Source organism: Anguilla anguilla, chromosome 2 (assembly GCF_013347855.1).
Source record: "Anguilla anguilla isolate fAngAng1 chromosome 2, fAngAng1.pri, whole genome shotgun sequence".
NCBI lineage: Eukaryota > Metazoa > Chordata > Actinopteri > Anguilliformes > Anguillidae > Anguilla > Anguilla anguilla.
In genome coordinates, this window is record NC_049202.1 from 31,290,038 (window position 1) to 31,413,402 (window position 123,365).

At 40.6% G+C, this 123,365-nt stretch overlaps 5 protein-coding genes and 2 long non-coding RNA genes across 23 annotated transcripts; 3 read left to right on the top strand and 4 right to left on the bottom strand.

Moving 5' to 3' along the window:
- The first annotated feature begins 16,636 nt into the window (after window positions 1-16,636).
- On the top strand, window positions 16,637-27,054 carry rab4a (RAB4a, member RAS oncogene family). 2 transcript variants are annotated; one of them, XM_035406922.1, is made up of 8 exons: window positions 16,637-16,794; window positions 18,043-18,123; window positions 18,325-18,439; window positions 18,928-18,990; window positions 20,544-20,698; window positions 21,789-21,884; window positions 22,363-22,508; window positions 26,458-27,054. In XM_035406922.1, exons 1-7 carry the CDS (start codon window positions 16,779-16,781, stop codon window positions 22,476-22,478), a joined length of 642 nt encoding a protein of 213 aa, XP_035262813.1. In that variant the 5' UTR covers window positions 16,637-16,778; the 3' UTR covers window positions 22,479-22,508; window positions 26,458-27,054. The 2 variants fall into 2 exon arrangements, with proteins under 2 accessions (XP_035262813.1, XP_035262812.1); XM_035406921.1 differs by having other exon boundaries at window positions 16,639-16,794; window positions 22,366-22,508.
- Window positions 27,055-34,876: 7,822 nt separating this feature from the next.
- LOC118217629 (centriole, cilia and spindle-associated protein-like) lies at window positions 34,877-43,530 on the bottom strand. 7 transcript variants are annotated; one of them, XR_004763255.1, is made up of 6 exons: window positions 43,436-43,530; window positions 42,203-42,634; window positions 41,536-41,834; window positions 38,385-40,781; window positions 36,122-36,161; window positions 34,877-35,636 (listed from the first exon to the last, which is right to left on the bottom strand). XR_004763255.1 is itself a non-coding variant. In XM_035399583.1 (6 exons), the coding sequence occupies exons 2-5, from the start codon at window positions 42,579-42,581 to the stop codon at window positions 36,155-36,157; spliced, it is 861 nt and encodes a 286-aa protein (XP_035255474.1). In that variant the 5' UTR covers window positions 42,582-42,634; window positions 43,436-43,530; the 3' UTR covers window positions 34,877-35,636; window positions 36,122-36,154. The 7 variants fall into 7 exon arrangements, 5 of the variants coding, with proteins under 5 accessions (XP_035255474.1, XP_035255449.1, XP_035255465.1 ...); XM_035399583.1 differs by having other exon boundaries at window positions 40,606-40,781; XR_004763253.1 differs by having other exon boundaries at window positions 34,877-36,161.
- Window positions 43,531-45,839: 2,309 nt separating this feature from the next.
- LOC118217623 (actin, alpha cardiac muscle) lies at window positions 45,840-50,062 on the bottom strand. Its single transcript, XM_035399547.1, has 7 exons — window positions 49,960-50,062; window positions 48,644-48,783; window positions 48,018-48,342; window positions 47,740-47,901; window positions 47,266-47,457; window positions 46,987-47,168; window positions 45,840-46,376 (listed from the first exon to the last, which is right to left on the bottom strand). Exons 2-7 carry the CDS (start codon window positions 48,770-48,772, stop codon window positions 46,233-46,235), a joined length of 1,134 nt encoding a protein of 377 aa, XP_035255438.1. The 5' UTR covers window positions 48,773-48,783; window positions 49,960-50,062; the 3' UTR covers window positions 45,840-46,232.
- A 122-nt stretch (window positions 50,063-50,184) lies between these two features.
- On the top strand, window positions 50,185-52,450 carry LOC118217677. The gene is made up of 2 exons (XR_004763263.1): window positions 50,185-50,475; window positions 51,712-52,450. It is a non-coding gene; the product is annotated as an uncharacterized LOC118217677 (long non-coding RNA).
- nup133 (nucleoporin 133) lies at window positions 52,415-80,832 on the bottom strand. 2 transcript variants are annotated; one of them, XM_035399534.1, is made up of 27 exons: window positions 80,704-80,832; window positions 80,045-80,183; window positions 79,334-79,449; window positions 78,695-78,798; window positions 78,224-78,328; window positions 77,700-77,831; window positions 76,511-76,681; window positions 76,190-76,345; window positions 74,379-74,449; window positions 72,744-72,891; window positions 71,979-72,129; window positions 71,055-71,212; window positions 69,214-69,308; window positions 65,547-65,710; window positions 63,487-63,581; window positions 61,937-62,161; window positions 61,559-61,681; window positions 61,091-61,190; window positions 59,613-59,864; window positions 58,933-59,066; window positions 56,112-56,270; window positions 55,060-55,195; window positions 54,359-54,477; window positions 53,856-53,936; window positions 53,402-53,466; window positions 52,985-53,073; window positions 52,415-52,648 (listed from the first exon to the last, which is right to left on the bottom strand). In XM_035399534.1, exons 2-27 carry the CDS (start codon window positions 80,173-80,175, stop codon window positions 52,518-52,520), a joined length of 3,411 nt encoding a protein of 1,136 aa, XP_035255425.1. In that variant the 5' UTR covers window positions 80,176-80,183; window positions 80,704-80,832; the 3' UTR covers window positions 52,415-52,517. The 2 variants fall into 2 exon arrangements, with proteins under 2 accessions (XP_035255425.1, XP_035255416.1); XM_035399525.1 differs by lacking the exon at window positions 80,704-80,832 and having other exon boundaries at window positions 80,045-80,303.
- On the top strand, window positions 80,686-85,479 carry LOC118217662. Of its 6 annotated transcripts, none has more exons than XR_004763257.1 (8): window positions 80,693-80,822; window positions 82,906-83,005; window positions 83,558-83,694; window positions 83,782-83,929; window positions 84,105-84,205; window positions 84,411-84,866; window positions 85,030-85,078; window positions 85,198-85,479. It is a non-coding gene; the product is annotated as an uncharacterized LOC118217662 (long non-coding RNA). The 6 variants fall into 6 exon arrangements; XR_004763261.1 differs by having other exon boundaries at window positions 82,906-82,994; XR_004763260.1 differs by lacking the exon at window positions 82,906-83,005 and having other exon boundaries at window positions 80,686-80,822.
- Window positions 85,480-95,936: 10,457 nt separating this feature from the next.
- Window positions 95,937-113,884, bottom strand: taf5l (TAF5-like RNA polymerase II, p300/CBP-associated factor (PCAF)-associated factor). 4 transcript variants are annotated; one of them, XM_035405478.1, is made up of 5 exons: window positions 113,568-113,884; window positions 106,511-106,652; window positions 103,674-103,778; window positions 100,687-101,453; window positions 95,937-100,162 (listed from the first exon to the last, which is right to left on the bottom strand). In XM_035405478.1, exons 1-5 carry the CDS (start codon window positions 113,760-113,762, stop codon window positions 99,362-99,364), a joined length of 2,010 nt encoding a protein of 669 aa, XP_035261369.1. In that variant the 5' UTR covers window positions 113,763-113,884; the 3' UTR covers window positions 95,937-99,361. The 4 variants fall into 4 exon arrangements, with proteins under 4 accessions (XP_035261369.1, XP_035261370.1, XP_035261371.1 ...); XM_035405479.1 differs by lacking the exon at window positions 113,568-113,884 and adding an exon at window positions 109,626-109,836; XM_035405480.1 differs by lacking the exon at window positions 113,568-113,884 and adding an exon at window positions 108,870-109,564.
- Window positions 113,885-123,365: the final 9,481 nt, after the last annotated feature.

Below are 123,365 nucleotides of genomic sequence, written 5' to 3' on the forward strand. Positions count from 1 at the left end.
GACCCAATTTTGGTATGGTAAATTATTATTTACAAGCCCAGACAGTTCTGCTTCTGCTGCACAGCAGGTTGGCTATTTGTATTGCATCCAAAAAAGTTTTTTAATTGTCTGTTAAGAGAAATGCAGCTAGGCTGAAGTGGTCATTAGCTACAGCCCAAATATGACTGTGTTATTCCCTCTAAACATGAGCTGTAAAATAGAATGCCATACATTTATCAAAACAAGTCGTTATCCCTTTTCTCTCGGATATTGTAAGCCTATCCCTCCAGAAGCTTCTATGATACAATCCCCTGGCTTTACTGTACCCCTAATCAGTTATATCACATGCAAGCTATTTGACAATTATTTTGTTCTTGTAGTCCCCTAGTTTTTTGTCTAAATCAGACATCAGACATTTATCAAGGACACTTTTGCTTCCATTTCCTTGTTGCTCTCTGCCAAATTCCTCAACTCCTGCTTCCTCAGCCAGAGCTTCTTGGTCATGTTGTAACCACTACATTAAGCATTTATTCCCTCAGCTTTCTTCAATCAGCATCTCTGTTCTTTGACAGAGATATTGTTTGTGTATAGAATCTTGTACCAGGACTTTCTTTTCTTTTCTTTGCTTTTTTCTTGTTTTATATGTGTTTTCAGGACTGTACGGCAATATCAGTACTGTCCAGCTCAACCAGACAGAAGGCAAACCCTTCACCCTCTTTATTTTTTATTGGCTGAGTTTATATTAAATTGTGTGAAATTATGCCCATTATTATTCCCATTATAACATATTATCTTGACTTGAATTGACAAGAGTTGAGGAAGGGTATTTTAGTCAACAAATTTGTAATTCTGCTAATTTCAGAATTTATTTCTAAATTCATGTTTGTGATGTCTTTGAGTTTTCCATTTGAAGTTTTGTCAAATGCATATCTAAATTTGTGAGTCTCTTTTTCCCTTCCGCTGTCCAAAACAATGAGTCTCTAAGGTTCACCTTTTGAACAAAAACAATCAAACTAAATCCCTGCGTCTCAGGTCTTCTTCTCCTGCCAATGGCCTGTTGCCAGCTGGCAGGAAACTTTAAAAGAACACAAATGAAAACGGCCCATTTTCTTTAAATTCAGCTCACTTTGAGGCAAGCTCCAAAGATATGCCACAAATACAGCACAGTATCACACCCTAGAATGTAAATGTTTATTCCCTGCTTATAAATTGGCCTTAAAGTGACATGTTCTCAGTGTTTTGATATTGTTTCACTTTTAGTCTTTTGTTTCAACTGGTCCAGAAAGTTTTTGTTTGAAATATTTTAGAATATTCACAGTTTTCATGATCTGCTACTGTACAATGACTGGAATTGGAGTATTCAGTGTCTATGGTACACAGCAACAAAAAAAAAGCACTTCAGTAACTCCAAGCAGCTTGTACAGCAACATTGTTTGGATGCATGTATATTATCTGATTACGCTTCAAAAAGTTTAAACTTAATTTTGGTTGGAATCATTTCCTCTGGTGTATGCAATCTGAGAAGAAATGAACAGTCAGCATGATATAAAAGCATATTTATGTTTATAATTTTGAATACCTACTATAAAATATATTTTTATGTACAACCTCTGGAGACATAAAATTGCTGTTCATGCCCCTTTTTGAAGTTACATGAAGTGTATTTTCTTGCTTTGAACCAAAATACCCAAAATCCCTGATACCAGCCATTGTAAAGGCCTCCAGAAACCTTTGTTCTAGAATATGTTTCATTCTCATAAAAATAGTCTACACCAGTCAAAAACAACTACAAAGACAGAAATAATAAAATCCCAGAAAGATAACTATCCAGTTAAGTTAAAGCTTAATCATTTCAGTGGATTGCTATTATTCCATCTCTTGCGCTCACACTCTCAATTTGGGAGCTTAGTCACTCACACTGATAACCCACAGGAGCACGCCCCCCCCCCCCCCCCCCCCCCCCCCACCAAACCCATTCGGGAATGTGCACCACAGCTCTCCTTACAAGGAAGAGAAAAAACAAAAAACACTGGGGATCTCCTCCCCCACACACCACCCACCAGGGCTGGGAACTCTGGGGAGCCTCCATACACAACCTGGCACCAAAGGCTTTCTGATGTTGCCCTTCAGAAGTAAGTCTGATTTGTGAAACTACACTATACCTTTTCCTTTTAAGCCACTCAGATATGTAAAATTAGATCATTTTACAAATGACTTTGCCAATTACTTTGTGTAAATGTGTAAATTTAAACAATGCTCTCATTGTGTTGCCAAGGAAGCTCCCATTGCCATTTGTTATTTTATATGGGTGGAAACTTTGGTTTTATTCAGGGCTAATTAGCTGCTAGGGGCAGAATCTGTGCAACTGTGAGGCAAAGTGCAAAGACAACTACAGCAAGGGCCTGACGTATGGAATACACCATTTTCAGTGCTTAGGAACAGGAGGTTTTTCTCTCCCTCCTTCATATTTTTGGTGCTGAAACCTCGTGGCAAAACTGCAGCTCCTGCATTTAAGGTTAAACCCTTTCAAAGACCATTAAATAACCCTTATCAGTGCACAAACTATTCTTGATTCCCTTCTTTATGATAATTTGTGACATTTGACAGCTGACAGCAGATATTGTGCCCATGTGATGATAATCTGCCTCCCATAGCAGTGAAAGAGTACTGTTTCTTTCTGCATGTGGATCCTCTGCATGAAAAGGTCCCCTGGGGGCTTGGTACAACCTTCATTGTAACAACTGACTGGTGTATCAGCAGCTGACAGCTGCAGTCAGCTCATTAGTATTCAGGCCTAGGCAGGGAGGCGGGCATTAGTTCAGTGCATCAGACTCGAAGCAACTCACATTCAACTGATACGCATTGTCAACAACCAAGGCAATTCATCACAATGTCACCGGACCACACTGCCCCACCTATCAAACATTTACAAGCCAAACTCCCCTAATGCAATCGCTGCTCAATGATCCAATAAACCATTAACTCAACAAAAAGGGGAGTGAAAAATAGGCTTGTATTATTTGTGAGGCTTGAGTTCACTAATGGCACACTGATGAACCTGCTCAGGCTCTGATTATGGACTTAATGCAATATGTATTAAGATAATCTGAACTGCTCAAGAGACTCGGGTACCTCATCAGGAAAAACTTGGGGGAATCCAGAATTTGGCTGCTATGTTTATTCCGGAACCTTCCCGGGTCTCCAAACCATGGCTCTATGATCACTGGATTAGCAGTCTCAGGTGGTTCCCGTCAGGACCTTGAATATTCGCAATGACCCACAATGCACTGGCTTGGTGATCCCAACTCCCATTGTGTGTATATTTATGGAAATCTAGAGGGGTCAGAAAGAGGCAAGACCTTCCACCTTCTTCCTCCCCCTCTCCATCCCTGCTTCATTCCCAACACATCCTTCTGTGGCCTTCAAGGCCATCGGTCTCCAGTATTGATGTGGGGGTAACAATGCCAAACTCTGTGTACCATGGAGAATTGTGGAGGCATCAGGACTGAAAGAGAGCATTCAACTTTGTTCTTTGAGAAAATCTGGAGTATTCTTGGCCATTTCTTTGTTCTTTTCTTTCTCTGTGTGGTGTCATATATATCCCACATTTTAGTGTGCATAAAGTGCATTTTGGACTGCCCATGATAAAATGCTTGCCCTATAGCATAAGCTAAATCAGTATCAGTGGTGGGTAGTTTTTGTGCCCATAAATGTTGAACCTGCCTGGTGATATTATTTTATTTTATTGGCTGCCTGGTATCGGAACAGTCAAATCTCATATGTCTGCCAATTCGTGGTCACAAATCACAAGGTATATTAGGGCATAACACACCAAAGATCACTACAGTTTCATGCAAATTATCATGACAGTACTTTTAATTTTAAAATAGTTTAAATTTATGTGATCTACAGAAATTCAGGTGACTGTGACATTGCTTCTGATGATGATGATGATGATGGTGATGATGCATGACATTGATACTTAATGTTTTTATGTATAGCATGAAGTTTTGGAACAGAAGAAAATTCATGAAGCGATTTTGCTTGCAACATCAATCCACATACTGGAGTTTCATGAGTTTTGAAGTAAATGTATTGTTATGAGAAAAACAAATCAAATACAAAGGTTTCACTTCTTACAAAGTACACTGGTCTATTAATGCATTTATAGCAAACACAGAGTGTAGTTGGCTACTGAAACATGCAACAATATTACAGCAACATTGGCACATTATTGCATGCGGGCTCACAGGTGCTAATTTGGCTTTAAAAAAACTTATGAACAGGTGTAGTGTAAGTAATAGGAACTGTTTACTCAAGTAAGCGAGTACTATCAGGAAGATTCTTAAACTCTTAGAAAAAAAGGATAATAATCAGATAATAATTATTTTTGTGTGTAATGAAAGCTACAAGGTGCAACCAATATGCCAAAAAACTGCTACCTTCACAATGTGTGTGTGTCTGTGTGCACATGTATGTAAAGTCTGAGAACATGCTCTGTGATGCCTTTTAAGCGGATCTGCTATTGTCAAACGAGCTTTAGGCACCCAAAAAAGAGCATTCATGTAAACACAAGGACAAATCAACTGGTGGACACACAAAAAGGCCATTCAGTGGATTTGCTTCACTCTTGTATTACATTTCATTGTGCATTATCAGACAGTACACACAGAACTATTCTATTCAGCAGCAACAGCAATAAGCACAGGCTGTGATTCCATAATATGATGAGCAGTAAGCCTATAAACCCCACTGTTATTATCTATTTATTTCCACGACCTGAAAATTACATATGCAAATGCAAGACTAACAAGAAAAGTTCTTTCAATGTTCTAAACATTGAAAGAAGTGATACTTCACTTAGTATCAGTGATTTTTCTGCTCTTTGAACTTAAACATGTTCATTAAAGCAAAAGGTTATCATTTAATGATTGTCCATTGAAATAGGCAGAGTGAGTTCTTGCATGAAGACATTTTAACATTTTACAAATATAACCAGTGTGAGGATTTTTACAAAGTATCTATAGCAACACCAGAAACATTAATATAAATACATTGGAAAGTATTGTAAAGAAACATTTGTCTTTGGGAAAAAGTCAATATGCTGGGCCAAGCATGCTGGTATTAAAAATCTTTCAGGTGGTAAAAGTATAATGCCAATTCATCATGATTTAATAAAACAATTATCCAACATTATTCTGACAAAAACAACAATACCAAAGAAAATAATGTCATGATCTACAGACCATATCACCTTTGGCGATATTTTTGTGAAACTCTTGTAGATAAATTATTGATATTTAAATGTTTTAGCCTTTATAGTTTTAATTGCTTTATTCAGCTTTCAATTTATACATGGATTTTTCTAAAAAATGTAAAAGTTAGAAGACAACAAAAGCCATTAAATGGTGCATGAACACATGCAGAAATACTGTACTGTAAGTACAGGCAAATAATAGATCATAAAGATAAAGATAAAGAAGTTACTTGTAGGGTGAAAATTTGGAATTGCAAAGAGGAAAAGAAGGCTCACTGAATATCTCTGTCCAAGTCTATTATTAAAAGGAGGAAAGTGTATCACACCATCCTGACACTGCCTAAATCAGTGAGCTTCTTAAGAAGACCACTATGAGGACAACAAGGACAGAGATTGGAAAGATCGATCAGTCAACAATATTCAGGCCAGCTTCCTTAGAGGCATGTCCCCAACCGAAGTCATCAAAGAACACATCCTTCTAAGGTACCTCATTTCGAAGGCAACATCCGATGCATCCCGTAGGTCTGTGCGATTCCATCAGGCTTCTCACTTACGTTAGATTAATGGAGGCTTAAACCAGCAAAGTGGTAGAAATGTGAATATACAGTGAACTCAATAATTTGTTGTAGTTATATCTAAAAGTACATTTCAATTATTTAATACACTGGAATTATGTATTTAATGTTTTAAGCCTTGGTGAGCTTTCCCTGAGCTAGCCAGCTAACTTGTTAGTAATCATGTTACTTTCCAATAGAACAAGGTAACACAGCGTTAACTTGGCTATCCAGCGAGCATACCGCAATAAGCAACATGACGAATTGGTAAAAAAAAAAAAAAAAACAGTCGCTAAATAACAATCTTACTTCTTATAGTGATTACATAGCTACCAACATAGTTATATCATAAACATCCTGGCTTATAGAAACAAGATGTACTGTTCGCTACCAGATTTGACCCGTTATACATTAGTCTTTCAGTTCCTGAACATCTATAGTTACCTCACTGGTTAGTTAGGCAGATAACCTTAAAAGCATACTATGAATTGGGGTGCTGCCCGCAAGGGAGCAGCACTGGCCTTACAGACAGGTACAGCTCTGGTTCATTGTAATCACATCAGCTGCAGCCCATTACCTAATTATGAGCTCTATAAGAGGCCTGGGGCAGAGTTGAAGGACTGTTTTTGGGACTGGTTGTTTGGTGGTTCTTTTGTTGTTCTGGTTACCAGTTTTCTGTTCCCCTTTGTCCCGTAAGGACTTACTCCAGGTCTCCTTAGGGTCCATATTTTGTATTGGAGATTGTTCCGTTTTCTGTTTGCAACTGAATAAAAGGTGGCCAGCCAACTTTCGTTTTGACGTGATTTTGTCTGTTCACCTTGTGATGCTGAGGCCCTCCCCAGACTTGCATCACAAGTGGTGGAGAATGGGGGTATAATACCCCCTGGTGGACAGACAATTTTTCATTAAAACAATTTTTATAGATTTTTTTTTCTTCTTTGTGAACCAGGCACAGCCGACAGAAGAGTGAGGCAACCGGCCTCCTCACCAGTTTTATACAGGGGAGGATGTGGAGGCCTGCCCCCTGGACTACCTGGGGGACTTTCTAACTCTAGTTAATTGGCTCTTTTGTTGTTCTGCCACCTGTTTTGTTTGCCTGCCCTTTGTTTCCCTAAGGACTGACTCTGGGATTATTTCCATATTTTGTGTTGGAAGATTATGCTGTTTTCTGTTTGCGACTCAGTAAAAGATGGCCAGCCAACCTTTTTGACCTGATTTTTTCCTGTTCACCGGGTGATGCTGAGGCCCTCCCCAGCCCTGCATCACACATACAAGTCACAGAGCACATGACAGACCACCTACTGCTGATTAAAGGAGAGGTGCATTTCTCAATAGTGACAACTTGAATCTTGCAGGCAAGTTGGCAGTTGTATCCTGGGGAACCCTTGCCAACTTTAGCCTGCATTACCCTTATAGCAGGAAGTCAATTGTATCTTGCCACTGTTGACTTCTGACTGCAGTCAAATGAATGGCCCCGATTTTAACCGCTATCTTGGCTATAGTGCAACCTCTTATTCTGAATAACCCACTCAGCAGTGAATGCAATTAGACAAACTTCCATCAGGTGAACAGAATTTAGCCACAGTATGACTTTCTCATTACTGGAGGACATCTTTTGTGTTGTGTTCAGTTATACTCAAGCAATGCCCACATATACTGCATTGGTAAAGGAGGTCATTGAAACACAAGACTAAAAAAAGTCCACCAATATTTATCTACTTTCAACCTGGAGCAGGGGAAGTGCAGGAATGAAGCACTGTAAGCTCAGATTGCTGTGAAATGTCAAACAGATGTGTATGGCATACACAGCCTGAAGACTATAACAAAACAGGAAACATGGCAAGGCTGGTGGGAGTTGTCCATACAGAGTTGTTGCTGAAAACAACCTCATGTCAATCAAAAGTGCAGATCTAATATGTGTCTTGAAATCTAAATTTGTTCCTTTGTTTTTGTACGGCACTGATCAGCACCTTAACACTGCTTTATCCTGATTTATTTTAGCTTGATTAGCAAGAAAGAAACGAGAAAGAAAGGGAAAGAAAACTCAAAACAATTCAACCTTCACGGGACTAATTTCATTACTGGTTTATGCGGCTTATGTGGCTATTTATTCGGTTCAATTCATATCACGGAAATGTTGTACTTGTGTTATGTTCACGGTTTTAATGCACTGTGAAGATTCAGTTGCGCTTCTGTTTGCAAGATTGGAAGTATGCCAGTTATAATTGTGGTAGTATTGCTGTACTGCCAGCTTCATTTTTGCATTAGGCCTACCATACAGGCCGTTCTACAGTTGCTTTAACTACTTAGCTTATAGTGCTTTAGCCAGCAGGCTAATAATGATAAAACTGTCCAAACGAGATCCTTCATGAATAGCCTCATAGTTATGCATGCTCAGCATTGTTTCCAATAAGATGAATACATACACGTGAAACTAGTTCTGGAACTGACCAGAAGAGGAAGGCAACTGTTATTGCAGCAGGCAACAGGTTTTGCAGTGACACCTCACTCAGTCAAGCTGGGTGTAGGCATAGCCACGGGACCAGGGATTGCCATTCTCTGTGAAGTATTGCAGTTTAGTAAGCTTCTGGTGCCAAAAAACTAATTTCCTCATTGAAGTTTATTCAAAACTACGTATTTACCCTGGCCAAATTAAATGATTTTGGATAGTACTTTTTAACAAAATTTCTTCACACTGGACTAATTACTCTTGGTAGCAATTTTTCTGAGCCCCACAGAAGAAAATATAAGATTTATTTCGTTCTAATTTGGTCTGTATAGTTTTACGTTCCAGTGTGTGCACCTGCTCAGATGTGCACACCCGCACATGAACAAGTATGAGGCTGTGATTGACAGGACCATAAACTTAGGCAGAATAATTTAAAAGTTTTTTTCAGTTTATTTAGCACCACAAAAAAAGAAGAAAGTTGGTTGTTGCAGTGTTCGGTTTAACCGGTGGAACACGGTGCGTGAGCTACATAGGTGTAGTCACATTTATCTGAAGAAAAACATGTTTTGAATGTAAAAGAATGCCAAGTTGCTCACACATTCAAAGCACTGTAAGTCATTAATTCATTTTTTTTTCTTTTGGGGGGGGGGGGGGGGGGTGAGATGGTTGAGAGGGTTGGTGAAATTGCTGAGTGGCTACTGACTTTGGAAAACCACTAGACACAGTGGCTGGTGAGCTAAAAAAAAAAAAGAAAAAAACTGATGTGAAGCCCTGGTTCTAACTTCAGACTACATTCTTGTGTTTGACTGCTCCTAAAAATATTACTCCCTCATAAATACACATGAAACATGGACACATAAGGTGTGCTCATTTGATGTGTTATGAGGTAACATGGAGGTCATGCTCAAAGAGATGCTAAAGTAATCATGATTCAAATTATTTTCTTCACACATTGATAATCACATATCACTTTGTGCCTTTGTGAAATGGTATGACATTTCTTCTGATTCTTTTCATTTATATTGTTAAGCTTTATAAGCAAGCATGTAACATATATTATCATTTATGCCTCTGATCTTTCTACTGCTATAAGACAGTTTGTTTACCACATTGTTTGAGTCTTCCAAGTCTGTATGAGGGAAAATATTTTTTTAGAAATTACTGCCCCCTAGGGTCTTAATATCATAACACTTGATAGGAAAATGGTGTCTGTCTTCAAACTTGACCAAAATATTAAAACAGGAACACCCTTTTATTGTCATGTGACTAAAACACAACATGGCAATTTATGTTAAGTGGGGCCCTATATTGCCATTTTAAATCAATCATTGGCAATGATTAAACAATCACAATTATTATACCAGTTAACCATATGGATAAACTAGGGCCTGAGTAGCATGCCATAGTTCTTCTGGTACAGCATATTGTTGCAAAGATTAAAAATGTGGATCTTCTCAGACTAGTCTCATACATTGCTGAGGACCAACTAAATATGCCTCTAGAATTCACTTTGTTGTGAAATAGGGGAAATGTATTTGAAACTGTGATTCAAACAAGTTTGCACTGAATGAAGATTCTTTATCATTGCCCTCTAGTTAAAACTAAAGTTGGATTCAATGATCATTTTGCCCTATATTTAATGGCCAAACATTACAAACTCTGTTTTAGTGTATTTTTTTTTCTTCATTAATTTAAGATATCCCTGAACTCTCTAAACTGTGTTAATTTTGAGTGAATGTTAAGGATAAATGTTGAATTAGTTCAGGTTTAACTTTTTACTTCTGTATCCTTTGTTTTGTGATCCTGTAAAAATGTGTCTTAAATATTTATGCACAGTATGCCTAAATAGTGTAGTGTTTATTTTGACTAGTGTGCATGTCAGTGTAAAGTGTATTAGATTTTTTTTATCCCCACATCTATCCCCTACCTTCAGCCCCTCCCATGACCCGCAGTTTGGGAACTTCTGGCGTAGAAGGGGTGTCAAAACAAAATCTATTACCTGTGCAAAACCTGTTACCTTCCGCTTCCGGTACTGGCGTCATTTATATGTATCAACCAATGGTATCGACCCTTTATTGAAAACAAAGCTTGTTTAACTATGTGGTTATTCATGTAGGATCTGGGTTGGACAGACTTACCATTATCAACCTGCTGGCTAATAAGCTGCCTTGTAAGCACACATACGTCGCTGTGACGTCTGCACGATGTAATCAAATTAATTGGGATGACATTGTTTTTGAGCACTTACATTACATTACATTACATTACATTTATTTGGCAGACGCTTTTATCCAAAGCGACGTACAAAAAGTCTTGCAGAGGACGTACACTTCCTCACTTGCCCAACATCCCCAACATGCCCAACATCCCACTATGTTGCTGTTTGAAGCATCAACCAGTTGTCCAGGTGACGTATGGCCAGCGAGCAAACGCTGTAGCTACTAAGCATTCTAACAGTGGCGTAGCAGGGATGTAGGACTAGTGAGCAAACACTCAAAATATAACGTCATCCCAATAAATTTGATTACATCGTGAAGATGTTGTGGTGACCATGTGTGCTTACTGGGTGTAAGCTAAGTAGTTACCGTAGTTAAAGCAAGTGAACTGAAGAGAGGCCTGTATGGATGGCCGAATAGTTAGCTAAAACAAGTGAAACATAGAAAGGCTGGAATGGCTGACATGCTATGAATTGAATCAAATTTAATATGGCTTTTTCACTCGCAAGTTAGCAGCTAGCTAGCTACAAAGCCTTGTTAACTACCTTCATAGTTAATCCAGCTACACACAGGCTACAAAGTGAACTAACGTACCAGTAGCTTGTATGCACGCATGCGCAAAACAATGTACCAAAGTTCAAATCATGTGAAGAGCAAGTCCAATGGTCAATCTAGCTGCTGCACCAGCCACATAAGTAACATTTCCCCTGGCACAATGGTTGCACAGCCAATAATATGCACAGTAGATTGAAGAGAAGCAGCAGGATCATGTGCGTCAGAGGCCCAAACTCTTAGATGTCTGGGATGATCGGGGCTAACAAGTATATAATTTTTTTCAATTGCTGAAGTTTTGAACAAAAGTCAAATGTAGAACATCCAACTGACCATGTGGTTCAGTGCAGCTCAGGGTCAGTAGAATGGTCAGGAGGTGTCCATGCGTTGTGCATGTGAAAGCCTGAAGGCCCGTGTGCATGATGTCAATAACAACATGCTCGCAGAGAACTTGGGCTGCAGTGTGTTTGAATTATGGAGGTATTTTTGTTGAGAAAATACTACAGATTTCTGAAACCCCATTTATAAAACTGTAAATCCATTTAACAGATTTGAGAATTTCGCAACAAAAAACCTTCATAATGAAGCTTCTGTCTTGGGAGCGTGTTCTAACTCCTGAAAGGGTGAGGGGATGGCCTGGCATAGCTGGTCTTAGGTGGTTGGTGGAGTGTGTTATATATGGTGAAGGAAGCATAGCTTGGAGGTCTGTGGAGCAATAGTCAGTATGTATCTTGCACAGGGCTATAACAGCAGGATGAAGAGTTGAGCATGGGCAGTTTACTTTCTCACAGAGATTATTGTCAAGGTCCTCCTGTGGATGTTATCAAGCAGGCTGTGTGGTAGGGTAAGGCATTCCTATAGCTGAGTGAGACTACTCCATGGGACTACATACTTCTGCCTTGTAGATGGTGGCTTGCCCCTTGGTATTGAGTCTGACAACTCTCCTCAGTGCTCCCAGTTTTAGGCCAGCAGCTGATGGAGATGTTGGTGAATGCTTGGGCCATGACAGCTTGCTCTCTATTGTGACTTTGGGATGTCAAGCTCTTTTGTTGTGGCAAGCTGGCCGCTCTCAAGGAAAAGGTCCAGCTTTGATGGAATGTCTTCCATCTGTCTGCTCAAGTACTTATTTGATTGAGATCCCTGTTCAGGCTGGCTGTCACTGCATTCCTCTCTGCTGAAAGTCTTACTAGGGAAAACAGGGTTGAGTCATCAGGGAAGATTGAGAAGAGGAGTAGACCTAGGAATGAGCCTTGTGGTACTAAACCATAGCTGGAACAGGGTTTTAAGGCCTGGCCTGCCAGGAAAACTCTTGAAAGATAAGCAGCCATTTGAGCAGCATTCCAGACATCCCTTTGGAATACAATTTAGGACTCAGGTTATAATGTAGACCTCTCCCAGTGTTGTCCCACATTTGGCACAAGATGTTCAGAAGGTGTGCTATGCTGTGGGTGTCTGAATACAAACTGTCTGCAGGAGATCAGGTTGTTGTTTAGCATGTACCTTTGTAACTGTTTGTTCACTGCTGCTTCCATAACCTTGCTGTTTATTTTACCAAATTTGATAGCAAATTTGGATTCGTCTGATTTGGAGCCCTCTTGTGTATTGTGTTATGAAGACTATTTTGCACTGGCTTGGGAATACACCATTTGATGAAATAGGTGGCTTGCAAGCTTGGCACAGCATTCTTTAAGGAATCTGGTGGGGATCTGTCTCTGGGCCCAATGCCTTGTATGGCTTGTGGAGCTTCAGGATCAATGTGATGTTTACTTTGAATGCAATTGTCACAATAGAATAGACAGTGGTTTGTTTAACGTACAGAGCCAGTGCTTGTAGGAGGCATTTCTGCATCTTGTATTTAGCCATTTAGGGGGTTTTTATTAACATGTCTCTGTTTCTCTTACAAGTTCTACGTTGCTGTTGCATTGGAGCTATATCTCTGAGCTTCCATGTTTCTGTGTACTCTATGCAGGACTGAAAAAACTAAAGAACATAAGCGCCACCTACAGGTGAGTATGACTTACTACCTTATTAGGCACAACACTAGAAAATAGTCAATATATTACATCCCCCTCATTTAGGCTGAGAAACTACAATACAGAATTTGTTGAACAGTAATCAACAGGAGACTAAGAGGAGCAGGTATCGCCTAACTACGTAACTTCTTAAACAATAAAACTTTTTTTTTTTTTTAAACAAAAAAGTCTCTTTTTCTTTCAAGAGTGTTTCTAGGAAGGTGGTTAGACTGCTTGTCCTTTAGACAAGAATTAGGCGATATGAATCCCAGGGGTTTTTAGCTGCCATCCTACATACGGTGCGATAACACCGCACAAACCCCACAGGGTGACGTGTCACACGAGAGGATTCCGTGTCCGCAGAGTAATGAACCAGCACTTCCGCTGACTGAAGTAAAGACTTTGATTTTTGGAAAGTCTCCTCCTGAGGTCTTTTCCATTCCCAACTAATGTCCTTTCACAATAACTGATGCAGAGGAGCTAGTAATGTAGCTAAATTGGGCAACTTGTTATAATAATTGAGCCTAAGTATGCTTTAAGCTCACTCATGTTCATAGGAGAGGGGGCCTCCACTATTGCTTGCACCTTGCTCTCCACCGGGTGAAGACCTTGAGTGTCCACCTTATGACCCAAGTAATGTATCCTAGGAAAAACACATTTGCTTCTTTTGAGTCACAAGCCAGCATCCTTCAATCTCTTTAAGACCTTGTCTAGGTTCTGTAAGTGGTCCTCTTCATCCACTCCAGTGATCATGATATCATCCAGGTACACTACGGTCCTGAGTACACCTTGCAACAAGCTCTCCATCGCTCTCTGGAACATTGCAGGAGCTGAGGAGACTCCGTATGGAAGCCTATTGTAGGTAAATGACATCTTGTGCATGTTAACTGTAAGATATTTATTGGACACTTCCTCTATGAGGATCTGTGAGTTTGTGTGACTCATGACCAATTTGTGAACAGCTTTCCTCCCGCTAACTCTGCAGAAAGGTCATCTACATGGGGTATCGGTATTGTTTGAGAGATGATACTTGATTGATGGTAAGTTTATACTCACCGCATATCCTTATTATGCCATCAGGCTTTAATATGGGCACAATTGGGGCTGCAAAGTCAGAATATTTGACTTGAGAAATGACATCATTCTTCAGTCGTCGGTTTATCTCCTGTTCTACTTTGGCCCTCATAGCGAATGGAACTGATCTTAGTCTGTAGAAGCACGGCTTAGCATCCCAAGAGACCTGGATCCTAGCCTTGGTGCCTTTTAAGGTGCCCAGTTATTTTTGAAAGACTTCACTGTGCTTCTCAAGCACTTCTTGTAATGACAGGCGCTCTGCTGTGACATGCTTAATTTCATCCCACTGTAGTTTGATGTCTCATAACCATCCCCTGCCCAGTAGGCTAGGTCCAGCACCATCAACAACCATGAAAGGTAAGGTTTTATATTAATATATAACATCATGCTGACTGAAGAAATTGTTAATTTTATTGTACAGTAGATTGTCATTTGTATTGAGAAATGTATTGAATAATATATTGAAATGTATTGCAAGTTGTATTTATTTCTATTTTAGTCCCAGTGGGATATATGTGAATGTAAGCAACAAAATATATTTAGCAATATGGTCACATATTGGAATGACCTGGGAAATATATTTTGTATGCCTCTATATATTCAGAAGTATTCAATGTATTACAGCATATTTCTCTGTACATGGAAATATATTTTCCTAGCGTAAAAAGATAGCTGGGTGTCACAGTGGTGTAGTGGTTAGCACTATTTCCTTGCAAGAAAGAGGTTCCGGGTTTGGTCTGGGCTGCCCAGACCATCTCTGCATGGAGTATGCATGTTCTGCCCATGTTCGTGTGAATTTCCTTTGGGAACTCTGGTTTCCTCTCACAGTCCAAAGTCATACAGTTTAGGTGAATTGGATATGCAAAATTAGTTGTGTGTGTATGTATACAGACAGGTGACAAATTAAAGGAAAACCTGAATAAATGAGTGGAGAAACATAACGAATGCAGATGCTTCCATACAGGTGTACTGTATGATACAATTAAGTAACTGACATCTTATCATATTCTGTGGCATGTATAAAAATGCTGAGCAGGCCCACTTGACCCTGATTTTGGAACAAGATGGCAAGAGGAAAAGACCTAAGTGACTTTGAAAGAGGTTTCCTTATTGTAGCACGAATTGCAGGAGCTTCAGTCTCAAAGACTGCTCAACTGGCTTGTGTTTTAATAGGAACAGTGACTAAAGTGACACCTGCATTTAGATCTATGGCAAAGACATCAGTAAATAGGGTCGGAAATTGTAATTGAAAGCGCGTATTCGATGAACGTGATGGTTGTGCATTAGTACAATATGTAAGCAAAATTAGAAGAGCAACTCTTCATCATGTGACTGAGAATGTCAATGCAGGATGTGATCAGACTGTGTCAGCAAGAACAGTCCATTGACAACTATATACAGAGGGATATTATAGTAGGGTTGCCGTGCATGAACACCTCATTACAAATACAAATGCACATTTGTGAGTTCAGTGGTATAAAAACCATAGGCACTGGTCTACAGAGATGTGGAAAAAAGTTTATATGGTCTGATGAGCCATCCTTCATCATATTTTTGACAAGTGGGCGAGTGCATGTGTCGCGTAAACCAAGAGAAGGGTCTGAATGATTGACCCCTACAGTGAGAGGGTCCAGTGGCTCTGTTGTGCTGTGGGGGGCATTTTCCTAGCATGGTTTGGGGCCATTTGTCCCCTTGGAGGGAAGGGTCACTGCACATCAAAACAAAGTAATTCTGAGGGATCAGCTTTATCCTATGACAAAACATTTCTATCCCAATGGGGGGGGGGGGTCTCTTCCAAGATGACAATGCCCCCATCCACAGGGCAGGAAGGGTCACTGAATGGTTTGATAAGTATGAAAATGATATGAATCATGTGGTATGGCCTTTACAGTCACCAGATCTCAACACAAATAAACATCTATGGGAGATTTTGGACCAATGGCTCTTCACCGCCATCATCAAAACACCAGATGAGGGAATATCTTTTTGAAGAATGGTGTTCAATCCCTCCAGTAGATTTTCAGAGACTTGTACAATCTATGCCAAGGTGCATTGAAGCTGTTCTGGTGGCTTGTGATGGCCCAATGCCTTGCGAAGGCCTTTATGTTGGTTTTTCCTGCAATTTGTCACTCGTATGTTTGTTCACTCTGTGCTGGACTGGTGACCTGTCCAGGGGTTGTCCCTGCTCTTTGTCCAATGCATGCTGGAATATCAAACATAGCCTAAATTCATGCCATATGCCTGTAAGCAAAGGACACTTTGAGCATAAACTACTGTTGAAGTTGTTTGCAGTAGAAAATCTCCCTTTATGATTTACTGATTTAAGTAGCCTAAACTCATTAAAAAAATCATTTTCAGTGCTCTCTATTAATTATATTAGATACTGTGATGAATGAACATTGAATTAAGTATAAAGACCTTGTTGAAACAACCTCCTAGAAACATCACAGTTTTCTTTAAGAAAAAAATTAAAACAATACTCAGACAGATAAAGTTGATGTAGCTTACTAGCACATAAACTAACCGCGGCTTTTATTTTGAAAAGCCCTCAACAGGAAGTACGAGGCGAGGTCCTGCAAGGGTTTCAGGATTCATGGATCTCTCAGGGATTTTTTCCTTCATTTATACTGCTGTCTTCCGTGTCTAAATAAAAAACAACAGGGCTTTCTCCAGCAATCGCCGGCCATGTCGGAGACATACGGTAGGCATGTTATAGCGTAACGATTTATGTTACACTGATTTTAAAACCATATTTGTGGACGAAGCAGGTGTGTGAAAATCCTGTTAATCGATGGAGACCACTGTTTAGCGTAATACTAGTTGCGGTATTCAGTAGCTACACAAATAGGCCTTCTGAAGTCAAGTGCAGCCATATGTAACCAATATGTCCCGTTTCCCTGGTTTCTGTTTTCATATTTTCTGCTGTTGTTCATCATATTCCAATGCAAATTGTCGTTTATGCCACACCACCTCGTTTATCTTAGATCCGAGTGTAGGCTATGTATGTGTAAGTACACTTGAAACGAAATAATGAACATATAGCCTGCCTATAGTCAATATTTCTAATATCGTTTCGATATTGTCAGTATATTTTATTATTGGCCTATATTGTTAGTTTCTCTGTTATATCTTTCGGGAAACAATGTTGTTGGACATTTATTGAACATATACAGCCAGGTTAAATAAGGTGTCAGTAAATGAGAAATTGTAGTCTAATATTAAACTTTGTAAAGGAAAAAAAAGAGTAGCCTATAAAGAGACGTTCTGTGGCAGGTTTTCTAAATTCTATGTTTGTCATTGCGTAGCTACAGGCTAGCTACACGGTAACGTGCCCCGAACTCGTATTGACTAAATATTTCATAGTCTAACTTAATATCGTGAGATGACGTAGTCTGCATTTTTTTTGCCCAGCGGCTATCTTTTTGATTACCCCATAGCTGTATGGAGAAGCTTATTTGTTCATAAACTGGGTACGTGTTTCGCTGTTACAGTTGAAAGCGCTGTTCATTCGTGCTTTAAAAACCTAACATCGAAGTCGCATCACTGGGCGCACAGTAGGCTACAGTTAATATTTCAGACCAGTAGGCTATTAGTTACGTGAATCACTGCGCACCTTGGGTTCGGTCGTATAGTCGAACCGTGAAACTAGATAGACACGTCCTCGATCTTGACGAATATGTCATCGGTGCCTTTAAATATTGGTTTGATTAACTTTACTCACCCCTTCCCCTGGCATCTCTACACATACACATGCACTTTGGTCATCTCATGTTAAGAACTACAGGGATAAATCATGTATTTATTTGTACACTGAACATGGGACTTAAAGTGGATGCTGTCCAGATGCTTTCAAATGGCTGTCCTTTGAAAGTTCTGTGTGCTGGAAGTTGAAAAATAACAACGGAATTGGCACTATGCAGGTAACGCTTTTTCCTTAATTCCCCTTCAGATTTCTTGTTCAAATTTCTCGTGATTGGGAATGCAGGGACGGGGAAGTCATGTCTTCTTCACCAGTTTATAGAAAAGAAATGTGAGTTGTGGCTTTTGTGGTGCCATGGTCCCTATACTTTCAAGTATTGTATTATTTAAGTGGAATTAATTTTAAAAAGCTTGAGCACTAGTTTAGCATTGTGTGCGTGCGTGCATGTCTGTTAATTTGCTTTAAATTGTGTTTTTTAAATTGTGTTTTTTCGGAGGTTGTAACACAATTGTGTACCATTTGTTTGACTAGTCAAAGACGACTCCAATCATACCATAGGCGTGGAGTTTGGATCAAAAATAATCAACGTGGTAAATAAATTTGTCAAGCTCCAAATATGGGACACTGCAGGCCAAGAAAGATTCAGGTAGGAAGCTAATGCATCTTCTCCAGGCGGTGTTATCATCTGATTCACTCCCTCTTTCCAGTGTAATGTTATTCAGTTCAATCTAAGTCCATTTCTGCTGTCTCCAACATGGTGTCTGATGCAGAATTCATTAAATGCACGGAGTGGTTTCAGTGGATGCAAATTATCACAGAAAGGTGGTTACATTGTTGAAGTGTAACAAAATTGCAAAAGTACTCTTAGCTCAAGAGCTGACAGCTGCCTCTTTCCTCTGCGGATTCACTATAATCAGCACAGGGCTCCGAGATCTGAAGAGAAAAAAACATTTGTATAATTATTTCAACAGATCAATAAATGCTTCAGTTTGGCACCCGTTCAACCCAGGCTGGTCATTCAAGGCTGCTATTGTAAAATCAATGACGCCACACATTTAAAGATTGATGCCTAGATAAAGCTTTGTGGTGCAGTGGGAGGGCAATGACTGGCTGACCAGTCCCTTTCTCTTGTAGGTCAGTGACACGAAGCTACTACAGAGGAGCAGCAGGGGCTCTCCTTGTGTATGACATCACCAGGCAAGTGATTTTTGATTGCATGCATTAGGCATTTAAGTATAATTCCTGGATTGAATGTTTACATGCTGCATGTTTTGTTTAACCAACTGCAAGGGTTAATTTTGAGAAATGTATCTATTTATTCGCTTGTTCCAGAAGACGTTAGATTGATGCTGGTTAAAATTGTATTAACAGTTAAACGGTCATTGTCAACACCATTCTTTATTATACAATAGTATGCAATGGTTTGCTATACTGTATGTTCTACTGTACTGTACAGGAACTAATATTGTCAGCCACAGTCCCATGTTGAAAGTATAGTACAGGTAAGACCTTATTTTATTTCTGCAATGTGAGATAAATCTCAATTCAATGATAAGATATCTTCCTGCCTGGCTGACATCTCCACCTGGATGGCCAGCCACCATCTGAAGCTCAACCTCAACAAAACTGAGCTGCTGTTCGTCCCGTGCAAGACCTCCTTACTTTGTGAGCTCTCAATCACGGTTGATGGCACCACAGTGACTGCCTCTCACTCTGCCAAGAGCTTGGGGGTGGTCCTGGATGACCAACTGGACCTCAAGGAGCACATCAAGGCAACATCACGGTCCTGCAGATTCCTTCTGTACAACATCAGAAGGATTCAACCATGCCTGACGACGCACTCCACGCAGCTGCTCATCCAGGCTATGGTGACCTCTCGCCTTGATTACTGCAACTCTCTCCTTGCAAGCCTGCCAGCTTGTGCCATACAGCCACTACAGATGATTCAGAATGCCGCTGCCCGACTCATCTACAGCCTTCCAAAATTCTCCCACGTCACTCCTCTGCTGCGATCACTCCACTGGTTACCGGTCGCTGCCAGGATCCGGTTCAAAGCCCTGACCCTTGCTACACTGCTGCCAACAGGACAGCCCCCATCTACTTGCAGGACATGGCTCGATTCTATGTGCCTGCGCGACCACTCCGCTCTGCAGCAGGGCGCCTTGTAACCCCTCCCACCCGCCCAAAGGGATCACGGAGCTCCTCCACCCTAGCTCCCCAGTGGTGGAACAAACTCCCCGTCCCTCTCCGAACCTCCCCCTCACTACTCATCTTCCGCTGTGGCCTGAAGACTCATCTCTTCAGACTATACCTAGACTAACCACCACCACGCTGTATATTTCACTCTAAATCTCCCCCCCCCCTTTTTTCATAACACTTGTTACATGTTGCCCCATCCCAGCACTTTTTGGTAATTTGTACTTGTCCTAATACTGTAGCTTATTCTTCTGCCTAGTTGGCTTTGCAGAGGTTAGGTCTGAATAGTGTTCAATGTGTGAACTAAACTGTGTTCCTGGCTAGAAATAGCTGTACAAAATAAGTATTGTACCTTACTGAACCTGTGTTTAGCAGTTGTCTATGACCATGAAATGCACTTTTGTACGTCGCTTTGGATAAAAGCGTCTGCCAAATAAATGTAATGTAATGTAAAATCTGTCTTGTGTGTTCCCTTATCTCTCTCTCTCTCTCTCTCTCTCTCTCTCTCTTTTTCTTTGTCTGCGCAACAACCTCTGTCATGTTTACACATCCAGTCGGGAAACCTACAACGCTCTGACCAACTGGTTGACGGATGCTAGGATGCTGGCCAGCCAAAACATCGTCATTATCTTGTGCGGCAATAAGAAGGACCTGGATGGGGACAGAGAGGTGACCTTCCTGGAAGCATCTCGTTTCGCGCAAGAGAATGGTGAGTCCGGATAGCTGCATTCTGGCTGTTGGAATGCACAAGCAGGCAGGTGCTGTGGTGTTTTTATGTTCAGCTAATATTTCACATGGTCCCTGTTTTCGGAAGAAAGACTACTTTAGGAAGTGTGTTTTCAGTGAATGCTTGTGCCCTACCTAATGCGATTGTCAAGACTGAAATGACTTGGCTGGGTTTTTGTACTTGCCATAAAAATTCTAGCCACGGTTGGTGTGAAAAAGGAGGAGATGTAAGCTTTAGTGCACATAAAATCCATTGTGTTTTGTTATTATGCACAATGTTACCATATTGTTGAATTGTGAAGTTTTTATTTCCAAGAAGCTACATTTCCTTCTTTTTCACCAAGTGTAGATGGCATTTTTATATTGGTTCCTGCTTCCATTTTTCTGTACACCTTAAATGTATAGTGATGTAGATCAACGGCATCTCACTAGCACTTGGGTTCTTGTACCTGGATATATACATGCAATGGTGCCTGGGTAAAACGAAAACCTGCATCCATTTTGGATAAGATTGGACACCCATGCTGTTAAGGAAGGGGAATGTTTAACTACTGTGCACTGCAAAAGCTGTTATTCCTTTCTGCATTCTTCCCCCTTCCCTTTTATTGAACCTTTCACATTTTTTGCCAAAGACAATTCAATAAAAATATGTGAAGGTACACTGAAAAAGTGACCATCCCTGCACTAAAGAAGGCTATCTTGTAACTCTACCACCAGATGTCAGTGTTACATTATTATTTTAATAACCACGCAAAACTAAAGATTGGGTGTCCACTAGGGGTGTGTAGAGGCTTGGGGTGTGTATAGAATCTATGTCTGTATATGTTCAATCAGCACAGTCATTTCATTTTCTGTTTAATGCTCACTTTTGCCTGCTTAGGAAGGTGCATTTCTGAAAAGTATATTTTGGTTAAGATGCACGCCTAGTGTCCACATGGTCTTGATTGACTAGGTTGTGGTTTGCCTGTAATCACCTTTAAAGTTACTATTCATGGATGTTTGACACCATGCCCATACAAATAGGCAGACAAAATCTACTGTTGGTGAGCCAAGGACTGTGACTGCATTTTCAGAGTTGATGTTCCTGGAGACCAGTGCTCTGACGGGGGAGAATGTGGAAGAGGCCTTTGTGCAGTGTGCCAGGAAAATCCTGAACAAAATTGAGTCAGGTATATCGGCCTCCTCAGCTGAATTTGACACCAAAATAAATAAATAAATAATAATTTACAGTGGTATAGGTCTGAAAACACTATGATGATCTGATCATGATGATGATGATGATTAAGATGATGATAATTGTTTTTACAGATGATACTATTATTAAACATTTACTTAGCGAGTACACTTATCCAGAGCAGATTTCACAACTTGTCTTTATGCATATTATCTATTATTACATTTGGATATACACAGTTGACGTTAAGTACCTTGTCCTTAGTACAGTGGCAGTACCCAATCTGTGATGTGATCCTGCGGGCCCATTTCCAAAAACATTATTCTTCTCTGCCACTGTCAGTCCACACTTTTAGCTGTGAGGCTGTAGTGATGTACACTCGCGTGTCTCCAGGTCTCCTCAGCTGTTCAAATCAATGGGCTCTGGGGTTGGGTGCAGCCGGCGTGACCCCACTCCTCCTCCTCTGTCCCCAGGAGAGCTGGACCCAGAGCGCATGGGCTCGGGGATCCAGTATGGAGACGCGGCTCTGCGCCAGCTCCGCTCCCCCCGTCGGGCCCAGGCCCAGAGCGCCCAGGAATGCGGCTGTTAGTGAACGGGCGTCAACACTTCAAGAACCAAGGTAAGGTAACTGTCAGCGGCCATCTTGGGCCTCATGCCAAGCCTGGTAGCTCATACGACCGCCCTAGCCCATAACTCTAAACAGGGGTCCACTCTCTTTTATTTACACCGGGGCATGGGCTGACACCAAGGAAACATTGGTTAATGTTGCTGGAAAAAAAGCAACCCCACACTAAAAGTCGCATCGAGGACGATGCGGAAGAGAGAAATTTAATGACATTTTATAATGACATTTTACATGAAAAATAAACTCAAAATATATTTGCTGAAAAATCACCAGAACGGGTTTGACCTCCCTAAAACCATTTAACTAAAATCTAGTGAGGCAAAGTGCAAACTAAACTCGCTTATTGAATAAACTATATTCACATTGTTGGCTATTGTGCTACCATGGATAAATTGACGATAAATTAATTCAAACCAAGATATTTGAGGAAACGGGTTTCAGTGATATTATTGAAACAACAACAAAAGCCAGACGCTGTAGGGAAAGCACTACCACAGCAGAATGAATAGCGTGCGCTCTTCGCGCCAATGAAATTATGAAGGCCTACTGTATGTTCCAGTTGGTCCACCTCGTAATTTCTCAAGACTCATTGCAAGACTTTGTCCACATGATCAATGTATCTGTTGTATCTCTGTGGTCAGAGCCCCCCCCCCCCCCCTTGACTAGACAATAGGGAGACGGTGTTATAGCCTTCCAAGGTAGGAATCTCCAAAATACACTCCGAAAACCATACTGACCTTTCAAGGACAGGTAGCGTTTTAAACGATGTATGATTTTATTTACAGTAAGAAGAGATTTTTACTTAGCTAGTTAACTAGTTCAAATGGGAATGTTTGGTATCAAGAATTCAATTTCTACTAGTTTTTATATGTATGAGTTTCATTTAGATGTGCCAATGAAGGTGGGGTAACATTTGTGTTGTGACCTTCTTAAAGGGCCAAGCACAAAAAGGGAAATACACAGAACATCCAGTTCTCATGAAAAGTGAAGCTAACAATAATTCTATGTTAACCTTGGGAGAGTTGACCATGCCAACTGGCTGCATACTCAAAGAGCTGTATTGAGTCTTGCCCTTCGGGTAGAAAACAATGGAAGGTAAAAATAACTAGCGCCACTTGATGGTGAAATTCAGTAACTACATACTCACATTATCACAAATGCATTAATTTGAAACCACTTAATCGGTTGACCAGTCTGATATATTTTTGTTAAATGAAAGTTGCTACATAGGCTACCTCAAAGTCAGAAGGACGAGTCAGTGGAATCACAGGAAATGCTCTGTAAACAGCAAGCTTGGTTACACTATGACAAGTGAAATTTAAAATGTAGTTATTGGTTAGATTTATGGTTTTGATAAAACAAGACGGAGGTATCAGTCTTACCAAGGAATTACAGCAGGATGTTTTTTTCTTTAATCATTGATAGCCTACCTTTGCCCTTATTCATCATATAAAGAGTTATTTAGTTACAGTCAATGCATAAAATATATGTGAAATGTTGCTTTTATTGAAATTAAAAACAAAGAACAAACGGTGACCTACTGTAATTTTATCTTTAAAAAATGTTATTTTAAATATTTTTTAATTTGCGTTCCAATGTCTCTTGACCTGCTGAAACAAATGTAGGCTGTAATTTGATGCAAATCAGTCATCTTCCATAGAATTTAAAATTTAAATATTTAAAGTGTTTCTGGGCCATTTGTTCCATAAAATATCTGCAGTCCTAGTGTCAATCAGATTTATTGCTAAATTCAAGTAGTTGGGGAAAGAATACTGCTGAGTGAAGATGTTTTTAAGATATATAGTATAGACTAACTGGGAATGCCATGTTTTGTTACCAGAACGAAGAAAACGAATTGTTTACTGACAGAATGCTCAAAAGAGTATATGAGTAGAAAATTAAAATATGTTTATGAAATGATGAATAATAAGGAAATGTGAATGTTGCGCGTGGTGAACATTAAATCAATCAAACGTGATGCAGACTATTCTGCCTCTTGCATACTGGCGCTCTGAGCTAAGTTTATCATATGCTCTGCGAGGTAGCATTCATGTCCATACCCCTAAGCTATACAATTGTTTCCCGATTAATAGATTTTCACCTGTTATAGGGGCCCGGAGGCTGTTCCCGGATCTGGTCCCAGAGAACCTCTGGTTATGCTGCTTTCCATTAGTATTCAGCATTTAAAATGTAATGGCTCGATTAAGGAAGTTGATTACTCACCCCATCTGGTTTCAGGGGAAAAAACAGAATGCCTCAAGGTTTTCTGGATCATGGTTTTGGAGCCCTATATTATATCATAACTGCTTTGTGGTTATCATTCAAAGAGTACAATATGAAAACTTGATGAATGGATTGAGAATTTTGCGGAGATGCCACCATGACGGATTCCCTTCTACCCAGCTTCTATGCTCCTTAGATTCATTGTCTCCTGACAGGAAAAAGACAACACATGACAGCTGCAGTCTGTATTTGGGGCTTCTCAGGACTAGAGGGGGAGTTCCTCCAAACCCTATCTTAGAATGAGGGGCTATTTCAGTCACACTCTGAGGTCCCTCCACCCCCAAATTGTGCTCAAAGTTGCCTCTGCATGCTTGGACTGCAATGGCACCCCCCCCCCCCCCCCATCTGTGCACATATGCACATAAACACACACATAATTCAAGGGAGAGTGCGTCGGTCAAAGTTTGACTAAACCTTGAAAGTGTTGGCCAATGGCAAGACACTGAGATGCTTATATTTAACCCAAATGCCACATTTTCCCCAGCCAACAACGGTCTTCGGAAGTGCCATGTTTGGCTCTTGCTGCATTTCAAAATGCCTGGGACTTAAATAGAGGAGTAAGATGTCTGGAGAATTGGAGAACTCAAGACATTGTTGCCAAATACAGGTAGAAAGGGGAAGGCCACAATAAGTGGGTGTGATGGATTTGAGCACCTGCCCAGAATCACTCGAAGTAAAGCATGCAGACACAAATGTTAAGCTGAAATGAATGTTAATTAAATATATTGTTTGAAGTCACAGTTCAGGACTGGCCTTTGAGCTAAAGGGGTACAAAACTAGAAGTAGAATAAATAATTGCAAAATTGTGATGCAAAAGTGCAAACAGAAAATGAAAACAAGTCATATTTTCCACTGATTAAAAGATGCACTGAAATTGCCATTCATTAATATTCATATTAGGAAAAGGCACGCATTCTAGCACATTTCCTAAATTAAACAATGTGGTCAAAGTTAGCCGTGTTTGATTTTGTTCTTATATTTTGTTCTCCATTCACAAATGAGGCCAAATATATTGGGTAATTGAAAAGATGTTATTTGGAAAGTTGACATTGGAAAAAAATAATGGATGTTCTGATAAAATCCTATCTACAGCTTGTTTGGTTTTTTCACATGAAGTAAATATTGGTGCTACTCAGTGAGAATAGGCTATTTTTAAAAATAGGACCTTTTGTTTTCACTTTTCAACTTTGAACATTTTAGTTTCAAACAACTTCCTGTGTGTTTGTTTCTGAGGGTCTACTAATAGTTATTTTAAGCCATTTAAATAGCATTTAATGTGATCAAAATGGAGTCTAACATTTCCAAATTATGGATGTCATGTGTGCTCACTTTGTTTCCAAGTCCTAGAAACATAACCATAAAAGCTTTACATTGAAGATTCTATTTGATAAACATGTTAATGTAAATTCCTGATCTGTTTGAGAAGTATGGTTCTTTTGCAGTCTTTCAAACATTCAAACTAGTCTTGGCTAGGATTAATTTAATGTATTAATATAAAACCGGACTCCTGGGCTACGACAGCTTGTCCTGCTGTGGAGTATATGAGGCCTAGAACCTCACAGTCCTGTCATCATCTTGCCAGATGCAGGGCTCCTCCTCTAGACCTGTGGCTAATTTGTTCTGTGCTCCAAACCCCGCCCCCATCCCTGCCCCGTGACAGGTGTGCTGAGACGAGGAGGACAGACGCAGGGAACGTGAGGTTGAGCCCAGCGAGCCGGAGCGACTCTTCCCTGACCTTCCTTTCCCTTCCAAATGGAGGCACTGTCAGAGGGCCCCAGAGAGTACCCAGACCCCTGGCTCGTTCTTGGACACCCAGCTTGTTCCAGGGCTTTTTAAAGTGGAGGACACCCCTTCCTTTTCCTTCCCGAACCCTAAACCAGAGTGATCCTACATCACTCACCACGTTACTGATAGCCCCCATTACCCCTTACTTGCATAGTTTCTGTAAATAGAATGGATTTCACTGTAAATCTCATAAAGCATGTTTTATGGACTGAAAAACAAGAGTATTACATCAGTGGCTAATGACTGCAAATATTCATAATTTTTTTGACATATCTTACTGTCCTGTCTTAGTCTTCCATGGATATTTTATCTGTAGCTTTTATCACTCATGCTGCTTGCATTGACATATTTTTTGTGTTTGTTTTTAAGGTTACATAATTTGTTTTTATTTTCTAGTAAATGACTGTTACTCATGCTTTGTTCATTTGTACTTTGAAGATTTTGTTTTGTAAATAAAGTGCACTGAAATGTGTGATTGCCTGTATTTTGTACATGTTAAATTTACCACATTTGTACATGTAGACAACTGCTTTGCTCATTTATAAATGAACATATAATGTGTAATACATTTGAAACTGGTGGTAGAGACTATCAACTCATTAAGGCTACTTACACAAATTCAACCTTTGGCCCTTATTGTAGTATGCATGCAACAGTGTATACTGTAATTATTATCTTGCAGATACAAGAATTGTCTCAGATAAGTAAAAAAAAAAACATATTTTCTCCTTCCTACTCAGCTTACCAAAACTGCAGTCTGCCATAATGTATTTCTTTTCTAAAGCACACCATCTGCATTGAGGCATTGAGATCTGTTTGGTCCAGATAAAATAGTGTGCATATGTAAATTGACAAAACTCAATGAAAAATCAACTGGTTCCTCAGTGAATAGTGAATATGAACCTAGAGATAATAATATGCACCAAAACCTCACGTGAAGGAAACACCTTTTTAAAACTGGAGCATCGCGTAGTTCTGGCAGGCCACGAGAGTCAAGCGCGCCGGCTGAATCAGATGATGGCTCAGCTGAGTGATGTTCACCTATCACAGTACATTCACTTAACAGGCCGGTCTACTTAAACAGCCTCCCCCTACTCATTCGGCTGCTCCTCCTGCATGCAAGCTGCTGCACGTTACTTTGTAAATCGGTGCTTCTTCCTGCAATCCAGCTACGGCATGCTGCCAGTCTAAACCATGTCTGCTCGCTACATGTTCGCTGCTAGTCTAAGCTCACAGCCTAGGCACTATGAGGAAGTCTTGCCATTTATTTGCATTGCTCCTTACCTCTAAGCTCTATAGCTGCAGCAGGCAGGCGATCCATTTGGGGCCAGCCAGGAAAAGCGTTGTTTTAAGCGACAATATTCCAGATATTGAGGATACCGGTGCACTGTCTTCACTGCTAACTGGCCAGGGAGCTTCATTCAAGGAGTGCTGCTTTGCGGCGGCCGCCGACCCTCCATGGAGGACGCCATGTTCAAACCTGGAAGCTGCTGCCACGTCCATATCTGCTAGCTGCATATTCTAGCCGGGTAATGTCACCAACCTTATTTAAATTCTGCTGAGCTCTGAGTCTAGCGGTAAACGCATTATATACACAGTGTTGCCAACTATTTTCTATGGAAAGTAGCTATGGCCTCCTCTAAAAGTCGCCAAATTGACAACACCGAATACATATTTGATTGCGGGGACGTCTCACAGAGGGGCTGGTTTCACGAATATCACAAGTCTTTCGCTAAAAGCGGAAACGTTCCAACATATGCGGGCACAAGTTAATGGTATGCTTATTGTCGAGTTTCTCACCATCAGAGTCAACGCTAGATGCTCTCACTGCTAAAGAATCCCTGGCTTCAATGCTTTCGGCTTCCTTCCTGAATGCAGTAGAATTGGGTCGTAGGCTACATCCCCTAGTTGATCAGAGCGGGGTCTTCCAATCAAGCGTTTTACGCGAATTTGGGATTCGCGCACGTAAATCTAAGCGGAAATGTCTGAATTGGGAAAAGCCAATGTTCTCACGCTTGGCTGAGATGGAAAAGTAGGCGTATCGATAAAGAATATTTGTTCATTGTGAATGGCGAGTGTATTATGGGCAGTTGCTACTACGCAGCTACTAGATAGCCCCCATGTCTCACACAGGCCTAGGCTATAGTTTGTGTATTTGTAGGCTAATGGCCTACTTCCTGGTGTAAACCGTTATTCTGGGAGGATTGGGCTGTGAGATGGCCAGTTAAACTCTTGCTGTTATAGGTTTGGCAGATTGAACATGGGCGGCAGGTCGTGTTGCAAAGAGCAGAGATGCAGAGTCGTCTAAATTGTTCAAAGCTGCATTCTACCCTTTGCTGAATCGCTACACTACAAGGAGTGTTAGACTGTTACCGGCAAGTAGGCTACAGCCAATGTTGTAAAATGCAAACCAGCTTTCGGCTTTCAACTGCAGAACCAGATAAAGTTTTCTTCACTGATTCACGATTTGCGCGTAAAAAGCCGGTTCCCTTTCGGGACCCAATCATCACGACAGAAAAACGAAAACATTAAATTCATATCGGTGTTAAATCTGCGCGGATACAATTTGGTTGGCTATCTGATTTAGCTGTCAGATCACGATGCTGAATGTTTAGGGATTGCTAATGTCCATTTTAAATGAGACAAATTAGGCTTAATGTTGACTCGTCCAACTGGTTCTCTCAATATCGTGCTGTTGCAAGCCGCGAATGCGTAGGCCTACGTTCTGCATTCATAAGTGTATCGTTGTATTCCATGACACTTAAACGGGTTTCGGCTTATCACAGTGGAGAAGTGATTTGATGTAGCCTTCTCCTCGTCACTGCTCTTCTTCATTGTGCATGTGATCAGGCATGTGACCACACGACTGAGCACATATGTCGAGGAAAAATTATACCTCCTGGTACGGACATGCTCCGCATAGCCTAGGCATTGGCCTCGCTGTCTCTACAATTGCATGCTCACGCGAATGGCGTTGCGCGTCATCCATTGCATCTGCTCCCGGTTATGGCTGGTTCCAGGCAGCTTTGTAGCATGTGCTTTCGCAACTTTGTCATAGTTTTCTTTAATAGTACATTGCATTTTCGTCTTAAATAAAGAGTGCAATACGATGGTAAAAAAAAAAACAAATTTAAAAAAGAGACTGGTTCCAATTCCTCTCCTAATATACTCATTCGGTAAGCATATTAGTAATGCAATGTGGCGCTTTAAAGCAGCCCACTGTGCCCGACTGTTAAATAATATTTAAATAGTGACGTATTGAGAAATAATTCTTCGAACCTTATTGCTTCGATGCCTGCCCTTGCCCGAAGTGGCCCTTATGTCAGCGAATTAAGCAAAACTCAAACACGCGATCGCCAATCGTCTCGGCTTTCGGGACCGGGCTATGCATGTTTTCCAGCGTATCCATTTGGCAGGAGTCGCTCCCAATAGCGCAACGCAAGATTAGCCTCATCGTGATGCCTGATGGGCAGAAGCAGTAATATGTTCATCCTATCTCTGCATAATGCATTTCCCCCCCAATTTTTAAAAGATGCATATACTCTTCAGCCTCATAACTCCGTTCACAACTGGTCTCTCTTTTAAGGCAAGAGTTTCAACCTCGAAGTACCCACTGTTGGAAACGGCATTTCCTTATGCTTCATGGTTCTTTGTGATCTCACCATGGCAAATATGCTTAAATTAGCTATATTTTGTATACACCTCAAGCTTTTAATCTGAGAAAATGAAGGAACTTGTGTCATTATTGCATACTAGCACTGTTTTCCATCCTCTCCTCCATGACCCGGTACCTGTGGTGGCGCCCCCATGCGAGCCCTGAGGAGCCTTTATTGGGAAATTCCATGACGAAATCTGGTTGCCGTCCGCCTCCGTCTTATTGGCAATGTGGTCCCCATTCCGAAGTTCTACACCACCACTCCTGCTCCAGTGCGGCAACGACAGCAGTGATGGTTCCCGGCATCCTCAGTGAAGCTACGGGGCTTTGGCCATGTGCTTCTTTCATCCGCTGGCATTGAAATAATTTCCGTTCAAAAGCTATGAGCTTTGCAGTATAGGAGCACGGCTGCTACTGTCTATTGGCAAGTACCGGTGTCGCAGCTGCCAATGTGTCCTCTATAATCAGTTTCCTGCTGCTGCTAGTGCTGCTAGTGCTACCGCTACTACTGCTGCTGCTGCTGCTGCTGCTGTTAGTTTCTGTTGCTGCTGCTGCTGTTACTGCTGCTGGGTGCTACTGCTGCGTTACTGCTGATGTTACTGCTACTGCTGTTGTTGCTGCTGATGCTACTGCTCCTACTGCTGCTGCTGTTTATTTCTGCTGCTGCTGCTACTACTACCGAATAAGGATTCATTACACTGATGAGTAGTATATTTCCCTCTAATTAGTTTAAATCTCGGTGCTGGGGGGAAATACCAACAAGCTGCTGGTACACTAGCCTAATAATATTTGGTGATTAGTTTGAATGGCCTTGGGCTTACGAGGTAGCTAAGACACTGACTGACATGCTTGTCACAATCAACACCCTGAGCTGATCAGAGGATGATGGGTTCCCCCCTTGAGCCTGGTTCCTTCCGAGGTTCCTTCCTATCTGCCACAGGTAGTTTTCCTTGCCACTGTCGCCTTAGGCTTGCTCCTGTGGGGGTTCAGGCCAGGGTTGTCTGTAAGCGCACTGTGACGACTGCCGTAAAATACACTATACAAATAAATTGATTGATTGAAGCCAAGGCCATACACATAGGCATAGCCTTCAACATTACAAATAGTATTTTCCCCTGGTTTAATTTTACTCTTGCTTCAGGGGAAAGGCCAAAAAGCTTGGTACACACAGCCACTGACCCACAATGTTAGAACGGCCTCGAGCTGACCAGATGAAGGGCTCTTCCGATAGCCGAATAGTGTTTCACATAGTCATCACTTCAGCCGGAGACTAACTACTAACAACATGTTGGTGTATGGTTGTTTTGGGGGTTTTTGCTGCTGCCCCCTCTCGGTCTTATCCATGCATGCTTGTATGGATGGTAATGAGTGAGGATTCATTTACACTGATGCAGGTAGTAGTATATTTCCCCCGGTTTAGTTTAAATCTCGGCACTCGAGGGGAAATACCGACAAGCTGTTGGTACACGTAGCCCAATATTACATATCACATAGTTTGTTCCCCTGGTTTATTAATTAATAATTCATCTAACTATTGGCCTCAGGGGAACGTCCAACATGCTGTTGGTACACATAACCACTGATCCACGTAAAAAATAGGCGGCCTCAAGCTGACTGGACGAAGGGCTTCCTCCAGGTGGTCGTACACATAGTCATCACATCAGCCGGAGACACTTATTAATAGCATGTTGGCATATGGTTGTTTTGGCGTTTGGCTGCTGGCCTCCCGGCCTTGTCCACGCGGGCTGCGTGGTTGGCGGGAGAGCTCCAGAACAGAGCCATACCGCCAAACATAACTGTATTGTCTTTATTGTCTATAAGGATCTACTTTGATGACAGTGGTCCTGACAGAAATGGAGCATCGCGTAGTTCTGGCAGGCCACGAGAGTCAAGCGCTCCAGCTGAATCAGCTGATGGCTCAGCTGAGTGATGTTCGCCTATCACAGTACATTCACTTAACAGGGCGGTCTACTTAAACAGCCTTCCCCTACTCATTTGGCTGCTCCTCCTGCATGCAAGCTGCTGCACGCTGCTTTGTAAATCCCCTCCACCACCCCAGCTCCATCCCTATGTGTCAAGAATTTGCATTTCTCCATTCCTATGTGTTAAGAAATTGCAATGCTCCATCCCTATGTGTTAAGAACTTGCTTTGCTGCTGGATCTGTTCTGTGTGTACCCATCTAGGGGGGTTTGGCTGCTGGCCTTCCGGCCTTATCCACGAGGGCTGCGTGGTTGGCGGGAGAGCTCCAGAACAGAGCCATACCACCAAACATAACTGTATTGCCTTTATTGTCAATAAAGATCTACTTTGATGACAGTGGTCCTGACAGAAATGTATTTCATACTGCTAGGATTCCTTAGGGTTTTCTTTTTTTTTTTTGGCATTTTGAATCCCAATGGGAAACCGTTGATCTCTCAACAATTATTTCTTTAGCAAGAAATTACTTTAATAAAGCCTGTGGAAGTATTATGCAACAGGCCATTACTCAACTGAAAGGTTTTAAAAAAGGAGGGGCCGTATATATGTTTGAGCAAGTGGGAGGTCTAATTTCTGGTTCTCATCCAAATTTTTTTCTCTCTTCCTTATTTCATCTTTAAATAGGAGGTCAGGTCACCTGCTGACCATAGGCAGTTGCTAATTCAAAGGTATCTATAAAGCTACAGGAAGTTGACACCAGAGACTGAATGGAAGGTGGAGGTTGCCCCAAACCTCTTACAACAAATATGAGATATGACATACAGCTGATACCTCTCCTGGCTTCTGCTTCTCTGGACAATGTACTCGCATACAAACACAGCTGTCACAGTGAAAGGACAATACTTCACACTCTTGACACATGGATATTTATAGCCTGTGTTAAATAAGAGAAGGCAAAGACTGGCAGGGCCAAAGGCCATTGTCTGGATCCAGTATTACGAAAAGGAATTCATGCACCATAGCTGCAAAATAACAGCCTTCCTTATCTAGCATGTCACTCTTCTGAGTCTGCTGGCTTAATTCACAACTAATATGCAGTACATTTACAGCTGCCAGCCTGTTATCCATCTTTTCCATGCCCAGGCCATATAGTTATTGAATGTGTGAAATTAACAACAGAGCTCTCCTTAACTTAGGCTCATTGTTGCATCCTGGCATTACTCAAAATGTTTGTCTCGCAGTAGGCTACTTTGGCATATTTTATTGTTTAGGTTAAAAAATCCAAATAAATCAATATAAAATATAAAAACAAACATGGAAAATTTAATTGTACAGTAAACAACACCATAGGAAGAAGGACCTATAGGTTGCAGTGGAGTTGCATTCCTCAGTTCACCTTGAGTTTTGATTTTTGGTGTCTTCAACATTCACATAGACAAGGATAACAATACCTTAGCAACTGCCTTTTCTTATATCACTCCAAAATAAAAGCCCAGATTAAAATGTACCTTTTCAGTGAAGCCGATAACCAGGTATAGTCTGAATACAGTACAGAGCTGGAGAAGCATGCTGGCAGATTGTATTACAGGGCAGCAAACTTTACTTCCTGTCACCTCTCAACATTTGAGACCCTTTTCACACAGGCATGCTCTTAGGGGTTGGTAGGTTTCTTGCCTTCCTCATGCGCATGTGGGTTCTTTCTCTGTCCTAGTAGTTATGTTGTAATAGTAAACTCTTGGTGGGGGTGTTGCCCACTCTACTCGCTCTGTTTTCTGCCCACAGCTCTTCCCCAACTTTCTTTTCTTTGTTTCCCACTCTCAGAAACTGGGCAACTGTCCCTTTACTAGAGTCACCCCAAAGCCTGCTGTCTGTCCCCCGCATGTCCACCGCTCCAGCCTGCCACCCCACCCTTACACCGCTACTTTCATATCCTTCATAGAATCTGTCCAAAACTGACAGACTTTGTACTTGTGAACCCACATCCTCAGATAGTCAGAGAATCCCCCCTACTGAGACTGGTTCCTTCCTATATGTCTTCCAGGGAGTCTGTTCTTGCCACTGTTTCCTCTGGCTTGCTCTGTGGGGTTTAGGCTAATGCAAACTATGAAGTGTATTGAGACAAATCATTTGTAAAAATGTGCTACATAAATAACATTTTATTGATTTGATTGATAGATTCAAGGGTGAGAGTGGTGCTTTTATGGTGTTTCCCCTAATAAGGGGTGGCAACTTTCCAAAGAAGATTGGGATAGTTCAGTACTGGAAAGCAGCCTTGACATGGCCAGGTTCTAACCACTGAACCCGAGTGTAAAGAATGAAATTCGACCGGCTGTCTTACACTAGGGGAAGTGACCATTACACTGAGCGTATTCATCCTGATCCAAGGCAGGTGAAAGATTATGCCACTCCCCAGGACAATGTTACAACAGCAGGTTGGGACCTGTTTATTTTAGGCATCACTTCAGTCAACTGAATTTTATCCCCAGTTATGTTCTGTTTATTTCATGACCTTTAGCAGGTGTTAGACTTAAAGGACTCTTCAGTCGTTGGTTCTTTGGCATGTCACAAGTTTAATTGTGGAGTCAAGAATCAGTAAAGCATGCTATGGAGGACAGTCACAAAATCTTGCTTTTAAATTAATGGATTAAAAATCAGCTGCCATAGTTGCAACAAGCACTTGGACTCATGTGTGTAACAGAGACTTTATAAGCACAACTGGTATGAAATTTAATTTTTAGATTTATTTTCTCATCATGGAAGAATGTGTGAAAACAAGAAACCAAAGTGTTTAAAATTTCCAACAAGACATGAAGTACCTAAGAATTTTTACCTAATAAATGTAAAGGTAAAATTGTTTTTGTTTCAACAAACAATACAAGGCAATTCATATTATATATCTTAAAAACATATTTGCCATACATAACAGTGAGTCCTCAACCCGTGTCCACACAAACGACTTCCTCTCAGCACCATCTCTACTAGCCTGCAATGTGCTGTTGACTGTTCCAGTATAAACAGGCCATGCTCCAAGCTCTTAAACATTATATAAACAGTCCTTTCAGAATAGAATTCAGCAAGTCATTATTAGCCAACTAAAAGTTATCCGTTTATAATGCCAAAGCTACCAGTAAATAATTATTACTCTTTTCTTTATAAATACCATTAAAAAATTACATTGGTCATTCTTCTTTGAAAATAGAAAATACAAAAAATACATTAATTCCTGAGAGGATGTGTTTTTGAGATACTAGTCTATGTATGTGTACAACTGGGCTGTCTCAGTAAGAGCTGTGGCAAGGAAACAAGCTAAAGTACATTACACAGTACAGTCTAAGCCATCCAACACAGCGATGTCCTGAAATGTGATACAAACAGTTTTGCAGTCTCTGTTAAGTGAGGACCGTGCACACCGGCTGCCGGTGACGGGTTCGGTTTCAGCTCTTCTCATTCGGCCGTCCAATATGGCGACATGTTTGGTTCCCTAGCCAAAATGATGGATTTCATCAGATTGTACATACATTTGCCAGTGAACCAGGCACCTCTCCTCCCTTTATGACTGACAGAAATTAAAGCATGCATCAGATTGTCAATGGTGCATTCTGAGACATTCTTGTGAAATAAAATTCAAACATTCTCTAGGGAAAGGCTGTAGGTTTCAGAGGAGAGCAATGGATATTGCAAGTGTGCAAACAACATTCAGTCCAACAAATGGGCAACTATAAAAGAATATTTAATTTGGGGAAAAGATTGAAAACTGCACACAAATTTCATTAAAATATAACAAATAAGGAATAATACTAGTGCAAGTAAAATTGGTTCACCACTTAAACCTGCTGTAAAAAAAGAAAGAAAAAAAACTAATACTGGACAGCACAATTTTCAAATATGAAAACCCAACAAAAGATCAATGAAACATCATTGCATGCAATGTGATTATTGGATTAAGTAGAAAAATGAAAACCTTACTTTGTGAAACAGCAGCAAGTCTGTGATGACCAGTCAAGCTCTGTACAATTCAGAAGAGCATTTATTAAAAAAAAATAATGCTTAAATGCTCATTAGTTTAAATATCCTCAGTGTTGACAACTCATAAATGAAGAGGAGATGACAATAAAACACAAAGCAAAAAAATCGAAGTATCTGAACATTAAACAAAGAAAAGCATTATAGACAGTAAAACTATAGCCTCAATGACAAACCACATGCCAACAGTCTCAATCTGTCACCTACAAACATCATATGGTGCAGAAAATATACAAACACCAACGGTGAAGTTTAAGGGTTTCAAACAACACAAAGTTGTTAAAATTTAGATGTAAAAAGGTTGTTTATTAATGATAACACACAAGACAGTTTTTAAGACACTGTCTTCTTAGGTCTGTATTAAAATAACGCTAATACACAATGAGTAATGGAAAGAAAGAATCCCCGTTTGGGATGCATTGGGCGAGAGGACAGGACAGGTCTCCAGTCCATCACAGGCAACACACGTACCATTTACTCATGAACTCGTAGGCAATTTAGACTCTCCAATTTACCTAACCTGCACGTTATTGGACTGTGGGAGGAAACTCTGCACGGAAACAAGGAGAACATGCAAAATTTGTGCATGTTTTGTCTACACAGAAAGGCCCTGGCTGGGATTCACACCACGGACCTTCTTGCTGTGAGACAACAGCGCTACCTGCCACCTGCCAACTGTGCCACAGTGCCACCCAGGATTTATAAATGTAAATTTAAGTCCTTTCTTGATTATTAATAACTATCACACAGATTCCAGCTGACTGAAATGTGTTTAACTTTTACTCCTGTATTTCACCTTCTTGCAGAAAATCTTAGCCAATAGCAAAACATGGACAAATGGAAAAAGTGTATTGCTGTTAGATTAAATCTAGGCCTACATTTAGCAGAAATGGAAGCTACTGTGACAGATTGTCCAATACAGCTGCATTTAGTCACAGTTTAGGACAGAACACAACCTTTTACATCCAACCAACAGACAAAATAAATAAATAAATAAATAAATAAATTATATATATATATATATAGTGAGCTCCATAATGTTTGGGACAGACATATTGTATTCTTTTTGTTTTATTTGGCTCTGTACTTTTGATTTGTTATCAAACGATTCACATGTGGTTAAAATGCAGATTCTCAGCTTTTAACAAAAGGTATTTTTATATACCTTGGTTTTACCATGTAGAAATTACAGCACTGTTTATACATAGCCTCCCATTTCAGGGCACCAAACAAATAGGTTCTCAGGTGTTTCATATAAGTCTGGCTAAGTCAGTCACCCAATCTGAATTTAACTGAACATGAGTTTCATGTGCTGAAGAGCAAACTTAAAGCAGCTAGACCCCAAAAACAAGCAGGAGCTGAAATGGCTGCAGTACAGGCCTGCCAGAGCGTCACCAGAGAAGACATCCTGGTGATGTCTATGGGTCACAGACTTAAAGCAGTCATTGTATGCAAAGCATATGTAACAAAATACTAAACATGAGTACTTTCATTTGCTTAACATTAATATGTCCCAAAGATTATGGTGCCCTGAAATGATGGGGGGAGGGGGCCTATGTATATAAAGTACTGTAATTTCTACCAAAGTGCCTAAGTGCATAAAAATGCCCTTAAATAAAAGCTGAGAATCTGCACATTAACCACATATGAATTGTTTGTTTACAAATATAAATTGTGGAGTACAGAGCCAAATCAAGAAAGTTTTCTTTTTTTTACATTTATTGAGTCTTTGTCTCAAACATTTTGGAAATCACTGTATATATTACTGTACATATTACACTGACCACAGTTATGGATACCACCTAAAAAATTAGCATAACTTTTTTTGCACAAACTCCATTTAAATCCAACATATATGTCCAGCAGTGAGTACATGTTGTTTGAAGTACAGTAGACATTGCAACTAGCCATGCCTACTGTGATTACATGTTGTTTGAACTACAGTACATGGGCTGTAGCAGCTGTCAAAGACCTGTGCTGATACACCTTAATGAAAAGCAGGCTGATGTTAGCGTTAGGGCTTGATCAATTTAATTTCCTGTCTTTTGAGGCTTTCGGAAAATGCAAACATTTAACTTAAAATGTAGTTTTTTTTGGGATTAATAAAAAAACTCTTTTTTTTCTTGCTCTTGTTATTTAATTGTTAATTCAATCACAGTATTGTCTATAAGCCCAAGCACACATGCCTAAACAAAGTACGGCTTACTTCCTCACAATGGTGCACCATCACCTTCTGCATAAGTGCTCTTCCTTTCCCCCTATGCTCAGCAACAACTCCACCGTAGGCTATATCAAAGCACTGTGGGAATTAAACAACTGCTGGAAACAAATTCCACTCATTACATCTATAAACAAACAAACTGGGTAATAACAACATTCTAAATTTGGAGAAAAGATCCTTTAAAGAAATTTAAATGAGAGAATACAACAACTGAATGTGAGCAAACTTTGGATACAGAAACACATCACTTACTATAGGGTCAATGACAAATAGGTTTTCAAAGGGGAAAACGTTTGAATTTAATAAATTATTCTAATGTTCCCTCAGATATTACCAAAGCATTCACATTCGTTCGGTGGAAAATATACTACTGTGTTTCATACAAGACTGATTTAAGTTTCCTGCCCAAAAATGTCTGGCTGAAATATATAACACTATAAAACTGTAAAATTAAAATACGAAGAATACTTTCGCCAAATACCAACCTCCTATATGGAAACTAAACAGTCATATAACCATGAGTAGTATAAACCAATTTTTTTAAATTAAAAACATACACCTACAATATTTCAAAATAACATTCAATGAAAACCATGTGCCTTACTGATGCAAAAAGAGTAGTGTGTGTGTGTGTGTGTGTGTGTGTGTATATACTGTATATATACTGTATATAGAGTGCCATGAAAAGTATTTGCCTCTATCATAATTTCCTCTATTATTGCATGAATGGTTTCATGTCTTTAAACAAACGTAATATTAGAAAAATGGAAACTGTGTAAACCCAAAACACATTTTAAAATAATTATTTAACATCTCATGAAAAAAGTTATTAAACACCCATATCACTCATGTAAAAAAATGAACTGCCCCCTTGAGACAGACTACACAGATAAGTCAAAAGTGGAACTTTTGGATGACACGGGTCTCATTGTCTGGCATAAAATAAATACAGAATTTGACAGTAATAACATCATACTAACAGCCAAACATGGTGGTGGGGATGCTTTTCTGCTGCGGGACCTGGACAATTTGCAGTTACTGAAGGAACCACAAATTCTGAACTGTACCAGAAAGGAGATAGTCAGGTCATCTATCCGTTAAAAGTTTTGGAGGGGGCTAGTCAACATCCTGACTTTAACCCAATAGAGGTACCGTGGCAGGACCTGAAACAAGCAGTTCATGTTCAAAAACCTACCAATTTGTCTGAGTTAAAGCAGTTCTGCAAAAAAGAGAGGGCTAAAATTCCTCCACAGCAATATGAAAGACTGATATCAAATATCAAAACAGGAAGTGTTCGGCTGCTGTTAATGCTGCTAAAGGTAGTGCAACTAGTTATTAAGTTTAATGGGGCAATAACTTTTTCCATTAAATAAATATAATTTATTTACATAAAATGTATTTACATAAAGTGTGTTTTGTGGATACTCAGGTTCCCTTTGTCTAATATTTCATTTTGGTTAAGGATCTGAAACCATTCAGTGTGACAAATAGGCAATAATAGAGAAAATCAGGAAGACGGCAAATACTTCTTCACAGCACAGTATTATATTTAATACCCTTGTCATTACATCGCCCACAGCCATATTCAGCATACACATAATATATTTATTTTATTTTAAATATATAACCTAAAATAAAGACTAATATACACTTAATAGTTTGTGTAACCATCAATTGCCTTGTTACTGGAATGACGATAACATGGAATGATAACTGTGCTTACACTGACTCACTTCTGTTGTATAAACAAATCTGACAGGCAATTTGTATATACAACAAAACAATTTACCGTTTTAATAACGGTTGTGTTGTTTGGAGTTTCCTTCATACAGTTAAACTGCATGACATTTTTATACATTATGAAATTCCCTGAATTTATATAGCCATAAACAATTTTGTGGTTCAGTTAAGGGAGTACAATTCCGTCACATAATATGTTTACGCATTAACTAGAAAATACAGAATACAATATGGAAAATAATTAATTTGGTCACGTCATTGACCCATAGACAATTGCTGCCCATTTTCAACCTCTGCCATTTTATACAGCACCATTTTGTGAGAAAACAAAAGCCACACATTCTACTTCCAACACCATTGGAAGTGTGAATCGGCTGAGCCATGTGTACAGCAGATGCTAGTCAGTGTCCTGTAAGGAAAGGCGATGTAGATTAGGCCTGGGGTGGGTTATACATCCGTGCCCTACCGTGACCGAGCTGAAAAGCAGCGCATGTACTCGGTCATCCAAGGGTCATCCACAGGATCTAGTTTGGCCTTATGCATCTTCTCCAGATCAGCCGACCGTGCACGCCTGCGGTCGAGTGCTCTCCCCCGTTTCTCAGCTTCCCGTCTGGTTTTGGCTCGCAAAGCTGACGGGTAAATCTGAGGCAGAAAAGCATCCATTTTCCAGGTAAGAAAATCTGCCCCGAAGACAGATCCTCATTAATGTATAACAAAACAACCACTTTTAATCATTCATGAGTTTCCAAAGAGTATTTGATGTCAGGTATTGAAGGTTTGCTTGTCAAGAGGAAGTATCAAACTACTCCACGAGGGCTGCTCCATTGTGAATGTTGAATTTCCTCTCAGTTACCATTTTAATCTCATAAATGGAAGCTTTGGTTATTGTTATTTCAAGAGGTACAAAGTTGAAAAATAATGCACTGACAGGCCAACTTTTATATCTTGCAGACGGCCCTGTAAATGTGCAGGCTGAAGAATAAACTTCCAGTACACTCTGTGGCATCCAAATGAACACCAGGCAAAACATGCAGTAACATTACAGAAATTCAACAATACTTCATATCATCCAGATATAAGAAAAGCAACATTTTAAAATCAAGAGTAACTGTTAGTCAAGTCATTATAAACACAAAAGCGTAAGTAGGTCAATGTATGACACTGGACACATGTGGTTTCTTTTTTCTCTGAGCCTGACATTGTCGACATAAAGACTGTTCTCACAGATTAATTTTCCACTTGGATATGACATGTGCATTAGATTTATTTTATCTTGTCTTAAAAAAAAGCGACATTCAACAGGCATCTTGATGTAAGCTACTGAACGTCCCTGTGTGAGAACTATTTTGTATGTCTGATTCTCTATAGCGCTACTTTATGCACACTAAGGGCTTACCTCCTTTGCTGAAGCAGACGAGCACACATTGTGGGTTTTCTTGACTGCTGTCTCTGCCTGTTTCTCAGCCCAGCCATAGAGGACAAAGGGGTGTCTGTTCTCCTTCTCGGTCTGTTTCTCCACGGGCTCCCGTGGAGGCTGGCTTTTGGCCCTGGCAGGCTTTCGCCGGAGGTGGGAGTTGGAGGGCGCGTGACCGCTGCAATCTGGCTCTGAGCGTGCGCCACGGGGTCTACCTGTGTGTTCTTTCTCCTCCCCATGTCTCTGGTCCTCCTCAGTTGAATCCCCTTCCACAATAGCATCTTTTAAAAAACAGTAAACTCTTAATTACATATATTATGGATTTAGTATGGCGAGGAAGAACGGTTGTGGAAAATTTTATTTTGGAGCAGTTTGGTGATGAGATGGAAAAAGGATCCTGCAGAAGGCAGCTTTCCTAAATTCCTAGAATTGTGATCCTCTCTTAATCTGGGTGAGGGCAGTGCATTGAAATCAATGTTTTATGAAATAAAATGTGAAAACCAAAGATAGATTATTGGTTTGTTCAAACATTACTTTCTTTTGACATCATTTTCTTCATTAATACATATGGATGAGCAGTCTCAACGCGACATTTACACAGCACCTAGAAACCACATGAACCAAAGTACAATGTAACATGCCAACATACCTGTGTGAAGCAAAGGGTGTGAAATGTCAGTTTCTGCCGGCGGTTCTGCTATTTCAAGACAAGTACCGTTCGGCTCCGACGAATCTTTAAGTACACTTTTTTGTTCCAGCGGTTCACAGGTCTCGTTTTCATGCGGCGTGGGAGATTTAAGGACAGGGAGATTTAAAGGTTCGACCTTATTCCTGTTTCTGGGAGTGGATCTCCCGCTCGATTCCGATCCACTGTCCCAACCTTCCCAGAACCACGGCTTATGAGCCTGTTCCAAGAGCCTTCGAGTCAGTCTGTATTTCAGTGAGTCTTCGTAACATTTTGAGTACGTTTCCCATTTTGGGTCTTTAAATTTCTTCATATATTCCGTCCTAATCTTCTTTGTCACCATTTTCTTCGACTTGCTTGGTCTGATCCCAACTCCCCAGGTAGATCGCGTAATTACTGTGTGAGGAAAGGAAAGAGTTCACATTATTGACTCAACAATGCATTACATAAACAATATTGCTAAGCAACAGCGCATACCGACGCCGATGCTGTTGTCACTGCACTGTAGGAGCTGTGAAGCTGCGTCCAGTTTGGTCACAGGTGGTACCTTTATCCGCCAGAAATCAAACAAAAATGTGCATGCACACTGGTGAGAGGGTCTTCTAAAAGAAATTAATCTAAGTAGCTATAGAGTACGTGCACATGAAATACCTCGCCGCCTAACATTACTCCGAATATGGCGTAGCAGATGCACCGAGAAGCGTTTGGACGATTTAAAACCTTAATTAGTGTGACAAGTAGCATCTTAGCACACTATAGATAAATAATAAGCCTACTTATTACCGCTATTCGTGCAAAAGCTTTACGGATGTGCGATGTGATAAGATGTACGGAAAAATACTGTTTTGTCAAGGGTATGTGCATTATTTATTCCTGTTACATAATAAATCATCCCATGTAACATATTTCACGTTTAAAACTTATGTAAGTTTTCCATAGTAAAAATTCCAATGCGAAATCGAATGTCTAACAAACTGAGCAGCACCTCTACTGTTTCAACTACTAGATTGGTGACTGATATTAGTGATCCGATTTAACGTAGCATGCAAAACTGTCTCTTGATGGCCGTGGTACCATTTTAATTAGCCTACGCTTGTTTCAATAAATGGTAACATACCATATATTTTAAAAACGGCATGTGTCTGAGATGACACAAAATACTCATATAAATTTAAATGGTAGAAGTAACCTACTCACTGGCTCAGGTGACAGAAGAAAAACAGTCCGTGCAAATGGCGATTTTGACGCGGTTTTACTCTACCTGCGTCATGACTCCTCCTGGTGCTTTAGGATTGGGCAGATTATAACAGCTTGTAAACACCGCGTAGCCTACAGCCGGGTTGTTCACGAATGGAGAATTATCTTCGGGAAAACATAGGCTACTCAGGGTCTAGAATTAGGCGATTTAATTTTGCTGTAGGCTATGTTTTGTGCCCAACACTGGTTATACAAATGACCGTGGAGCACGGGTCTGCAAACCAAAAATATATTTTTCCTTCGAAAATTTCATAGGTTATTACATTGTGAGTCGTCGACTTGTGTGTATACACTGGTTCTTTCAAAAGGTGAGAAAGGGACAGATTAGTTTCCCACCCTCAGAAACTGCATCAATCCGAGAAAGGAGTTTGCACAAGTTTTCCTGGAATATTTCTCCTGGACTTTGATATATATATATATATCTGCTGAAGTTCAAACCAAGCATCAGAATGGGGAAGAAAGGTGATTTAAGTGACTTGGAACGTGGCATGGTTGTTGGTGCCAGACGGGCTGCTTCGACTATTTCAGAAACTACTGATCTATTGGGATTTTCACGCACAACCATATCTAGGGTTTACAGAGAATGGTCCGAAAAAAAGAAAATATCCAATGAGCGGAAGTTCTCTGGGCGAAAATGCCTTGTTGATGGCACAGGTCAGAGGAGAATGGCCAGACTGGTTCGAGCTGATAGAAAGGCAACAGTAACTCAAATAACCACTTGTTACAACCAAGGTATGCAGAAGAACAGCTCTGAATGCACACGACGTCAAACCTTGAAGCAGATGGGCTACAGCAGCAGAAGACCACACCGGGTGCCACTCCTGTCACTTAATGAAGTGGCCGGTGAGTATATATATATATATATATATATATATATATATATACATATGTGTATATATATATATATATATATATATATATATATATATATATCCATCCATCCGTCCACTATCTATACCCGCTTATCCTGAGCAAGGTTGTATATATATATATATATATATATCCATCCATCCGTCCACTATCTATACCCGCTTATCCTGAGCAAGGTTGTATATATATATGTATATATATATATATATGTATATATATATATATCCATCCATCCATCCACTATCTATACCCGCTTATCCTGAGCAAGGTCGAGGGGGGTGTTGGTACCTATGCCAGCGTGCATTGGGTGTGAGGCAGGAATATACCCTGGACAGGTCGCCAGTCCATCACAGGGCATATATATATATATATATATATATATATATATATATATATATATATATATATATATATATATAAGCCTTTGGGTAGCAAATAATTCAGTTTGTTTTTGAGTATTTATTGAATGATAATAACATTAAGTATTAATCCCTGACTACAGAGAAGTGAAATGGAAAGTACGATCTGCTGGTCTAACAGGAAGTGTATCTGTCTATTCCCAATTTTTCTTTGTCCTGTGTTGATGGTGCTTGGCCCACTGGAGTCTTGTCTTCTTGTTAAGAGCATGTACCGAGGGCTTTTTCCCAGATACACATCCATTTAGACCAGCAGATCGTAGCCACCGTTTCACTGTAAGCAAGGAAAATGTTTTATCTCTAGTTGGAGAGATCTTATGCTAGGCAACACAAGATATTTGTCTTCTGCCTCTTGATCTTCCTGGTCTTTTCCAGTAAACATCACTGCCCATCAGCTAGACCCTTCTGAGTATGTAGTGAATACTGAACCTGAAAATTTCTCACTGGTTATAACTTTATGCCACAATATGTTTACTTTGCCCTGTATGTCCCTGACTCCCTTCTTTGCCATATTTCTTGCAACCCACCACCACAACTAATCTATATATTCAAATTGTCCTGTCATGTCAGTGTTTAGGATGCTGTGAGAGTTTTAATCAAAGTGGTGGTGCCATAGCCATATAATGACAATATATTAAGAAAACATTTTACTTCTTTTTTAATGCTATGGTAATTTCATATTTTGAGTTAAATATATCAGTTTTTATTTTGATATTATGAATACCAGAAAGAGATGACATTAAAAAGCGGTTGCCTCTTTAAAATGTATTTGCACATTTCTCCAGCATTATCTTTTAATGATCACTACTATTAACCAATCTCTGTATCACATCAATTGTTGCATCCTGCTAAGTACCATTCACTGAATGGAATTCCTTGGCACAAATTTCACTGACTGTGACCAGCCTCGTATTTGTTTAAGAACCACCGTGCTAGGAGGTCAAATAATTACATCTGCCTGGCTTTTGTCAGTGATTGTGTAAATCGTCAGCTGCTTAGAAGTGGTGAACCATAATGCATGAAGTAAAACGCTTTTTAAATAAATATCAACAAACACATTTGAAAATAGTTGAAAAATTTTATTTCCCCTGATGTCATTGTGTTGTCTTCGGCAAGACTGATGCATTTCCGAGCCGATTTTGGGTAAACAGAGGAAATGACACTGTGGTCACCCTCTGCCCGATCTGTTTTCCTATAAAGCAGACTGTTCTCAAAATACCCAATGATGGACTTCAATAAATTAATATTTATGTACATTTTACATTCACATGTTGAATAACATGCCATTTTCTCATTCTTCTCTTTGATGCAGTTTTCATGTTGTTTTGCAGCATTTTCATAAAGTAACAACACATTGTTACAAAATGATATTTGTACAGAGCTGTTCCATGACAACGATGCGGTCTGCTACAGCTTGGTTCCTGAGCAAGATGCAGGCGATGGCGATTGGTTTAGAAGCATTTGCGGTGGACAATGCTGGGGCCTGCCTCATCATATTCCTGCTTACTGATCCACATCTGCTGGAAGGTGGACAGGGAAGCCAGGATGGAGCCACCGATCCATACAGAGTACTTACGCTCTGGTGGGGCAATGATCTAGAGAAGAAGAAAATAAAAATGCGCAATAGCCATGATGAGAAAATTCCCTTCACAAAGTAACTATTCTGAAGATCTATGAGTTTTCTATTAGTTTCCTTTATATATACTAAGCTCCATAAAGTTTGGGACAAACGTGGAATTCTTCAGTTCTTGCCTATCCCACTAGGCAAGAACTGGCACTAGTTGTGCTCTTTCTTCATAATGATGTTCCAAACTGTTTTGGCCTATGTCTCTGACTGTTTTTTTTTCTTCATATTTCTCAGCCTTACAATGGCTTCCTTGACTTTCATTGGCATATCTGGTCGTTATGCTACACCAGAAACTGCCAGTGACTAATCAGAAACACCTGTGCCATTTGTCCCAAATGTTGTCGTGGCCTGAAACAGGGGGCTATGTATTAAAAGTGCTGTTATTTTTATGTGGAAAAACCCAAATGTATTAAAATACCCTTTAATAAAAGCAGAGAATCTGCACTTTAACCACATTCCATTGTTTGATTCCACATCTAAAACTGTGGAGTACCCAGCCAAATCAGGAAAACCTTCGTCTTTGTCCCAAATATGGAGATCACTGTATATATATATGATTAGATTTATATGCAAATTACCTTGATTTTCATTGTGCTGGGGGCCAGAGCAGTGATCTCCTTCTGCATACGGTCAGCAATACCAGGGTACATGGTGGTACCACCAGACAAGACGTTGTTGGCGTAAAGGTCCTTCCTGATGTCAATGTCGCACTTCATGATGCTGTTGTAGGCGGTCTCGTGAATACCAGCAGACTCCATACCTTGATAGATTTACATGGTTGGTTTAGGAAGACAATATTTAAATAACTGCATGGAGGGATTTTGGAAATTTGGGGGGATTCTGATCTATATACGTACCAATAAAGGAAGGCTGGAAGAGGGTCTCTGGGCAACGGAAACGTTCGTTACCGATGGTGATGACCTGGCCGTCAGGCAACTCGTAGCTCTTCTCCAGGGAAGAGGAAGAGGCAGCGGTGGCCATTTCATTTTCGAAGTCCAGAGCCACATAGCACAGCTTCTCCTTGATGTCACGCACGATCTCACGCTCGGCTGCGATGGATAATTTTACATTAGTGCTCCGGTCGTTAACAGGAAGCATCACATGCCTACGTTTTGGTATGTAAAAGTCTAAATTTTGTAGGCTATAATGGAATGCAAATACATTATAATGCTAACATAAAAACAATAGCGCAGGAGAAATCGTATATATTCCTCTGTAAACGGATGCATTTAAGACCAACACCAAAGTCAGAATTGTGGAAAAAAAGGTGTATTTTACGCGCGGATAATAGGCCTGCTGAAACATAGGGAAAGTACGGAACATTGTCTCACCGGTTGTGACGAAAGAATAACCACGCTCGGTCAGGATCTTCATGAGGTAATCAGTCAGATCGCGACCGGCCAAATCCAGGCGCATTATGGCGTGGGGCAGAGCGTAACCCTCATAGATGGGGACATTATGGGTGACACCATCACCAGAGTCCAACACAATACCTGAAGAAATAAAAACACGCTTTATACATCACTAGCATTGTTACTCTGGACTAGATAATTTCACAGTATTATCGTTCCAAATTTGCGTCAAAATACAAGGGCGAGTTTTTTCTCACCAGTGGTACGACCAGAGGCGTACAGGGACAGCACAGCCTGGATGGCTACATACATAGCTGGCACGTTGAAAGTTTCAAACATGATCTGGGTCATCTTTTCACGGTTAGCCTTGGGGTTCAGTGGGGCCTCTGTGAGCAGTGTAGGGTGCTCCTCTGGGGCCACACGTAGCTCATTGTAGAAGGTGTGGTGCCAGATTTTCTCCATATCGTCCCAGTTGGTAATGATACCGTGTTCAATGGGGTACTTCAGAGTGAGGATACCCCTCTTGCTCTGAGCTTCATCTCCTACGTAGGAGTCCTTCTGACCCATACCCACCATCACACCCTGGAATCAGAAAAGAAGCGCATTAAGAGACAAGAAGATTGTAACATAAATACAAGAAAGCGTGACCAACTAATTACTTGGAAACTTGCGAGTAATACCTCTTCAATGAAGTAATTAGTATTTACCAAGCAAGCATTCGTCGTTGGATTTTCTTTAAGAAGGAAACATTGGAAAATGTATTTTTCCACAGTTACACATTTTACGAACCTTGATAGAGCATGTTGTTGGTGATAACCGCTGCTGTCGGAAATGCTAATTTATACTCAATTTGGTTATACTTGAACAAACACCTGTTACGTACCTGGTGACGAGGGCGACCGACAATGGAGGGGAAGACAGCCCTGGGTGCGTCATCGCCGGCGAAGCCAGCCTTCACCAGGCCTGAGCCATTGTCGCACACCAAAGCGGTGGTCTCGTCGTCGTCGCACATCTTGGTGGGTTCTGAAAAAATGAAATAAAACGCCGCTTATTCTTCGCACATATCTCAGCTAAGGTTTAAAATAGGCTGTATAACATTGAAACTATAGTTACCACCAGAAGCAAAAACATAAATGACCGAACAGAACCGTACATAAAGTAGACTACCCGTATATCTGGCAGTGTTTGAATGGAAAACCAAGAAAACTAACTGCCAAATTTTCTCATTAATTAATTGCAACGTCGTTACATCGTCACCGCTGACATCTCAAGGGCTTTCAGTTTTATATGGTTTTCCACAGGCTCAGCAATACATTTGCTTATCCGGTTGCAGATTTCTATTACTTTTATTATATCTATTTTTGAGTTTACTGAAGTAATTTTCAATATAGAAAGAAGCTGTTTGCCTTAACCTTTGTGCGCCTTTGTACCGCAACCTGTACGAATTCAAATTTGGTTTTAGATTTTTGATGATCCTGGATATTTTACTATGTTGTGTTTTTATTAACTATCTCGTTTCATTGTGTCGTTTAAGTACACATTATTTAAGCTTTCATTCAAATCTCCCTTTTAATTTAAATTTAAATATAATAAAGTGTAAAAGTATTTTTGTATTCGGGTTAATTTAATTTAATTTTTTTTTTTCAAAAGGATTTGGGCAGCATTTCTTTGCTGACTTCGTAGTGATTTTTGTGAAATGATGACCTTTGATATTGAGGAATTTTGTTTACATACAGTAAAATATCCAGTGCTAATTACACTCTAACAGAGTAGCTACATAGTCCAAAATAGTTAATTTAACAGTGAACATTTACTGAGCACCCCGGATGTTTAATCTTTAACTGTGTATCTAATCCATTGTGACATCTTGAACACATCTGTTGAAAGTAGTTTTGAAGTCTGAAACGCTGTAGCCTATGTGTCAAGGGAATTTCCTTGGAAAAATATCTACCTGATCAGTGGAAAAATGTTTTTCTTGTTCTTTCCAGTATTAAATCTAATTATGAAGTCGTGCCGCCAGTTGGCAGTCAAGTCCTATTATTGATATCTTCCTGTTCGATATCTTTAATTTGCGCAATTCGGTTATTCCAGGGTAGTGTAAACCATTCGAAGCCATGTGGTCACAAAATCCGATCCGTGAATTGCCCTCATTGCAGTTGCCCTCATTCAAGTTGCTTGGTCCTGTTCCAGTGTCCTTACCTTTGGTGGTGCCTGCCTTGGAAGAAGCTCAGAGTGCAGAACGCAACCGCTGCGGGTTCCAGCTACAATGCGAAACGGACCACCCTGAACCTTATATATTCACTGCCTTCCACCTTTTTCTGTTAGCCATTTGGAATGTCTATGTATTCCACAAGAATTTGCCCCAGTCTTCATCCATATTTGGTTCTTGGAGGGTGAGCGGAGGGTACTTCACATTCAAACTGCGAAGCGCTCCGGGCCGAATCGCGCAGGGCAGTCCATATATGGGTCGATAGTCCCGAATCCAAACCACGGTCCTCAGTCCGTATATGGAGAGCCGAGATTTGTAACCCGTCTTCTTCCTTCATGGCTTATCAAACACGGTAGCAACTGTCTCCAGGACCACCCACCCACAATCTCCAAACCCTTGCCTTATCAGAGGAGCGTTGTTCAGGCTGCGAGGGATTACACTAACCGTATGGTTTTTTCACACCAGTCCTATATCACAGTGCGGATTACGCATCAGGAAGAAACAAGGTATTTAACTGTTTTAAATCCATCCAGGCATACGGTTATTTCGTCTCTTCTTTGACGTGTACCGGGCAAGAAACACAAGGAGTTAAACACGCGCTGCACTATCGCTAGAAATTATGTGGCATGGGTATTTTCTATAAAGATGTACCATACCAGTGATTTGAAATATTCCGTCAAAAATAACTATTATGGAACTACTTGTTTGTCTAGGCAAGTGCATGGTTAGGCTAGCCGTTGTCTCAACTTCTGAGATGAACAATTAAAGTTGGCCTTGAAATCAAACTTTTGATGTGGGGGACAGAGATGCACATTTATTGGGTTGGCTATATATGTATATTGTGTTGACTATGAGAAAATAAACCTGGAAGCCAATAGAATAATCACAACGAAAATATGTATGGTAAAATGCATATGAACTCGTGATTTTTACTTTTTATAAGTAAAAATGCGAGCGAATACCATGCAGACTATACGGATTGTGCTGGGATATATTTGAAATGGTGAACTCGTATTTGTGTCAAATTTGCATTTGTCATACATTTTAAATCATGCAAATATTTCACACATTGTGCTAGTGCTATAAACCAGTACTTATTCAGCGGGGCTAAATAGACGGAATTGTCTCAAATTAAATTATGGAGAGGTGGAACTGATTTTTCCCCCAGTAGTCACCCCCAACTTCCGTGTTTACCATAGTGCTAATACTCAGATTTCCGAAAAGGGGGTGAATAGAAGTCCCACAACAAACCCCCACCCCGTGTAACCCTATAGGACACATCTGAGCAGCTGCTGATACCGGAGGAGATAACTGAGCACAAATTTAGTTGTTTCATTGCTTGTTTCACTTAACCCACTGCATTTTCACTTGTGAAACAGCATTTTTATGTAATATTGTTGCTAGACGGGCTGCATGGAAAACTGACAATTTGAGAATTGCACAGAGCTGCAATACATTTTACAACCGGAGGTGGTAAGAATCCTTTACACTACATTGCAGGTTTGGTGCCCCCTTCAAAGTAACACTGTAATTCCAAACCACCATGTAGTGTTTCAAAATGCAATCATTATGTTATTGACGAGGTCACAATCCAGAGCTACAGGTGTCAAGCATTCTATTAAAAGCAAGATGAACACCCATTTTGTGCTGGAAAACATCCTTATAGGGTCACAGGAAAAACTGTAAAAGTTAGAGTAATTTATTGTGGATGTCCCCAATTTAACTCCCCTTTCCTATTTTAGGAACTTGAAGACACAGCGACCATCTGCTCCCTCCACTGGTGTTCCCAGATTAGCTGTCGTTTGCAGACAGGGCAGTTAAACTCAGGTCCTGGTGGACTGCAGCCATCTGCAGCCAATTATACTCACGATTCTACCTACATAAGACCTTGTTGAATACACTAAAAAGGGAAGTGCACAGTATTTAGGATATTGATTTCATGAAGGCATTTGGAATTGGCTCATAACCAGTACACAGAAACTTCACAGGACATGATAGTACAACCTGAGGCTATATTAGATGCCTCCTCTTCTAAAATGTAATTCATCTTTTTTTGTCACATGTTTGCTAAGTACATTCCTAAGATAACTGACTGCTTTAGGGAAGTTTTAGTGCTGAATAATGTAACCACCCCCCCCCCCCCACACACACACACACACCCACATACCCCCTTACACTATATTTGTGCATCTGACAAATATTTGAATCTCTCTCAGGCACACACAGAACAATACATTTATTATGTGCATCTGACAAATACAATTCAAATCCCCCCCCCCATACACCCTCTTACATTTATTATATTTGTGCATCTGAAAAAAAAACTTAGCAGACACTCTTTTATAGAGCAACATATGAGAACAGACATACATTTAAGCTTCAAGAATGTAACATGTCCTTATCAATTAAAAAAACCCAGCATTCAATGTGCATATGAAACAGAAGCAGATAAAAAAATTGAAAGTTTATTAGAAAATGCAACCCCCCCTCAAAAAAAACCCGAAGTGCAAACATAATGAAGAGGGAGAATGACTCAACATGTTCATATCTATGGTTGCAGGTAATGTTCATAGTTGGCCCTTAGAAGAAACTCAAAGGAAGATTTTGATTTCAGCCTTTCCAACTCCTCACTCTGAAGAATGTCTTTGACATCTGGTAAATAAGTCTGAAGATGAACACCTGAAATTAAATGGACGGGAAAACATTCATTGGTCAATACCAAAACTTATGAATAAATACAAGATACGCAGTGCAGGATAGGTACTAGGTACAGAGGGAAATTACAACACACAGCTACTGCAAACAGAGCTTCAAGTCTCCACATCATATTCAGTTCAACTGAACACTGATATCACTAAGTCTGACAGTAGTTGCAATAGTACTTGTGGAAATGCAGATTCTTATTTTTTATGTAATATTACAAGAACCTTTATGATTTGAGAGAAATAATGAGCCATTTATGCAACATGAAATATGCAACTTCCTTCTATTCTGAATGAATGTGTCTGTTATTACCTTCTTGAATAAGCTTCTGCAAGATCTTCACAAATATGCTGTCCTTTGCTGCTTCCAAAGGGTCATCACTTCCATCAGCAGAAGACCAGCTGCAGACAACATTCAAAGAACCAAAAATGTGTTAAGAGTTCTGGCATTATTTGAGCATACTGTATGTGCACAATAAAACGTCATTGTTGTAGAATACCTGTCTTACGTGTTCTGGTTATTAATTTATGATGACTGGATTAAATTTATGCGTACTACAGGTCTTGTTTTGTAATTCTATCTCACTTTGAAATGTGCCAGGTCATGCTTTGTCATTATTACATTTCACAAGTAATGAGCAATACATGGCTTGCAGATCAGTTCAAATGCTTAGTGCCTGAGACCATCCAATTTAACTGTATTCCTTGTTACCAAAAAAAATGTTCATACTCGTCTTTTTTGAGGGCCTTGCAGAATATTTCACACTTCAGCCCTTCAATGTCCACTTCATCCTCCTAAAACAGATGCATATCATTACCAGACAGTAGCAAAATTTAATACAATCAACCCACCGCATGTTTTAACATTTAAAAACCCACTTATGGCCTTTTGTAAGAATTACCTGTCATAAATAAACCCCATTATGTTCAAAACATACAGTACAGACATGATTCAAAGCTTGAAATAAAGAGCATTTTTTCCAAAATGACCAAATCCTCTGATCATATGGGATTCTCACTCAGTGAACATACAGGACACATTTACTCTGAAAGACAAGCCTATAGCTTGCTGTAGGCAATAGCCATAGCTTGAATACTTCTGGGCTGTTTTTTGCAAGCATTTATGTTCTCTGTGTGACAGAGCCATTATTTAATAAAAGGCCGGTAGAATTTCACAGGAATACCTGGTTGATGTACTCCAGCAGATCTAGGGCTTTCTTGAAATCATATTCATTTGCCCTTCTGTTGTCATCAGAGATGTACAGCTGTGGAAAAAAAAAACATTTTCAGAATTGGATTCCCCTTATTTTCCACAGTCCTGTGAAAAATATGCGACAAATGTTTGGCATATAATATTTGGCGATCAAAGCACCCTGAGGAGCAACTTAAGCGTATCCCTACATGTAATTCAGAAACAAAGCTCAGGCTGCTAAATGTAAAACTGGTTAAAACATTGAATAATTCAGACCTTCACCCTCATCTCAGATGGACTTTCTACCGTTTTCCATTGTGAAACTGCTAGTTACCAAAGTGAGTCACACATGCTACAGGGAATCAGTGAGGGAAATCTGTTAGATGTCAATAAAGTTCCTCTTCACTTCATCATGAAAAGAACTCTTTATCAAGGCATGTTTATGTGTGCGTGCATGAGTGTGCGTATGTGATGGGTGGAGGAGACAACACTAACGTTAATGAGGTGATGGGCACTGAGCAGTGGCATGGTGTCAGGGTTCAGCTGTTTCTCATCCAGCAACTGCTTGGGTAAGGTCTCCTGGTGTAGGAGGAAACGCTCCTGTTCCAAAATGTCTGCAGCAAGGAAACAGCAAGTATTAGTTGGGAGCGCTAAATATATCTGCCCCTAATTTCACTGTGGACTGAACCACTCTGGAGAAGTCCTTCCCGAGAAACAGTTTTATGCTAAATTACCACAAACGAATTATTAATTTCCTCAACCTCCCTACAGCAGTTAGGTATCCATACCAGATTGGTACGTTTGCACTGATAAGAAAAATGCTCTGATGTTTTTGTTGTCATCCTCCTACAAATTCAGGGTGTTGCCCAGGTAAAGGTAACCAAAATCGTTCATCAGTGTGAAAATCACAAAAATCTGAAGACAGAATGGCCTGGGTAGGGGATTTACTAAGACTGTCCCAAATGACAATGAATGCAAAGGAAATTAATATGGCAGTGCAAATTGTTTTTTCAGAGCAATATGTACCCAATTATCAAGTCAATCTGTAAAGAAGTACCGTGAGACAACGAGCCAGATTCACAGACACAGATTAAGCCTAGTCCTAGACTAAATTCAATTTTTTAGTCCAGGACTAAGATATGTGAAACAGGCTCTATGAGTGTGATTACCGATGGTAAAACTCGCAACAAACTTACCATCCAGCTTCCTCTGCATAACCACCTCTGGGAAGTCAGATGTCAGAGCAGTCAGCTTGCTGAGTGCCAGCAAGGTCTTTTTTTTGGCAAAGTAGCGCGTCTCCATGTTAGCCAGCCCATACAAGGTCCGGTGGGCCTGCAAAACAAAATGGGTGGCACCAGTAATATATGCAGGCTGTCTCTGGCACTCAGGGTTCCTCAATATATAAATCTAGACTAAAAACGTACCTTTATGCTCAGGTTTATAATCAGTTATAGTCTGGAGACCGGGTGGGAGAAACCTGCAGCCATAAAGTATTGTGGGGTGGCATCCTTTCCTTACTGTCACCTGTCAGCTTTGACCCCACTTTACATGGGCTGGCTCTTGATAGGCGGGTATGGCTGTCTCCCCCTCATGACTGCATGAGTTCTCAATCCTTGTTTTAGTAGCTATGCAGCTATAGATTACTCCTGGTGGGGGATTACTCCTGGTGGGGCCACTTTGTAATCCCCAATTCACACCCCTGTTACTTTGCTCCCTGTTGTTCTACTGCACATTCCCTAATGGCCTTTTCAATTTTCTTCCCCATGCTGCCAGTGGGGCTTTTGCCCCAAATTCCAAGAATGTTATCATCTGGACACCCCCAGATTTTATTTTTTATAAAAACTGAGCACAATCAAAGATTTAAAACAAGTGTTTTAAGTCTGAGCACCATACTGCAAGCCTGCTGATATCACATGATCTACGAATCTCAGCATATTACTTCTTGAAGGTGACTGATGCCCACACAAGCATGTGGCCCAGTGCAATACGCAACCTGTACAGGCTTCAAAATTTATGGCTCCTCTTGGTCAAATAGAACTCAACTCCTAAAAATATTGATAGAAAAACAGTTTAGTAGTTTTTCTATCAGCAGGCACAATTATCAACTGTTTGGCACCAAAGCATCTATCCTGCAGTTTCCTACAAAGAAGCATTTCCACATGAGCTCCATTTAACTGGCTTTGCTCCCACAGAAAAACCTGAATCTGGGAGCTATGGCTCGCAGGGCTGTGCAAGTATTGGGGCCTACCTTCTGATAGTCCTGGACATTGATTTCATGCAGCCAGCTTAGATGCTCATGGGCCTGCAGGAAGCTGGCCAGCTGTTGGTGTTGGGCAATGGGTTGGGACAACAGCTTCCCCCTCTTGCCCTTCTCCATGTACCAGCGGAACAGGAAGTCTGCAAAGTTCTGCAGGAGGAAAATTCTCAATGAGCAAGTTACACTTCCTAAAATGGGTTTTATTATACGACATACAGTTCAGGCCAAACATTTACATACACCTAAGCTAAAGACATTCAAACTCAATTTTTCACAACTTCACGCATTTCATGTTACCATACATTTCTAGTGTTAAGTCAATTAGGGTATCTACTTTATTTCCATAAGTAGATAATAGCAATAAAGACAGATTTGTCAGCTTTTATGTATTATATCAGATTTTCAGTGGGTCAAAGGTTTACATACACTTTGATAGAATTTGGTGGAATTTTCTTTTAATTGCTTAACTTGAATCAAATGCTTGGGGTATCCTTCCACAAGCATTTCACAATACTTTCATGGATTTTTTTTCTCGTTCCTCCTGACACAACTGGTGTAACTAAGTCAGGTTTGTGTGCCTCCTTGCTTGGACACGCTTCAGTCCACAAATTTTCTATGGGATTCAGGTCAGGACTTCATTTAATATAGTTTATTTGGTAGGGCCAATGCAAGTTAACATAGTACCACTTCAACTCGTTACAAACAAACTGATGTACCGCATACAGAGTTTATAGCTATTGCTAGTTTCCAACTCCTGTCCCTAGTTAGGTTTTTAATAAGAGAAAAAGAAATACAAAAACATACAATTACAGAACATTATTTAAAGAAGAAAAAAAAAATCAAATCATTAAGTAATGTGATGTGATGGCCACTCCAATACTTTCACTTTGTTGTCTTTAAGCTATTTTGTTACAACTTTGGAGGTATGCTTAGGATCATTGTCCTGCTGGAAGACCCAGTTGCGACCGAGTTTAAACTTTCTAGCTGATGTCTTCAGGTGTTGCTTCAGTATTTCTAGATACATGTTCTGAAGTGCACCAGTCCTTTTTCCAACAAAACACCCCCACAACATGATGCTGCCGCCTCCGTATATCACAGTTGGGATTGTGTTCTTCGGACTAAAAGCCTCACCCTTTTTCCTCCATACATAGCGCTGATCATTTTGGCCAAACAATTCAATTTTTGTTTCATCTGAAGAACACTCCTCCAAAAGGATAGGTCTTCATCCTGGTGATCACCTCCAAACTTCATTCTGAATTTTTTATGCCGGTCTTGGAATAGGGGCTTCTTCCTTCCACGACAACTTTTCAGACCGTGGTGATGTAGGAATCTCTTAATGGGGGATGTAGATATTTTGGTACCCGATGCCTCCAACTCCTTCAACAGTACCTTTTGTTGTTGTCTTGGGCTTAAATTAAACCTTTCGGACCAAAGGTTGTTCAGCCCTGGGAGTTAATTTGTGCCTCCTTCCTGAACGATTCAGTGTCCGTGTGGTCCCAAGATTTTTATATTTGCATACAATTGTTAGTACAGATGCTCTTGTTACCTTCAGTTGTTTGGAAATTGCTCATAAGGAGGAACCGGACTTATGGAGTTCCACAATTGTTTTTCTGAGTTGTTCGGATTTTCCCATGGTATCAAGGGCAAAAAGGTAGTGGCTGTAAAGGTAGGCCCTTAGGTACCAATTAACTCCCAATTAACTCCTAGTTATGCAATTGGCCAATCAGAAGCTTCTAAAAAGTCATTACATCAATTTCTGGAATCTTCCAGACTGTTTAAAGAGACAGCCAACCTGGTGCATGTAAACTTTTGACCGACTGGAATTCAGATATAGTGAATTAAAGCTGAAATAAATCTGTCCCTATCAATTTTTTTTAAATTACCTCTGATGTGAACAAAGTACATGCCCTAATTGACTTGCCAAAAGAAATGTATGGTAACATAAAATGTGCAGAGTTGTGAAAAACTGAGTTTGAATATCTTTAGCCTATACTCCTGGGCAAAAAAAATGGGCCAAGCCCAAAATGGCAAAATATTAAGCTTTTAATGGTCTTAACAACAAATCATTGGTCAGAAAATTAGCCAGAATTAAACAAATGCACTCCTGAGACCTCCAGTGCCACCATTTGCTCATTTACTTTTGCTGCAGTGAACTGTTTGGGGAAAAACTAGAAACAGGGAAATTCACTTATACAGTAGACAAATTAACATAATGTCAAATAAAAGAGTCATGTTTTGTATTTGGTTGCATATCATTTGCATTCCATGACTTCCTGATGTCTGTGACCTATCAACACCATCAGAGCCTGGATATCTTATTTTCAGGTTGTCCTACAAGCGATACAAAAACTCTTTGCATTTGAATGGATCTCTATGGGAATTGGGGGGTGGGACTAGATTCAGCTGTAAATTATGCTGATACAGTATGGAACACATTTGTTGGCTGAATGGCTTTAAGTCATCAAGGGTCCTACATATCAAATGAGCCTCAAACCACTGTGCTGCTGCCAGATATGCAGTAGATACTACAAGCATTGTTTCTCCTGAATATTTTTTCCATTGAGTTCAACAAGAAAATTAATCAGGAGAAACAATGCTTGTAGTTTGTCAATTCCATCCGCACATTAATTAAATGGCTAAATGGCCCACATGCCCATTTTCACCAAAGGTTCTGTTTTTTTGCACTGCATGTCTGAAGATTGTACTGTAATCCTTTTCTTTCAGTTTCCCTGGGGGCAGACAAAGGGGCTGGAGAGGGAACGCTGTGCGAGCCTTAAGCTGACATTGGGGTGTCTGCTGAAAATGTAGTTACCTGGTGTGCAAACTTGGTCATGTAGCGCTGCAGTCGGCTCTGGTTGTCCGTTTGCTCGCACATCTGCACCAGGATGTCGAAGTCGCAGTACTTCTCAGCCAGAGGGGCAACCCACTGATACAGGCCCAGCTCCACTGAGAGGCAGACATCACAGCATTTAATAACAGTCTGGTGGACTGCAGCCAGAAGCATCTGCTATGCTGCCCTGATAAATGACCAGCATACATTCGTCATCAATATCAATGAAGTTCAAGACAAGCTTTCAGTCTACCCTGCATTGTTCCCCAACCCAAGATCCACATAAATAACTTTACACCATTAACGGATGCCCTCATAAAACCAAAAGTTTTTTTTAAAACATCATACACTATCACATAGCATCATATACTATGAATCAAAACATGCATTTTGCACAAAATAAATGATAAACAATTATGATGATATAAATGTGACCAAAGACTTGTCATGAATCAGACCTGATTTGTAAACCAGGATTATTTAATACATATTTTAAGTCTAAATATATCATTTCTGAGATATGGCACTATAAGCTAAATATTCTTTAAAGGGTTGGTGTTCTTGTATTCGCTTGCCCCTTTGACCTCCTGGGCCACAGTTTTGGGAATACTGGGCACTGGGTGCACGCTGTTGAGAGAAAGGCCGTCACACATCTGACTCACAGAAAGGGGCGAGCAGCTCGGAGCGTTTCTGCGTGTACTCCATCTCCAGGGCATTGTAGTGCTCCTGCTGGCCGGGTTGGTTGAGCGAGGTGAGCTGCGCCACATAGCCGCCGAGGTAGGCATCCAGCAGCGCCACCAGCTGCTCACACAGGGAGGCGCGCAGCTCGGTGTCCGCGTGCGGGTGCACCGTCTTCAGAACAATCTCGTGCTGACGAACGATGACCGTCCGAACGCCCCCAGGGCCGCTGGAGGCTGGGGGGGGGGAGTCGCACATTTTTGCAGGTTGAGAGCAGGCAGTATAAGTCAATTCCATTACCAATGTGGGAGTTGCTGTTTGGAATGGGGTTAGCAACAGAAGGTGCTGGAGTAGAACTTTACAAAACAGGGATAGACACACAATTCAGGCTGAATTATACTTCGTAGCATGACTCTTTCGACAAGAGTCATGCAACAAAAATGACGCATTATCAATTTTTAAAAAGTGAGCACATTATAGTTTCTCTGTCACCTCTAGAATATTATGATGTCCAGGATAAAGTCATAATTTGTTGCACAGTGTAATTGGTTAGTCTGATGGAACACCAAAATGAATAGTCAAGGACGCCTTTGCTCCACTTCATTATTTTGGTTTTGACCGGTGCTGATAAACATGCAGGGGACAGAGGAAACACTGACAGAATAAATAATGATGTAGGCTATTGTATGCTGCTGTGGGGACGGGTGCAGCTAAGTCATTGAACCGGTCAGCTGACATCCTAAAATCGTTGAAATGCCTGTCTACATCCAACACGTAACATCTGCTTAACTAGAACATATTCACCTTGTCACCTTGACAGACCATCATCTTTTTTCTGTTAACGTCGTTTTAAAATTATATTATTTTATTGTTATTATATTATAGTATATTTTCTTCCTCCTCCATTTCTCAATAATTTCACTTTCACAAATGGAAACATCAGTAGCTTGGCGTCTTGTTACCATAGAGACAACAGAACACTACCAGCATGCCTTCGCCAAAGTGTAAATTAAAAATGTTGAGCGACACTCGAAAGGGTTGTCATGAAACGGTTGTGCGACAAAGCAAAAATCAGGCGTTAGAGCAGAGCTTTATATTCCAGGGATGGAAAAAGCATTCTAAATGCACAGGAGTCATTCCAGGTATTACCACAAGCAAGCTAGGATAGTTGGCTGCCTGGTTGCTCCTTCCACACAAACCAGCTTCAAGTGACACATAGAACAGCTTAAACTCTTATACACTGGAAGTGCAATTTCAATGCCTGACTTGGATTAATGAAATGTAGCTTATTCTTTATTCCCATCTGAATTCCATATCTGGAATTAAACTGAATCGGATTTTGCAATAAGTTGAGCACAGCACAGGAATTTGGGCTGACAGCACAGACAGAACGGACTGGCTGCGGTTGTGGGGGCGTCTGAGAAACAGACTGTGTGCTGTTCTTGTACGTAAAGTGACGTACCTGTCCAGGGAATGAATTCTGGCTCAGCTCTGCCGTCTTCTGGCGCTCTGTACAGACAGGCTTTAGTCTCCCTGTAATGGCAGGCCACCTGTAGCATGTCCTGAGGGGGAAACGGGTGCTCTCACTATCACAAAACCGGTAAAGGCACAGTTTCCCTGCATCCTTCTTACCTATGACATCTCTCTAATCACACAAGCTCACAGCGCTACAGTCTAGGATCATACAATGCACAGCAAAGCCGGGGAAGTAACTTGAAATGGTACCGCTACTGGTGTCCTCAGACTTGGTAGTTTTAATGCTTCAACGTTTCTGCCCAGGTCAACACTAACACCTCCAACATCGAGACTGCCCTTGAGAGAATCTGTAACCAAGACTGGGAAATCCCAGACTGATCACCTGAAATTGCACGTTCATAACCGTAACTGGCTAATGCTAGGCTGGGGTTCTATGGCATTCTGCCTCGCATACCTTGATAATGTTGTTGATGTTGACTACCACCTCCCCCCACTCCACGGAATCCACCGGGTGGTCCTTCAGGGTCCGCTCCTCCTCTTCAAGCAAGCACTCAAAGATGGTGGAAATCTGGGACACCTGGGAAACCAGCCCCATCAAGTTCAGGCAACAGTAAGACACCTTAACGGCCGCATCATGAAATTAAGACAAGAGGGCACTGTGTTTCCTTAGTGTTACATTAGAACAATGCACCCACATGCTTGTCATTTGGTTTTAAGCAGACAGTGGCAAAAGCATTACAGTACATATGTAACATTCAGAAGAAAAAGTTGACTAAAGATATGCAAGCATTTTGTAAAACTCTAAGGGGAGAAAATGACTGCATCTGGCAACCTCTCTGAAGAAAACGTCGGCAGGCGTGAGGCTGGTGGGTATATCGGTGCCACTCTTCCTCAAGGCGCCGAGGATGGCGCTGTTGACCAGCTCGGGCAGTTTGGTGTGGTGGTTCTTCAGCACAATAGCAGCGGAGAGCTTCTCGGCATGCTCGCAAAGCAGCAGCCGTGTCGCCATGGGAACCGAGCGCACCGTTACTACACGCAGGCGCTCCAGGAGGCCGACCTGGAGGGCGGAGGAGCGTTGTCAGTGCAGGGATACAATGCAATTTTGTCCCGAACGATATTGCATTAAAAGCTGTTAAAAGTTTGATTCCTTTCAAGTTTACATGCAATCTTAGACACACTAAATCAGCTACAGTAGAATCCTTTTTATTACTCTCTTTTATCAATGTATTACCCTCCGTGGTCAGTTTATGCTTTTAAAACTATTAATTTTGGCGAGGTCCTGAAAATGAATGGGAGTGAATTTGGAGCTGGACAACCAGGAGGAACAGTGATGCCATTTAAGGTCAGCAGGGACAGCTGATTTTGCTAGTATTCACACTATGCAAATACAATGGGGTAAGCTCCAAAAAATGACTCTTTATACCACAGTGAAATATCCCTTTAATTGCATAAAAGAATGAAACAGAGTGGTGACGATTGTGCCTGCCACTCAGGTGTCGGCTATTGGTGTGATTTTTAACCAAAACTGCCTACCTTCCTAAATTTTTGCAGTTTTGTGTCTTTATAGATCATTATGCAATGTAATTGGACACAATTCCATGAATATATCTGAAATATGTGCTAATGGATTATGAAAATATGAATATGAATATCTCTTTATAATAGAATAAATGGAAAATGGTTTGAGATATGGCAATTCCATGCAAATACCCGAATTATGCAATAATCCTTTAAGCATTTAAATTGATTCTACTGCATTATCATACACTGTTTCTGTCTTTCTGTGCAAACTGAGAAATAAAATCCTGAAAAGCCTTTAATGTTGTGGTAGGCTACAAGTAACACCCGTGAAAAAGTGGATGGTGCGGTAGGCTGGCATTTGTGTGGATTAAGTTAAAAGGTTAATTAATATTGTACCCTATGTTTTGAGAAACAAAAATGACACTAATTTCAAGGCATATTACAATTCCAAATACCACTATTCCTGTAGAATGACCCCCTTACAATGAGCAAATCCGTCGGTAAAGGCTATATCGCCCCAATTACGGCACTTACAATTTGTAACTTTTCAAAAAATATTTAAAATGTTCCAATTTTATTTATTTTTGTCACGCGTTTCATTTTTTATAGCCTACATCTTAATGCAGTGTGGTGTTCTCTTGAAGACCACAACTTTACATTCTAAACTTAGCTAAATATAGGGAGATGATGCATCAAGTAAAGCCAGATTGACCGCAGTCACGGTCACACAAAGTCACCACCTAAACCCAATTTGAGCCAGAAAAACCCTGTGTAGGTGCCACTTGGCTGAACACAAACCTCAAGAAAAGGCATCTGGTATATTAACCACAACTGCTCGCACCCAAAAAGCATTCTCCTTACCTGCTGCAGGAAGTCCATGAAAAAGCAGTGGGCTTTCATCTTGTCCTCCAGCTGGTGTAGGAGAATCAGGGATGTGAGGGAGAACCCACCACTCTCTACAACAAAATGATAAAAAAACAAATCAAAAGCCTGCAAACATCTGAACTTGGATTTCCTTGGTTTCTTCCTGAATATCTGCCCTCTGCACTTTATCGTGTTATCCCTTTGCTGCGAGTGCCCTTAGCGTGATGAAATTAACAGCAACACCTTGTTACAACAGGGTTTTTCCTGCACTGAAATGTCTTAGGCAGGCCGCCTGTGTTTTTTCCAGCCACCGATAGGATAAATCATGCAAGAGAAATAAAACCCATAAAACAATTTGAAATGGTCCATGAATTTATTGGCACAATTTTCTTGTGAATGATACTGCATTTCAGGTTTTTTAAGTTATGACTGCTTTCAAGTTCAAATGCAACCATAGACAAGCTAAATTAACCACAGTACAATAAAGAAAGAAACGATTTCACATCCGCAGGGTACCCTGTACCACTGTGGCAAGTTTCATAGGTCTCACCCATGTGGACAGGCCAAAACTAGGAACAGAGGAAAATCGCAAATGGAATTTCTAAAATGGAGGCAATCCAAGATGGCGGCAACAATAAGGTACAGATATATGTTCCAGATGAGGAAGTTGATCACTACAGCAAGTTTTAAATGTCTACAAGACAAGTTATTAGGGTGCACCACAGGTCCTAGAACCCTAACAAGATGGTTAGAGTTTCTTTAATTATTATTTTTATGTTTGTGTGTTTATACAGCAATAGTACAGCAATGAAATTTGGTAAGCCTACGTGTTATTAAGGTAAGGAAATTTACCAAGATTGATTCGTATATAGTTTAAAAGTTGACCACCACATTTGATCGTATTAACTTTTTTTGGGTGAACTTTCCCTGTAAGACAAGCCCTTTTCTCTATGCAACATATAAAAGGGATATATAATTTTTATATAAAATAAACAAACACATATGATGGTTTGATTGACAGGAAGAAGCCAGTTTCACACTCAATTGTAGGAAGATGAGCCACTAATTCCACTTGGTATACTTTTACATTCTTGGCCACATGTGTCAGTTCTAGGTCCAGCTTACATAACTATTCTATGAACTCAATTACCTTATGCATTTCAAAGGGCAATCTCCAAATTTCTGGAGGGCCTATTGCCCAGAGGTGGAGAGGGGGTCTAGTGTCAATAAGTGGAACTTGTTTTCAAAGAAATTTGGAGAGAGGACATTGGCCAAGTATTAATAGCTAGACTCTTTGAGTTAGACACCAAATACTTGAAATGATCTCCATTTTTCTATCTTCCCTTAGTTGTAATACAGAATCATAATTGTAGGCCCATTTCACTTCTGCAATGTGCTCTATCAGTTTTTAGAGGGTCGAGACTGTGTGCTCTAAGGTTACAGAAATAATGCTCTAAGATGTGTGATCTGAGCCAAATGCCACTTGTCTTCACTCTGCACAACTTGCAGTGCAGGCACGAACGTAGCCTGAACAACCAGGATTTGCGATCTAACATCTTGCCGACGGAAGCACTCCTTACCTGGGAAAGACAAATGTGCCTGCACTGGTGAAGTCAATCAACACTTCACTCAATGGTGCTATAAACCTATAAAACTGTACATGTTGTAATTTTAGTAGGTAGTGTATTCATTTGGGATCATTATAAAAACCAAATTTTATACCGTATTAATGCATACACAGTACTAACTGATATTGATCATTCAACCTTCCCCAAAACTAATCAGGAAACAAGCTTGTAAAAAGGGTGGAGTCAGTGACGACTCCACTGGAGTGGAGGGCCTTAGGCAGCCAGTCTAAAATGACATCAGCCAAACCCTGGTTTTCATTTCATAATGCCTGCTGCAATTGCTTTCTTGCAATTCAGAGTTCAACAAACACAAGAAACAGGTTGTTACCGTGTGGTGCCAAACAAAAACGCACAAATGGAAACCTTGTATATGACAATAAATTAAATTGTGAGATTGTACTTTAGATTTGGTGGAGTGGTCTCTCTCACCGTCCGGCACGGACTCAGCCCACCGCGGGTCAGAGGCGGGGTAGTCATCCACCAGGTCCAGGTCGATCTGCGTCACAGCCCTGTCCAGCTCAGTGTCCTTCTCTCCTTCAACATCAGGTGGAAAGAGCTCATCGGTCATGGCCTGGGCCCCCAAAAGATCTTTCCTAGGGGAAAGAGCAGGGAGTTCCAGTCAGGACCCTTTAACAGTCACAAAGAACAGCAGAGCAGAGTAGCTACTTGGGCCATGAAATGCTAGCTCATAGAATGCTGCATTTTTAGAGCTCAGGACATTGAAATATCTGTGTTTTACACTAATTCACTTGCATAGTGATAAAAATAACAATTTTTGCCGCAATATGCCAACTCAAAATAATAACACAATGAATGTATGTCATTCATTATTTTATAGTGACGCAATGAAGCACTGGGATGAAACAAGCTACAAATAATGTTTTGGCTTTCTGATTAAAAAAAAATCTTTGCCAGAGGCTAATATTAAACTCCGGGAGCAATTTCATTTTTAATTTAGTCACGCTGAGAAAGCTGGCTAGAGCGTAACCTCGTTTTACGCTTTTCATTCAAATTAAGCACTTTCTCTTTTAATCACGCAATGCTCATATACTCTGGACAAAAGTGTCTGCTATGAAGTAAATATATACATATATACAGTCAGCCACATGTAACTGACCAATTAAACATGGCTAACTACTGTGCATACAGTCACTCAATGATAAGAGTTACCCACAAATCACTTTTTTGGGGAAAAGAATGTCATTATGTAATCTATATATGTATATTGCACTGGTCCAGTTCATCTGTCATGTGCTGAATTTATTAACGTAATAATATGCTGCTATCTTAATACCATCCAAACAATTTGGTATAGAAAATTAAGTCTTGTTCTGCACAAACTAAATAAAAACTATTGACATTTATTGATTCCCTATACAGTGTTAGGCCATTTCAAATGCAATCACCATCTTGGGAATATTATCTTTAACAACATTAACATCAGTCTTAATTCTTCACAGTGCAAACATTTATATGGTTTTCACTACTCTGAAGAGAATGAATTTGGCTCATGGAGAGAAGGTCTGAATCTTAAGCAATTGGCCCAGTGGTGAGTACATGTTGCTTGAAGTACAGTAGACATATACAGGGCTGTAGCAGTTGTCCAAGATCTGTGCCGATACACCTTACTGGAGATCAGGCGAACGTTAGAATTTGGGCTGATCAATTCATTTCCTGTCTTTTGAGGCTTTCAGCAAAAGCAAACATTTCACTTAAAATATAATACTTGGTATTATTATGCATGTAACCTTTAAAAAAATCATCTTAAATCTAATAAAATCCTCCTTAAAAAAGTATTAGATTGTATGGTAGTGTATCAAATATAGATTATATGGCAGTTATCGTTGCACATACCTAAGCACATTGCGTATTTGAACCTGTTTTGCAGTTGTCCATGAAGATGAAATGCACTTTTGTATGTCGCTTTGGCGTCTGCCAAATAAATGTAATGTAATGTATAGCACCGTAAGTGTGAGAAATATCCCTCCCAAACATACTGTGCCTATGAGCCGACATTCAATACCATGTGGCACAAAGTAACCATTTAACACCCACCACATTACTTTCCACAACCAATCAATCACATGTACGATACTTTTAATTTCTCATTTAGGAAAGCATTTTACTTTCTTTGATGGAATGTAATGGAATTTCCCATTACTAAGAAAAACTGAATTCACATTTGTTAATTTTCTTCTTCACAAAGACATGTTTCTACAGTATGTTACACAAAACAATGTTAAACTCACAGTAACTTAAACCTATACATTCTAGAGACAAATACTTGAAGATGTCCAGATGTCCAACTTGGTAAAAACAGGGATACAGGGTAGCAATACGGTGGCAACAGTAGCAGTTTTATTCCTGGACAGAACTTAGCTCTTCTCATGATAACCATACAATTAGCTAAATGCATTAAGTAACCTAGGCGAAGACATCAAAAATATGAATTTACACCATATATGTTACGTTATTTACAGCTAACTAACTAGCTAGCAAAACAATCTGAAACCATAACATGTTAGCGAGTATGTAAATCCCATGCCTTTAGCTAGCTAAAATTGTAAAGTGAGACTCAAAGCTAACTATACCATTTATAGTGTTTACAGTGCTTAATTGATTTATAGCATAAAATCAATGAAACACATTTGGTAACACAATTTAAATACACAAAACTAATTGTGGAGGGGAATTTATTAGGTAGCTCTGACATTCATCATTAGTGCTAGCTGGCTACATCAAATTAGTTAAACAGTTAGCTAACTAGCTAGACATAAAAGTTGCTAGGAAGATCCTGCAAAAAAGGTAACGTTAGTCACTCCAGCTGTTCCTAGCTAACAGATAGCAAAGACAATGCCATACCTAACGTTAGACTAACAGAACTGGCTAGCTACATGACTGACTGGGATGGCTACTACTGTTGGTGTGCTTATCTGCTACCTGTGACCGAGACATAATGATTTCCTGTAATGTTTGTTTAGAATTTTAGGATGGAATTATTCAAACTTGGAGATTTTGTAAGTTTGCATTATGTCTCTCTATGTTAAGTCTACAGACAATTAAGCGTCCAAATTTCTAATTTTGAAGTCTCATTCAAATTTTATGAAGTCTACAGCCATGAAAAAATAAAAACCATGTATGTCTCAAAATGACCAATAGAATGCATGGTCTTGTGTCAGGATCCATTGCATTTAAACTGAGTTATGTTTGCACAAAAAAAGTCACAATTTTTATGCTAATGTTTTAGCAGGCATACACAACACAGTAACGGTGTTGCGTAACTATACCAAAATCAGTATTCGGTGAGCCCATGGCGATTGTAGTCCTCCTGTGAGATGGCATTGAGATTGGTTTTGAAACGGCAGATGGGTCACCGCCCATTGTAATCTTAAAACCTTGGACTATCTGCGTTTATAGAACGCAGTATATTTTTCCCCCCTTTTTATTCCGCATAAAAAAAGCAGAATCCTGCATTAATGTGACCACTTTGAACATGACAGCAAGGAAGATCATGGGCCTATTCTTGGCAAGGTTTAGTCTGTTCCTTTAAACCGAGCTGAATGGCCAGCTATACGGCAGACGAAAGACAACATGTCCATCGTTCAGGAAAAGGGCATCTTGCCAATCAGACAGACAGACAATGAGGATGAATGACAGAAAGCTTCAAAAAAAAAAAAAGGAAATAAAAATAATGGGGTGGGGTCCAATTCCCTGCAGTACTTTCCCGTTCACTTATTGCGGGAACATGAAAGACCAGAGTCTTTCGAATTCCAGAGTGGACACTTAAACCATTTTTAAATGACAGGGAACTGATTGGAGTCAGATGCCGACACCCTGGTGCTGAAAGTTTGCAGATGATTCACATGACACAAGCCTATGGCTATATATAGCTGGCATTCCATGTAGTGAGGAACGTGAGGGCAGCCGATGCAGAAGGCAGTGCAGACCCTTCACCAATCACACAAAATTGTTCATTCCGTCTTGACGATTAAACCTGCCAGCATTCGTAGGTTAGGGGCGGGTGAGTGCGATGCAAACAGCTCCTGACTCAAACCCAAGACACGAATGGTCGAGGGATATGTTGCCCCAGACTTACCTGCAAAACTGCAAAAAAGCTGCTTTCAAAAGTTTGGTTTTGTCGTCCTGAGCCACGGTATCCAGCCGTAACGAACTTTCCATAGCAGACGACCCCTTAAAATGACATAACAGAGAAACGATATACCAATTAAACTGGGAACATGTTATACCGTATCCTCCCTTGCAGGTGTCCCCCAAGTTTTTTAGGAGACCTGCAAAACAGATGAATGTCTACAAACAGGGAGAGATCCAGATGAACTTGGACAGCAAGGGAGTGGTTTGGTCCCCAAAAAGGGCATTAGCACCCTCATATGCAAGACAAGCTGGAACATGTACCAGTTGGACAATGTTCCAAGTGCAGTTCAGTTGTTGCAGGACTGAGATGAACTGTGCTCGCAGAACAAACACAGATTCCAGGAATGCTATTCAATGTTTTAACAGGGCTCAGTTCAGAGGGGGGGGGGGGGGTGTGAGGAGGTAGGACATCATCCCTAAATCTACTACTGTCAATCTCCGGTCACCCAGCGATTCTTCACATCCCTGATAAGACTCAGATTGTCAGGATACCTCTTCCCTCTCCAGCTCACTTGTACAAGGGGGTGTTCGATGCATGGATTTCTAAACAACTCGCAAGACATGCAGTGCAGTCAATGTATGTGTCAAATAAGGGCATCAGAACTAATCTCAGACCTGGGTCAAATACGTATTTGTTGTGGATTCAAATAATTTTCTATGCTTTACTGATCTTGACCGGTGTACTGGAACCAATGAAATACTCTCAAAAAGTGCAAACCCCACCTTCTGGTCATATTAGCAGGCTCAATTACACCAGGCAAGATCAATAGAGCACAGAAAAGTATTTGAATCCAAAACAAATACGTATTTGACCCAAGTCTGGCTAATCAACATTTAGAGGTCTTAAGGGTGAAATCTGAAGAAAAACAAAGAGGAAGTCTAGTGTAGTATATATAAAAAGAAAAATGTTAAACCAGCCACTTCTGCACATTTACAGGGGCTGCAGCTGTGAAGTAGATTTAGACTTTCCTAATATAGATGACTTAACTTGTGCATAGTTGCAGTATGATATTACAAGAACACTCACTGACTGCTGGAATTTCTGAGAACAAATACAAAGCCCCCTTGTGGTAGAAGCACATTTCTGCATCTAACACCAGAACCACGATGCATGGACAGGGGTTTAAAACTGATTCCCAAGGGGGCCGCAGTGCCTGCCGGTTTTTGCGTTTTCCTTTCAATCAGCTGCTAATAAGACCTTGAGAACAAGGTGTGTGGAGTCCTTAAGCAATCAATGGCTTAAATGAAACACTTGTGCCGAGAACACCCCAAAAATCAGTAGACACTATGGCCCTCCGGGACTGGAGTTTGACACCTGTGTGCAAGGAGATGGGAAAGTGAGAACAGATTTCGATTGCAAATCAGGGTACCAGTGGTTTTGGCATAAACATTAGACTAACAATATCAAGGATAACTAATTGTTTTCCAGGACATTTAGGAAATTAAAATTTTTCATGACTTTTCCTCCAGGAATCAAATTGGAATCTTTCAGCTTCAACAGGAGCAGACAGAATATTTATTGTTAAGCATATGGACCAGACCGTCTAGATCAGGGGTGTCAAACGTCCTAGAGCGCCATGGTGACTGAATGTTTCTGTGGTTTCCTGTCAATCAGCAGTCCATTTAGGCCTTGGAAACAAAGTTTGTGGAATCTTTTGCAAGCCAGAGACTTCATTAAATTTAAGCACATAAGTACAGAAAATCTTAAAAATGCAGCAGACATTGTGGCTTTCCGGGACTGGAGCATGACACCCCTGCTCAAGAGGATCTGTATTTGGGCCCCACCTCCGGCACAGCTCCGGCCAGGGACGAGCAGATCGAGTCCTCCATGGTCTCAGGAAGCACAGAGGCGCTCTCCCGGGCAACCACTGCCACCAGGCCACTGCTCTTCAAAAAGAAAACTGGCAGGTCCGCATAGCAGCCGGCACCAAGGAGATGATCCCCTGCACGAAGATACAACATACAGTTAACTGCCACAATGAAGGAAACACCACAGATAATATCCCATTGTAAAGTTTTCAAGGGACTATTCTTGATAAAAACGGTGTGTTGATGGCTCAACATCGATTAAATGTTTGTCATCAATTCAGAGTTGCCTTAAATCTTGAACCAGCGGACATCATAAGATATAAGATAAGACAGATATACTTTTATTGAACCCCGTGGGGTAATTTGTCCTCTGCATTTTGACCCATCCTAGTTACTTAGGAGCAGTGGGCAGCCACAGTGCAGCGCCCAGGGACCAACTCCAGTTCTGAGGCCAGTGCCTTGGTCAAGGGCAACTGCAGGAGCACACCTAACATGCATGTCTTTGAGTGTGAGAGGAAACCGGAGTACCCGGAGTAAACCCACGCGAACACGGGGAGAACATGCAAACTCCGCACAGAAAGGCCCCAAGCTGAGATTCGAACCCACGACCTTCTTGCTGTGAAGCGACACTGCTAACCAACTGTGCCACCGTGAATATGGGATCGAGCACAACAAAAAGAGCATGTGCACACCCTACTAAACATATACAGCAAAATAATCGACTATAACATCAAATAAAATGTTAAACCTCACATTAAATCAAAAGCCATGGACATGACACTTACGCTCACATACTGAATGCCCGATAGTTCTGGGAAAGCATGAAACATGCCAGAACAAGTAAAAGGGGATCTCTCAACATCTGAAGGGCTGGAAACCAAACGGGGCTGTGGCACTGACCGTGGGAGCTGAGAGGGATCTTCTCCTCGGGCAGGCTGCTCCTGCCGGTGCCTGTGGAGCAGGCATACAGCAGGTCCTCGCTGTGCAGGTACGCCGCTGAGCCAGGGGAGGGAGGCAGCACCAGCCGCACGGTTTGCAGGTCGTCCTCCGTCTACGCCGAGAAGGCACAGGGTGAGCATGATGGCCGTACCAAGCAGCTCCTCAGAACGTCATCAAACCACATGCCATTTGCACCCCATTCAATTACAGAGGCTCAGAGGCTGCTTTTTCCCCTCTTCGTCTGCTTCTCAATTACTGGTGGACAGCAGCATGAGCCATTCAAGTTGAATGACAACCGTTCGGTTTCAAATAGCAAAGTTATCATTTCAGCTTTCACTGGCATTGTGGACTACATCTTTACAAGACTCGAAAAGCAATGATCAGAAACATTTGAAGATTAACAACTTGGCAAATGTTTAGAGGGAGAGTCATTACAGCTCCTCTCCTTCCTTTTCTGTTGAGTAAATGAAAAGCACCCTTCCAATGAGCATTCTCTCAATTCATTTTACACTTTTTCCCCTCATGCAAATTGTGCTCCATGCTTGCTCAGAAGAGCCCCAAAGAAACCAAATCATGGTTAGTTATTAACATTAGTGTGAGTGTCAAAATAAGGTAAACCAGGATAGAGAGAAAACGAATGTCGCAAAAACAAAAAAACGCAGAAACCTGTAAAGAGGTTGGTATAAAGAGGCCTTATAATCTACTGGTTGCCTGGTTTACGGTTACCTGAAAGGGTGGCTTGTGATTTGTGACCTCCACAGAGACCTCGTCTGAGATGTTGGGGCCATTATCCAGCAGGGTGACCAGGCAGAAGTAGGCCAGGCAGGGGGTGTCAGATGGGTGCCAGGCTGCTGCCAGGACCACCAGCCCATCCCTTCAATGACACACACAGTACAGTATAGTCCCTGCATATTACATCCAGGCTAGGGTTTCATTTAGCAGGAGGAAGTGCATCCCCTGGCAGACATAGTTGTTTAAAGTTAGTTATTTGTTAAAAGCTCATGTATCATCTTATCACATATTTTATAGCCTACATATAAATGCACTGTGGTAGTCTCTTGAGGACCAGAACTTTACATTCAAAATGTAGCTAAATATAGGGAGACAGCGCGTCAAATGGATGGTGGCAGCAAAACTGGGCTGACCTCAGTCACCACTTAAGCCCTATTTTGAGTCTGATTTTTGAAGCTAGTATGCATCACTCCTTTCTACATATACTGTAGTAATAGCAGAGGTTGAATAACTGCACAGTTTGTCTATAAGTGGAAACATGAATTTTCCATCACAAAACTCAAAGACAATCTAGCCCCTTCATCTTTATTTACCACAGAGAAAATATAAAATGATAGCCCCGTGAACAACAACAAACTCTTAGCGATTATATTAAGTCTACATCGGTAAGAACTATTTGACTCACTATAATGATGTCAGTTAACGGTATGCTACAAACAAATCATCAAGCCACAAAAATAGTCAAGTGCCCAGGTCCTTGAGAGGCAGCTGTCTGCACAGGAGACGAGGTATGCATTATAGAATATTTTGCAGGACATCTGGCAAAAAAATGAGAAATAGTGCCAGACCTGGCTAACAACATCCCAAGACCAGCAAGTAGAACCAGCAGCAGGCATAAACACTCAATGCAGTTGTTTAGGGGATACAACCATCCTCGGGCAGCACAATTCCAAGTGTAAGAAAATTATTTGAAATACGTTTTAAATGTACGGTACTCTTATTTACGTGTCTGGGGCAATCGGTTCCCTTGTTCGCGAGCCCCCCATAACCCCCCCATCAGCGATTGCTACCAACACCACCCCCTTCACTGGTTCGTGATCGGTTTCGACGACATTCTTGTTTAGGGCCACCAAAATCTGCACAGACCAAGAACTAAGAAGCAAATTCTGAACAGATGCAGATCGCATCCCTATAAGCCCAAAGGCAAGAAACAGAAAATCATAAAAAACAATCTAACACCATAAAAATTCCTAATCGGGATTAATGCAAAAGGTGGAATTGCTAGGTAGTGGGGAAAGGAGAAGAACCAACATGAAGTCTTCAGAGGTCTTCAGTACGCACTGAAAGACTAAAAAAGCCAATAATTCTGCTTTTCCTACCAGAGTGGGGAAGTGTGTTCCACCACTGGGGGCCAGTAGAGGCAGCCATTGTCACCGGGAGAAACAACCACAACAAAATGGGTAAAGGGGAAAACAAACTGCAGTCAATCTATACCCTTCAATCAGGACAACAAGCAAGGGGAGAACTATTTATAATACAAATATGATGTTAATATAACGGCTGATGGGCTCCACTTCATTTTCCTTCTGGGAAGAAGACCGGTTTTATTTGAAGAAAAGAGCTACTCACTGCCCAAGCTGCATGTCCAGGTATGTGATATTCACTCCCTCCTTTATCTCTTCATAGTTGCTGTCAGAGCCCTGGAGAGTAGAGATAAAGCAGAGGGTATGTCCGTCAAATTCCATTTTTTAATTACGCTGTGTGATCACAGTTAATTACGGCAGAATTCTTTTAAGCTCCACATTCAAGTTGAATATTGTCTGTTTTACTGTATTAAATGTTAAGCGGCTGCATTAAGCGGCTACAGTTAGATAGAGCAATAACTTAGCACAGGCCCAACAGACTGAAGTAACCTCAGTTAAATAGAACCAACATTTTACTGCAGGATACGGGAATGAATTGCTGAGCCCATACACTGGTAGCCATGAAGGGTAACAAAAACAATTTGTTACCCTTCATGGCTTTTTTCAAACTGCTCTTATTTCAGATGTATTCAATAATTCAATAATCACAACAAGTCCACTACATTGAACAGAGTTTTATGCTCTGAAAAACCAGCACTCTAGAAGAAACAAAAAGCATAAGCAGTGATTTAAAATTGTCAAGCATTTCATATCATACGCAGAACAAATTTGTACTATTTTGAAATTTGTAAAACAAAGCTTGGATTTTGAAATTCACTTTTGTGTTTGTCATCATTTAAATGCTGCTGCAATTTCATTGTATTTAGTTCAATATAAAGGGTGAAAACATAAATAAACCTCCTCAGGAAGGTCTGTTATTGTAACAAGTTACATTCATAATTTACTATGTGCAGTTTTCGAAGGGAAAAGTCTAAGTTCTCGGCCTTGAAGAAAATCAAAAATTTTTAATTCATGGTTGAAAATGAACTATTTGTTTTAAATATACTAAAATATCAGAGCATTCCATTGCGTTGCACACCACATATTAGCAGTTTAGGTTGCTTTCGATTTTGGAGGGGTGATTGTGCTACTAATCATAAATATCAATATGCTTATCACTGTTTCCCCAAAGTGCCACGATTTAGACAGTGAGCTCCTGCAAAATGACAAAGTGGCTTATCAAGAAATATGCACCTTTTCTTAGATGTACCACAAATAGCTGAGCAATGTTTTTTTTCTCATTTATCCTTCATTCTACCAGAACCAGTCCCACTTAACATATTAACTGCTATTGAAAGGGTGTCCTGGTCAAGAGGTAACAAAATTATAAGCATAAACACAGGAAACAGCGGGTAAAAAAATGCACTTTGTTGTTAGAAACATGGACATACCTTTTATTTTGAAGCAAATATTTGAATTCTGTCAATGTAACAGGAATATCAATCTTTACTTGTTTTCGCAGTATGTTCCAACTTCCAAGACCAGGGTGCATTTAAAAACCATCTCTTCAAATTCATAAAAAGGGCATCTACTTCAAAAGCATAACAGAACTGGAATTTAGATTATAAGTACTTAACAGTGACTGCTGCTGGTCATGCAGACAGTACTGGTGATTGGGAGAAGTGACCACAAAAATAACTAAAGGCAGAAAAAAGAAATCAGTGAAGGGAAAAACAAATTTCCAACATTGCAATCTAAATAGTGCCCTTGAATCATTACTCAATCAAGGGGGAACATCACCGTCTTCCTTGCTGTTTCCCACAATTTGGAATGGCCAACAGACAAGCACCATTCCTCCAATTTCCACTGGAGAAGTCAGGACTTGCATCAGAAAATATGCTAAGACTTCAAGAAACAGAGCTATAGCTGAGTACATCAGCGGTACCCCACCTGAGATTTGAACCTGAAACCTCTGAGCTTCAGTCCCAGGTCATCAGACACACACTTTTCACCAGGGAGGTTAATGTCCAGCCTTACCCAAATGGCATCGGAGATACTGTCCCTGAGGCTCCTGCTTGTGTCCCAGCTGAAGACCTGGTGCTCGGAGCCCTCCTCCACATCCCACTTGTTCAGGCTGCAGCTGGTTAGGGTGTAGAGGCAACCCGCCTGCCTCACCCACAGCATGCTGTGCAGCTGAGGATGGCAAAATACTTCAGGCGGCAGGTTCATTGGGGGAGGGAACACAGAATACCATAATCCTGACAGCAAGGCCTGACAAGCATAAGGAAGGAGAACGTATGCACAATACACACCCAGGAGCCCCCCTTCCCATCACAGAGTGACTGGACGGACACTTACAGTGACGTCGGTGGGCGGGGCCAGAATGCCAAAGAGGCTGGAGACGCGGCGGCCAATCCCAGACAGCATGCCCTGTCCCAGCTGCAGTGGCCTCTGCTGGAGCCTTCCGGAAATGTCCATTCCCAGACGGAGCAGCTGGTTCTTGTAGGAGGAGAGGACAAAGCTGTTCCCCTATTTAAAAAAAAAAAAAAAGAAAACACAGCATCATCAAAAGGCAAATACAGTATGTGCTGAACACTGCAAACTCCTCTTTGCAAGTCTGTCATTCATGAAAAAGCTTTACGGAAACAGGTAATGAATAACGGCTAGGGAACTAAACCGGAACACTGCAGATTAAAATTCAACACAGGGCACAGCTAATGTCCCAGTTAACCTGCTGTAGACGGCAGAAAATGGCAAGCAGGAAAAATCATCCAAACATCATGTCTGCACAATGCATAATGCTCCCAAAAATATTTATTACAGAAACTTGAAAACAGAGACAACATTTTGATCCCACAGGGATCTTAGTAAGGTAAAATAAATACTGGCATCTCACCTGTAAACGTTAACTTATCAGAATATATATTAATCTATTTGTGTATCGACTGCATGGTATGCACTTGTACACGCACAGTCGCAAAACCTTGCGTTTATATTTGTTGTCATGTGTTGTCGCACCGATACATACAGGTGAAACATAATTATTTGTTTTACCTGACAAAGATCCTTACGGGACCAAAACGACCTACTCATGTTTCAGCATTTTATATTTTTGGTTTGTTTTAACTGACTTGATCCATCAGCTGAACAAAGATTTTTGAATAAAAAATAATGCAATATTTAATACTGAAAAAATAATAAACTCCTGCTATGTGCCAAGATATGTGCCTTCATGCTATGTGAAAGTTGTGTAAGTCGCTCTGGATAAGAGCGTCTGCTAAATGCCTTTAATGTAATGTAATGTAATGTAAGATCTTCTGTAAGACAGAGAGGTGGGGGGGGCTTGAGATTCACCCTCACTGGGTGAATTTGCAGGGCCTTGAAAGTGCCGTCAGTGCTGTAAGTAATGCTCAGGATGACCGGACATGCTTTCCCTGGTGGTGGTTAGACAGTGCCCCAAAGGTGATGCCTTAGAACTTGTTAAGAGATAACAAAGTAAAGGCTCCCCAAACTTTATAACTCCAGAGTGGTCCTCCAGCTAGGTTACCTTCACAGCAGTGAGGAAGTTGCACAGGTTCTCTCCCAGGTCTGCCACAGTCTCCGTGAAGGTGCCTTCATGGGCCAGACTTGGCCAGTACCGTACTGTTCCCTCAGGAGACACCGCCATTACTGAGATAGACTGTGGAGGAATAAAACCCTAGATCTCAGCCATGCATGGATCCCCAGCTTGGTACAAAGTACAAAGGAAATCCAGTTTTGAAATGTCAAGTATGGCACTGATGGATCCTCTGGTTAAAAGAAGCATTCCGTGGCAATACGGGTTGTGGTAGGAGTTTGGTGGGGGACATTTTCATGCCTCATGCTAGTATGAGAGAAACTGGCTGTCTTAGCAAATAAAATCATACCAATATTGTAGGCAATAATTTTGTAAAAAAATATCAGAATATAATATTTCAGTCTACGGTAGGTTTAAGTCTAAATTTTCTGTGTTAAATCAATATTTATCTGACTTACATAGCCTCATAGTTAAATGAACACTGCTAATTTTTTAGAACTGAACTCAGAACACACCTGAACGGGAGCAGTTTCCAATGGGCTCAGAGATGATAAGGCAATCAGATCTGCTGAGTAGGTAAACTCACTGGAGGGCAACTGGAGGTCTTTACAGACAGACAGCTGAAACAGAAATAAAATACTGGTCAAGAATTACATTTTATTTCCAATAAACTATTCACTCTATAATTTTTAATGCATAAACACTAATTAAAGGCTGGTATTTCATTAAAAGCAAAAGGGCAAAAGATCTGGTTATTTTACTGGTTAAATAATGTTACATTGCATTTAAATACATTTGACTCATACTTATTCATTTGAATCTGAGAGTTGAGCATGCAATCTTAATTATTTTCAAAGTGTATGAGAAAAACATAAGTGCTAACATTCTATTAGGGAACTACACCCCTCAGTCTTATCATTTCTCTTCCAACTAAATTGATATCATTGAAAAGCAAAAACAGCATATGCTAGCATAAGATACTATACCTTGGCCACAGCAGTCTGGCCAATCTTCCATACAATCAAACTCTCACCACACACCATCCATGCCCATCCAGTCTCTTCTACCTTCACTGATATCTGATCATCAGCTTGATAGAAAATGAAAAAAGACATCTCAGTGAGAGTTACGGAAAGCATCCATTATCCGATCCAGAGTTATTTACGACACTACAGTACTTAACATGTTACAAACTATTGAAGGACATAATGAAATGATTTGTCAAAAAAAAAACTGTTTAGAATTCATCCTTTCCACGATCAATTTAGTACAAGAAGAATACATATGTATAAATACAGATATAGTAGAGTGCTAATAGCAACATACTGTTCATGCACTGTATCATACATCACCTCAAACAGAACAAAAATATATCATTCACTTTAGTATGTTCTCATAAAATGTGCTGTTTATCTTTGTGTTGTGCTGAGTATTACTCCCTTTTCAAGTATGATGTGAGTAACTTCATCAGGGTGGCAACAGAACACAGAAGCTTGAAGATGACACCAAAAGTATCATATCACATTACATTGAGTAAATAAGGTACATTTTTCTAGCATTGCCATTTAACCAAAACTTTTCCTATTTAAGGAAGATATGCCCATTGATATAAAATAATTGCCTACCGTCTGCCATTGTCAAAGCTTCCATAACTTTGACGGGCAGCGAGGACCCAAAGGTTTGTACATCATAGTTAACAGCCTCTGTTGCAGTCTGGCTCTGCACTCTCGTGGGAGTCGCCCTGACAAGTAGGAAAAACATGAGTAAATTAAACACCCAAACTATCTCAACAGTGAATAGACTGATATTAACTGAAATGTTGCCTTCAATACATATTAGCCTATTTACTACCATAGCTGCCATAATCTATATTACTGCAATGGCTGAAACAGTTTTGGCATGGGATTAATCCAAAATGCTGAAATTTCATATCCTAAATAATTTTACATGGGTACAGTTACACCAAAGTGTCAGATTTTTGAGACGGTTTTGAGTGTCCACACGGAAAAGGCAATCATGAAAATCATTTCAGAGGTATACGGAGACCTGTTCTGTCATACAAAAGTGTCCATTTTGAGGCAGTCTGATTTTTAGGAGAAAGACAACTAAAATAGGCTTAGTGTACAGGACAGGATATACAGGATGTGGAGGCACTTCTTAAAACAGATAGTATTCCTCGTTGTGAAATGTTTTTACTGTATTATGTCCTTTTACTAAAGTAGGCCATGTCACATCAAGTTTAATTTAAAGGTGGGCCGGCAAAAGAGCATGGAACTGCGAATCGTCCGACAGCAGTGCAATAGATTAGTGTACACACATTTCAGCAGTTTACTCACCGCGCTGCCAAAGAAGTCCTACGAACTGGAGAAAACAGAAGTCCCGTTGGTGTGGAGACAAGACTCTTTCTACCAGCTGTCCTTGTGGCTTGTCTACGGGCCGAGCCAGCGGTGGCACGAGGGGAGAACATTATGATTACTGGAAAAAGGTTAAATTAATTTAGTACAGTTCATTTAGGGTTCTCGATACTTAAGAAGGCAGTACGCTCCAAGTTTAGAGGTTCCAAGGCGCGCACATTGATAGGTGAGGGCGCATAGTATAAACGTCACCACGCATAAACCAATTAACTTCATTGGTTTAAACTTGTATAAACGCACGGCGCGACCATAGGAACTGGGGAGGGTCAGGCGGTGAAGGGGACTCCCTGTTGTTCAGTTTTAGCAGAAATAGGCTATCAATCTGAATAATCTGAACAATTAGCACGTGCTAAATTACATTATCTGTAATTCCGATTGAACCCGGTTTACCCAATAATGGTTTGCAGCTCAGAGCAAACGAGATTACATGCAACGAGCTAGCTAGCTAGCTAACTATTTTTTGAGAAAGTTGCTAGCTAACTTGATGTTGGATGTAATTTGCGACCTGGTTAGCATATCTATAACTGGTTAAATCGTTTTCTGAAAATAATAAAAGTACTAGAAAGCGGGGGCGATAATACCTGCATGAGAGGGGCCTGAGGAGGGAGGTCTGAGGTGCTGCAGTTGGACCCTTTTGGCCCCGTGACCGTCTCAGCCCGTAATTTGAGTATGCACGTTCATGAGTTTTCCACGATGGAGGGTGAGTTACGTTAGTTTTGTACAAATAATGTAGGTTACTAATTTTAATTTGCACTATCCTGTCATCCTAACATTAGAATGTCATAGAATGTTCCCCCATATCATGTGCCATGAAAATATTTAATGGAATTTTACTGGCTAGCTAACGTTTGCTAACTGTTAACAAGCTAAATTTACGTTAACATAACCCTAAAGGTCTTTACACAGCAGACTCGTTTTTTCCTGCGATTAATTCGCACGTTAATAATATTTTTCGAATCTGTATCCATTCAATGCAAGCTTTCACATCAGCGAAGGAATTTCGCTGAGCAGTGTGAAGCTAGCGACAGTAAGGACTTTCGCGCGGGTCTGAAAATTTTAAAATAAAAGTCCAACTATTACGTTCAGCAAAATGAAATGAATTAAGGAAAAATCGGACTGCAGTTGTTTTAAAATATGAACTATTAGTTTTCTATTTGTACAATATTAAAACAACGTCGATTTTAACCACAGGCATTGTAAAACTATTCACAACACTGATATTAATTACAAACAAATATGTCTTACTTTTTTCTATTTTTTTCCCTACATTTTTAACAATGACAATGCAAAATTTTAAATGGAGAATTAAAGATAAAATACACCCATTACTTTTAATTATTATTGCAATATCCAATACAACATTACATCAGTACATGAGTTTAACTGAATGGTAACAGAAGAATTTGAGTAATTTAAAATGCATTACTTCAACATTCTGTGCTACCTTGTAACATCAATTATGCAACTTAAAACAAATGAATATGAAAATGTGGCTGCATATTGCACTAGTATGGGAAGGAGAATAGGACAGTATTAACACTTGTTTGTAAAGATGAAAACATTACACACACAATATCATGGCTGGGGTATAGGCATGCAGTACATAGGCGAATTTCATTCAATTAAATCTCAATTGCTTTCTGATAGCATAACACATATAATGCGCTGCTGCCTCCCCTGGACATGTTGTCTCAATGATATGGGGTGTTTTGAAAACCTTGGACCCTCCACTCTTCAGATATGGTGTCAGTTATATCAAATAAGTGTCATAGAAAATGTGGCTGGGGTTTGAACATGCAGTACATAGGCAAATTTAATTCAATTAAGTCCCAATTGCTTTCTGATAGCATATGATATATCATGCTCTGCTGCCTCCCCTGGACATGTTGTCTCAATGATATGGGGGTGTTTTGAAAACCTTGGACCCTCCACTCTTCAGATATGGTGTCACATATCAAATAAGCATCATAGAAAATGTGGCTGGGGTTTGAACATGCAGTATATAGGCGAATTTCATTCAATTAAGTTCCAATTGCTTTCTGATACTATAACAGATATGCTCTGCTGCCTCCCCTGGACATGTTGTCTCAATGATATGGGGATGTTTTGAAAACCTTGGACCTATCATGTTCTATCATGTTTATTTCATATCTTTGTCATCATATCAGTTTAGTGAAGGGCTGTATGCAGTAAATGTCCATTGTTAATTCAAGTCTTAACAGATAACTTTTGGTCTGACTCTGGAATGTGGGTCCAAATCTATTTAGAGTTGAATTTGCACTGGACATTTTATTGTGTACTAACAAACCCATGCCATATAGCGTACTGGCTAATTGTTATAGGATAAACTATCATCTAGAGTTGTTAGAACACCTCAGTGGTAACATGACCTATTAATTATGACAAATATTCTGGAATCAGTTTTATATTCTCCTAAAAAAGCAAGATCATGGTATTTCATATTTAGACTTACTGCACTTCCAAGAATCAACATGGCAGAAATATAAAAAAGGCTTTATAAAAATACACTGCCTTTTTAATTGGCATTATAATTATAACGAAGGAGTATTTTTACATGTCAAAACGTCGCTAGTTTAGAAAATAAACTTTGAGATACGCGTTTCTGCTTTCGCGCAGGCAAACTTTTATTTTGAACGATTTCCGACATTTTTTCCGAGGTTTCGCTTCCGACATGTACACATCTGACCAATCAAAATGCATGCTGTTGACGTCACATTCAAAAAATTCAACATGGCGGATCGTTTGATTGTCTTTTTTCACAGAACTCCGTTTTGTATGATAAAAGGGAAAAGAACTATAAAGACAATGATTTCAAAGACAACGTGTGGAGAGGAATACCAACTGAGCTTCGGTATGATGATGGTGTGTGTATATCAAGCTTCAACAATCTTCGTAAAATGTCTTTGTTTAAACTTCCAACTATGCTAATGTAATATTAGCCCATATGAATCTAACCTGCACAGTTACAACGTTAACTAATGTCACTTTTTCAAAGTCATGTCAGTTTATTTGCTGTCACAAAACGACGAGCAGGCCTAGGCTGTATGTTTATTGATTATGGATTATGCATTATCTGCACCTCGCCCCAATTCGGTAGACTGCTGGACATTTTACCCAGCAGATACCGAGTCTGGGCTAACCTGCACCCATCGGGGGGTAACAAAGCAGGAATATCAGGTTAATCAGATATCTTTAAAAAGTGCTACAAAATATCTTCTGAAATTAAATTATATAACCCTAACGTCACCAGATCAACAAATTAAAAGTGAATCGCACCTTATCGTTAGCTGGTCAATTTACAATCGGCGAGTGAGTGTATGAGTGTATTATGTGTGTGTGAGAGTGAGTCAAGTAAAATCACAGTGTGATCGGACATTAACGTTAATCTTTGCTCTTTGGGTTAACGTTTTATAGATTTATCCTGGATGCCTTCATCTTTTCAAATACTGAAGAGAAGCGGTGGCTATATTTCTGGAATTGTGAACTCTGAAGAAGAACTGGGAACCCTGCTGGAAAACCACAAAAGAGCCACACACTTCCTTCAACAAGTGGTATGTATGAAATGACATTTTCTGGAATTTTTTCTTTTCAATTTGTTTAGGTTAATGTGTGTAAATGGCCCTTTCTTATGATCCTAGGTCTGACAACTTGAAAGACTCTAGCAAACTGTGACCGCTTTGGCAAATGGAGGACTACTCAGAAGATATCCCCCTTTGTGTTACAAAGAGAGTCATTCTGTCCAATCAACATGGCAAAGCACCTTGTAGAAGACCTTCTACAGCTAAGGTACATTGGCAAACAATATAATAGATATAGTAAGGCTAATGAATAATGACCTTTTGAATATAAATACGTATATCTGATCAGAGACTCGAATCTGCAGGTTTATGATTAGATTTTAAATATTTTGCAAATCTAAGTTTGTGCGGCTGCACCAATCATTGATTATCTTGCCTAGCAGGAGCATTCTCTGGAACATGTATATACCAAAAAGAGGTTCCATGTCCAGAAAGGGAAGACGTTGTTCTGTCCAGCAGAACTGTTTATTCGGCATGTGAAGAGGTGAGTTTTTAGCTTTATTTTTAAAGCCTGATTCCGTATGTGATTTCCGCAAAACTGAAAAGATGAGGCCCTACTTGTGTATTACAGGCTTATCTTTCTACTGTGAATTATTGGAGTACAAGGCGTAATGTTTCCAGTGCACTGTAAGAGTAAGCATGGTAAGGTGTGGATGTTTTGCAAAACTTCTGTTTTGAAATTGTTTTAGGTATGACACATTTAGTGTCAAAGGAGATGCCTCCAGAGCCAGAAAAGAAGATGCCATGAAGAGGCTAAAGCAAGAATTGGCCCAAACAAACCCACCAACCTCAACATTTATCCATGTCAAAATTCCACTAGTGGAAGCTCACCAAAACCACACCATTAACTCAGGACGTTGCTATTCAAGACAGCGCATCAAATCTGCAAAACTTGCATTCAGAGAGGAACTGAAAAAGTTAACTGGTGATTCATATTTATGTGAAGACCTGGAGACTTTTGAAAGATCAACTGAAGTACTGATGAATCTAAGAAAATCCTTTGTAACAGTGCAGGAGAGAAAATGGCCTCGTGCTAAATAAACAACATGAAATAGTTATGTTCAGAAATGATCGTGAAGTTCTTCGGGCTCTGCCACTTAGTAAACTAAGGGCGAAACAAACCAAAAAACGGAATTGGAACCCGGGTATGTTGTAATTTTTCTGCTTGCAATATTTGTTAAAGTGCAAAACATGATTAGCCTATTGTAGAGCTGTATTGAAATTAATACATGGTAGGCAAAACCAGGGAAGAAAATATCTAGCATAGAATTGTGTTGTGACCCAGATGTTTCCTCTCTTGTCTTGCAGCCCAAGGATGTGAATCTGATTCTCTCCAAAATGTGCCGAAATCTGTCAGGTAGAACATATATAAGAATGTGAATTCACCTTTATGTATGCAGATATTCCACCTGCCTTTTTGCCTTTGTGTTTTTTTTATTCAGTTAATGGGTTGTATTTTTGTTTTGTCTCTCACAGATGGGTGAAATGCTGCAGCAGTATGAGAGAGAGACATGCACATGCTTACATACACACACACACACACACACACACACAGTGAATTCTTCATACAGGCAGGGTGTGAAATATGGGGGGTCTTGAGGGGGGGGGGATCAGACAAACTACACTGAATAATACACGCATTCAATATGAAATAGGTTATTTGTGCAGATGTATGTCATATATGAATGGTTTTGTGCAGATGTATGTCATATATGAACGTATACATAATATTCTATTAAATTATTCCTATAATTTGTATATTTGGTCTCGCATCTGTGTACATGGAAATAATTATTGTGTGTCTTGTAAGCCCGTATGGGCTGAGCATCTTGATGTAAGATAGGGCCCTCAGTTACTTTTAATGACATGTTTTGACAAACACTAATATATCCAAATTATGAGACCCAAGGAGTTGCAACATGCATGCTTTTCCATGCTAAGGACCCTTTTGGTGTGGAACCCTATGCTATGTCCACCTGAGAAGAGGTATCCTACCCCTGGCAATAGAAGTAGGTAAATGAGGAAGGTAGAGTGTATTTGGTCTGTGACCTGGGAGATAATGAAAGTAAATTGCACTTAGTTTTATTGTAGGCTACTTTATATGATAACTTGCGTGCACCTTTGTAAGAATGCAGAACAAAAATCCTGAATTATTTTGGTTTGATGTAAATGAGAATTTGGACTGAGTGGCAAAGTATGGGCTAGTTTTATTTCTAAAGCTTGGAAAATTAGGCAAACTAGACTGAATAATACATGCATACAATATGAGATCAGTTTATTTGATGCATGTCAAGTATGAAGGCATACAGAATATACTATTCATGTTTTCCTATAATTTGTATATTTGGTCTCACCTATGTACATGGAAATTGATAGTCTGCCTTCTAAGCCTGTTTGGGCTGGGCATCTATTGATGCAAGGCCCCCCATCTGACTAGAGTTTTGTTGTTGGACATAATTTAGTCCATCTAAATGTCAATATATTTTAGCACTATTTACATTTACGTTGTACATATTTTCCAGTATAACCTCATGATGGTGAATTTGAGAATAAATCAACAGTCAGGTAAAAGTCATTTGAAAATCTGCAGGGAAGTCTAATCGCGGTTGCAGCCGTGCCAACGGTACAAGAAGTATCTTCGTAAATCAATGATCACAAAAAAAAAATCATCTCTGTTTAAAGTTACAATTAGGCGTGAGGTCTCCTGTAGGTTTAACCTTGGGGTTAAGGCAAAGATTAGGTTAATAAACAACTTTTTAGGTTACAGTTTTGCTAGCTTATTCGAAAAGTGACGAGATGACCCAATGCAAGCCAACGAGAACGTGCATCAGGCACACAACACTGTGGTGACCCCGGGTGAAATACCAAGTTTTTTTTCCCAGGAGCCAAGATCGCGCTGGTGTGAGCTGTCATGTGGACTTCAGCTGAGAAGCGACACTTCGGGTTTTCCTCACTAATATTTTGTTAAAGTTTATTTAAGTTGCAAATACATGAACTCATGTCAACTTAATTACCAGTTAACTACCACTACTGTATTTTTTGGAAAACCTTCCTCCTCTTGTAGCTAATACGTCTTGGCGCTAACTCTTTGAAAGTAACATTAGCTTAAAAATGGAAGACCAAAAGCAAACATCCATCGTACAAGAACCAATGCTAGAAATGGAAACTGACACTTCAAGAGAAAAGAGGAACATAAGTATGACTCATTCCTGTTCCTGCAAATCCAACAAAGGTGGCGAATGTGATTCTTACCCTAACACACCGGCCAAGAACGGATCAGCTAAGACAAAGAAAGCAAAGATGAATCCTGATTATGAGTTATCTCTAAGTGAAGTACAGGATAACATTATTCGTGTCCTGACAACCAAAACTAATGAAATCAACGAGAGTGTGAATGACCTTAAACGCATGGTGAAAAAAAATACCATGAGTATTGAGGGCCTTAAAAAATCCATCGACCACTGCTTTCTTGAGGTATCTGATCTAAAACAAGGAAACGCCACACTGAAAAGTAAGTGCAATGGCCTTGTGAGGAAAGTTCTTGAGATCGAAAATAAGTCAATGAAACTGATAGATACAGCAGAAGATGGAACCTGAGGCTATATGGCATCACAGAGAAAACGAATGAAAACATTCATTCATAAGTGAAAGAAATTTGCAGAGCTGTGCTTCCTGAGGCCGTTAATTTTTTTTACATTTACATTTTTACATTTTATTCAAAGAAAGGACAAGGACGCATGAACAGGGGGTCTTTGTTTTTGTTTGGTTTTTTTGTTTTGGACTTCTGACTTCTGAAATCTGACAGCAGCCTATTATTAACTTTTTTTTGTTTTTGCTCCAGGATATTTGAAATGACCTAAGATTACATAAATTTTTTTTTTGGAAAACTTTGATTGCAACACTAATATTTGTTGTGTGAAGAACCCATTTCTGTTTAACAAAACAAAACAAGGTAAACGATCAATGTCAGTTTCAGTGTTTTCATTCAATGCCAGGGGATTATGTAATGTGTTGAAGAGGAAATCTATCTTTTTATATTGTGCAGGGAAAAATGCAGATTTTTATTTTGTTCAAGAAACACATTCTATTTTGGAAGATGTGAAATTTTGGCAAAAGAGATTTGGTTTTCTTATGGTAGCAGTCGGTCAGCAGGGGTCGCTGTACTTCTAGGTAATTTCAAAGGTCACATTCTAAATCATGAGGTTGATGAAGGAAGGTGGATTATTTTGCTTGTGGACATTTCACAAACTCAGTTTGTCCTTATTGGGATGGCAGGTATGGCGGGGGCATGCCCCATACCTTTACAGCACCGAGAGTTTGGGACTTTTCAGGGTTCCCCACAGAAATAACCACAACAGCCCTTAAAAACATTAAATCCTGTACATTCTCACCCCATTTCAACAGACAGATTTCATAAACAACTTCACATGTCCACACAATAAAGCCCCAAACTAAGGGGATTTTGCGTTTTCTCCTTCTTCTTCTTCTTCTTATTTTTCCTGCCACCTATCCCACTAACAACATGTCTCCCCATTGGACATTTTACTGACACCAGCCAAATCTTCACCTACACGACCCAATCAAAAACTCGCATACACACGCAAAATACCCATACCTTTTTATTCTGAAACATTTCCAGTTTGAACAGCTAGTCTGCCTGTGGCCTAGTGGGCAAGGTTACAGTCTTGGGAACATGGGTTCGTAGGTTCAATCTCTCAACCTCACTAATAATTGTCTACTACTTCTCAATTATTGCTTTTGCACCATATCTACCTGCCGTTCACCGAACGTATACACTGCATTATGACGTACCGTCTGCATGTTCAGTTATTAACCGGCTACAATATTGCAAAGCCATATGGATTCAACGGGAGCTCTTCTGTGCTTACTGGCCTGTGCTCTTCTTTAAAACCATGGACAGGTTTGCTAATGATATTTCACGCATTGCATAGCTATATCATGGTGCTGCACTAACAAAGTCACAGACTGGTAAACCTCCGGTTGAAGGATTGAATCCCGTCTCGCCCTCAGGCAGATAATTTCCTCTTCCACACTAACGTTTTCTTACGCTTATATTTGCTTTACCAAAACTCACTCACGGCCACCCATATGCATTTCATGGCAGCAAATGTGTTCCTTTTATTAAAAAGTTACACCAGTTCACCACTGTGCCATTTCTACTAACTATATTTCTTCACTTGGCTACCGTACAAAACCTTCTTATCAGCAAACGCCACGTTTCTACATTCATGTTACCTTGCCCTGTTCTCTATCTAGCCACATAGAAACAACTACTACGTATGTACATTCTGCAACTCCCCATTAAAACATTGCATTTAAAATCATGACTCACTCATAATTATAACTACTAGTACTGAACGTGAGAAGAGCATATCAGTGCAATACATTCCACACGTTACTTAACCCTCCACTTTAACAACTAATGCTTTATACAGACGGTTATATATACCGTTCGATAAGGAAACTAAGCTCACTCATGGTCACTTCATTTACTTCGCACTATAGACTATGATCATGTCAACCTTCACCTACATGCCCATTCTGCTAAAACATACTGTTTCAACAACGCTATTTCATCACTTCTCCTAATTTCTCTCACACTGTTGTTATTTTCTCATATGCAAAGCCTGCTGGGACATATGCGTCTGCTCCTATTCTCCACTATCAAGTTTTCCGGTTCTAGCTTAGCAAAACAGCGAAGAGGATTCCTACCTGCAGATAAGCCTATCAAAATGCCTTATAAAGCTTACAAACACTAAAAGTGCATCGCCACAAAATAACAGACAACGGAGCAGGACAGAAGGGTACACAACTTGCGACCTAGGGAGCTCTAATTCTACGGGCTTGCTGATTCTTTTGTCAATCAAGGCTCGTTGGATGGCCGTCAAATCCGTGAGTACATACACTGGCCATATTTCACCTGCGTTTCTGAGGCGTTTACACGCCACCGCACCCTTTGTCACAACCACTGTTTTACATATATAGCAAACCAAAACTGCTAAACGGTACACGCTCATCACACTGTACAAATTCACACAAGGATAGCCATAATCCACAACCGTTTCTTACAGAGTCACTTCGCATTTCTCACTCTCATAATAAAACGCTTTGCAAAAAGAAATGATATCTCATAAAAAACACGTTTTCAACGTACAAAAATGCCAAGTTACTCACACATACAAGACATACACCGTCTATAACTCATTCATTCAGACTGCCAAAATCCAGGCCATTAAAAGTATTGATATCAAAATGACGCCAAGTTACGGTACTACAAACAATATAGCCTATCTTGTCTCACCAAAATTAAATAAGATGCATTCCAAAGCAATGCTACCCAATATTTCCTCAATTCTTTCAAGTCACTTGGCCCTGTGTGTATAAGCATGCAGTACCTGGACAGGCCAAACATATGCGTGATGGCCTGAACTCAGTCATCAGATTGGAGAAGGAATATCTTCATTGGTGATTTAGATGTCCTAAATAAAAAATGTAGTAATAAACAAATCCAGAATACCCTTGTAGAGAATAATATTCCCCCAATGCAAATGTTCTGGTCTTCTATTTATGGTCACTTGAATTGGAAAAAGGCATGGAGAATATCAGACAAATATTAACAATAAAATGAAAGAGGTGTCATTTAAAATTTTACATAGAATATATTCTGTAAAGCACATTCTGGAAAGATTTAAACTGAATATTAATTATTTTTGTGATCTCTGTGGTCTAAACAAAGAAACGATTTCCCTTATTTTTCCATTGTATGTATTCCAAAATATTTTGGATTGATATGCAAAACTTTCTATCTAGAAAAACAGGTCAAATGGTCATGCTTTATGGTAGTGATATTTAAATTTATTTTTTATTTTAATGAAATGGACCAATAGAAAACCAAACTTCACCTTATTTCTAATTGATATTAAAGGGGAATTGCACTTTATAACACTTCTGCTTCTCATGACTGATTCTCTAGTCAAGCTGAAAAACAGAAAAGCAACAAAGACCCAAACAATATTTGAAACATATAACATTATCGACTATATATATAGAACATATAACATTATCTTACCTATTGTAGCTACCTTGTATCATTATCTTGATGTTGCAGCTTGCTGTGCCTCCTAGTCTGATTTATCATAGGTATGTCAGAGTGATGTTTGCGTTTACTATGTAAACTGGACTTAATGTGTTCATGGCTTATGAATAACTGTACAAAATGAGTATTGTACCTTATGGGACATGCTTTGTAGTTGCTTCAATGACCATCGGTATGCAGTTATTGTACGTCGTTTTGGATAAAAGTGTCTGCCAAATAACTGCAATGTAAATGTAAGATATTCCCCATTCATTTTAATGGTAGCTCCAATGTTTCGCCCTGAGCATGCGCAGTGCATGCTTACTTTCAGATCTTCACAAGCTTTGGTTCACTGAACTGTATAAAAATAAAATTGATGCTTTGAGAGCATGGGATTGAATGAAGTAAGGATGCTATTCAGTACTAGGATTATTCTTTGGATGGCAGGTATGCCATCCTGCCAAGTTACAACTTGGCGGGGAGGCATGCCCCATACCTATACAGCACCAAGAGTTTGCCATTTTTCAGGGTTCCCTACAGAAATAACCACAATGACCACAGACTCTCAGCCCCTAAAAACATGAATTTCTGTACCTTCTGACCCCATTTCAAAAGAATTCACAAACAACTTCAAACATCCACACAATAAAGCCTCAAACTTAGGGGATTTTGTGTTTTTTTCCTTCTTCTTTGTCCTGCCTGGTTACATCATCACAAATGCTCCAAGCCCGCAAACAATGTGTCTCCCCATTGGACCTTCAGCTACGCCAGCCAATTAAAACATCACATACAAAATGGGCATATATATTTTTCACCAAGAAAATTCACAGCTACTTTGTTGGTGGCTCACTGCTAATGTCATTACCGTGAGACCGTTGAGGCTGAGAACTGAATCCCACCTAAGGCTCAGGTAGATCTTTAATTTCTTATGCATGCTTATTTGCTAACTAATACTTGTGTATTACTTTTAAACTATTGCTTTTGCAACTGTACAATTATTCTGGATCCTTGTGGACCAAATCTAGCTGGTTTTTCACGGAATGTATAGACTGTATTCACCGAACGTATAGACTTGGGGGGGGGGGGGGGGAGGGCTAGGGAAAACATAAATACATATCCATCCATCTATCCATTATCTATACCCATTTGTCCTGAGCAGGGTCGCGGGGGGTGCTGGAGCCTATCCCTGCATGCACTGGGCGAGAGGCAGGAGTACACCCTGGACAGCCCGCCAATCTATTGCAGGTCACACACACCATTCACTCACATGCTCATACCTATGAGCAATTTTGAGTCTCCAATTAGCCTCCCTGCATGTCTTTGGACTGTGGGAGGAAACCAGACTACCTGGAGGAAACCCACGTGGATGCTGGGAGAACATGCAAACTCCACATAGAAAGGCCCCAAGCCGAGATTATAAATACATATACAAATTTGAAATATGTAGGCCTATGAAATAAATATTGAATCTTACAAACCTATCCAGACATGTTTGCCCCAATAATGTACTATAGGCTTGATATTCCAATGAAGTTTCGCCAAATAAGTACAATAGTATAATTTCTTCTACAATGTAAAAGAATAAAATATCTTATTTCTGAATATAATTTCCAAAACAAAACTATTTTATTCATGCATTTTATTCAACATGTGCTTCTCATACACCCAAAGCACTGGATGCAAGCAATTGTTAAAACATATTGTGTACTCATTAAAAAACATGTAAAAAATGTTGTAAAACAGCTTAAATTGTTCAGCAACATTATTCATACTATACATTATTGGCATTTGACACTTTGATGTGACATATGCTTTGAATGACCACATTCTCTTCAGATGGTACAAAGAAAAAACACAGAGCCAACTTGAAATAATTTAGGAAACACTGGATAGCAGCATAGCTTTGGAATACATCATGCTTAATTTGTGTTAGCTAAGATAGCCAATATTGTTTATTGTGATGGATTGGAATTGGAATTTTTTTCTTCAGATATACTGTACCTTACTTTCTTGAGGTAATGTTAAGCCTGTATGGATGTCAAAACTACAATATTGGAAACACTAATCAAACAATGAAGTTACAAATTCTCATTCGCTTCTGTAATCCGCCTGCCTTGCGATAAATTTGGAAAAAATGTACCTCTGTGCATAAAATCTGTTGACTGAATCCGAAGCTTTGTAGTATCAAAAAACAATAATAGACAACTTCATGTTTTATTCAATAACTTATACAACTGTAGTTGTGATATTATACAATACTCTATATACAATATTCAATGTTTCAACATTGTTATTATAAGGTTTGTTTTTGCAACAGATGGCTTAAGAGTAGAATCCTTATTGATCTGTTGTCCAAAATAGTGCCCTCTCAAGAAAGCATGAGTATAATAGAAAATTAAACTAAAAATTTTTTTTTTATTACTAAAAAAGTATTTGGATGTCTTCTGATGGGAAAAAAGTGCTACATAATCAATATTGCTGGTCACCATCATTTGGTTGCACTTTTTTAAAAGATTGGCAGTGTGCCATTACAATATTTTATACTAGCTTGTGATAGCTACGTAGCCATTGCGGCTGTATGCTGTATTCGCTATGAAGCTAGCTAGCAAGGCTCTGTACAGTAGCTGCTAACTTGTGAGTGATAAAGCTACGTTAAATTTAATGTTGTAGGCTACTTCTGTAGGCTAATGTTTACAGTTTGAATGCACTGTGAAGATTCAGTTGCGCTTCTGTTTGAAAAATTGGGAGTACGGCAGTTATAATTCTGATCAACTTTGTAGGCCTATTGCTGCAGTTTTTCTCAGTTTTCCATGATTTTTAACAACTTTGCCATGATGCTCTGTGAGCAGCCAATATTTTTTGTGACAAACAGCCAGCCTTTATTGTTTGGCTGCAATAATTAATAAATAATTCATAATATTCATTTGTACCATTTGATGATTTCTTGCTCGAGAAGTTTAGTGATTGTAGTTGCAAAGATTCTCTCAGTGCATATTCAAGGACTATAGCTACCTCTCTGTCTTGCTTGTGCCTTGATTTACGCCTGCGGAGAAATTTCACAAAAAATCGTTAATTTTGCGAACTTTAGTAAATTCAATAGAATACATAATCAATCACACTTATATCTCTGCCCATTATTTAAACAATCCAACTTAAATGGATATGCATTAAAGCGCACCTTGCGATGACTCGCATAGGTGATGCGCGTACTGCACTTCCAGCTCCATGTGCCTGTTCGATACATAATACGCATCTTTCTGGGCCAGAATGAGTCATATCTGTGCCTGAAACTAGTTGCAAAAGGCTTAGTAAATCTGGCCAATTGTATTTTAAAGTCCCCGGTAGAGCTAGCACTTGACATTGTCAACAACTGAACTCTTGAAAGGAAGTTTGCCAGTCTGCCATCTCTGCCCATGGAATGCACCGAATCCTGATTATTTATTTTTAATTTTATGTGCAGTAGGGAGTTACATTTGTTTTAGCATACCGTATTCTCAACAATCATCTGAGGAAGTTTGATGTCACCAGTAGTTGCAACCTTTTGGTGCAATGTATACTTTGACCTCACAGATGATTCCTTCGATGCCTTCCAGGCAGTGGTGTTCACAACCACAGGCAATATCTTCACATCTTAAGAAAACCATGAGCAGCTTAGAGCGAAGACAAAAGCCCTTGGCCGATTCTGTACCCACAAAATACACAAGGTTACACATCCGTTTGAAAATGGTTGACTACATTGGAGTAAGGATGACACAAAAGCATAAATATGTTAACTCATGTTGAAATTCAAACTTCTAAATCCCTGCAACCAACCACACTTTCCAATGGTGATGCGAAGGCATTCAAATGATAAAACTGGAGAAAGAAATACATGATCTTATCAGCAACATGGACTTTGATTGATCAATTTTTCAGTTTGCCCATTAGCAATGCAACCCTCTTAAATAATGGCCACACATTATTTCATTTGAAACACAGATATTTTAATATAAACTTTGATACAAAACAAAAACTTTTGAATGAAAAGCTTTAGAAAAAATACACAACCAGCTGTAAGAAAGTAGCATTTGAACAATCCCCAAAAATATTGCTCTGTACACCAAACATGCCCATTTTTAATGTCCACAAAATGGTTGAGCTGACATTCAAATAACATGCAGCTATGGTGCAAAATCCATTTGTCTCAACTAGCGAAGAAGTTCAGCTGACCCATATTCAGCATCTCTTAGAAAACAGCCGCCATTTCAAATGCCTGTGCATACCATAACAAATTCCTGTTTCAAAACACAAGTTCTAAGTAGACAGCATGGCTAACAGCAATGAAATAGCAACAGCGTTCCAACAATCCTGGTGATTTCAAACTAAATTGATTTGAGAGTGGAACAGTTTGATAAATGCCAGGAGACATGTTCATTTCAGTCAGGTTCTATACAGTGATAACACTCATTTCATTTTCAGAAAAAACCACCAACGCAGTACTAGAGTTGTCTTCATAGAAGGAAAGGTCATACTATCCTACATTCGTTGATGTTCAATAGTGCATTTATATAGTAGAAAGAAGCACAGCTCATTTTCACCCTATACTATTGGTCAATAGGCATGGAGAGGTGGTTGAGAAACATGACTGATTTCCATAATTGTTGCCTGATTGTTTCAGTCAGTGTCCAAATGGGTAATGTGCCAACACTAAACTAGGCAAACCAAATCTACTCATTCAGAACGGTTGAGATACAGGAAGCGCTATGGAATAGTTCACTGCAATGTTCTGAAGGTTGTTTCTTCAACAAAAGCCAATTCACTTTCCTTTGCAATGCATGAAAGACACTAAAAGCATGCATATTTAGAATATATGTAGAACAGGAATTTTATTTTGCTTAGCCATCACTGGAAAAGTTTTTTGTGTTGATAACTTTCAACAGAAACAATTCATGTAAATCGGCTGGCAGTACCAATGATTTATGAATTAGCTATTTGGTGTGTGCTTAGCACAGCCAACCATTTACTCTGGGCTTAATCTTCAAGTGCTTGCAGACTCATTAGATATGTTAAATTACAATTGTAGTTATGTTATCTTAAGAGAAATACCTGACCTTTACATATACATCTGACCTTTAAGACATTATTTTACAATTACATTTATTCTGAACAAGTACACAATGCTCTTCTTAATTCCTATAACACTGAGTTCAAGAGACCTTCAAGAGAAAATGATGTATGATTTGGACTGATGAGATGTCATTAAAGAAAATCACTAAAATATATTTTTTGCCCCCAATGTAAAAATCAAGAGACCCTTATTTGAAGTTTTTTTCACAATCTGTTCAACACCTGTTTGTGACATCCACTTTTCTTGCAATTTATCAAAATAAAATTGTAGCGTTCAAATTTGTGTAGAGAAACAAGTCGACATTCCACGCCATTACAAAACATCCTCAATTAAAACAAGCAAAACCAATTTGAACTTTAAGAATAACTGCCACTGACACTAAAACAGGTTTTTGAAACCGTACACCAAAACCTCTTTTTACCATCAAGACATGGAATAGGGTATGTTAAAAAAGGACTACAGAAAAAGGAGTCAAATAGTCAAAAATATATTTACAATTATCAGTCTCGAACAACAATTTGTTCAAGATGGTGGAAAAGTTTTCACAAAGTTTGGTATATCTGACAGATATTAATTTGGTTTTTGTTTGTCTGTTCTTTATACAACTTGCATGGCATGGCTTTGTGCATACTAATACTATTCTACCATATCCCCACACATGGTTCCTATCTCCTGAGATGATCTGCTCATTAAAAATTATTCATTGAGCAATATAATAACAATGAACAAGGAGGACTTAAATTACATACTAATATAACACTTCGAAACAGCGGCCATTGCAAAAGCTGATGTGAACTATGCTCGTGAGTAATGCTTTAATATAGTACGAGAAACAGCTGAAGTCCCAAGTGCAGTCCCATGGAAAAGCTTGCTCTTGACCTGAGGTTCCCAAACTTGGTCCTGGGGCCCCCTGTATATGCTGCATTCAAAGCACAATTTCAATCCCATAATTTTAACTTTAATTTTAAACTGAAAATGTTTTGCAATTAGGTGCTTTTCCTGTTTAGAGGGATTATTTACCCTCTTAAGCCATATTGTGTCTGAAATAGCTTTGCATTGTAAATCAATAGCCTCCTAATAATGTTGCTGAACATCTGTTTGATTTCATTATTTTCCCTTAAACTTAACTCATTATCATTTGCTTTGTCGTTGAATTGTTCATTATCTTCCAGATGGTTAGTTTTACTGGCCAGGTGTCCACACTTTTTAGGAGCTTACAGATTCACCCCAGCCTTTAATTTGAAGTCTTACTTTTTATGTAATTGTCTGCAATACAATAAGCACAATATGAACATGGAAATTTTATTATTTATGGCATGTGCAGCTATTTCTTACATAATGTGGCTTAAGAGGGTAAATAATCCCTCTAAACATGAAACATACCAAATTAAGCAAAAATAACAGCTTGTTAAAATTCTGGGATTGAGACTAGAAACAAAAACCAGAATACACAGGGGCTCCCCAGGAGTTAGGGAACCACTCCTCTAGACTAACTTTTGAGTTCCTTAGGCAGTGTAAGGCCTCATTCGAGTGCCACATTCACCATTAACTCATGTAACCCACTAAAAGTTCCATCAGTAATTCCATATCAGCTGAAAAAAACAGAAGCCATTTCTTCAACATCTCATACATTATACTTAGCCTATACTTTAGAACTAAATTTTGTATCAAAACAAAAATATTCTTTTATACTTCCTACTTGTCCTTTTTATGGAAAAAAAACTTGGCGTATATACAAGTGCACTTCAACCAAACGTGCATTTTCTGACCTAACCCAATCACATCTGAGCCCCTTTACAAAAGTGCATTACTTCTCTCAAACTCGTTTTGTGTATGCACCGATTCCTTAAAGATGAAAGTCGTCTGCAAAATCAAATAGACTAGCTTAATGAGGCTAAACATTGCTAAGCTTTATTTTATTTTGTAAGCAAACAAAAAGTACAGTCGAACTCAGTATGGATTCTGATTAACTACTCAAGGGGAATGTTCAGGTTGACAGCGAATGCTTGAGAAACACCTTGCTTGACAGCTTTCACCCTTTTTTTTTTTTAGTTCATACAACAGCCTCTACAAAAAATTTACAATGGATGAGGAAGATCCAGCAACAGTTATGCTTTAAAATCTCCAAGTACATTTTTTTTGTTGTCATTTTAATTTTTAATTCGATTTTACATCAAATCCTAAGATGCTGGGTTGGGGGCTAATTCTACTTTACATCGGTCAATTCACAAAAATAATTGAAATTTAATTAAGGACTCGGAAGAAAAGAAGTTCCATGGCAATTTTTCAGTGCATGATTTGATTTTCAATTAATTTTATGAATAGAGTGAATTGAAAATGGGACTGACACCCAACCCAGTGGATCTTACTCATCCATAGACTCATTTGCAAACCCTTTTCATGGAATATCTTGAAAAAAATGAAATAAAACAATGTAGTGAGCTGACACCGTTGAGTCAAATTATATTTCTCTAGGTAAGAAAACGAACAACATTCAGTTTTTGTGGGAATTATCCCTTCAGCTGTAGGCGTGTAGCTTCATTAATCGTGCTATATGCATGTTTAAGATTTGTATTCAGACCCATTTTCCATATAACCCTACAATATTACATTACTCTAGTGACATGCCCCTGAAATTGTAGCTCTTTTTGAAATCACAAGCAAGGGATGTGTCAACACAAAACAAAAAAAATAAACAAATGTCCACAAGGTAAAATAGTTTGTATATTGAACATTCTTCCAAATCAACCAAAAATTCCCTAATAAAACAGACAAACAATGCTTAGGCTTGGCACCTCATTCAGTTTTAAATGGAAATATGACCTTGCTCTGTGGTTTGTGTTTGCTGGATGGGGGGTAGCTGTCCCTTTGTCAGGCTCATGTAATGGCTCTGCTGGCGAGGTTTCCACAGATGACACCAAATGGCCTGGCTGATCTGCCCTTGGTGTCGGCCTTCCTGGTTCTTCTAGGCATTTCCCGAGGTCACAAGACCTGCCAGTGTTTTTACAGGCTGTCCACTTCAAGACCACCGTCACTAATGTTCAACAGGGAGTGATGCGACCATTATGAAAAAGCTATTTCTGTGACTGTTAAATAAACCTTTTATCTCTAGGATCTTCACTTAAATTTTTTTAATCATGATAATTACATTTTCTCTTGAAGTCATGTTATTAACAAAGCATACTATTTTTGGCTGGACCGCAACAGTGGGGCCAGCCCTATAAACGCGAATGTCTGTGACTGAGTGAGTGATGAAGTTACACCGGTGTTCAAGTTACCACATGGATGTGACTTGCCATCAGGTTAACCTTGAAATATGACCACCAGGTCGGACCACTAGCTGTGACACAGAGTGCAGAGGAAGGTTTCTGCCCTACCTGACCGCAGGGATCCTCCCATCCACCCCCACACCCCAGGAAGCCCACAAAAACACAGCCCTAATGCTCCTGTTTCTCCTGGGCGGTGCCTGTCACCAGGAGCAGGTTGCACGCCATGAACTGAACGCTCAGGATGTTGCTGGTGCTGCCGGTGTACAGGCCCACCAGCTCGCTGGAGGAGCCATCCGTGGGGGCGCTCCCCCCGTGGGAGTTGCGGATGTCCCACACCCGTACGGAGTTGTCCATGGAGGAGGAGGCCACCAGGCTGCTGTCGGGGCTGAAGGACAGGCCGGTGACGGTGTCCGTGTGGCCTCGCAGGTCCTTGAACAGGGACCCCGAGGCCAGGTCCCAGAGTTTCAGTCGCTGGTCCTCGCTGGCCGACGCCAGGTACTTGCCGTTGGGGGAGAAGGCCAGGGCCAGGACGGGGCCCCGGTGGCCCGTGAAGAGGCGCACCGAGCTCCCCTGCTGGGTGCTCCACAGTCGCACGGTCTTGTCGGCCGAGCCGGTCGCCAGGTAGTTCGAGTTGGGGTGGAACTTGACGCAGTCCACGTCGGCCAGGTGGCCGGCATACAGGCGCAGCGGGTACGTCCGGGCGAAGGTCCAGAGGCGCGCCGTCCGGTCGTGGGACCCGCTCGCAAAGTACAGGCTGCAGGGGCTGATGTCTACGTCCCACACCGGGTAGGCGTGGCCCTGGTAGAGCACAGTGTTGGTGAAGCTGCCCAGGTTCCAGTAGCGGATGGTGGTGTCCTCAGAGCAGGAGAGGAGACCCGAGCAGTCCGTCAGGAAGGTGGTGCGGTAGACCGGTCCGCAGTGGCCCCGCAGGATCTTCATCTCGCTGCCGGCGCTGTCCTCATCGTCAGCCTGGAGGGGAGAGAAAGACACCGTCACTGCGTTCAACATCGGCTCCGTAGACTCGATAGTTACAAATATGCAGTCAGACACCAAATACCAAAGTCCTGGAAAACAGGAAAATTTCAATATAGTTAAGACAAATATACATTTTCTAAATAAATTGATCAATCTCTAAAATTCATCATTAAAATAATTGTAGCAACAGTTGTTTGAAGTGTATACTCCATAAAAAAAAACAATTTAAAAGCTTTATTTCGGGCGGCAGTGTGGCATAATGGGTAAGGAGTTGAAACCTAAAGGTTGTAAGTTTGATTCCCTGCTAGGACACTGCCGTTGTACCCTTGAGCAAGGCACTTAACCCACATTGCTTCAGTATACATCCAGCTGCATAATTGGATACAATGTAAATGCTGTGTAAAACGTTGTGTAAGTCGCTCTGGATAAGAGCGTCTGCTAAATGTCTAATGTAATGTAATTTCAGGTTATCATTTTTGCAAACAGCATGAGGCCCCCTGGTGGCCAAAGCACCTCACCTCCTCGTCCAAAACGTCACAGGCCAGGCGGATGCGCGACACGTCCACGCGGTGCGGCTCCGCCTTGAGCTTGCGCGCCCGCAGGCTCCACAGCTTCACCGCCGAGTTGTCGAAGCCGGCGGCCAGGAGCTTGCTGTCGGCCGAGATCTCGGCCGCGTTCAGCAGCTGGTCGGTGTGATGGAAGGCGTAGAAGCAGACGGTAGTGAGCGAGGGCGGGCCGTCCTTCACCCGCTTGATGCAGTCTTGCAGCGCCTCGGCCGCCGCCTCGTTCGGCGGGAGGCCCGGCGCCGCGCCGCCCGGGTCCAGGAGGCCCTCTCCGGGGTCCGCCCCCCTCTGGGAGGACGCGGGGCCGCAGGACGACGAGGAGCCCCAGGCGCCCGGCCCGTACAGCTGGTAGTCAGTCCGCCGGACGGCCGTCACTTCCACCTGCACGTGGGCGCTGAGCACCCGGCAGAGGGCGGCGTTGTCGGCGCTCTGGAGGTAGCGCAGGAGGTAGCTGTAGGCCGGGTCGCTCAGGCGCACCACGTACTTGTGGTCCAGGAAGGCGCAGAGCTTGGCGTTGGACGAGACGTCCGACGAGGACAGGACGTGGCGCAGCTGCTCCACCGTGTCCCGCTGCTCGGCGTCCTGCAGGAAGAGCCCGTGGAAGCGGCCGTAGAAGCTGTCCACCGCGCTCTTCAGTCCGCAGCGCGCCATGTCCAGGTGCAGGTAGACGAACAGCGGGTACAGCACGCCGCTCACCTCCCGGCTCCACGGCACCTCCGCTTCTGAGGGAGCAAACGGGCCACTCAGCACCACGGTCACACCACAAGCCACAAATACTGGGGTGCCATCTGCAGTGTAATGACCTTTAAGATCTCACATTTAATTATGCTCCTGGGGCACAGACTTTAAGCCCCTTTGTGACCCTTCCAGCACGTTTTTTTTTTTTTTTTAAACCGCGTACAATGAGGACACAGCTCAGTTTGTATCTCCGTTGTCTAAGCTTCCCACAGGAAGCTGGATTGTGTCTGTGTAGACTTCTACTTTACATGCATTTCAGATGATTGGTAACCACACACACCATGCGTAGATAGTTTCATATTATACAGAGGATCCTCACCAATTTGTGCCCAAGGGAAAAAGCATTAAATCACTTCCTCATAGAATCTCAAGAAATGTCAACGAGTAATGTACACGGTTTTCAGTTGTACCAAACATCCATTCATCAGTCATGCATCAAAAAAGAATGTTAAGCAGGATGTAGGATCATGACATTCCTCAAGAATAAGACTTAATTTCTATAACTGGAAACTAGTCCCTTGCTTTGTGACCTATATGCCAACTAAAGTTTGAGGTAAGAATCTAGCCGTAAATATTCAATTTCAGATCATGAAACTATATACAGCACCATTCAGTCCAGTTATCACATGGTTACTTTTCTAGTTTCAATGCCAATGAGTTAATATGCTAAAGACTGCATTTAAAGACTGTTTGTAGGCACTGTTTAAGGCACAAATAAAGGGGGTCATATGCTGCAATCCACATGTTTACCGGTCTAGTAAGATTCAATATTATATGTGGGCCATAACTGAGAATAAGTAACACAATCTCTGAGTGCTGTCCACACAATACACTAAAGCTAGGGATGCGCGCTGTGGAAATTCTGGTGCCGATATTTGCCTGGACATATTGGCCGATGCTGATGCCCGTTTTAAAATTACAGAACAAATGCAATTTGTGAACAAGTTTCCACATTCATAGAAGAAGTAGATGAGCTCAGATGTCAACTCAAGAAGAAAAAAATACACATTTTATTTGACATGATCTCAATACTATCGTGGTTCCCTAACTAAAAGCCCCCACATTTTTTTTGTGAGTATTTCTTTTACAAGTCATCTTGGAGTAGCTTGTCTAGTTATAGCTTGACTGAGTTTATAGTTTAGCCCCCGTTTTGAATACAATTCAGCAGTTGGCTAGCTAGCAATCCATGATAACAAATATGCTGTGAAACCATTCTGACTTAAAACCAAAACTGAATTTTAATATTAGGTAACCCGGTTGAGGTACTACAAAGGTGTGGTGTTCGTTGTTAAGTGATAGCCTATAGGGTATGGGATATTAGCTTAAATACTTAGGCCTAAGTAATGTTTCCTTTGCAATGGAATCTCTTTGAAACGCATGTTTCATTTACAGTTGATGGAAGTAGTAAATTTGCCTCAGATAATTTCCCTCAGCGCAGGGCATTAAAACTGCATAATGCTGCACGGGACATTATCCTTATATGGCTTACAAACAAAAAGCAGAATTTCAAACAAAATATGCAATTCAAAATATATATCTGCTTTATTTTTTTCATATTAGATGAAGAAATATCCTCTATTTTAATGCTCTACTTCTTTTTTTTTTTTTTTTTTTTTTTTTTTACTTAGGCTACTGTATGACGAGTCAATACATATGGCCAAGTTCCAACACATAGTTACATGCATAGCATTTATGAAAAAATTAAAAAAAGACTGAAGGCACATATCCGATGAGTAATTGATCAATCCATTACTCATACCCATCCCTGATATCTGGCCACCCCAAACTCTTCAGACCATGCAGCGGAGTTACTAATCACTGCGCCCAGTGGATGGATACATGGTTATCTGTCAATTATAGTTCTGAATTTAGCTGCCTCTAAAACTAAGATCTTGTTTTCTGTTTTTATTTTTACTCATTATATATGTGTAAGAAACTGCAGGTGATAAATTAAAGGAATTTGGACTGAAGAATGGATGCACTGAAAAAACCCCCCACAAAAAAACAAAACATAAACCTGAACTCTGTAGTACCCTCCAAGACTGCACTGTGTTTAAAGTAAATTTCCAATTAAGAATGTATAACACAGCACTGTACCCATAATTACTGTAGTAACAAAAAGGGAACTTTAATGCATGCATTTTATACGCTGAAAAACACCATGGAGACAGGGGGTCTCATTTTTACTGCAAAATGGCACTCACCGGACAGGAAGTTGCGCAGTCTGGCAAACTGCATTTCGTACTGCTGCGGGTCTGCCTGACACGGAGCCGCAGAGACCACGTTGGCACAGCCAGACTCCGTCTGAACTGCAAGGAGGAAGAGAAGGACTAGAATTAGGGCAGATGTACAGAGTATGGAAACATCCTTAGTCTTCATGAGAGGCAGCATGTCTGCGGTGGGCTAGATCACTCCACACCATAGAGCGTATATAGGAACTAGAGAGGCAGGAGCTAGGAGTTTCAGAAACCAATATGGCGTCCAAGGCACCACAACTCCCAATTTCCCCATAGGCTATAATAGAAAAACTCCTGCCTTTTCCCATCAAAGTAAGGGGTTTACAGTCATATTTTCAACCCAGTTATACCCATAATACCTATAGACCAAGAATAAATGCATGATTTTACTTGACACAATATGTTAACAAAGTTACAGGCGAGTTGTTTTATTCATTGTGTGCAAACAATAGACAGTGATTAGCCAACATATCACTCAACATATGCCTGATTATGTGATTTTGAGTCAATGATAGGAGAAAGAGGCACCTGGCAATCTTGCCTATGGAGCACCGTAAACTTAGGCTAGCCTACTTAACATGACTAGTACTGGGAGAAAAGTAGCCTACACAACTCTGACCTCTAAGGAGATAAACATGACACTACAACTTATTTCATTTGATTACCTGGATGCATTTTTGGTTGCATAGTGTCAACTGGTCAAACTCAGCAAATAAATTAAGTATTGGCTGAATACAGTAACTGGAGCCTCCGTTACTTAGGAAAATAAAGCTGCTGTTGTTTTTTCTGGTTTTTTGTTTTTTAAGATTATCGTGAAATGAATGCAGTGCACTGTAAAATACCAGAGTTGCTTGACAAGAAGGTATTGTGCATTCAATTTGATAACTTATCTACAAATACAAATCAAATATAACTGACAGATCCCCTCAATGGGGTTTCTTTGGAAACTTACTTTCCAAAGCGAAAGCTTGATGGAATTACCAACAGTAACTAAAGAGTGGGACTTGGACTAGGGGTATGTAAAGTACACCGTTGGCTCCCCCTGAACCATCACTGAGCCTCTAATTCCAGTTCCATCGTCATTGTAAAGTATACATATTCTCATAATTATTGCGGTTACTAGTTTGCCCTGCCGCTTAAGTTATTGCACTTCAAGATAAGCAGTTAGCTAAAGATGAATGGATGCGGAGATAGCAAAGTAGGCACTTTCCCCAGATAGCAAGCTAATACCTCGCCTTCTAGCTTGCTTTTGGGGTGTAATGAAAAACCACTAGGTTTATACGTGTATCCACCATGCTAGGTTTTATTACAATTGTTTTATTACAGGTTTGCATACGTACCTCATTCAAACCCAAAAGTATACGAAAGACACATTGGGAGTGACATTTCACAGAATACACTGCCCCTGAATTTGATATTTATTAACTTTACTTCACTGACCTCAGACAAAAATACAGAGCTGAACAGATTGGATTCACAGACACTAATGAAAAGAGAATCAGTGCTCTTCACACTCAGTGCCTTTACATGCACAGTTGAAATCGATCTACATTAATAACTCAATTTGGCCAAAGATGAGATTTAATTGGATTATTGCCAATATACATGACTCGGAAAGAATCTAATTATTGACCGACGTGTGTCTGACGAAGGCTTCTTATAAATCCTTCTTCCTCCAATTTTGTCGCAACTTTTTTGAATAGTTCGCCATTCCGCGTTTTTCTTACATCCATGTATTTTAGGATATTTAACTTTAGATGCGATAGCATGAAGTTGGTCTCCTCGTCCGTCCAGAAATGTGTTTTTTCGCCATGATACTAGGGAGGGCAAAACGGAGCTTTAGAATGTCGCCAGCAGTGTATGCGCGTGAGCTCGACAACGCATTTCTCACAGAAAAGGTTGTTTGACGCCTTTTTTTAGTTCATTACAGTGGTGATAGAAGTGACAATAAAAGTAATACTGTGCTGTTAGCCTTTATTGATCACCGTACAAGGTAAATGTGAAGTAGCTAGCACAATCGTACAGCACTAACCCATGACAATGTACGTTGAATGGTACTTGCTCAATCGAACAGTAAATGTGAAAAACATTCCATTATAGTCAGCAGCACCAAAATTTTCCATCACACCCTCAATAAACAGCAAAAGACCCAGTAGAAGATTGAATTAAATCTTTTAAAGTTATATATTTTCTGAAACGTTATCGATTCCGCTTGGCCACCGTGAGCGTATATTTGCTATGTAAATTACGGAACATGTGCAGAACGCCTAGGCCAATTTGAAGCCTATTGAAGCGTATACATGCCGTAGTAAATCGACCCCCAACCACATTATCTAGGCATGTTAGTCCGACTTTTGAAAAAATTTGTGCGATTTCAGTCGGAATACAGTGTTTACATGATTTTTAGAAGTCCAGTATTAGCCGGACTAAAACAATAAATCGACTTTTTCAAACATCATGTAAACCCACTGACTGTCAAGAACAATCATGCAATGATTCCTATTCCTAAATGGATTATGTGTATAACTGGGGTGAAATAATGACCCCTTAGTTTGGTATAAAATGGCAGTCTATGCGAAAATTGAGAGGTGCGGTGCACTGGATGCCATATTGGTTGCTGCAACTTTGGCAATAGAAGTCAGCGGTTATGTCCGTTCCATACCATAGAGTTCAGTGCTCCACACTGGAAGTTAGAAACACTCAGCAGAAACAAACCTAATCAAGGAAAGGAATTGATGATGAAGCCAACCAATCTCCAGGACTATGACTAAGGGTAGAATGCAAAGTTGCGGGTGGGCACATACCTGTGAGGTTAGCTGCCATCTCCTCGGCAGACTGGGAAAGCTTGGCCCCCTTCAGGGAACTTTCAGTGTCCACATACTGCCGCCTTTTCAGGTACTGAGCCACTGTATACTGGATCTGCTCAGTCCGCACCCTCTTCATTGCCTTCTCGCACACACACACAGACACACAGACAAGCGTTGTCAAAGCTGATGGTTGTGTGATGACTTACTATTAATTTTAAAATAGTGCTAAAGTAATAAAATAAAAAATGCATTAGTCTGCCCTTAATTCATGTTTTTATTCAGTTAAATCGTTCAATTCATTGAGTACTGCCAACATACATTTGAGGCCAAATGTTTACATACACCTAGGCTAAAGATATTCAAACTTAGTTTTTTACAACTCTGCACAATTCATGTTACCAATCTTACCATACATTTCTTTTGGCAAGTCAATTAGGGAATCTACTTTGTTCACATGAGGTAATTTTAAAACAATCGATTAGAGACAGATTTATTTCAGCTTTCCAGAAATCAGAATTCCAGTGGGTCAAAAGTTTACATACACCAAGCTGACTGTCTCTTTAAACAGTGTTTTCATTGAGCTTTTCAAAATCATTCTACACATGGCACTCTTTTGCAAGCTGGCCATCTTTTCAACTGACAGTAGGTAACGTTAAAGCAAATTACAACAAGCCCCGCCCACCCCCTCTATTACTCATTTAGAGCTGTAGCCTAGGTCAGTGGTTCTCAAACTCGGTCCTGGGGGACCCCTGTGTATGCTGGTTTTCATTCCAACCTCAACAGCAATCCCAGAATTTTAACAAGCTGTTAATTTTTCGTAATCAAGTGCTTTTCATGTTTTAGAGCTGGGGTCCCCAGTCTTATCCAGAAAGGGCCAGTGTGGGTGCACACACCTGATCCTGATTCTACTAATCAAGGTGCTTAGCACTGACTCTAGTGATTGATTAGTAGAATCAGGTGTGTGCACCCACACTGGCCCTTTCTGGAACCCCAGCTCTTAAACATGAAAAGCCCCCAATTAAGAAAAATTAGCAGCTTGTTAAAATTCTGGGATTGCTGTTGAGGTTGGAATGAAAACCAGCATACACAGGAGTCCCCCAGGACCGAATTTGAGAACCACTGGCCTAGGTAACACTGGTTACTTATTTTTGCGATGATCAAAACACGCCGTTTGCATCCTAAGCCATTAAACAATACAGGTCTTTAATGCCATACAATCTCCTTTTACTCCATAAGTGTGCGGTTCACGTTATTTGTATCTTGTCAGATCAGCACCCTGTGGTGACATGCTGTTTTTCCTTTTTTCATTCATATGCATATATAATATACAATTATATTTAATAGTCAAAAAATCAGCTCTAGGAGTATTGATTGCTGATCCCTCATGATGAAGGCAACAAATACATGACTGGCTACAAGTCATTAATAAAAACTTGCAAAATTTAGGCACATCAACAAAAGTTCTGATTTCAAAATGAGGCCAAGTTTCAACAAACAATATTGTCTATCTTAGCTCACACAAATCAAACAAGCTCAATTCCAAAGCAATGCCACCCTATGTCTCCAAAATTATTTTAAGTAACTTGGCCCTGTGTTTTTTCCATTTTACCGTGTGAAGAGAATCTGGTCATTCAATATTTGTGTCACATCAAAGTGTCAAATAACAAAAAATGGTCTCATGGAAGACATCATTTAAATGAATGCTTTAAACAGCTGAGACAAACTTACATTAAAGAATCAATATGTTTAAACTTAGTTGTAAACATACTAACAATAATTCATTTTATTCATGATGTGCTTTTCATATACCTAATGCACTGGATGCAGACAATTGTGGATGCAAACATATACTATAGTCATTTTACACATTTTTGGGTGCGACAAAGCAGAATTGCAGATTATTTGCACAATAAATGATAGACTTTCGACATTTTCTCAGATGATAAAATGAAAAAACACAGGGCCACGTTACATAAAATAATTTAGGAAACACTGGGTAGCACTGCTTTGGGATAAAGCTCGTTTAATTTGTGTGCGCTAAGACAGCCAATACTGTGTGTTGTAAATTGCCCTCAGTTTGGTATCAAATACTTTCAAAGGCAGGCCTAGATTTCGCAAGTTTTAATGATTAATTAATAGACGGAGCTTGGCGTGAGTAACTTGTTTATGTTGAAACGTGTTTTGATTTTTGATTTTGTGCTCATACAAAAAAGTATAGTCTTGTTTTGTTAACTTTCAGAAACAAAATAACTTAATTTCACTAAGGTACCAACACCAGGATCAGGGTAGGTAGGTAGGGAGAGTAGGGTAGAAATTCAAAAGCTAAAAGAGCTAGCTAACTTGCAAGCTTACTCACTTAGGCTGGCTCACTGGATGGCAGGTCCTCTTACAGAAAAGATAAATCAATGACCAAACCAAGAATAAAAGCGGAGCAACGTAGCAAGAAAGTACCATACGACATTAGTTAACCGCCCAATGATAATGTAAATTAGGTTGCTAGTTGAGTAGCATCTGTTGGAATGACATCCAGCTAACAAGCCAATGGGGAAACTAAAGTTACTTCACCGAACGTTATCTTTTTGACCGTTCTCACGTTTCCGTTTCACAGCTAACAAGAATTTCAATGCTGGCTAGACTGAATCAAGATAACGTTAACTAAAATAATTATGTTACTGCTCTACCATCATCTGGCTAGCAAGTGCTAGCTAACTATCAGAAACGTAACGTTGGTCTAGGCCCGCTTCCAGAAATGTGCCAAGGAAACTAGAGTTAGCCAATGAATTCATAGTTCGGTAACGTGGCTAAGCGGTCGTATTAGCTAGTTAGTAATATACACAAATAAAGGGGGATGTACTACACTATCAGACTCAGCAAATAAGAATATATTATCACAATGAAGAAACTGCTCGTATTTAAACCGCTGCATAGCTAACTTTCCCTCAAGCCTCCGTTCATCATATGAAAATACCATAGGCCTCTCTTAACTGGCTAGCTACGTGCCTAGCTAGCTAACATCTTGGCGCTCTACAATCTAATATATATTTTTGCATCACGTTTAAAAATAAAAGCACGTTTTTAAATAATGAAATAATGTAGCTGCGTCCCCACTCACTGCATATCGGGTTGTCAACTCACTCCCGTTGATAGAATCAATTTTAAAAAGTCAGAAATTCACAAAAATACTGAAGATTTTTTGCAGCTTGTTTCTTCCCTTCTGTTCGAACTCCATCATTCGTTTCCATTCTGACAGACCTGCTCTAACAAGATTAACCAATCGACAGCGTTTGTGTGTAGATTAGTGCTGTCTGGAGGTTGGGGTCAAAGTTTATTGCTCCAGCAACACATCGTGCGTCGTTCTTATTTTAAATTTTGGTTTTTATTTGTATTTTTTATTAATTAATTAATTAATTTAATTAATGTTGATAGAAAACACAATATATACAAAAAACCAGAGCAGTCACTTGACACAATCATTTACTACAGAGGATAACAGAAAATCCAAATGAAAGCAAGTGTCCAAAATCACAAAGGAAGAAAATGTCTAAACTAAATGCATATATAATTTACAACATAATATAAATAGGAAAAAATAAAGAAAAGTCTAGAAGGTTAAATATTTTTCAAAAGGTCAAATTGCTTAAGAATAGAAACAGTTTTTACTATTTTGACTGCCAATTATAGAGGTGGGACAAGTATTTAGTTCATTTAGGAAAGGAACACGTTAGTGTGGCTTCTTTTTCAGGAATTTAATTTTGTGAATGTGGTATTTGCCCAGTAATATCAACAAATGAATCATAAATGGGATATAAGTGCAAACATTTTCATGTTTGTTGTACCATGTATTACAATAAAATATGATGGTCACATATAATTGGTTCATAAAATTTTCTGCTAAGAAATAAGGAAAAATCATTCCAAAATACTATTGTATAATTGCAAGAGACAAATAAATGTTCAATGGATTCCTGAACACATAGCACAAGACACAGCTAACATTTACACCAGGAATATATCTTGCAATTTGCTTATCACATGAATTGTACTGGTATATGGTTTTGCAGAATATTCTTTTACTTTGTTCATAATAATATAGACCTACATATAGGGCACAGACCAGACAAGCTTCCAATTTGATAAACTCTGGACCATTTAGGTGTTACTGCTTGCAATGCTTTCATGTGCTAAGAGTTTCTAATAAAATAATGTGTGAATTTCTTATTATGACTGGGATTCCATTAACAACTGCCATAGCCATATATTTGGGACTGCAATATTGCTTGGGAGAACCAGGGAACCACACCAAAATCCACATCCCATCTGGTATACAGCCAAAGACCATATTATATTATATTATATTATATTATATTATATTATCTATGAGAAATTGGCAGAGAATATTTATGTACAAATTCATTGTAGGAATATTGCTGACCATTTCATCAGTGGACTAACTCGCAGGATTTAATGCTGATACTGCTTTTTCAACAAAAAAAAGAAAAAAGAAATATGTCTGTCCTTGATGTATTTATTGTTCCATAAAAAGTTGAGAAAAAATGTGCTATATTATTATATTAGTGACCAGAACAACAAATATTGATTATGAAATGTAGCCAGCTTCACAGGGAGATTAATAGTATCAAAAGGACATGTAGTAGAGAATTCAGGCCTCCAAATTGTATATAATTGCTGATGATATACCAGATTTGCCCTGTGTGTCCTTCAATGTGAGAGCAACGATACAAGAGAGAAGATGTGCCACCCCACATCTTGTTAAGCACCACCTACCACCAGTAAGTACAACACCTTATAAATGACTGGGTGAGACTATAATTTAAAAGAGTACTACATATTTTATCAGATCAAAATGCATGTGCTGTCCCTTATTTCTCAGACACCTATTGTATACTATTAAGTAGTCTATACTTTTAAGTGAACAATTTGTTAATTGCTAAGGAATCCTAATGGCTGTAATGCTTTCTGTGTTAAGTCATTTACCATCACTTTACCACCAATCAAGCAAGCAACCTAATCATCACTCCTCACAAGAAATCTTTTCTACAATTGAGTAGCCATGGGCTGCTTCAAAAAGGCTTGAGGTCTCTTTTCAGCTTCCCCAGAGACCCAGATAGGTAATGAATAGCCTACTAATAATAAACTGCACTATATTAATAAATAATAAACATGGCTTATTTAAGGGTTTAATATTTTGATAAGCTACTTATTTAAGTCATGCCCCAACAGAAGCCTACTCCATGACTAGCTGAATGAAAGTCAGAGGAATGTCAGAGATTTCAGATGTGCACTTGTAAAGAGATTTCAGATGTGTACCCCTGTTCAAGAGACATCCTAAACTTAATTTGGGAATTTCTGTTAAGCAAGTGGCGCTGCTCAGCTGGCGACACGGACAAATGAGAGCTGTTTATATTAATGTATGAACTGTGAATGTGAGATGTCTAGCTTTTCTTTTATGCAGTAGGATCTCTCTGATACAAGACAATTTTTTCCTTTGTGAGATAAGTAAAACTTAACCTTTAATAAGTTTGGAAATTGTGGTCGAAATTGTGGTTTGATGACTGATGCTCATGCATTAGTGTGATATGTACGCAGAAGACTGAGAATGTCAATGCAGGATGTGATCAGACTGTGTCAGCAAGAACAGTCAGTCGACAACTGCATAGAGAGGGATATTATAGTAGGGTTGCAGTGCATAAAATCCTTGTTATAAAGGCAAATGCATATTTGAGAGTTCAATGATGCAAAACTATAGTCACTGGTCTACAGAGACATGGAAAAAAGTGATACGGTCAGATGAGTCATCCTTCACCATATTCTCGACAAGTGGGCAATTGCATGTATGGCATACACCAAGAGAACCTAAATGCTTGACCTCTACAGTGAGGGCTTCCGGTGGCTCTGTTATGCTGTGGATGACGTTTTCCTGGCATGGTTTGAGTTCACTTATCCCCTTAGAGGGAAGAGTCACAGCAAATCTTGAGCTCAGTTGGTGTTGGATACTCTGTCACTGCTTCACAGGGTCAATTTCAACTTCTTTTCTTGAAATTACATGGCCCAGGAAGTTTATTTTGCTGTTACAGAAATTACATTTCTTTAATTTGATGTGAGGTTTACTCTTTGTAGCTTGGCAATACTGAATCCAAGTCTTTCAGATGCTGGTCTGGATTAGGGCAGAAAAAAATATGACAGATTACTGATCTGTAAAGCTAGGTGTTTGTTACTGACAATATTGGCTGAAGCTGTGGAGCAGTCATGGCAAAATTGTTGAATATCACAGATAACTGACAAGGTGTAAGAAAGTTTAGAAAGTTAATTATAAGATCTCGAAAGTATCTTCAAAAAGTAGTTTGGCTTGATACAGTCTAAATAATGTCTAAATAGGGAAAACATGAAACTGTGCAAACGGAAAATGATTATGCACCTTTTTAGCAGGGTTAAGTTTTTTTATGGTGTCTCAGTCATACACCTTACATCCACATGGTAGGGGAAGGTAACTTCTGGACTTCCATTAATAAAGTTCTGGAAAATATTATCTTCTATTAGCTACCCAATAGTGGTCGGAATAACAATACTATGAAAAGGTTTGCCAAAAATGTAGTTCAAGAAGTGCATGCTAATGTTTGCTATGCTTCTAGAGCTAGATTGACCTAATGTTGGTCTAAGTTTTGCTACCTATATGGCTATGCCCCAATTATGATACACGGATGTGGGAGATTGAACTTACATAGCCTAGTTTTGTGCAATATCTACCAGCTCTATTTTTATTTACTTTCTTATCTTTTATTATTTTAGTTTATTTTTTCTTATATTGTTTTATTATGTTTTCCCTTCGAAAAGACAAGGACACTCACACGCTAACATTAATTATTTGTTAGCTGACAATAAAGCATTAATACTTCGTTGCCAGTTAACAACTGCCTATTTATTTAGATGTATTGTTAACAGAGCATTTGACAAATAAACTTGTTTTAATCACTTGGCTAACTTGGTTAAGAGTATATGTTGTCTGATGTTATTAATAGGCAGAATTATAGCTTACCTTTGAGCAAATGTATGTGTGTCTGTCTAGATTATGGTATAGGCATTCAGCTGTGAATGTGGTCGTCCACAGATTTGTATCCACAACAGACACTTTTCCTAGTTTGTCTTCGGCTTTGGGAATGGAATAAAAATAGCACCTCCCTTCCCCCCAGACATTCAGAATGTGTCTGTTTTGCAGGTTCCCCAACAACATCTCCAGAAGAAGCTTAGTAACTTGTAACAAAAGATTTTTGTTCCACTATCAGCTATAATGATGCTGAAGACCTAGAAGTGTCTAAGTAGTGATCGGTGGGCTGCAGTGTCAATCATAACTTGCTAACAGTCAATCGTTAACAGAGGACTTTGATCAGATGCTGTTATTGACAGATGTAGCATTTGTGATGATGAAATCACAGGGAAAAGACAAAAAAAAAAAAACAAACAGAAAAAAAAACACAAAACAACCCAGGTTTGGGGCTTTACTGTGTGGACGTGTGAAATTATATCTGAATTCTGTGTGTTTACATGAGGTCAGAAGGTATAGAAGTTTATGTTCTTAAGGGTTGAGAGTTTGTGGTCATTGTGGTTATTTCTGTAGGAAACCCTGAAAAGTGCCAAACTCTTGGTGCTGTATAGGTATGGGCCATTCCCTGCCAAGGCATAACTTGGCGGATGGCATACCTGCCATCCCAAGACATTTATAGGCATAGATTTTATTGTTGCTCAGTTCAAGTCCTGTTGTGATGGATTAGTTTGTTTGAATCCTTAAGTTGTCTTCTTTCTTTACATGTACAGTATTTCTGTTTAACACTTTTGTTTGTGCTGGCACATTTACTGAGTCAGGCAGCTTCTGTGTGCTGTCAGTCAGAGCCAAAATTGTGCAGGGCTGCTAAACAGCCACAAGAGGGAGGGATTTAACCATATTGGTAAGCCAGAATCAGAGCACCCTAGGGCAGACAAGGGGCTTTCACAAATTTATTGCCACAAACACCATTCTTATCTTGGAATATTATTTATGTCATGAATATATTTTTTAAGCAACCCAGTGTGATATATTTTCACGAGGCCCAGGATTCCCATCAACATCCCTGTCAACAACTATGGTCCTGGGTACACAAATATTCTGTTAATAATAACAATTTGTTACAGCTGGTTTACAATTTCTAGCCATTTATTTGCAGATTTCTTTGTGTGCTTCGGATCATTTTCTACATGTTGGCTTATTTTTGGTTGAATAAATAATGACGAAGTAAAATGTTTGTGTGTTATGAGTCACATGAGGTTAGATTTATCTACTGTTAGAACTTGGCAAGGACTAGGTTAGGGTTAGTTACTGTATGTTCTAATATGTAAAGCCATATAATTTAAAGAAGGTGTGCATTTTTTCACATTACTGTAATTACTAAAATATGTATAACACATTCTTGTAGTTAATATCGTTACTAGTCATATAGAAACTGCTGCAAGGTAATGACAGTTATTTTGTCTGTTTGGTCACCACTTAGTCAATATTGCTTTAATCATCGGTTGCACCTGTGTTTTATTGGTTTATTAAGCTCACCTGTATTTACGTTTCTCATTCTCTGTGTGTTTGCTTGAGCTCAGTATTTGTTTGCACACAGAAAGGCCCAGGCCGGATTCGAAACCAAGGACCTTTTTGCTGATGGATGCTGAGAAATTGTTTTTACACAAAAGCTTAATCTACCAGTTTTCTCTTTTGTCTTCCTTTTGATTCACTTTTATCCATTTTGAATAAAATGATACAGTATGTAGATTGAAATAGGGAAACGTTCAACAACAACCAATTTGAGGGTATTTCCTTTAAATCAGTTTGGGATCACGAAGAGGGGGGAGGGAGCAGATGGTAGGGGTTCTGACTATAGCCGCATTTTCACCAAAAGTACCCGGAACTACTTTTCAAGGAACTAAAAGGTTCCTTCAGCCCATTGTTGTCTGCGTTTCCACCGCGGTCTAAAGTCCCGCGAAGATTAGGCAATTAGCCCACTGACGTATGAAAAAGCAACGTTGTCGTTGGTCCATCTGTCCTATGATTTCTTCTGTAACCCCATACTACCACCGAAGTAGCCTACATTATTTTCTAATAACCGGGACAGCCCGGAGGGGTTTATTCCACTTATATACAACGGGTTACCAACAATGACTATATATGCTTACTTTTGTATTTGTTGATTTTTATAGATTTAATCACCTGGAATTGAAATATTCTTCTGCAGCCGTTTGGGCATATTTTACCGTTGTCAAGCAAAACTGTCGTTGGTAGTTGAACTTGGACCGTTGTTATGCAACAAATAGGATATAACAGGCCAATAGTCAGATTGTAACTGTGTTATATATCCTCTCAAACACATTCATTATGTTTTTATGCGAACATTCACTTTCATGTCTTGACATCCGAGGCGACAGAATGCATTCACATTTCCAATATAACTGGCAACAACAGCAGAAAACATGCACACGTTGTAAACAATTTGCTGTTTGATTACTTTCTCATCGTCAATTCCATATAGGCTAATCGCAAAATGACAAGAATAGAACGAAAACTCGGACTTGCGTGAAAATTTAAATTAGCAGTGGTACAGCCACCGCTTCGAAGTTACTGCTAGCCGAGCAGCGAAGTGTGCCCTCAAGATGCGAACCATGCACCATAAATTAGTCCATAGTCTTCCTGGTCTTTTTGTGGAATTGAAGTGGCAGAGTATTGAATTGAATTGGAATGGCAGAGTAAAATTACGGCAGTCTGAAAAAGCTAAAGGGACAATTACTAGAATTAACCTGTTATTTTACCCTGACAAAAAGTGCGGAAGGTGATTTCCAGTTTGCTTTTACTGTATCACCAATGTGAATTACGCAGAACTACCGCATACCTCACATAACTGTATCAAACGTTCTGAGTCAATTACAACGGGCTAACAAAGAAAATCCGGAAGAAAATATTCAGCAACCAAATTAATCCGTTTGAATGTTTTGGTACGTAATATGCTGTCCCAGCACGAATGCTTAGCATTTTATAAAACAAATAGGCCTACTAAAGCAAGAAAAGAACAGAAGAGCACACGTTATAATTCCAAGACGTTGGCAGGCTATAACCAAAACTAGGCTACTGCGCCGCATAACATACAAGTTTGATTTGAAGTTATTATGAAAATAAATTGGTTTGCGGCTGCAAATTTTTAAACATGACAGTACTACCCCCCGAGCAGGATTTTTTTTGGGGGTAAAATAAAGCCCCCGGAACAAAAGTTCCGGGGTAAAGTTCCTGCGGTGGAAACGCGGCTTATCATGAACACCACAGGTGGGTCCTCCCTCCCCCCAACCCCTTTGTTTGATGCCCCTCAAGATGGATAGTGCCCTAAGCGACTGCCTATAGCTCCTTTTCCCTTTTCTACCACAGGAACCTTCCAGAACTCAGGAACTTTTTGTGAGACTCAGGAACTAATGTCATCTATGCCTAGAACTGGTCTTGGATGTAAGACCTGGAAAAATATGTATTTTAATTATGGCTGTCAACATTAACTCATTAACTTGTTCAACTAAGCCTAAATAAGAAAATGGGATTCATTGCATTAAAAAAGTTTGACACGTTAGACATGAAAGATTTTTGACACATTAACTTGACCCATTAACATTGACAGTCCTAATAATTTGAGGCAAAAGAAAAAAAACAATACCAGTAGTTCACACTCAGCAAATTTATTACATATAGAAGGGGGGAAGAATCTCCTCTTCATTGCCACCTGCTCCATACAGCTCGTAGTCCCGGCCCTGATATTATCACGCCTGGACCATTGCATTCCCCTTCTTACCAGTCTCCTTGCTTAACCTCTAAACCCCTGCAGCTAATACAGAACACAGCTGCAGTCCTCTCAATCATGTCCCACCACTCCTCATCTCATTTCAATGGCTACCTGTTAGAGCCTGCATGAAATTTAAAACCTTGGTATTAGCCTACAGGGCAGTGAATGTAATAGCTTCACCAATCTTCCAATCAGTGTTCAAATCCTACACTCCAGCCAGATCTCTTGATTCCACAACCTCGTCCCTCCCTGCATGGTTGCTTCTCCCAGTGACGATGCCTGTCTGTACTGACCCAACTGAAGTGGAACTAACTTCCTTAAATGGTTGAGACAGCAGAGTAACTGGCCATCTTCTGACACAAAGTGAAGACCCACCTCCCCTCCGATTTTCACTCCATAGTACGCCCACCTTCTATACTAATTTAAGTTATGGTATTTTATTGTTTTAGGTCAGAAATATCTGATTTTATCTTTCTCTTTTTTGGGCTTGTTATGGATGAAGTCTTAAATTTGTACATTTGTTCTTGGTTAGCACAGATAACTTGCACTTAAAGTATACTTTTATTACCTGTGTACTAACTGTACAGATTTTATATAAAATTGGCCACACTTAAATATAAACATATTATATATTATTATGGACTGCATTTATATAGCGCTTTTATCCAAAGCTGTTACGTTCAGAGTAAGGACCCACACGCAGACCAGGGAAATCCAAGAAAACGTTGTCTTTATTCCGTGCGAAGTTCGAAGCCAGGTGATCAGAGATAGTGCGGTACAGAATCGAGTTTCCAGAAGAAAAGTAAAAAGACAGGCAAAAAGTCAAAAACCAGGAGATCAGAAATAGCGAAGGTACAAAGGGGCAGGCAAAAGAGAAGTCAAAGAAAAGCAAAGGTCGAACCAGATCAAACAAAACCAAAAGGGGCAGGCAAACTCGAAGTCGGGCAAAGGGGTGTCGCAAGAATCTCAAAAAACAAAGGCTTACAAATAATCGGCACAATGAATCTGATCAACGTTCTGACAAGAAACAAGTGGAAAAGACTGACATTTATACACTGGGGAAGATAACAATCAAGGAGGGGTTAAGTGAGTGAGGGCGGAGTAACAAACAACATCCAGGTGAAGAACATTAGGATAACTAATTAAATGACAGGGGACTGACAAAACGCGGACTGGAATCACATAGACAACAATGATAACAGACGGCCTGGGTTTAGCAGGTAAAACACGTGCAGAGAGAGAGAGGTGCAGTTAGAGCAAGAGACAGGTGCAGGCAATTGCAGAACTCAGCGTTAGAGCAGGCTAGAAAGAAAAGGGGCGGAGCTACAGCGCAGCATGGAAAAGGGGAGACTGGTTAATGTATTAGTATAGTGATCTAAACTATCAAAAACCCAAAACTAGTGTGTGTTAGTCCATTAGTAATATTCACATGTTAGTATATTAGTGAGGTTAGTACTTTACAATCTATAAGTTAGTAGGGATTAGTAGAAATTAGTAAAACTAGAAATCAGCAGGAAGAAAGTAAAGCGAGACTGGAAAGAAGGGGGGAAACCACGAAAACCCGGAACCACCCGAATAGTGAAATCACACAAGTACAGGGGAGTGAAGCAGCTCAGGGAACACAGACACAGAGACAGTACTGGGGAGACAAGTGACCGGAAATACAGACTACAACAGTACCCCCCCCCCTAGGAAACGCCTCTTGGCGTTTTCACCGGTGGCACAGGGTGTTTAACATGAAAGTCCTTAACAATCTGCTTATCCAAAATGAAGCGAGAGGGGATCCAGCTTCTTTCCTCGGGGCCGTAGCCTTCCCAGTCCACCAGGTACTGAAGGCCGCGACCCCGACGACGAACATCCAGCAGTTTGTTCACGGTGTAGGCATCACCACCATCAATGAGTCGGGGGGGAGGGGGGGGCTCAGGGGCAGGGCAGAGGGGATGGGTAACAACGGGTTTTAAGCGGGAAACATGAAAAGTGGGGTGAATTCTGCGCATGGTGGAGGGTAACTTTAATATAACAGCAGTGGGGCTGAGGATTTTAACAATAGGAAAGGGGCCAATAAAACGAGGAGCTAATTTCTGGGACTCAACATGTAGGGGAATGTCTCTGGTGGTGAGCCAAACACGCTGTCCAACTCTGTAGGAGGGGGCTTTAGAGCGGCGGCGATCGGCCGTCACCTTCATCCTGGCGCTGGCGCGAAGCAAGTTGAAGCGAGCGGTCTTCCATGTCCTTCTGCAGCGCTGGATGAAGGCTTCCGCTGAGGGGACCCCCACCTCCTCCTCCTGACTAGGGAATAGAGGCGGCTGGTACCCTAGGCAGCACTCGAATGGAGAAAGTTTGGAAGAGGAGGTGTGAGAGTTTATGGCATACTCTGCCCAGGGTAGCTGATAAAACCATGAGGAGGGATTCTTGGAGCAGAGGCATCTAAGGACGGTTTCAATAACTTGATTGGCCCGCTCGGTCTGGCCATTGGTCTGGGGGTGAAATCCTGAGGATAGACTAATGGAGGAACCCAACAGTGAGCAGAAAGCTTTCCAGAAACGTGCAGTGAACTGGGGGCCTCTATCGGAAACTATGTTAGTGGGGATGCCGTGTAGTCTAATAACGTGATGAATGAGTAAGTTGGCGGTTTCTTTAGCAGAGGGAAGCTTGGTGAGGGGAACGAAGTGAACAGCTTTAGAGAACCTATCAACTATGGTGAGGATAGTGGTGAAAGTGTTGGATGGGGGTAGGCCTGTGATGAAATCTAACGCTATGTGAGACCAGGGGCGGTGTGGGATGGGGAGGGGTTGTAACAGACCTGAGGGTGGGTGGTGAGAGGGTTTGTTCTGGGCACAGACCAAGCAGGCAGCCACAAAGTCCAAGATCTCTTGTTTCATGGAGGGCCACCAAAAGCGTCTCTGAATAAAGGTCCTGGTTCTGGTGGCCCCCGGGTGGCATGAAAGTTGCGAAGCGTGGCCCCAAAGGAGAACTTGAGAGCGGACTTGGGCAGGAACGTAGAGACGATCCGCTGGGCAATTACTTGGACCAGCCTCATCCTCCTGGGCCTTACGAACCCTCTCCTCGATGTCCAAGTGGATGGCATTGATGAAACAGCTCCGCGGGAGGATGGTGTCAGGTGAGGGATCCTTGGTGGGTGGTTCAAACCGGCGGGAGAGGGCGTCAGGTTTGGTATTCTTCGACCCAGGGCGGTAAGCAAGGGTAAAGTCAAATCTGGAGAAGAAGAGTGCCCATCGGGCCTGGCGAGAGTTGAGGCGTTTGGCTGTGTGAAGGTACTCCAGGTTCTTGTGATCAGTCCACACCAGAAAAGGTGTTTGAGAGCCCTCCAGCCAGTGGCGCCACTCTCCCAAAGCCATCCTCACCGCCAACAGCTCACGGTTCCCAATGTCGTAGTTCTGTTCCGTGGGTGTCAGGCGGTGAGAAAAGTAGGCACAGGGATGGATCTTATTGTCTCTGGGTGAACGCTGAGAGAGAACGGCTCCCACCCCAATGTTGGAGGCATCAACCTCTACGATGAACTGGGCAGCAGAGTCAGGATGAACAAGGATGGGTGCAGAGGTGAAGTGGTTCTTGAGGGCTCGGAAGGCTGTTTCAGCCTGGGCGTTCCACTGGAATCGGGTCTTAATGGATGTGAGGGCGGTGAGTGGGGCTGCCAGAGAACTGTAATTACGGATGAAACGACGGTAGAAATTGGCGAAGCCCAGGAAACGTTGCAGTTCCCGACGACAGTCTGGCTGAGGCCATTCCACAACCGCCCGGATCTTCTGGGGGTCCATCTGAATGCTGCCGGCGGAGATGATGTACCCCAGGAAAGAAGTGGTGTTACAGCTAAACTCACATTTCTCCGCCTTGACGAATAAGCGGTTCTCCAAAAGTCTCTGGAGAACCTTGCGGACCTGGATGATATGTTCCTCCTTAGTTTTGGAAAAGATCAGGATATCATCCAGGTATACGAAAACAAACTTATTTATCCAATCCCTCAGAACATCATTGACCAGTGTCTGGAAAACAGCTGGTGCGTTTGTGAGCCCGAAGGGCATCACCAGATAATCCCAGTGTCCGGTAGGGGTGTTGAAGGCTGTCTTCCATTCGTCGCCCTCTCGAATGCGCACCAGGTGATAGGCGTTGCGCAGGTCCAGCTTGGTGAATATCGTGGCTCCTTGCAGGAGTTCGAAGGCGGAAGCCATGAGGGGAAGTGGGTAACGGTTCTTGACCGTAATGTCATTGAGGGCACGGTAGTCGACGCACGGCCGGAGTGAGCCATCCTTCTTCCCCACGAAGAAGAATCCGGCCCCCGCTGGTGAGGATGAAGGACGGATGATGCCGGCAGTCACGGACTCCTGGAGGTATTTGTTCATTGCTTCCGTCTCCGGCCGAGACAGGGAGAACAATCGACCTCTGGTGGGAGTGGTGCCGGGCTTCAGGTCAATGGCGCAGTCGTAGGGGCGGTGAGGAGGCAGAGAGGTGGCTCGGGATTTGCTGAAGACCTCTTTAAGGTCCAGGTACTCGGGAGGAACCGCCGACAGATCCGTCGGCTTCTCGGGATGAGGTGACTCGGGAACAGAAGAATGGGCCTCTCGCAGACAAGATGCTAAACAGAATGGGCTCCAGCCCAAAATCTTGTGCGAGTTCCATTCCAAGGTGGGGTTGTGCTTCTCAAGCCAGGGGTGCCCGAGAATGATGGGTGAGTGGGGAGATTCAATGATGTGGAGCCGAAGCTCTTCTTGATGGTTACCGGAGAGCCGAACCTTGAGTGGAACGCTGGTGTGGGTGATGTTCGCCAACTTCTGACCATTGAGCGAGTTGGCCACTAGGGGGCATGATACCTTCTCCAAGGGGATTCCCCATCTCTCGGCGGCCCCAGCGTCCAGGAAGTTCTCCTCGGCCCCGGAGTCGATGAGAGCGGTGGTCCCTTTGGTTCGTCCCCCCCACTCAATGGTGACAGGCAGGCAAGTCCGGTGTTTTGAGGAGGATTCAGTCGGAATCATGCCCACTAGTGCTCCTCGATACACTAGCGGGCGTTGTCTTTTAACGGGCAGGCTGCGACATAGTGACCTGGTTTCCCACAGTAGAGGCAGGACCTGGTGTGCATCCTTCTATCCCTCTCCTCCTGGGTCAGGCGAGCACGGTTGACTTGCATGGGTTCCGGGTCCGGCATCATGACTGGAGGAGGTTTGGGGTTGGTAGGGGATGCAGCAGTGGTCCTGGACCTCTCAGTGACTGCTCGGTTGTAGACACCTTGACTGCGAGCCCGTTGGCGCTCCTGGATGCGTGAATCCACGCGGATAGCCAGGGCAATGAGATCGTTGAAGTCCTCGGGTAGGTCCCGGGTCAGCAGCTCGTCCTTCACGCGCTCAGACAGGCCATTGAGGAAGGTGTCGTATTGAGCCTTCTTCTCCCAGCCACTGGCGGTAGCCAGAGTACGAAAATCGATGGCGAAGTCCGACACCGTCATACCACCTTGGCGCATGTGCAGGAGTTCTTGCGCCGCATCGTGGCCGTGCTTGGAGCGGTCAAAGACCCGTTTCATCTCTTCTGCGAGCAGCGTGGAGGTCTGCACGCAGGGAAGCCCCTCCTCCCAGGCAGCCGTTCCCCACTTCCTAGCTCGCCCGGTGAGCTGCGTGATTATGTAGGCAACTCGGGCCTGCTCAGTGGGGAAGGTAGCTGGCTGTAGCTGGAAGATCAGCCGGCACTGGGTAAGGAATGGGCGGCAGCCACCAGGTTCTCCGTCGTACTTCTCCGGAGGAGGAAGGTGGGGTTCACGAGCACGTGCAGGTGGGATGTCAGGCGTAGCGGGAGCCGCAGGTTGCTGGGGAGCGAAGCCAGGCGAGGAGGCCCGGAGTGCAGATGTCAGCTCTGCCACGCAGGAGGTTAGAGTCTGCAGCTGGTGAGAGACCGACTCCAAGTGGGAATGGTGGCGTCCCAACATGGCTCCCTGCTGCCCAAGTACAAATTGTACCTGGGCAGGGTCCGCTGGGTCCATCCTGGTCAGAACGTAC

Excerpts from the sequence above, each read along its gene's own strand:
- rab4a (XM_035406922.1), top strand. Across the intron at positions 18,124-18,324 it reads CCAGTTTATAGAAAAGAAAT|TCAAAGACGACTCCAATCAT; the intron begins GTGAGTTGTGGC and ends TTGTTTGACTAG. Across the intron at positions 21,885-22,362 it reads CCTGAACAAAATTGAGTCAG|GAGAGCTGGACCCAGAGCGC; the intron begins GTATATCGGCCT and ends CTCTGTCCCCAG.
- LOC118217629 (XM_035399583.1), bottom strand. The coding sequence starts at position 42,581 with ATGGTGACAAAGAAGATTAGGACGGAATATATGAAGAAATTTAAAGAC. Across the intron at positions 41,835-42,202 it reads ACACCCTTTGCTTCACACAG|ATGCTATTGTGGAAGGGGAT; the intron begins GTATGTTGGCAT and ends GTTTTTTAAAAG. Across the intron at positions 40,782-41,535 it reads CGTCTGCTTCAGCAAAGGAG|ATTTACCCGTCAGCTTTGCG; the intron begins GTAAGCCCTTAG and ends TTTCTGCCTCAG.
- LOC118217623 (XM_035399547.1), bottom strand. The coding sequence starts at position 48,772 with ATGTGCGACGACGACGAGACCACCGCTTTGGTGTGCGACAATGGCTCA. Across the intron at positions 47,458-47,739 it reads TTATTCTTTCGTCACAACCG|CCGAGCGTGAGATCGTGCGT; the intron begins GTGAGACAATGT and ends TATCCATCGCAG. Across the intron at positions 47,169-47,265 it reads CTTCCAGCCTTCCTTTATTG|GTATGGAGTCTGCTGGTATT; the intron begins GTACGTATATAG and ends AAATCTATCAAG.
- nup133 (XM_035399534.1), bottom strand. The coding sequence starts at position 80,175 with ATGTTCTCCCCTCGTGCCACCGCTGGCTCGGCCCGTAGACAAGCCACA. Across the intron at positions 72,892-74,378 it reads CTGGACATGCAGCTTGGGCA|GGATGGGCTGGTGGTCCTGG; the intron begins GTGAGTAGCTCT and ends GTGTCATTGAAG. Across the intron at positions 59,067-59,612 it reads CGAGCTGCTCGCCCCTTTCT|TGGAGCTGGGCCTGTATCAG; the intron begins GTGAGTCAGATG and ends TCTGCCTCTCAG.
- taf5l (XM_035405478.1), bottom strand. The coding sequence starts at position 113,762 with ATGTTGTTGGGGAACCTGCAAAACAGACACATTCTGAATGTCTGGGGG. Across the intron at positions 106,653-113,567 it reads ACACATACATTTGCTCAAAG|GCAATGAAGAGGGTGCGGAC; the intron begins GTAAGCTATAAT and ends GTGTGCGAGAAG. Across the intron at positions 103,779-106,510 it reads GATGGCAGCTAACCTCACAG|TTCAGACGGAGTCTGGCTGT; the intron begins GTATGTGCCCAC and ends TCCTCCTTGCAG.